At 44.1% G+C, this 144179-nt stretch overlaps 6 protein-coding genes and 3 non-coding genes across 19 annotated transcripts; 7 read left to right on the forward strand and 2 right to left on the reverse strand.

The window, feature by feature from the left end:
• The first annotated feature begins 2223 nt into the window (after positions 1-2223).
• wnt9b (wingless-type MMTV integration site family, member 9B) lies at positions 2224-8078 on the forward strand. The gene is made up of 4 exons (XM_038989195.1): positions 2224-2309; positions 3310-3563; positions 4469-4734; positions 7617-8078. Exons 1-4 carry the CDS (start codon positions 2224-2226, stop codon positions 8076-8078), a joined length of 1068 nt encoding a protein of 355 aa, XP_038845123.1.
• Positions 8079-17954: 9876 nt separating this feature from the next.
• On the forward strand, positions 17955-24668 carry LOC120036197 (Golgi SNAP receptor complex member 2-like). The gene is made up of 6 exons (XM_038982679.1): positions 17955-18140; positions 18817-18881; positions 21705-21813; positions 22483-22615; positions 22806-22946; positions 23937-24668. The coding sequence occupies exons 1-6, from the start codon at positions 18112-18114 to the stop codon at positions 24096-24098; spliced, it is 639 nt and encodes a 212-aa protein (XP_038838607.1). The 5' UTR covers positions 17955-18111; the 3' UTR covers positions 24099-24668.
• A 1747-nt stretch (positions 24669-26415) lies between these two features.
• On the reverse strand, positions 26416-65031 carry LOC120036206 (G patch domain-containing protein 8-like). 10 transcript variants are annotated; one of them, XM_038982731.1, is made up of 11 exons: positions 64957-64971; positions 53433-53510; positions 52189-52224; positions 48394-48412; positions 46047-46119; positions 40578-40619; positions 37256-37323; positions 37032-37118; positions 32633-32776; positions 32219-32349; positions 26416-31665 (listed from the first exon to the last, which is right to left on the reverse strand). In XM_038982731.1, the coding sequence occupies exons 7-11, from the start codon at positions 37280-37282 to the stop codon at positions 27753-27755; spliced, it is 4302 nt and encodes a 1433-aa protein (XP_038838659.1). In that variant the 5' UTR covers positions 37283-37323; positions 40578-40619; positions 46047-46119; positions 48394-48412; positions 52189-52224; positions 53433-53510; positions 64957-64971; the 3' UTR covers positions 26416-27752. The 10 variants fall into 10 exon arrangements, with proteins under 10 accessions (XP_038838659.1, XP_038838631.1, XP_038838645.1 ...); XM_038982703.1 differs by lacking the exon at positions 40578-40619; XM_038982717.1 differs by lacking the exons at positions 40578-40619; positions 48394-48412.
• A 6416-nt stretch (positions 65032-71447) lies between these two features.
• Positions 71448-90065, forward strand: LOC120036304 (mitogen-activated protein kinase kinase kinase 14-like). The gene is made up of 16 exons (XM_038982779.1): positions 71448-71578; positions 81436-81703; positions 81810-81891; positions 82066-82300; positions 82669-83049; positions 83159-83293; positions 83392-83521; positions 84729-84857; positions 85786-85893; positions 86014-86171; positions 86334-86484; positions 86655-86987; positions 87133-87245; positions 87410-87551; positions 87732-87832; positions 88000-90065. The coding sequence occupies exons 2-16, from the start codon at positions 81445-81447 to the stop codon at positions 88162-88164; spliced, it is 2622 nt and encodes an 873-aa protein (XP_038838707.1). The 5' UTR covers positions 71448-71578; positions 81436-81444; the 3' UTR covers positions 88165-90065.
• Positions 89341-93626, reverse strand: LOC120036277 (apoptosis regulator BAX-like). 2 transcript variants are annotated; one of them, XM_038982765.1, is made up of 6 exons: positions 93567-93626; positions 91956-92004; positions 91120-91284; positions 90866-91001; positions 90599-90703; positions 89341-90480 (listed from the first exon to the last, which is right to left on the reverse strand). In XM_038982765.1, the coding sequence occupies exons 1-6, from the start codon at positions 93595-93597 to the stop codon at positions 90382-90384; spliced, it is 585 nt and encodes a 194-aa protein (XP_038838693.1). In that variant the 5' UTR covers positions 93598-93626; the 3' UTR covers positions 89341-90381. The 2 variants fall into 2 exon arrangements, with proteins under 2 accessions (XP_038838693.1, XP_038838687.1); XM_038982759.1 differs by lacking the exon at positions 93567-93626 and having other exon boundaries at positions 91956-92990.
• A 198-nt stretch (positions 93627-93824) lies between these two features.
• LOC120036290 (40S ribosomal protein S11) lies at positions 93825-96890 on the forward strand. Its single transcript, XM_038982771.1, has 5 exons — positions 93825-93943; positions 94791-94931; positions 95803-95878; positions 96151-96280; positions 96676-96890. The coding sequence occupies exons 1-5, from the start codon at positions 93929-93931 to the stop codon at positions 96797-96799; spliced, it is 486 nt and encodes a 161-aa protein (XP_038838699.1). The 5' UTR covers positions 93825-93928; the 3' UTR covers positions 96800-96890.
• Positions 94610-94693, forward strand: LOC120045231. The gene has a single exon (XR_005476662.1). It is a non-coding gene; the product is annotated as a small nucleolar RNA SNORD35 (small nucleolar RNA).
• LOC120045229 lies at positions 95074-95155 on the forward strand. Its single transcript, XR_005476661.1, has one exon. It is a non-coding gene; the product is annotated as a small nucleolar RNA SNORD35 (small nucleolar RNA).
• Positions 96455-96538, forward strand: LOC120045232. Its single transcript, XR_005476663.1, has one exon. It is a non-coding gene; the product is annotated as a small nucleolar RNA SNORD35 (small nucleolar RNA).
• Positions 96891-144179: the final 47289 nt, after the last annotated feature.

Consider the following 144179-nt stretch of genomic DNA (forward strand, 5'->3'; position numbering starts at 1 on the left):
GGCCGTCTCCATGCTGCAGTCATAATGTCCCAATAAGTCAAAGCCAATAGTTTCCGTTTCGTGTTTCATTTCCATAAATCAACCACTGAAATTATAGACATATGCCTATGTGAGTGCAATATCATCAGGTGGAAGTGTGTCCACCTTTCATGTGGAAGTGCTCATTGTTAGCTAATTAAGGTGGTTGTCCGGTTCCCTCAGTTATGCAGGTGTCACACTGAGCAGACAACTAGATCTTTGATTACCCATTCATCCACATGGTGATTGTAAACCAGAGTTGTTGTTGTTGCTGTTGGACATGAAGTGAATAAAAGGGATTTTATATGAAAATGGCCTATGGACTGAGACATCATGGGTGGTAGGCAGCTATATCTACAGGTGTCATGAAGCACATAATATCCTTTAATTAGGGGGTATAAGCCTTGAGATGTATTACATTAAAATAAAAGCTTATTGTTGATGTTTGTCTGTATGTGTTGTTGTACAGTAATTACTTATTCACCAGGCAGTAGGCAGTGGGCATGCCACTTGTTATTAGTTTGTGTGTTGTCTAGGGCTGTCTATCCCACAATGTGTTCCTTCTCCTTGCAGGCGTTTGGTCAAGCGCCCATGTGAGCATAAATATATTACAAACTTCTACAGATGCACAATCGAGAGCATCCTGTCGGGCTGTATCACCGCCTGGTACGGCAACTGCTCCGCCCACAACCGTAAGGCTCTCCAGAGGGTAGTGAGGTCTGCACAACGCATCACCGGGGGCAAACTACCTGCCCTCCAGGACACCTACACCACCCGATGTCACAGGAAGGCCATAAAGATCATCAAGGACAACAACCACCCGAGCCACTGCCTGTTCACCCCGCTATCATCCAGAAGGCGAGGTCAGTACAGGTGCATCAAAGCAGGGACCGAGAGACTGAAAAACAGCTTCTATCTCAAGGCCATCAGACTGTTAAACAGCCACCACTAACATTTAGTGGCCGCTGCCAACATACTGACTCAACTCCAGCCACTTTAATAATGGGAATTGATGGACATTTATGTAAAAATGTATCACTAGCCACTTTAAACAATGCCACTTAATATAATGTTTACATACCCTACATTACTCATCTCATATGTATATGTATATACTGTACTCTATACCATCTACTGCATCTTGCCTATGCCGTTCTGTACCATCACTCATTCATATATCTTTATGTACATATTCTTTATCACTTTACACTTGTGTGTATAAGGTAGTAGTTGTGGAATTGTTAGGTTAGATTACTCGTTGGTTATTACTGCATTGTCGGAACTAGAAGCACAAGCATTTCGCTACACTCGCATTAACATCTGCTAACCATGTGTATGTGACAAATAAAATTTGATTTGATTTGAAATAAAAATGTAATTCATTTGAGTACAAAAACGTATTTATAGAGGTTTTTCCCTGCTGCTATGAAACAGTAAGTAAGAATCAAAGAAAAAAACACTGTTAGGTAGAGAAAATTAGATTGGAGCCTTGGTGGTTTGTAAACATTATGACCAAAATTAAAATAGAGTTATCAAGAACGAGACAGACTATCAGCGAGTCTTTGCTGGCAATGGAAAATAGTCAGCAAGTGATGGTGGAGCTTCAACTGTATAAAAGTATTTATTGCTTAATAGATGCCTATGTAATCCTATACCTATAATCCAAGATCCATTTTTGCAATAACAAGTGTATCTGCATGTTTGTATTTGTAGGCTATGTCTACCTTCTCAGGCAGCTACGAACTTCTTAAAGGAGTACACTCGGTTATAGTCATTCTATAGCCAGCCACATCCTATAGCCTATAGTTATTCTGGTATATGCCCATACACTTGCCACTGGTGTATCCACCATAAACATGGCACAGTAGATCTGTCAGTGGGTAGAATGAAAATGCACCAGCAAGTTTGAATATGAGGCACAATAATGACAAAACCCAGACGAATGCTCATCACAGCCAGGTAGATTTCCTACCTGTCACTGCCATCTAAGTGAGGGGCGTTTCAATGGTTGGGGCGGGACGACAAGGGAGTCCAATGGGCGTGTGGCACGATGATGCGCTCCCCAGAGGCCTTCCCTCCCTTGGGACCGCGCCTGCCGCAGTGGACCGAAGTTTGTGTGGGCCACTTAGGAGGTGAGCCAGCCAGACGGCACAGACTTTCCCAGTGCAGAATCAGCGAGATGAAGAGCAGCGTCGACCCGTCATCATGTGCTCTAGGCTCCCAAGGACCGCCTGCCTACTGCGACTCATTGAGCTCTGCATCCTCCTCTCGCACACTGCAGCATATTTTGGGTCAGCCACAACTCTTTTACTGTTATGTCTCTGCAGTTTTATTGTCTTTTCCTTACTTCTAACATATACAGCAGATCGATGTCTGTAGGAAATAATGCATGTGATGCGACGTACATTGCCTGCCTATATGATGGAAGCCCAGCGTTCCATGACTATCGTGCGCAATTACGCACGAGACCATAATGTAGGACTGTACATGTTGACTTGTTTGGATGTTCAAATCCACAGAGATTATTTATGATTGCATTTTTCTGCTATCTAAAAGTAAACAAAGTAGGCTAGTTTCCAAGGCTGTGTGAACATTTTTCAAATAGGCCTACATCCTTATGATACCACTACAAATTATAATAATATTATTGATAATTATTAATTTGCCAAATACGTCTCAGAGCAGAATATTTTAATATTTAAGATATCCTTTGTATGATCTATGACTTGCTGTGAGTGTGAATGGTTTCTCACGGTCTATTGTATGAGGGAGCTCATTTGCATGCATAAACAGATTTGTTTTAATATTTTATTTTAAAATTAGAATCCTACACTCAGTTTCCTTTTTTAGCATTATTATGTGGTTTTATTGGGCACATGTGGGTAGGACAGACGAAGTCAAATATAGGCCGATATGTGCGTAATTTTACTTTGGAAGCAAATTCAGACATTTTGATATGACTTACTACGTTTATACTTAATTGCGCATATACCTATGTGTAGTGTGTTGTTAAAAGCTTGTAGAGTAGGCAAAAACTATAGATATTGTTTCGATTTATAGGCTATGGCTTTATAAACAAAATGTAATTGTTATGGACACATGTTATAGAAATTACTCTGGAACAACATGTTTTCTTTATTCCCAGGACCACCAGAACGTTGGGTATTATTTATAGGTCTACATATTTATATTTTCTTGATAAGATTATTTCTATGACATTTTCCTTTTGAATTTGGTAACGTCAGTGATAACTATACTGCACTGAATGTATACATTTGTCTCCTTTGAAAGGCTGACAGGCCGAGAGCCCTTGGTCTTTTTGCCTGCCCCGTTCTCCAATGAACCCCCAACGGGAAAAGCTCACCTAAAACAATGCGAGCAGATGACCCTGGCCCGTAGGCAGAAACGACTGTGTCGCCGCGAGCCGGGTTTGGCCGAGACGCTGCGTGAATCAGTGCGCCTCAGCCTCCTGGAGTGTCGCTATCAATTCCGGAACGAGCGCTGGAACTGTAGCTTGGACGGCCGCGGGAGTCTTCTGAAAAGAGGTGCAATAATATGTCATCAATTCACAGAGTGCCATGTATTTACACACAGAGAGATATGAGGGCAAGATTTCCATCTGGAGGGACGCAACATGGGAAGCAAGTTAACATGTAGACCTAATAGCCTAGACTGAAGTTGTGTTGTGAATATCGTAAGGGTCAAATTACTACTTGATGATGCAAAGGATTTCTCAAGTGCAACAATGCAATTGATTGAAAATGTAAGTATATTGAATTGATAAATTGACTGTTGTGAGTGATCTAACTGTTGTGAGTGATCACCTACAGTCACCTAATTGACTGTAGGTGAGTGATCTCAAAATAATGAGCCAGGCTAAACTCTAGTCTATAGCCTACAACAACAACAAAAAGTCAGCGGCTAATGCTCCACCCCTTATAAAATAATTTTAGAGCATGGTTATGCTATCAGCACGAAGAGCCATGAACAGGTCAGCATGGAGTTAATTAAGGGCTAAAGAGCCAAAAAGCCCGGTGCAGCGGGGCCTACGAGGGCCCAGTGGTTATTTATATCTCGGAAACCCGCCCAGTTACCAGAGGAAAAGGGCGACGTGATTACTCACTTTCATCTGGGGGGGAAAATCCTTCCTAGTCAAAATAAGAATTAATTGGAGTAAAATACATCATAGCGATGTCTCTGGGCTAAGCAAATAACAGTGCGAAACCAAACCACCGGGAACAGTCAGCAGAGGAATCATGACACAACTCTTTAAACGGAACACTGGAGTAGAAACATGGGAGTAGAATGTAACCAAAATATTTATCTCATGAGCTTGGATGATAGTCTAGTCTTTGCATGTCTGGGCCTAGCCAATTTACGAGGAGTAAACAACATTTAACATTTTTATTGTAGACTATTATTAATTGTTGATGTAATTTGTCTATTCCAGGTTTCAAGGAGACTGCCTTTCTTCTTGCGGTGTCTTCAGCGGCATTGTCCCACGCACTAGCAAAAGCTTGCAGCTCGGGCCGAATGGAGAGGTGCACGTGCGATGACTCCCCAGGAATACAGCATCGCGAGGCATGGCAGTGGGGGGTCTGCGGTGACAACTTGAAATACAGCACCAAATTTCTCAAGAAGTTCTTGGGCCAGAAGAGGGTCAGCAAAGACCTGAGGGCGCAGATCGACTCCCACAACATTAACGTTGGAATCCGGGTGAGTGAGTGAGTGTTGACATGTGGATAAGCTCAAGCAAAACAACAAGAAGCCCATTAAGCATTTGTGAGTGACACTATTGTGGCTTAAGTTAATTTTTTCAAAAGAGAAAGGTATAAGCCTATGCCCATAGTGAGTAGTTTCCTCCCAAGCATTATAAACATATCAGCCAATAACAGCTCAATTTTAGACCCACCAGCAGAAGACAACCCCAACACTGCTTACCATACAATGCACTCTTCCAACAGAGGCAGCAGGGACTGTGTTACTTTACCAGGTCTCGCCCTGACTCCTTGCCCATATATCTCATCCAGTGCTAGTAGCCCACTCCCCCTGCATGGTGTCTCCCTTCCTGTAGCCCTGGTGGATAGATAGCTACTGGGCCTGGGCTGGTCGAGGCTGAGGGAGGCAGCAAGTAACAGGGATAGGAGAGGAGACAGACTGCTGTCAGATCCCTGGAGCCAGGTGTTCCAAGGCAGGCATGATAAAGCTTGCTGTGCGGGCCCACAGAAAATTAAAGGTCTCCCGTCAGAGAGAACTATTATAACTGCTGCCTCTTTTAATATACGAGCAAGCATTTTTTCCACTTACTGTATGGCACTGAACTGTGCTCTTCTCCATAAATCCACATAATGTTCATACGGTAACACTGTGTGTATTTGTGTGTGTAGCTTAGAAACAGCCAGCCCCAAGGCTCTTCCCCTTTACCTTTCAACTGAGGCAGCAGACCCTTCAGAGACAGAGGGAGAGAGAGAGAGGGAGAGATACAAACAACAGGATGAACTGAAGTAGTCTATCTTATCTTATCTTTATTGAGTGAGGTGTTTTCCTCACTTTTCCTCACCTTCCACCTATCCGGCTCAGTAGAGACCCGGAGGTGGTTGTTTTTCCACAACACCCCCCTCTAACCCTCATCCCTCAGTAATGTTCTGAGATGCCCCTGAGGGGTTCATACCTGCGTAGGGCGGAACTCGGCAGAACTCTTCAACCCTGAAGTAGCCCCTGGGTCTCCCCCCTGCCCGTAAGGATGACCCCCATGCCGCATGACCTGTCTCTGGCCCCCACCCAGTTAGAGTCTCTGGCTGAGTGCCTCAGCGCTGGTACCCCCAGTCCACCACCACCAAGCTCAGTGAACTTTTGAACAAAGACAGGACACCATCCTTTGGCCGCTAACCCAAACTCTCTAACTGTTTAAGCTTTTTAAACTCTTATGATCGTTTTCCGTGCACACACACACACACACACACACACACACACACACACACACACACACACCACACACCACACACCACACACCACACACACACACACACACACACACACACACACACACACACACACACATAGAACAGGGTGGAAAGATTCTGCTGTCTGTCTGTGATGCCTCAGGCTTCATAGGAGAGAGACAGGAGAGAAGCCGTGAGAAAGAGCTAGTTTCAACACATTGAAAAAACGAATCCGCAGGCGCTGTCTAAATGCGAGACGTCAGGTGAATGAAATACTGCATGCCGAACAGTCTCCCTAATCCATCATCTCAACCGTTCATACTGAGCTAAACTAAAGGACGACTAGCCCCATACCATCCGACCCCCGCCCCACCCTGCAGGAAACTGGTTCACTCTGTCTAGATTTTTTACAATTTTATTTCACCATTATTTAACCAGGTAGGCCAGTTGAGAACAAGTTCTCATTTACAACTGCGACCTGGCCAAGATAAAGCAAAGCAGTGCGACAAAAACAACAACACAGAGTTACACAAACAAACGTACAGTCAATAACACAATAGAAAAATCTATGTACATTGTGTGCAAATGTGGAAGAGTAGGGAGGTAAGGCAATAAATAGGCCATAGAGGCGAAATAATAACAATTTAGCATTAACACTGGAGTGATAGATGTGCAGTTGATGCTGTGTGAGTAGAGATACTGGGATGCAAAAGAGCAAGAGGATAAGTAACAATATGGGGATGAGGTAGTTGGGTGTGCTATTTACAGATTTGCTATGTACAGGTACAGTGATCGGTAAGCTGCTCTGACAGCTGATGCTTAAAGTTAGAGAGGGAGATATAAGACTCCAGCTTCAGTGATTTTTGCAATTCGTTCCAGTCATTGGCAGCAGAGAACTGGAAGGAAAGGCGGCCAAAGGAAGTGTTGGCTTTGGGGATGACCAGTGAAATATACCTGCTGGAGCGCGTGCTACGGGTGGGTGCTGCTATGGTGACCAGTGAGCTGAGATAAGGCGGGGCTTTACCTAGCAAAGACTTATAGACCTGGAGCTAGTGGGTTTGGCGACGAATATGTAGTGAGGGCCAGCCAACGAGAGCATACAGGTCACAGTGGTGGGTAGTATATGGGGCTTTGGTGACAAAACGGATGGTACTGTGATAAACTACATCCAGTTTGCTGTGTAGAGTGTTGGATGCTATTTTGTAAATGACATCGCTGAAGTCAAGGATCGGTAGGATAGTCAGTTTTACGAGGGTATGTTTGGCAGCATGCGTGAAAGAGGCTTTGTTGCGAAAAAGGAAGCCGATTCTAGATTTCATTTTGGATTGGAGATGCTTAATGTGAGTCTGGAAGGAGAGTTTACAGTCTAACCAGACACCTAGGTATTTGTAGTTGTCCACATATTCTAAGTCAGAACCTTCCAGAGTAGCAATGCTAGTCGGGCGGGAGGGTGCGGGCAGCAATCGGTTGAAGAGCATGCACTTACTTTTACTAGCATTTAAAAGCAGTTGGAGGCCATGGAAGGAGTGTTGTATGGCATTGAAGCTCAGCACCAACGATAAGAGCCCAGCTAATGAATCAGACTGAATAAACTGACATTTCACTCTCTTCCCCTCCCTCCTCATCACCCTCCTTTCCCCCCTCCTTCCTTTTCAGGCAGTGAAGAGTGGCCTGAAGACTACCTGTAAGTGTCACGGCGTCTCTGGTTCCTGTGCCGTGCGGACCTGCTGGAAGCAGCTGTCCCCGTTCCATGACACCGGGCGGCTGCTCAAGTTCCGCTATGACACGGCCATGCGTGTGCTGAGTGTCACCAACGCGGCCACCGGGGAGACGGAGCTGGCGGGGCCTCGTCGCCACGGCCAGAGCCACCGCTCCACTGACCTGGTGTTCCTGGAGGACTCCCCTAGCTTCTGCCGGCCGTCACGCTACTCTCCCGGCACAGCCGGACGCTCCTGTGCCAAGGACACCAGCTGCCAGAGCCTTTGCTGCGGGCGCGGCTACAACACGGCCATGCACCTCACCACCCTCTCCTGCCACTGCCAGGTGCGCTGGTGCTGCCATGTAGAGTGTCAAACCTGTGTCAGGGAGGAGGAAGTGTACACCTGCAAAAATACCTGAAAAGGGGGAGAGAGAGGAAAAGATGGGGAGAGGAACCACTCAGACATTACTCTTGATGAATTGAAGGGTTTTACTTTTAAACATACCCTTACAGATGCCTGTTCGGAACTGAGAACTGTTTTGGGAAGCATGGAAATGGAACAAGGTCATAATGATGTTGGTAGTTTGCCACTTGTTGGAATCGAACATGCGCTGTCTCCTCAGATGAGGCAGTATCAAGACCACTTTCTGCTTTGCCTTTACTGAATGCACTGACATCACAGACCTTAAGTGAGAGGGAGACGGTTGCCTTGCTGGACAGTTATGGGCAGGGAATGGGCTCTTCACAAGGTACTGGAATGAACAGTAGGTCACCATCATTATTTGGCAACATCATCTCTGTGGGAGCGCTGACAGTTCCATTGGTCCTCTTCTTTTGTCGGTCTGTTCCTTAGTCAGTTTGTCTAACTGCTACTATGCTGTAGTACTTACATAAAGATTTAGAGCATTTCCAAAGCGCCAGAAAATGCCAAAAAGGAATCTAGAGCCTCTTGACGTCTGTCTCCGTCTGCCTGGCTGCCTGTCTCATTTGCTGTTTGCTGGTCTCTTTATTTGCTGTGAGAGCAGTCTAAGAGTTCATTCATTCGTAATAGAAAAATGAAGCACTTATGTTGGCTATGTTATGTATAGTACTTTACTCCTTTGCTTTAAGGTGAGAAATGTATCTGGGTTAATACTGATATCCACCACACACCTTAAAAAGTCCCATTGAATCACTGGATGTCTGAACATGGAATGTTAGTACAGGTTGCCTATAATCATAGCTAGTTAGTATGTCATTTATGACTAAATGCAGTCATAGGGTTATTGTGTGGTAAAGTAGACCTGTTGTCTCTTGTGAGAATGTCTATGATAATACTACATGTTTGACATTGTTAATACAGTAAAGGAAAAATTCAAAGGAAATTGCACTCAAACTAAGGGAAACTCCAAACACTGTCCATAAAAACGGCTATGCAAAGTTCTTCTCTTGCTGACACTTTAAAGAACTTTGCTCTATTTTTTATTTATAAGTGGGCATGTCTGCACGCACTGTGCTGTGCTTTCAAGTGTGTTCCCCTGACCAAATCAAACCGTTTTCTCTACAGTCTAATTCAGGCACATCTTTGTTCTCTAATGTCTTTGAAATGGCCCAATCATGCTGCTTGTTTTCTCAATTACCAATCAGAGAAAATAGCCGTATTTGACTCCGCCATTCCTCCAGCTCTCCATGCCAGACCTCTGTGTCTGTCCGTGGGTTGGGGTTAAAGGTCCATATCTGCCCCTAGGGCTTTTAGGCACCCATTTATGTTTCCAATATTTTACAATCAGTTCCCTGTGCCAGTGTTTATTTTCTTGTTTATGCAGAGATATAGAGTTATGTACATGGATATAACTCATATCAGCCTCAAAGCATATTAGACAGTGGAATCGTATATATCTCTACCTCATCTGGTCTTTGGGCAATTATCATAATGATTTATTTGCCTTGCAAATACTTCCTTGTGTCTGTCATGAAACTAAAGTCAAACTTTTAGATCAATGTACAATTCCTTTAAACTTGGTCATAGCTGTATACTGCTACAATATTATTTACATTGTGACATACTGTATATTCTTATTTAAAAGCAATTCAAATAAATCAACATATACATTTGTAAAAAATGTCTTTGTCTCCATTTATAGTTACTATAAGTAATGATCATGCTTGTTACCTGTTTCTATATTTTACTTTCTTGTCTTAAAATGAATGTACGGGAGCCTTGTGGCAGTAACTTCTCTTTCTTTCATCCTGATTAATTGCTGTCTCCCTTTCCCTATCTGTATGTCTCTCTCGCTCTCACGCACGCACGCACACACACACACATATCAATCACAGAATCACAGTCACAAAAGCCATGGCCATGCACCTGCCCTGAGCTCCACACACGAGCAGTCTCTCTCCAGCAAAACCACTTCCTGATTGTGCTGCCCTGCCCTCCTTTTCATCTGAAAGGACTGTGGTCTCAGTGCATCACTCTCAACCACCAACTGCCCAACACATGCAGGGGGAGGAGAGCAGCACGCACACATACAGGTGTTCTGCCTCTGGCACAACAGGCCAGTCATGATGACAACAATAATGATGATGATGTCAAAGATGATGATGCAGAAGAATGTTGTCTACAGAATGTTTTTTTCCCCCTTTGACCTCAATATACAGTGTGCCTCTCAAAGGGCAAAAGGTCATATCTAACACTAATGATTAGAAATTAAATATTCATACCTGTGAGAGAAGGCTCTCCACTGAGAACCAAATCACACAGAGGCTTATTGTTTGAGATATTGCTACATTTACAGTGTGTCATGTCCCGGAGCTTTTGATGTTTATCTCTGATCACAGTGATTAGACATGAACATTCTCTGCTCCAACATAATGAGCTCTGCTCTATTAAAACATCCAACAGGTCACAGGTTGACACGAGCAGACTGCTGGCTCATATAGGAACCCACCTAATGACTGTTTATCAATATTTACCTTTATTACATAAAATTGCTTACAATAAGAGGGGGGTGAAGAGGGAGAGAGAGTGGGAGAGAAAGGACGGGAACGCAAGGACAAGACGGAAGGATGTGTCGTTTACTTGCGAGCCGGACGAGGGGAGAAAGAGAGATATGGAGAGAAACATAAAGAGAGAGAAGTCGATGGAAGGATGAGACGGGGGATCGTTTGGAGCCCAGGAGGCTGATCTCCTGCTGCTGCTGTTGTTTTATAATGAACTCCTAAAGCCTTCATTTCCCCCACTGCCCTGAGTGGAGGGGGCTGCTGAGTCCACTGCCATCTTCTCACGCACAAGCCCCCAAGGACAGGACTGAGGCTGCTCAGAGTTGGGAGTCTGGGGAGCTTCAGAGGGGGGGTAACATACATGTGTGTGTGATTGTATTTCTATGTGCAGACTGAAAACAGCAAGGTGAGGGAAGATAATTGTTTTTGCATATGTGTGTGTGTGTGCACCTGTGGTTAGCATAATGAGAGTGGTGTGCGTGTGTGTTTATAGTCCCAGTGTTCATGTGCGGGTGTGTGAGGGTGGCCAGGAAGGCTGGATGTGCTCAAACTCTTCACTCTCATCCTGAAACACAACAGAGGCGTGAATGACATACACAATGTAGGGTGACGGTGGCAGTAACACTATCCGCCTTGTGTCTCTGTTGGCCGGGTTCAGTGGGCGGTGACTATGCTGGGCTGGGCTGTGGAAATGTGTCATGCTCTGATGGATGAAGATGAATTGAGCTCTGGGCCTGGACATTTTGATGCATGTATTTGTATGATACATTTGCGTTGCTTAGCGAATGCCCTTATCCATAGCAACATACATAGCTTTCAGGTTTATATATTACTTATTTGTACAAGTACAGCAGAGGTTAACTGGAGTGTAGCGGGTTAGGTAGCTAGGTACCTTGCTCCAGGATACATACATACATATAGCAAGGTCCCCTCCTGTAATTTGAACCCTCGGGTCAAAAGTCTAGTCTCTGTCACATTTCCTTCTCTAAGGAGAGGGTACTGCAGGATAGCATCAGTGTGTATTCCCAAACCACCAAACCAGGCCACACCCTCCCCAGCCCTGGCAAAATGGAAGTGATGAAGGGATGAACAGAGCAATGGATTGGGTGAAGGAGAGAGAGGGAGAGGGAGAGAGAGAGGGTTGGGGAATACGGCATGGGGTAGGAATTTGGAATGTGAAATGACTAATGCAATTGCTCAACCCACAACAAGAACATGCAATGCCTAGAGCCATGACAGGGCTGAGTGCATACCTCTATGGAGGGGCCTACCACTGAAGTATAGGTGGCTGGATGGGGAGTTATTACTGGTGGTTGACTGGGAGTCTGTTGATGATTCTGGATATAAATAAGTGTTAGGGTAACTTGTGCTGTAGCATGGGTGACAGCAGAGGAGACATGGGCATTTTACTGATGACCTTTGTGGCAAAAGTGAGCTCTACTGAAGGTTCTACAGGTAGAACTCACAGGTAGAACTCATGAAAGTCCTACTATGCTGTGTTTGTGTTCTGCATAACTCTTGAGTTTTACGACATTGTTTTCTGACACTGTCATGTCTCAGACAGTGCAGCTTCCCACGCAGGGTTGAAGTAGCACCCTGAGGGAGACCGTGCGGTTCATTGGAGACCGAGCCAAGGCCTCAGAGACAAGTACACAGACAGAAACTTAAATAGACAGTAGATATGATGCAGGACAGATGACAACTGCTTTCGTGAATTCATTTCACACAGCGAAGATGCCACCCATCCCCTCAGCCTGTGTTTGCCCACCAACCCCCTCCTCAACATTTTGTTGCTCAGAATATTCCTTCACAGCAGGAAATGCAAACGTGTAGTGCATTCAAGGTTTAAAAAGGCTTTGAAAGTTTGTAATTTCCACTTTAAAAATGTCAGACTTGATTTGCCCGAACAAAAAATGCATCACCCCCTACAAAAAATGTCCATTAATTATAATCCACATTTCCTGTTGCGGCAGGATTATTTTCCTGCTGGAGCAAACTTGCTCAAATTAAGATCCTACATCTGTAAGCCCTTGGCAATCCCTTCCTTCATGTCTGATGGCTGCTGAGGGCTGGGAAACTGGTGGGGGAGGCTGTTCCCATGAGCCCCATGGCTGCAGTGGAGGAACACCTGAAGCACCAACACAGCTGTTTGCTCTGCAGCTAAAGTGATAGGAGACCACAATAAGCCCCCTTATACCTCCCTATCTGACTCTCCCTGTCTCCCCCTTTCTCTCAGCTCCATGATGTGCACACACAAATACAAAGAAGCACAACACACACACACTACACTGACTCTCACAAAACCCACACACATTCACATACACACACACGCGCATACCGACACAACCACACACACTTTTACACTAATCATATGCTGCTGCTACTCTGTACTTTATTTTACTCTTATTATAATCTATAATCTGATATCTGGATGCCTAGTCACTTTACCCTGCCTTCATGTACATATCTACCTCAAATACCTCTGCACATTGATCTGGTACTGGTACTCCCCGTATATATCTCCATTCTTGTGTATTTCATTCTTCTTGTGTTACTATTTTTCAACTTTGCATCGTTGTAAGAAAGCATTTCACGGTTAAGTCTACACCTGTTGTATTCGATGCATGTGACAAATCAAATTTGACACACAAACAGTGTAGGCCTGACCTCCATTACAAGCACAAACAAAGCATTTCCAGATCAACAAAGTCCAGAACAGGAAAATAGAGATAAGGTCCAGAGCTCTGTGTTTTCAACACATGACATCTGGTGCTGCTATGAACTCATACGTTTATTCATAATGTATGGGATATTTACATTCATGTGGTATCACCTGAAATTCTATTTGACTGTAAAACTAAGATTTTTTGTTGTTGTTGAAAGATTACCTTTTGTACAGATGTAGGATCTTAATATGAACCAGTTTGCTACAGCAGGAAAATAATCCTGCAGCAACAGGACATGTGAATTATTATGTGGATTTTAATTAATGGACATTTTTTGTCAGTGTTGATACATTTTTCGTTAGGGCAAATCAAGTCTGACATTTTAAAGTGTTAAATACAAACTTTAGAATACTTTTTAAGATTGAATAAACTATAAGTTTGCATTTCCTGCTGTGTGGGGAAATTCTCAGCAACAAAAGAGTGATCAAATTAAGATCATATATCTGTAAAATCAAACCTCTAAATTATTGGATAATAATCAAATATGTGGACACATAAGTGTTAGTTTCGATATCTACATTTTCATCATAGAACCAATTCCCCAATTCATTCATTTCAGTATCACAATTAAAGTATTCATCAATCTATCATCTATCTTCTTTCGACTTCCTCAAAACCACATTTTAAGACTCATTGACACATATGACTTGATGATGAGAGTGTGATTAAACCCTGGTGCATGACTGTGGATAGGAAGCTGTCACTCTGTGTAATGCTACTGGCAGGCAGGGGAAGCCCGGTGAGGTGCTATGTGGTGCTCCTCTCTGTGCCATGTTGCTGTTAACCTTCTCTCCCTGGGAGAGCAGAGTGCAGCAAGACGGCATGTCATCCAGTCATGGGGGTGGACATGATCTCTCATCCTCACCGAGACAGCACATGCTCCGGGGTCTAGGTGTCACCACTCCTAGGTGGTATGGCCACAGGGCTGTGTGTGTGTGTGTGTGAGGCTGACAGATGCATGATCCATGCTCCCTGTGCTCTCTCAGGCCAGAAGGGCAGCAGGTAGAGAGAGGGGGGGGGGGGGGGGGGGGGGGAGGAGAGAGAAGGGGAGAGAGAGAATGAGAGAGGAGAGACTCACCAGTATCTTCAGGGCAGTCATTTCACCACCTCCTCTCTCTGGGTGGGCGCGCCCCTCTCACCTCCTCACCCCTCTCACCTCTACACTGCTGTGCTCCATTACAGTCAAAGAGCAGAAACAAATGCCAGTCGAACCCCTCTCCTTGGTCCCAATAGACACAGAGCCCTTATGAATTCTCCCTCTCTTTTTTGACAGGTACTCATCTGCTTTCATTCAACCTCTCATCACGGCTTCAAAGACAAACTGATAATTTCCCTCAGGAGAATGAGAAGATCAGTTGCCTTCCAAAAAATGACTGGTATCCAAACATCGTTGCCCTGCAGTAATTTAGCTCGTCATAATTGGGCTCTTCATTTTGTCTCTCCGGGGCTATGATTGTAGAGTTATAATGTATTATTTTGCCTGAGAAGGATCGTTCAGTGCATTAAATATAAGTGATTTAATAACATATCATTTTCCCTTTATGTTTAAAACAAAGGCATAGGGGACTCATTCAGTGGGACGGGTGAGTTCCTCCACCTAACAACAGTGCTGCTGCCATGGTGTCTAGCCAGGAGAGGGAGACTGATCCGGCTCAAAATCCTCTCTAGTTCCAGGAAACTGCTTTTGACGGCCTCAGGGATCCAGCGCTGGCATCAGAAAATAGGGTGTCTTACTGGTGGTTAGGAAAAGGAGCCACACACACACAGGGCTAAACATCTCCACCATCCATCTTCACACTAGACCTATCCTGAAAACCTCAACAACAAACCCTAATTTAACCCTACCTACACAGTTTTTCTTTATCTCTTTCCCTATAGGTGGGTTCAGTGACTGATGTACATGAATGTAACAGAACAGGGGAGTTCAGCGGGATTGAAATGGATACATGATGATGACTTGGTCAATCAGAGTGAAGCGAGCATGCTCCACACCTGGAGTCTAGGTGTCAGTATCGGCCTGTGGTGCTCAGGTGTGGGGGGGGGGGGACCGGTAAACTCAGCTCCCCTCCTTTCTCCAGGGCTGAAAGATAGAGGACAGACAGTGAGGACCCTACGACCTCAGAAGGGAGGCAAATAATATGCCAAAGGGCTCGTAGGGGCCCTTCCTCTCCTTCTCTACTTGTCTGAGCTACATGTTAAATCTAAACATATCCCACCACTGCTCTGGGGAGGTGTTATGACAACCGAAAATGGTGAGCAGCAAGAGCAAGAAGTGGCTTGAACATGAATCATGTTTTTTGACATGTGGGGGTGGGTTAAAACAGGCCTCTGTTGAGAAGCAAGTAGCCTGGAGAGACAAGTGTCAACCATCAACCAACAGGCTCCGCAAACGATCTCTCTCATGATAGGTCGGTTGTGCTATGTGGGGTAAACAATAACACATTATAGAGACATTAAGAGCCAATTCCCCTGAACATATAGTATCTGTCAATGGAACACCTGCACTTGTTTGGCTGCTCTGCTCATACCCTCATGCATCCCCAGTGGTAGGCTGATGGAGCGTGGGAGAGAGAGAGAGCTGATGTGAGGTGTGGTTTTGTAGGGGTGCCAGGGGTAGCCCCAGGATGATTCTCTCTTCTGGATCACTAAGGATCCATTGTTAACATCTCAGGGGGGGGGAAACACCACTCAGTCGCAGCATAATTCTGAGAAATCAAACCACGTCTGTTTCACACACTCATTGAAGGGGAGAGAGAATTTGATGGGCAGCTTAAACCATCTGACACCTTACCTCATCCTCATTCATCCTGGGTGCAGCCATTTGTGACTTCTCCCAATCTCATCTGTCCGTGGAAAGTTTGATATCATTATTGTTGGTCTGTCTGTATCCACGGGCAGAGGAGGGAATCCGGGATGGACAGACAGGTGTATTCCGACACCAATCTATGGAAAAAGGGATAATTAGACAAAGCCAGGGTGAGCTGACAAAACTTTGCCTGGAGACGTCTTCTCATTAAGTCTTTCCAGTTACATGCGTCTCCCCATTAACAGATGAGCCCTGGTTGGATAGAGAGGGAGAGGATGTTTTTTGTGGGAACAGAAAGCACACTGTCTGTGATTCAGATTAAAGGTATGATAAATGACATGTAAAAATCTGAGAATATCAATCAATCAATCAAATGTATTTATAAAGCCCTTCTTACATCAGCTGATGTCACAAAGTGCTGTACAGAAACCCAGCCTAAAACCCCAAACAGCAAGCAATACAGGTGTAGAAGCACAGTGGCCAGGAAAAACTCCCTAGAAAGACCAGAACCTAGGAAGAAACCTAGAGAGGAACCAGGCTATGAGGGGTGGCCAGTCCTCTACTGGCTGTGCCAGGTGGAGATTATTACAGAACATGGCCAAGATGTTCAAATGTTCATACATGACCAGCAAGGTCAAATAATAATAATCACAGTGGTTGTCGAGGGTGCAACAGGTCAGCACCTCAGGAGTAAATGTCAGTTGGCTTATCATAGCCGATCATTCAGAGTATCTCTACCGCTCCTGCTGTATCTAGAGACTTGAAACCAGCAGGTCTGGGACAGGTAGCACGTCCGGTGAACAGGTCAGGGTTCCATAGCCGCAGGCAGAACAGTTGAAACTGGAGCAGCAGCACAACCAGGTGGACTGGGGATAGCAAGGAGTCATCAGGCCAGGTAGTCCTAAGGCATGGTCCTAGGGTTCAGGTCCTCCGAGAGAGAGAAAGAACGAAAGAAAGAGAGAAAAAGAGAGAGAATTGGAGAGAGCATACTTAAATTCACACAGGACACCGGATAAGACAGGAGAAATACTCCAGATATAAGAGACTGACCCTAGCCCCCTGACACATAAACTACTGCAGCATAAATACTGGAGGTTGAGACAGGAGTGGTCGGGAGACACTGTGGCCCCGTCTGAAAATACCCCCGGACAGGGTCAAACAGGCAGAATATAACCCCACCCACTTTGCCAAAGCACAGCCCCCACACCACTAGAGGGATAATCTTCAACCACCAACTTACCATCCTGAGACAAGGCCGAGTATAGTCCACAAAGATCTCCCCCACGGCACAACCCAAGGGGGGACGCCAACCCGGACAGGAAGATCACGTCAGTGACTCAACCCACTCAAGTGGCGTTGAGTGGGTTGAGCACCAGTAAGCCAGTGACTCAGCCTCTGTAATAGGGTTAGACGCAGAGAATCCCAGTGGAGAGAGGGGAACCGGCCAGGCAGAGACAGCAAGGGCGGTTCGTTGCTCCAGTGCCTTTCCGTTCACCTTCACACATCAAATTAACCAAAACATGATTTAAAAGCATCATTCAAATCTAGAAAGCTCACTTCCACTTCATAAATGTAGGCTATTATCATTCCATATTTTGGTGGTGAAAGGTAAGAGAGAAAACATGAATATGGTTTAAATTACACTAACTTTAAATCATTATATTTAGGATTTTCCTAAATTTCCGGTTCTACATTGTTTGATTGGAGCTGTCGAGCTACCTGTACCTGCCTCGTAGTGTCGCTGCAGCAGTTCTTTGGCTTTTATCACTCGGTGGAGCTTCCGTTATTCCATTTCCGTACACAAATCTTCTCAACTGATGACGTGTGCATTGCACAAACATCCACTTGTTTTCAGTTTAACAATAAAACCGGACAAAGGTATTCCTCTATAGACCGAGAGTATTTTTTTGTGGATTGTGTCTTGAAACATAAAGGAAAATGGAAACATTGTACCATCAAACAAATAAGTGAGTGTTTCTGTTCTCTTTCAAAACATTTAAGACAGCTAACGTAGCTCAATTGCCTTATGATATAACGTTACCGCGTTACTGTAACTAGCTGGCTAGCTAACAACATTTCATGACAAAGATAGTTTTAACTAACCCCTTCCATTAGTGGTCATGATGTCAACAGGAAACTAGCTAGCCAACCAGCTAATAGATAGCCATAGATCGATGACCAACTATATTAAACTATCACTACTGTAACGGTACGCCGCGTTCAAATCAACTGGGAACTCAGAAATCTTTGACTTCAGTGCATTCAAGACTACAAGGAACTCGTAAAAAAACTAGCTCTGACTGGGAAACATCGTTTTGAACAGTCATCCAAGTCGGAATTCCAAGTCGGAAACTCGAGCATCTTTTTAGAGTTCCGACTTTCTGACCTAAAGATCACTGACGTCATGATTTTACCTTGTTTCGCCCCCCAAACCCGAGTTTCCAGTAGTCTTGAAAGCACCATTAATTCACTGTCTGTAGTTTACGTATTAAATTGCCACATACCATTGTCTAGTTCCTTGTCTATTCAATAGACCTTTATCTAATATTACGTGTCCATAGAGCCTCCATATAGACCTCTGTTTAATATTTACGGTAGCCTAGGAATAATTATATATCTTTAGTCTCTGTCCTCTTTGATCAGGCAAATACAGGAGGTGCAGTCGCTCATGGGACGCCTGGAGAACACAGATCGTCCGTCTGTCCACTGTGAGTTCACTCTTTCTAAATAATGTATCAATCAAGTTTATTTTATATAGCCCTTCGTACATCAGCTAATATCTCGAAGTGCTGTACAGAAACCCAGCCTAAACCCCCAAACAGCAAGCAATGCAGGTGTAGAAGCACGGTGGCTAGGAAAAACTCCCTAGAAAGGCCAAAACCTAGGAAGAAACCTAGAGAGGAACCAGGCTATGAGGGGTGGCCAGTCCTCTTCTGGCTGTGCCGGGTGGAGATTATAACAGAACATGGCCAAAATGTTCATAAATGACAAGCATGGTCAAATAATAATCAGGAATAAATGTCAGTTGGCTTTTCATAGCCGATCATTAAGAGTTGAAAACAGCAGGTCTGGGACAGGTAGGGGTTCCATAACTGCAGGCAGAACAGTTGAAACTGGGACAGCAGCAAGGCCAGGTGGACTGGGGACAGCAAGGAGTCATCATGCCCAGTAGTCCTGACGTATGGTCAGGACTACTGTATCTTCTGTATCTTCTGCATTCAATGAATGTTGCAAGTGTCAACCTTTGATCCACCATCCAATCTCGTCTACATTGTTCAAAAATAGAAATTGCAACTTGTAAAGTGTTGGTCAAATGTGAGCTAAAATAAAAGATCCCAGAGATGTTCCATAAGCACAAAAAGCTTATTTCTCAAAAATGTGTTTACATCCCTGTTAGTGAGCATTTTTCCTTTGCCAAGATAATTGATCCACCTGACAGATGTGGCATATCAAGAAGCTGATTAAACCGCATGATAATTACACAGGTGCACCTTGTGCTGGGGGTCAATAAAAGGTCACTCTAAAATGTGCAGTTTTGTCACACAACACAATGCCACAGAAGTCTCAAGTTTTGAGGGAGCGTGTAATTGGCATGCTGACTGCAGGACTGTCCAACAAAGTTAATGCCAGAGAATTGAATGTGTATTTCTCTACAATAAGCTGCTTCCAACGTCGTTTACAGAATTTGGCAGTACGTCCAACTGGCCTCACAACCGCAGACCACATGTAACCAGGCCAGCCTAGGACCTTCATATCTGGCTTCTTCACCTGCGGGATTGTCTGAGCCCAGCCACCCAGACAGCTGATGAATCTGTGGGTTTGCACAACCGCAGAATTTCTGCACAAGCTGTCAGAAACCGTATCAGGGAAGCTCATCTGCGTGCTCGTCGCCCTCACCAGGGTCTTGACCTGACTGCAGATCTGCGTCGTAACCGACTTCAGTGGGCAAATGTTCACCTTCTATGGCCACTGGCATGCTGGAGAAGTGTGCTCTTAACGGATTAATCCTGGTTTCAGCTGTACTGGGCAGGTTGCAGACAGTGTGTTTGCGTTGTGTTTGCGAGCGGTTTGCTGATGTCAACGTTGTGAACAGAGTGCCAAGTGGTGGGGTTAGAGTATGGGAAGGCATAAGCTACGGACAACGAGCACAATTGCATTTTATTGATGGCAATTTGAATGCACAGAGATACTGTGACGAGATCCCGAGGCCCATTGTCGTGCCATTCATCCGCCGCATCACCTCATGTTTCAGCATGATAATGCACGGCCCCATGTCGAACGGATCTGTTCACATTTCCTGGAAGCTGAAAATGTCCCAGTTCTTCCATGGCCTGCATACTCACCAGACACGTCGCCCATTGAGCATGTTTGGGATGCTCTGGATCGACGTGTACGACAGCGCATTCCAGTTCCCACCAATATCCAGCAACTTCTCACAGCCATTGAAGAGAAGTGGGACAACATTCCACAGGCCACAATCAACAGCCTGATCAACTCTTTATTCGCGCTGCATGAAGAAAATGGTGGCCAGATACTGACTGGTTTTATGATCCAGGCCCCTACCTTTTTTTATGGTATCTGTGACCAACGGATGCATATCTGTATTCCCAGTCATGTGAAATCCATAGATGAGGGCCTAATGAATTTATTTAATTTGACTGATTTCCTTATATGAACTGTAACTCAGTAAAATATTTAAAATTGTTGCGTTTTCATATTTTTGTTAATTATAAAATTCGGAATTTACAACTAGGCAGTATTTACATCTTTTCCCCTTCTCCAGTGTTGCGCAGCCCTTTGAGCCAAGCTGTACCCTGCCCTCCCTGCTGATTGTTTTGGGCGGTGGGCAGGGCGGGCAATGTTCTGTGAGCCAGGCTGGTGCCAGGGCAGGAAGCATAGGGGTGGCGGCAGAGGGACGACTGGGAAGGCTTCTCTAAAGATAATGGTGGCAGCCAGTCGGCCGCCCAGTCGTGACAATGACATCATCTCGCATGTTAGAGGGTGGAAGGATGCAGCGAGGAGTCACTCAGTCAGGACGGGAGAGGGTAGGGGTGGGGGACAAGATGGTGCTAGTCCTTTTAAAGGGCAGATAAAAGCTTCCCACAAGCCTAGTGCTGCTGTCACCTTGGAATCAAACGCTATCTAGAATCTCAGCAGTCTGAGAATGAAACGGGTGTAACGATAGATATCTGACTTCAAATAAGAATCAGTGGCTGATTTGTCTTCATGAAGAGATTATGTACAAGGCCCTTTGTTTCAATGTGGATTAACTTCCTCTGCGAAGTTTGAGGAAATAACATATTTGCTTTCATCCCTCTCTTGGATTCACCTGAAACCGTGGGGCTATATTCCATTGTATCATGGAATGGGGAAACTTAACTACAGTGTGACAAACCACTGACATCATCTGTCTTGTCTGATTTGTTAGAATGAACATAACTTTAACATTTTATTTTGTATAAGATTGGCCTATTTGGGGAGTGAAACAACTGTTCAGGGTGTGTTTAGATGTGTGTGTGTGTGCTCTCCAGTGTTGGAGAACGAGCTGCAGGCCAGAATCGACCAGATCTTCAGCCATTTGGAACGTCTGGAAATCCTGGCTAGCAAAGAACCGCCAAACCGCCGTCAGAACGCCAAACTGTGAGTACTCATAAACTGCATCGGTGACCCAAATACACCAGAGATGGCATGGCGATGAATGTTTCATAAAGATGGGTGGGACTGGGACGAGGTCGCAGCTAGATGAAACAGGCAGTGTGTTTCTCATCCCCTGTGGCGACGCGGCTCTGTGAAAACATTCCCTCGGAAGCCCCGTCATCACCGGCATTCCTGCCGCGTTGGGCAAGGCGTCACTTCAGAGCTGGGTAAACAGGCCCCAGGGGACAAACTGCTGCGCCCCGTCCCACAGCTCTCCTCTGATCTCAGGACAGCTACAGTACGCTGGGGCCGCAGGGCTGAGCCACGAGCAGGTGATGCTCAGGAGGAGAGGGAGAGAAGGGTGGAGGGAGACAGGCCCTCAGGTGTTTCAGCCAGGTGGAGAAGAGGAGAAGTCAGATTGGGAAGACGGGAAGCATGTTGACTTATCTTAGTGATGATAGAAAGCATTTATTGAGAGCTAGAAGACATCCATACAGTGCATACCAAGGGAGATGTCATGAGTTAGGGAAGGAGGAGTGACTAAACCACAGTCCTGAAATGCTGGATGGAGCTGGAGGCAAAGGCTGCCATTTTTACCCTCTGAGATTTCCTCTGCCATTATTCGGCTGGGGTGTAAAAAGAATGTTGTCTCTGTTTGTGTCCCCTCCGCAGGCGGGTAGACCAGCTGAAGTATGATGTTCAGCACCTCCAGACGGCACTGAGGAACTTCCAGCACCGCCGCTACTCACGAGAGACCCAGGACCGAGAGAGGGAGGAGCTCATGAGTCGTACCTTCACCACCAACGTCAGTAGTAGTGGCCCACTCATCCCCCATGTAGCACTACAGTAATGTCTGCACTCATGTAATGATAACCTAAAACATGCATACTAACTCTGCTTGACACACCACAACTGGTGTAACATGGGCAATAAAACCTAAATACATTTATTAGGGGAACATTGTTTTGAGATGTTACCGGTATTGTCCCCTACAGGATGCAGACACCTCCATTCCCATAGACGAGACGTTGCAGTTAAACTCCAACCTGAACAACGCACACAGAGGCATGGACGACCTCCTGGGCAGCGGCAGCAGCATCCTCACCGGACTCAGGGACCAGAGGGGCACGCTCAAGGTGTGTGTTTCCCCTTACAAATCAAATTTCATTCGAGGCTACAGGATAGATAATAAGCACTAGCAGCAGCGTATGTGATGAGTCGAAAGAGTGCAAAATGCTGATAGTCCTGGTAGCTATTTGGTTAACTATTTAGCATTCTTATGGCTTGGGGGTAGAAGCTGTTCAGGGTCCTGTTGGTTCCAGACTTGGTGCATCGGTACCGCTTTCCGTGCGGTAGCAGAAATAAGTCTATCACTTGGGGGGCTGAAAGTATTTGACAATGTTTAGAGCCTTCCTCTGACACCACCTGGTATAGAGGTCCTGGATGGCAGGGAGCTCGGCCCCAGTGATGTGCTGGGCCATACGCACTACCCTTTGTAGTGAATGCCAAGCAGTTGCCATACCAAGCGGTGATGCAGCAAGTCAAGATGCTCTCAATGGTGCAGCTGTATAACTTTTTGAGGATCTGTTGTTTTTTTTTGACACTTTGCCAAGGAACACTGACCGTGACACGGCAGGGCAGGTCCCTGTCGACGGTATCCCAGAGAGAGGAATCAGTATTCCAAAACAAACCCCGGTTTCTGTCCTCTGTAATGATCACTATGTGTAGTAGAAGTGTGTGGTGCTGGTCGTCAGCAGCAGGCTAAGTACATATTTCCAGGGAGGAGAAGAGATGGTGTTCCTGGTGGAGGCTGCTGTAGGCCTCCTCTTATCAGGGCGTCTGGTGATCAGATGGGCTGGCCGTGAGAAACAGCTGAGGGACAGACCGGCTGGGTGTGGTTCCTCAGACAGCCTCTCCCTAATCAGTTGAGTAGAGCTTTGTCATGACCAGGCTAAATGCAGGTTATGATACGACTGTGTATACAGTATTCCCACAAACAAACAGCAATGAAGCAGAATACCCATTAATAACTAACTTCAGCTTTTTCTTCAGGAAACAACAGCACAATCAATGGAACTTCAGCAGCTAATGTTTGATGTCTTTTCTCCCGTCTTCCCTAAATCCAGGGGACCCATAAGAAGATGCTGGATGTGGCCAACATGCTGGGTCTGTCCAACACGGTGATGAGGCTGATCGAGAAGAGGGCCACCCAGGATAAGTTAATCATGATTGGAGGGATGCTGCTCACCTGTGTGGTCATGTTCCTGGTGGTCAAGTACCTGGGCTGACCATGACCGCAACTGGAATCACAGTTTTGCGTTGCTCTTGGACATTTTTGCACAATAAGCCCATAAGATACGTGAACGGTGATAAATTAGACTTGTCTTCTAATCGGAGAGCTCCTTGAAAGTATTGTTTTCCGATCGGAAGGCGAGGAATTATCCGTCTTTTAATTTCCATGGGTTTTGTCACCCACTTCTATTTCAACCACTCTTTGTTTGCACCAGTAAAATGGGTGTTAAGGCAAGACATATACACTGAGTGTACAACACATTAAGGATGCCTTCCTAATGTTGAGTTGCACCCTTTGCCCTCAGAACAGCCTCAATCTGGGCATGGACTCTACAAGGTATTGAAAGCGGTCCACAGGGATGCTGGCCCATGTTGATTCCAATGCCTCCCACAGTTGTCAAGTTAGCTGGATGTCCTTTGGGCGGTGGACCATTTGTGACACGCCTAGCTGATGAGCGTAAAAAACAGCGTTGCAGTTCTTTACACAAACCAGTGCGCCTGGCACCTACTAACATCCCTGTTCAAAGGCACTCTTTTGTCTTGCCCATTCACCCTCTGAATGGCACACATATACAATCCATGTCTCAAGGCTTACATTTTTTTTTAAACCCATATCCTCCATTTATACTGATTGAAGTGGATTTAACAAGTGACATCAATAAGGGATCACAGCATTCACCTGGTCAGCCTGTTATGGAAAGAGCAGGCGTCCTTAATGTTTTGCACTCAGTGTCTACACTTTAATTTGACTTCAAACTGAACGTGGAACCTTGCACCCATAATTCTAGCTCGCTGACACCTGCCACTCATCTCGGCGGTCATCCACCTGACAGCCTGTGTGTGAAGCTGTAGGTGGGTGAGAAAGAGAACATTTCATGACTGGTTACCTTTTTCAAACCAATTCTCCTTCAAGGTCCACTTGCTTGCCTTAGTCTCCCCTATGATGAGTTCTCCATTGCCTTGTGGATGGTATTCATTGTGGTTTCATCTTCACCATCTATTTGAAGCATCATTTGACTGTTTGCTGCTCTTTTTCCCAAATAAGGATGATTCTTAAAATGGACAGAAAAATAGTTATCTGGAAATGGATGAAAAGCTGATGTTGCACCTTACCTCATCACACATCCTAATGACACTGCCTGGAGAATACTTATGTCAGATTAACCAATACATGTATGTAGCCCAGGGAGGAAGAGGGCAGTTAACAGGGACCTGTGCCCAAGCTACATACCGATAGTAAGAACAAAAACACAAAAGTGATCAAATATTCTGTTTGTCATGTTTTGAGAAACTATCTGAAGAAGGTGTATTGTTGTCACACTTTCAAAATGTCAATTATCTGGACATTTGCTTGGCCCTAGTCTCACTATGTTAGTGCAACCAAGGTTCAAATTGTAATTCTCTGAAGATCAAAAATTAAACATTTTAAAAACAACTTGTCTTAAATCGGTCTCTGAAGTGTATATTATTATCCATGTAATCTAGCAATTAAATTAGGTATGGGTCAAAACTAACAATGGATATAAAGCATACCCCATAGTTTAAATAATTATCTTGCTGAAAATGTCAGAGCCTGTCATACAATATGGAGTTTAAATTTACAACAGTAAAGCTATTGTTTGGAGGGCTTTTCCTTCCACTGTTTGAAATAGAATTACTTTCAAGACTTTAGTACTTGAGGGGACTTATCCAGAGTGTGCATAGGAACCCCTACCATCACATCTGACATGTTAGTCATTTAGCAGACCACTTACAGTACTGAGTGCATATTTTCATAATCTATTTTTCACATTTACTTCAAATACAATCCTGGGCGAGCAATAAGCATGTAATGTTCCAGCAGGTAAACTATGGATGAAAAGTTTTACGCTGAAATTAGACGGTCTGACTCCTGGTCTTGATGTACAGCTAGCTGTAAGTGAGGCTACCCAAAACTTACTGAGCTCTGGCGCCATCTAGTGACGGCTCAGCATTCCATAACCTTCAGGAGAGAGTCAAAACAGATGTAAAATCCTCTAGCCTTATTAGCCTAGTAGACTTGTCCTCTAGTCTAAAAGGGCTGCATGCAATATGCAGACATCTCAAGAAGCTTGTGCTGAGAATGAGAAATTCACTTTTCATTGCAGTTTCAGAAGCCGTTTGCCACAGTAAGTAAAGAATGCATGTTTGTGCTGGTATCTGTTACTATAACATACCATACTGGAAGTACCCAAACTGGATTTTTTTTCTATGTATTGCTCGCAACCCTTACTCATACCACTACAGACTAATTCACTCTTCACCAGCTAAACATAGTTAAGACAGACAGACATGTAGCAACTCAAAACTCTTTATTTGCTGACGCATCATATTTAAAAAAGACATACCATTGCTGCCACTTACAGGGCAGTCCCGTCACCCAATCCTTCCCATACAGGATAATAGTTCAGAAAATGTCTTGATAAAGTATTCTTGTCCATCTTTGTTCCTTCAGTTATTTTATTTTTTTACAGTAGCAACAAACCTCTAGAATATTATTGGGGTTAACTACAGCAATTTTATTTACATTGAGCAAAAATTACACAAGAGGAAAAACATATTTTGAGGAGCATTTTGGAAAATAATTTAGAAACAAAAAAAATACAATTATTGCAGTATACTACAATCATACATTTGTTACATGATGCGAAAGCAGCATCTTGATGTACAGATTTCAGTGCAAGTCATTTCAATATACAACCACTACCACTTGGAACAACATGACCTTTAACCCTACAGCACTAAGAGGGTGTGACCCCCCCACAGTACCTCTAATAAAACATGAGCTTCACCCAACCTCTTATCGGTGTTCCCCCACCAGTGACCATTTTAATTTCCTTATGGGCAACATTTCATTAGTCAGTAATAAAGAACATCCCTATCATATTAGAGGGATACTTCACATTGCTCAGTGATCTATGTACTCTATACCGTATTACAAATTGTTGGTGAATATTACGGGTCATGAAGAGAGCAAGTAGTCATGTGAGAACATTAGATATTAATGACAACAGAATTCAGGCAGTAGAGTAGAGCCACCAGATTACATTACTAAGTCAAGGCTGTTTCCAGTCATGGATGTCACCCTAAACCCCCCCATGTCACCATCTCATCTCCCCCTTTCCATTCCCACTACACCATCCTGCTTATGGCTTCAGCCACTGCATGTCTTTGGCTGTAGAAAACAAAGAAGAACATTTACAGCAACAATCAGTTATAAACTGTGGGACAAAAAAAAAAATACTCCAGAGGTTTCTGCTTTTTTTTTCTTCTTCTTTTAAACTGGGTTCCCATTCAAAACAAACTGCCGTCTTAGATTTGAGGTTGCCTCAAACCCTCCTCCACCCTGTCCAGAAACCTCAGGGTGAAAGTCAGTCAACTGTTCGGAGGGGTCCATTCAAAGAGCCCACAGTAAATGTCTGTTGTTTACCTCTGCACAGGCAGCATATCACAGCACCTCTGTCTGGCCAGTGGTCTAATGGTGGCCATTTTGATGATATTCTCATCATCACCTGCTGCACAATGGTGCCACTACACCTCCCTCTCTCCATGTTAACAGATGTTTAACCAGGCCTGCTCTGGCCAAAACACCCTCCTCTGATGTGGACACATGGCTCTAGTGAAGGTCTTTCTCAGGAGCCGTGGTTAGGGGGGTGCTGTAGGTCCTGCCCTGAGAAGATGGGGTGCAGGAAGGGGTGGAGCTGCAGTGCGGCTGCCGCAGCGGCGTTAGAGTGCCGGGGGGCGAACAGCGTTGGGTAGAGGGATGAGTGTGGTATGTGGTGGAGGGCTAAGGGGCTGTGGTGATGAAGTGCTGAGGCTGGGATAATGTGTATGGGCTGGCCAGAGAGGAAGGCCGTGTGGTGGGCAGGGATCAGTCCAGTGTGTCCCACTCCCAACTGGTGGCCCAGAGTGTGGCCTAGAGAGTGTCCCAGGTGAGACAGGGAGATGGGGGTGAGGTGGTGCTGGGGGATGTGGTGGACCTGGGCTAACTGGGGGTGCGGGTGGGGGCCGTGTGGGTGGATGCCCATGGCTGCAGCCTGAGCAGCATGGTGCTGCTGGATGAGGTGTTGTACTGTGGTGATGGAGGTAGCCGAGGCTGCAGACACGGCAGGCTGGTGGATCTGGATCATCTGCTGCTGGGGGGGAGGGGGTGCCTGCTGCAGATGGTTAGCTGCTGCAGCCATGTTCGCTGCAGCCTGTGCTGCTGCGGCTGAGGGGAAGGTCTTGATGTGCTTGGCCAGGAGCTGCTGCTGGATGTGCTGCTGGGCGGCCTGCTGCAGCTTGCCGTACTTCTCCATCTCCTCTGGGGTGAAGGTGATGGGCTGGCTCTCCAGCGGGGCCAGACTGTCCTCCTCTGCCTCCATGCCCATGTCCTCCTCCTCCAGGCTGGGCGGGGGGTAGTTGGGGTAGGCGTGCATGGGGGGTGGCTGCTGCTGCATGTCGGGCATGAGGGGCTCCATCATGGGGTTCTGGGAGGGGTCCTGTCCCGGCTCGCCCTGGTATGGGGGCATCAGCATGGAGGGCTCCTGATCGAACAGCGGCCGGGGCTCATGAAGTACCCGTGCGTCCAGGGTGAGGTGGCGGGCCTCCTGAACTACTACTACTGTCTCCTCCACTTTCTTATGAGCTGGTTGAGGGGGAGGCGGTGGGGGGAACTCCCGGATGGGCTCCATCAGGATGACCTCTCCCCCGGCATCTGAACCTTTCCCTGCTGATGACTTCTCTCCACCATCGGGCCGGGTCAGGGAGATCGCAGGGAATTTCTTCCCTGCCTGCAGCTTACCGAACAGGGGCAGCATGGACTTATTGCCCAGAGCTGGAGGCAGTTTGGGCCCAAAGTAGCCCGATGGTGGGTCCTTGATCTTGGCGCCAGACTTGGTCCCTGTGGTTGGGACATCAGATCCCTTCCTGGACTGGTTCTTATCCAGAAGCTGGCGGGCAGTGAAGTGTGAGGAAGAGTTCCTCTGGTCTCCTCCTCCCCGGGACCCCCCTGCCCTCTGGCTCTGGGAGCTGCTGTTGCGGTTTGTGGCTCGTGATGAGGCAGAGCGGGGGGACTGGGAGCGGTAGATGCAGGAGCGGTTGAAGTCTCGGCGGCATGTGGCGCTGTCTGCCCGGCCCCTGTGGCCCCCCTGGCCTCCACGACCCCGGTGAGGGGAGCCCTTGGTGGAGCTGGAGGAGCGGCTGGCTGAGCTGTGGCTGCGGCTGTAGCTGCGTCTCCACGACCTGGTGCTGCTGCTGCGGCTCCTGCTGCTAGAGCTCCGAGAGCTGCTCCGGTGCCGCCGCTGGTGCCTCTTCCTGCGGCTGTGGCTGCGTGAGCGGGAGCGAGAGTCCTCGGAGGACGAGGACGAGTAGTGACGTCTTCTGGAGCGCCGCCGCCCGCCGCTTCCCCGTCGATCGTACTCGGAGTCAGAGGAGCGTTTAGAGTGTCTCCGGTGGCGCCCCCCGTCACTGTCGTCACTGTAACTGTCTGAGTAGCTGCGGCTGCGCCGGCTGTAGGCGCTCGAGGAGCGCTCTGAGCTGCTGGAGTCTGACTGGCTACGGGAGGCCCGGCCGCGGTGTCGCCGCCGGCTGCTCCCTCGCCCGTCTCCCCGACGCGACGAGCGGCTTCGGGAGCGGCCGGAGTCCTCGCTCTGGTGCCGGCGCCCCTCTCGGGGCGTGGACCTGCGGCGGCTGGATCGGGAAGCCGAGCCTCCACCTCCTTCCTCCTCACTCTCACTGCTGGGTGGTCTGCCTGGCCCGGGGCTCTTCTGGGCCGAGGAGGAGCAGGAAGCGCTGGGTGGGGCGCTGGGGTCTGTCTTCAGACGCTTGGTGCCGTTGTGCTCCTCAGAGGGCTTGGCCTCGTCAGAGCCTTTCCCTGCCCCACCTTCCTCTGTCCCGGACTTCTGAAGTGCTTCTTTGGCTGGTCGTTTCCTCTTCCCAGGTTCCGTTCCTGTTCCTGCTGGTGCTGGTGCTGGGGGAGCACTAGAAACTGTTGCTTTTTCTTCTTTAGGCTTTTCCTTATCACCACCACCACCTCCTCCTTCCCCCTCCTCACCTTTGTTTTTGCTCTTCTTTCGTTTGTGTTTTTTCTTCTTTTTGGTTTTCTCTCCTAGGATCGCAGTTTCCGCGTCCCCGTCCACTATGGCTCCCTTCTCTTTTTCTTTGCACTTGGAGCCTTTGCCAGATTTCTTATGCTTCTTCTTCTTCTTCTTTTTCTTCTTCTTGGCTCCGCTTGTGCTACTCTGTAGCTTTTGCTCCTCAGTCTCCCCTTGGGAACCCTCTATTTTTAAGGAGGGCTGCTCCTTATCAGTGTTGTCAGTGCTGGGCCCAGGGGTGGTGGTGGCAGCAGCAGCATTCCTCTCGTTGACTGCAGCAGCTGCCTCAGGATTGTTTTTTTTCTCAGCTCCTTCACCAGCGGGCTTGGAGGACTTTGCTGCTCGTCCAGCACGGCCCCCTTTGTTGCGGGACAGTTTGAAGTCGAAGTACAGGGGGTTGCAGCTGTAAGAGAGGGCGGGCTGAGCCTTGGTAAAATCCAGCAGCTCCGAGGGCCACTGCAGAGTGGTGCTCTCGTCTTTGCTCAGGACCAGGAAGAAGGGACCGGTGGGGATTTTGGGGCCCAAGTTGAGCTCTGGGAGTGGGGCCTCCTGCTTGTTGTCTGGTACTATAGTGGGGGCCGTTGTGGGAGGGGGGTCTGTGAAGCTGGCAGAGGCCTCTTCAGTCTTCAGTTTAGGTGATGTGGGAGTAGGAGTGGGCTCTGTGACTGGAGCTGCAGGAGTCTTCTCTGGCTCTTCTGATTTGCACTCGGTAGCTTTTGGCTGTGTCTGCTCAGAAACCTCTGCTACCACCTTTTCTTCCACCTCCTCTTCATCTTCTTCTTGCTCCCTGATCTCACACTGGTCTGTGGCCTTCATGAACACCAGGAACTGGAAGCGTGGTTTGACTCTGCAGTGGGTTGGTGGGATGTAGTGGTAGTACTCAGGCTCCTGGCCGGCCCAGCCTTCCTCCTTCTTCATCATCATCTTCAGCTTGTTGAGAGTGGAGGCTAGGGAGGCGCCATCATCCTCTTCCTCCTGCTCTGGTTGTTCTTGATGTAGTTGCTCCTCCTGCTGCTCCTCCTCCTCCTCCTCCTCTGGCCCTGCTGTTCCATTCCCCCCTCCTCCTCCCTTGGGGCTCTCGGTGCTGCAGCCTGACGTCTCCTCCTGTCCCACGGACTTCTCCCCTCCCTCCTCCTGTCCCCCCCCCTCCTCCTCGTCATCCTGATGGAGTTTAGCCAACACTGCTGCGACCGTCTCCAGCTTCACCGGGGGTTTCTTGGCGAAGGAGAAGGACACGCTGACCTTGGAGGCCCCGGCCGGGGATGAGCTGCTCTTCCCCAGGGAGAAGCTGACGGTGGGGGCTGGTTTGGGGGAGGCCTGACCCCCACTGCTCTTCTCCTCCCCTGACAAGCCATCCATGGCAGTGTCTGCAGGGGGAACATACTCGGGGGTTACAGCACTCCCCTCTTCACCCTTCTCCCCGTCTACTGCCACAGTGGTGGGTTTGAACATGGGACCACTTCCCGGGGTACTGAAACACAACGATAAACAACATATTAAAGTAAACTGTTTAATGTGTTATGCATTTCATATGATAATTTTTCTTTGCACATACATCTGCATTCCTGCACTGATAGAAAGCTGCCACACAGCTATTAGACTGTTAAACAGCCATCACAAGCACATTAGAGGCTGCTGCCTATAGGCATAGACTAGAAATCACTGGCCACTTTAAGGAATGGAACACAATGTTTACATATCTTGCATTACTCATCTCATGTGTATATACTGTATTCTATACTATTCTACGGTATCTTAGTCCGTTCCGCTCTGACATCGCTCATCCATATGTATATAGTCTTAATTCATTCCTATTAAGATTTGTGTGTATTGGGTATATGTTGTGTAATTTGCTAGATATTACTGCACTGTCGGAGCACAAGCATTTCGCTACACCCGCAATAACATCTGCTAACCTAATCACGTGTATGTGACCAATAAAATCAATTGTATTGGGTTACAGCCTCCACTTCAGCCAGTAGAGGGCGGTTGAGTCTGCAGTATATACTGTAGCATGTGCTCACCGGTTCTGCTGTTTCCTCTGCTCAGCCAGCTCATGCAGCCTGCGTAGCAGCTTCTCCTGCTTCTTCCCACCCTTCCGGGAGCGTGATGACACGTTTCTCGCAAACTCCCTCTGCTTCAGCTCCTTAAGCCTCTGCAGCAGCACGGGTCAGATGGAGAAGAAGAGGGATGAGGGAGAGAAAGAAAGCAGTTAAGGATTTCTGCATCCACAATAAGGGCAATGGTGCAGCAACACCATTCAACAAAACCATTTTATATATCTCTAAAGCCCTCTCCACTGAGACAGGCTCCTTACACTTGTTTCTGGAGTGTCTGGGATTTAAGGCTCGGTTTCTCTAAGCGCGTGTACACTGCGACAGTATACCCAGTGTGTGTACGGGTGTAGCAGTGTGGGGGTAAGCGGAGGTCCTCCTCACCTGCTTATGAGCATGGTCGTACGAGTTGATGTGGTTGTCAAACTCTTGGTGCTTCTGGTACTGTTTCTCACACAGCTCACAGTAAAAGTTGGCCCTCAGATCTTCCAGGGCTTTAGCGATGGCCTTCTCCTTTTCCACCTGGTCCTATTGTTGGGGTTAAGGGGCGCGGGGGGCGGAGACAGGAGATGTGAGTGACATTGATACAGATTAGAGATGAAAAGATGAAATAAGATCAGAGCCAGTAAAATCTGGTCTTTATTCTCCTATCATAGGGCTTGGTACTGGTTGAGTAATCCACAGGAAACTCTATGGTTGTTTATCATTGAGGTTAAAAAGTTCAATAACTGAAAGAAATGAATCGCAAGGTAACAAATTGAAGTGTACAAGGATTGTGCTCGCAGGTTGTTAATTATACAGTGCATTCGGAAAGTATTCAGACCCCTTCCCTTTTTCCACATTTTGTTACATTACAGCCTTATTCTAAAATGGATTAAATAATTGTTTTCCCCTCAATCTATACACAATTCCCCATACTGACAAAGCGAAAAGTTTAATTTTTGCACAATAATTAAAAACAGAAATATCTTATTTACAACATCCTTGAGATGTTTCTGCAACTTGATTGGAGTCCACCTGTGGTAAATTCAATTGATTGGACATGATTTGGAAAACTATATAAAGGTCCCACAGTTGACAGTGCATGGGGTCTATAGAGGTATGTGGCAGGGTCTACAGTCAATCACAGATTCCGTGATTACAATCACGGATTACAAAAAGAAAACCAGCCCCGACCAGGATGTCTTGCTCCCAGACAGACTAAATAACTTTTTTGCTCGCTTTGAGGATAATACAGTGCCACTGACACGGCCCGCTACCAAAACCTGCGGGCTCTCCTTCACTGCAGCCGAGGTGAGTAAAACATTTAAACGTGTTAACCCTCGCAAGGCTGCAGGCCCAGACGGCATTCCCAGCCGCGTCCTCAGAGCATGCGCAGACCAGCTGGCTGGTATGTTTACGGACATATTCAATCAATCCTTATCCCAGTCTGCTGTCCCCACATGCTTCAAGAGGGCCACCATTGTTCCTGTTCCCAAGAAAGCTAAGGTAACTGAGCTAAACGACTACCGCCCCGTAGCACTCACTTCCGTCATCATGAAGTGCTTTGAGAGACTACTCAAGGACCATATCACCTCCACCCTACCTGACACCCTAGACCCACTCCAATTTGCTTACCGACCCAATAGGTCCACAGACAACGCAATCGCAACCACACTGCACACTGCCCTAACCCATCTGGACAAGAAGAATACCTATGTGAGAATACTGTTCATCGACTACAGCTCAGCATTTAACACCATAGTACCCTCCAAACTCGTCATCAAGCTCGAGACCCTGGGTCTCGACCCCGCCCTGTGCAACTGGGTACTGGACTTCCTAACAGGCCGCCCCCAGGTGGTGAGGGTAGGTAACAACATCTCCACCCCGCTGATCCTCAACACTGGGGCCCCACAAGGGTGCGTTCTGAGCCCTCTCCTGTACTCCCTGTTCACCCACGACTGCGTGGCCATGCACGCCTCCAACTCAATCATCAAGTTTGCGGACGACACTACAGTGGTAGGCTTGATTACCAACAACGACGAGACGGCCTACAGGGAGGAGGTGAGGGCCCTCGGAGTGTGGTGTCAGGAAAATAACCTCACACTCAACGTCAACAAAACAAAGGAGATGATTGTGGACTTCAGGAAACAGCAGAGGGAGCACCCCCCTATCCCCATCGACGGGACAGTAGTGGAGAAGGTGGAAAGTTTTAAGTTCCTCGGTGTACACATCACGGACAAACTGAATTGGTCCACCCACACAGACAGCGTTGTGAAGAAGGCGCAGCAGCGCCTCTTCAACCTCAGGAGGTTGAAGAAATTCGGCTTGTCACCAAAAGCACTCACAAACTTCTACAGATGCACAATCGAGAGCATCCTGTCGGGCTGTATCACCGCCTGGTACGGCAACTGCTCCGCCCACAACCGTAAGGCTCTCCAGAGGGTAGTGAGGTCTGCACAACGCATCACCGGGGGCAAACTACCTGCCCTCCAGGACACCTACACCACCCAATGTCACAGGAAGGCCATAAAGATCATCAAGGACAACAACCACCCGAGCCACTGCCTGTTCACCCCGCTATCATCCAGAAGGCGAGGTCAGTACAGGTGCATCAAAGCAGGGACCGAGAGACTGAAAAAAAGCTTCTATCTCAAGGCCATCACACTGTTAAACAGACACCACTAACATTTAGTGGCCGCTGCCAACATACTGACTCAACTCCAGCCACTTTAATAATGGGAATTGATGGAAATGTATGTAAAAATGTATCACTAGCCACTTTAAACAATGCCACTCAATATAATGTTTACATACCCTACATTACTCATCTCATATGTATATATAGAGTACATCTCATATGTACTCTATATCATCTACTGCATCTTGCCATCTTTATGTAATACATGTATCACTAGCCACTTTAAACTATGCCACTTTATGTTTATATACCCTACATTACTCATCTCATATGTATATACTGTACTCTATACCATCTACTTCATCTTGCCTATGCCGTTCTGTACCATCACTCATTCATATATCTTTATGTACATATTCTTTATCCCTTTACACTTGTGTGTATAAGGTAGCTGTTGTGAAATTGTTAGGTTAGATTACTCGTTGGTTATTACTGCATTGTCGGAACTAGAAGCACAAGCATTTCGCTACACTCGCATTAACATCTGCTAACCCTGTGTATGTGACAAATAAAATTTTATTTTATTTGATTTAGAGCTCCGAGACAGGATTGTGTCGAGGCACAGATCTGGGGAAGGGTACCAAAAAATGTGTGCAGCATTGATGGTCCCTTAGAAAAACAGTGACCTCCATCATTCTTAAATGGAAGAAGTTTGAAACCACCAAGACTCTTCCTAGAGTCAATATATTGAAGGGACCGTAGGTAGGCTAGTGGTTAGAGTGTTGGGCCAGTAACCGAAAGGTTGCTGGATCGAATCCCCAAGCTGACAAGGTAAAAATCTGTCGTTCTGCCCCTGACCACGTTCTGCCCCAGTTAACCCACTGTTCCCCGGGCGCCGAAGACGTGGATGTTGATTATGGCCCCCGCACCTCTCTGATTCAGAGGGGTTGGGTTAAATGTGGAAGAAACATTTCAGTTGAATGCGTTTAGTTGTACAAGATTCTCTGGTCTGATGAAACCAAGATTGAACTTCTGGCCTGAAAGCCAATTGTCACATCTGGAGGAAACCTGGCAGCATCAATCTGTGGGGCCGTTTTACAGCAGCAGGAGGGATCGAGGGAAAGATGAACAAAGTGCAGAACAAAGTTTCTGGAGACCTGCTCCAGAGCACTCAGGACCTCAGACTGAGGCAAATGTTCACCTTCCAACAGGACAGTGACCCTAAACACACAACCAAGACAATGCAGGAGTGGCTTCGGGACAAGTCTGTCAGGTTGTCCTTGAGTGGCCCAGCCAGAGCATCTCTGGAGAGACCTGAAAATAGCTATGCAGCGACACTCCCCATCCAACCTGACAGAGCTTGAGAGGATCTGCAGAGAAGAATGGGAGAAACTCCCCAAATACAGGTGTGCCAAGCTTGTAGCGTCATACCCAAGAAGACTCGAGGCTGTAATCGCTGCCAAAGGTGCTTCAACAATAGTACTGAGTAAAGGGTTTGAAATAAATGTGATATCAGTTTTAATTTTTTTCTGAATTTGCAAACATTTCTAAAAACCTGTTTTTGCTTGTCGTTAGGGGGTATTGTGTGTAGATTGATGAGGGACATAAAAAAAAAAAATCTATTTTAGAATAAGGTTGTAAAAGTAACAAAATGAGGAAAAAGCCAAGAGGTCTGAATACTTTCCAAATGCACTGCATATGTCATTTCTGCAGATATACCGGTATACCGGCTAAAATAAATTATTTGGCACATTCATGACAGTATGAGCGTTCCAGTAGCTCCATTGACTGAGCATCCGTCTGTCTGTCTGTGTTTGTCTCATATATTAAGAATCTCACACCAGCACAGACAGCAACTCCTCACATAAAGTGATCCACCTTTCTCCACTAGAAAAAAGCGCAAGGGAGTGGGAGATGAGGAACAGGAGAAGCTCTATGATTCTCCAAGGCCAATTTTATTGCACCGACAGAACGGTAGCAGAATCTTAACAAGACAAGGCTATGAGTCACTGGCACAGGAGAAAAGCAAGAAAGTATGCAAATGCAGGAAACGGGGTCACCTTGAAGCGAGTGAACAAATGCTAGTGAGAGATTGTTGAAACGAGGACCTTAAGAGAGGCGTATGTATGGCTGGATTGCGTTAGCTAGTAAGAAGAGTCTTACCTTGTATTTCTGCTGTAATTCCTCTGTGACTTCCTTCTCCACCTCCAGCACTTTCCTCTTCTCTGTAGCATCTTCGGCAACGTCCAACTACACAATATGTAAGTTAACAAACTCGTTAAGAACAAACTAAAATAGAACTCACAAATACACAGACCCATTTTAGGATGTCGAAGGATACAAAATGTAGAATATCGACATTTTGCTAGCCACTGACAGTGTCTTACCTCCATCTCCATGCGTCCCATCCCCATGACATCATATTTGAGGATGATGGGCACAGGGTCAGTGCGTCCTGGGGGGAGAGAGACAGAGAGAGGGGGAGGTGAGGCTCTGACACTGGGATGAGGGGACAGCTCAGGGACAGCCTGCTTTTAGAGCACAGGGTGCTGGGGTTAGAGAATATTGCCTTGAAGTGCAAAGAGACCAGAAAAGCTACAGTGAACCAAACACCAGCCATTCTCACAGCTTACCATAGCCACGGCACAGCTTAAGTACCCTGACTACTTCTCAGCTGGGTTCTCTTTCTAGAAAGATGCATCCAAATTGCTGCACTGATCCTAGTTCTAAGAGGTAACCAGCAGAGGCCATATGAGCAGTTCAGAGACGTCCATTTGGATAAGGGAGGGGAAAAGGAAATGGAGGGATAAAGTATACTGGACAAAAACGGAGTGGCAAGGACAGGGTTTAAGCCTGTATCTGTCGCAGTCTCTCTGTGTCTCCCTCCAGTCTCTACTACTGAGCGTAGCCTCTCTCTCCCCTCCCTCCTCCAGTACAGCAGTCCTGTTCAACAAGAACGCCAAGTTTACCAAGGACAATACTGCCGGAGGGGCTGGCTGACGCAGCTGCTACAGATTACTGAGCAGAACACCACTGCGACAACAAAGTACAGCCTCCCCATCACCCGGCTCTGAACTGCCCAGTGACTGACCCCACAACCCCCTGTACTGTCCCATAGGAGACCCAGCCTCAGCTCCCCCTCTAACCCAGGCCTCTCATCATGGCCCTGGCCTAACAGGCTCTCCCCCACTTTCCCTCAGTCTACTTAAGCCATGTTATGTTACGTAAGCTGTGAAAAGAGCTAGATAAGAAGGAAATTAACTTTAGAAAAATAAATGAACCAACCAAAAACAACCAGAAAACAGAATGAAACAGAAAAAGATCAAAACTGTTGGAGATTCGACACGTAATTGCTTAATCCACTCATAATCAGCCAAACGAAGCAGAGAGAGAGAGAGGGAGTAAATAAAGGACAAGCACTGAACTACAGCGGAGTGACGTCACAGGCCAGGAATCGCCATGGTGACATTGCAGGGGAGGGGATACTTACCTGAGAAAATAGGGTATGGGGTGGGGTTGGACAGACAGGGGTTCTCAAAACAAAAAGGCACAAAACAGAATTTGGACTAGTCTGCTGCAGCAGTGGCTGTTGGTTGGCAGCCAGGTACATAGTAAATCAGAGTCCAATCAGCACTTCAGTTTGGTTTCAGTTTTTTTTCTCTCTCTCCTTACTCAAGATTACGGTATTATCCTCTTGATCGATTTTAGACTCAGTTTATACCCTTGGGCAAGAGCGATTATGAACATTTTAAAGATGCTTGTCTTTAGTTAACAGGGCTAGGAATTAACAAATCCACAATCGGAAACAAATAATGACTAACTATTATTTCCACATAGCACAACCTATTAGCTATTATAAACTGGGTGGTTCGAGCCCTGAATGCTGATTGGCTGAAAGCCGTGGTTATCAGACCTTATACCACGGGTATGACAAAATATTTATTTTTACCGTTCTAATTACATTGGTAACCAGTTTATAATAGCAATAAGGCACCTTGGGGGTTTGTGGTATATGGCTAATATACCACGGCTAACAGCTGTATCTAGGAAATCTGTGTTGCGTCGTAAGTAAGAACAGCCCTTAGCCGTGGTATTTTTGCCATATACCACACCCCCTCGTGCCTTATTGCTTGGTTCTAATCCACATGCCCCCCTACCTCACTAGTGAGGAGGATAGACTGTAGTCTCTCATTCTGAAACTAAGTGTAGGTTTGGTTTGCATCTTAAATCATGTGATAACTAATAATGTAGGGCTGTAACGACATTAGCGGTCTGAACGCATAAAACCAGACATATTAAAAGGGGCTAGTGATAATACAGTGACTAAGGTCTTACGTGCCGACTGACTACAGTCTTCTATTGCAATGGAAGCCAGCGTGATAATCAGCATTGGCATAACAGGGCAGCAGCATAGGCTTACATACCTAATGTATTCATTAGTGCCAGAATACAGATGTGAGACTAATTAATTCCTAGCCCATGGGGCAAAAAAACAAACACAATTTGAATCCTCTCTGTTAACATCTGTCTGTTCTCTGAATTGTTCTTGTATCATTGTTATGGTCACAGCCCAATGGTATAATTCTAATTCTTAAATTATAGCCGCATGTGGATCAAATAAGGGCCTGTCTGGACTCCAAACCCCACTACAGTGTCTGTCTGCCGGTTGGACACATTAAGGCACATGGTCTCATACTAACTCGTTCAGCCAATTTATAATCTGAAAATGTGGTCGCGGCGCCGTATGGCGGTGTGTGACGCAATTGCCAAATTGAGCTCCGTACCGCATCGCCGTGCGCCCCTCAAATTTTGTAACAATGTGGAGGGCTCCGTATAGCTCCCCATTGACATGATTGGTTGACAGTAGGTGGGAGATCCTGTATAAAACACAAACTCACTTCCTTGACAACAGCTCTGCGCTGCTCCCTGAAGACCAAGAAGTATCAATGCCCTGACTTCCGCAGAGGCCGTATCACCATAAATGCTGCACAGTCAATGCAGACGTCCAAATGACAATTTAGCGCCTTTCACCCTTGGTGATCCGGAGCTGGTTTTCTGTTCTACCTGATAATTAATTGCACCCAGGTCTAAATCAGTCCCTAATTAGAGGGGAACAATGAAAACACAGTGGAACTAGCGTCGAGGTCCAGAGTTGAGTTTGATGGACCTAGACTATTAGAGTGAATATTGAGCAGTCCAACCACAAGGGGGACTGCTTGAGACCAGCCCACAGACAGACAGACCACTGCAGTAAAGCTCTCCACCAATGGACAAGTTCACTGAGAACACGGGGGAGGAGTCACAATCCAGGCACCTAATCTTTATGAAATACGATTTTTTTTACAATTACAGAAGATGTCCCCAACTATAACCATCTTTAAAAACACAGTGACAATACCTTCAGCATTACCCATTCCAGTGGAAAACAAAGGGACCGGACAAAAAAAGTGTGCATCTAAATCACAGTGTGAATCACAAGGTACAAAAAATGTAAAAAACTGAAAACAAAATGAGAATGTTTGTAAGAGTAATGTAGATGTATATATGATAATATACAAGCAGCAGAATGAGTACTAATACTGAGAGAGAATTGAAAGCCTATATAGCATTGGTGCTCTGATGACGGGAAAACAACAAATGAAAGAAATGGGAGGGAAAAAAACGAAACAAAATAAAAACAATTCAATCGGGGGGAAAAATAACATTTACCACTAAGTTTACCATCAGCACAACATGGGCAGGATCAAATCGCTGTAAAAAAGAAACACCAATTGGTTAAGCAGGAAGATTCGAGGCACATAGAAAAGGGCGGATGTGGTGGGGATGGGAGTTTGGGGGGTGGGGGGGGTTAAAGCCCTCCTCTCCTCTCTTCACTCTTGGCCCTCTGGGTGCTTACAGGGATCTCCTCACCACCACACTCTCTCACCCACCGTCCCAGTCCTGGCTCTTACTACCCCAATATCCCATGGGTGCCTGGACCCCCTGTTCCTCTCTCCTGTACGCCTATATCTGTGGTAAGTAACCAACAAGACCCCTCACTTTTCCTTCACCCCACCCCAAAGATTGAGAGCTAGAGCCAGCAGCTGGCTTCAATAACATCCCCATCAGATAAGAGCTCTGGGGGAGTTGAGTTGGACTCTGTTCTGCAGGGTAGGGGATGATTGTTTAAACAGCTGAATTTGAGGACAGATCCACTTGGAACAGGAGAACAGGGCGAGGTTCCCTGTCCGGCTGTCCTACAGATCATGCTTTAAATGTAGTGTGTTAAAATATCTATCGCATCTGCAACAGATGAATGACCATGCCTCATTTGATACGAGCATGCAACCAATCAGCTGCCCCTGACAACAGAACACCACTCGACACACAGCCACCATTCTCCCCTCTGTCAGCCTCACAGACAGATGTTTGTCTTGTCAGCCTGGTTAGCCTAGATTCCCCCAAATCCCCTCACTGTCCCACTGTCAGCAAGCTCAGTTTAGGACATGCTTACCCCCAGGATGGTGAACAGAAAGGTACCTGAAAAAGGGGGCCACAGGGCTTTGAGCAGTGCTTAGGAGACTTGGTCTAGCACTAAGTGTGCAACAACAGGAAAATAACAGCCAAATGACTATTTAAAATTTAATTTTAAGTACTCCATGTGAAGGGTCCTTTGAGTGTAGCAGGTTGCCTATACCGAGCACTGCTTAAATCCCCAGATGACTGACACAGTCGAGGCAGGCAGGGTTGAACCTCTGGGACAGGCATGCTGTGCGGGGGGAAGGCCAAAGGGAGAGGGATGATGGGTGTGTGTGACATTGGTGGACATGGGAGGGAGGGGCAGACACATTTTGGGTGCAGGAGTGGGGAGTGAGGTTTTCCCTGTAAGTTTTCCCTAGGGCACCCGTCAGTGACTGACACACACAAATACACATGTCTCAGTCCGACATGACAACCGCACACATACATACAGTACACACTCACTCCACAGGTTTGAAGGTAAATACAGGCAGATGGGGGAAAAGAGGGCTACTCTGCAAGCCATTCAAAAGACTGAGTCGTGGTCACAGCCAATCAGAACCCCCAACCATGGCAGCCACAGACACTCAAAGGGAAAAACACAAATCTAAAGAGACTTGGAGCTGGTGATTCTACAGGATGTGATGCAATCTTTGGTTACTAGGATCTACCTTGATTTTAATTGGATTTTGGTCGGGTTTTTCGTACTTGGAATCAAAGCACTGTAGGTACTTGTGAGCAGATTGTGAAAAGTGAAATAATAGTTTAGTGGTTTTATAAAGCCAAGAGGAGGAAGCCGAGAGAGGCCAGTATTAGCCTACGTTGTAAAGGGGGGGTGTTACATTGAGGTCAATTGTAGAGAGTGGGAGAAACACACACACACACACACTTATACACACACAGACATACAGAGGGAATCCAACAAACCTTACCTAAAAAAGGGGCAAAAAGAACAAAAGAAGAAATAAGAACAGAGTGAATACAGTGAAAACTCAAAGCACAGGGGACACATTGCTATCAAGTCAAACAAGCTTCTGTTCTGACAGGAGGGGAGAGAACGAGTACAATCCTGTATTATTATCATTAGAATATGATCCCACAGATTCATTCTATAGTGATGTGATGGCGTGATACGGTGATTGTGTTATAAGTCCACTCCGGAGCAAAGTAGATGAACATATTTGTCGGGTTGACACAGGACCATTCATATAGACAACAATTGGACATGCAGGCAGGCTGGCGCCACAAACAGACTCATCTACCCACAGAGCAGAGGCCACTGCTTACATAACCACACTGTACTGACACCATGCAAACAGCAACACAAGAGCTACACTCAACCAATTTAAATATTTTACATTAGAGTCATTTAGCAGACGCTCTTATCCAGAGCAAATTACAGGAGCAATTCGGGTTAACTGCCTTGCTCAAGGGCACGGATAGTCGGCTCAGGGATTCGAAACAGAAACCTTTCAGTTACTGGCCTAACGCTCTTAACCAAATGGCTACCTGCCGCTTAGTACATCAGCCGGAAACGTTTACAGATTATCACATCAAACACACAAATACAACCCCTTTTATTCGCTAGATTACTGACAATCAGACAGCAGGTCCATTTTTAAAATGCATATTTAAAAACAAAACACCCTGTACTGTCTGTCTGTCAATCCTGTTATCAATGCATCAGAGTCATGGGTTGCCGCAGTGCTTTCACACACTCAGACAGGTAGTTCCCAATGTGTCCTGTAGGAGGCAGTGTCCTGTGACAGAGGCAGTGTGAACTGTAGGGCCTCTGGCTGGTAACTGGTAACAGAGAAGTGGATTGAAAGCCCTACATGTCCATGAGCAGAGGAGAGGAGAGAGAGCAGCAATACCAGGAACCCCTGCCAACCTCCTTACAACCAGCCCCTGGCATGAGCCTCAATCCACCATTCCTCAGCGTCGAGACCATCAGCAGCAAGCAAGACGCCACGCGTCACGCGTCTATGTCCTCTTCAAGGCCAAAGATGACGAGTCGTTGACACAAGTGTAGCAACGTCTTCAAAAAGCTCCTTAGCATACGAGAGCGTTGTTTGTATTACATTTGCCGTGGCTGCTGTGTGTGTGTGTGTCTGTGCGGCATTCCTCTGTGTGACTGTTGTGTTTAGCACAGTGCTGCCAAATGGGAGGGTGGGACAGATCCCCAGCTAGATGATCCATGGCTAAACACTGCAGACAGAAAAGCAGACACTAAAAGAATGCAGTGTGCCCTGCGCTACGTACATTACTCGCCTCCCTTAAAACAAATAGCCAGCTGACCTGACTGACGCAGGTCTTAACTCAGTGCAGATCCTCATGTTGCACCTGAGGCTACTACTGCAGGGAGGCTGGCAGTCTACAGCTGCATAAGCAGCATCCTCCTCTAAAAGCAAGTATAAAAACATGGTTCTCTAACACGGGCCTATTTATCCACTTAGTAAGATGTTAAGATGCAAATGTAGCATTCAACACATTGTTACAATCACCTGCTCAGGGTGTCAGACTGAACAAAGGGACAAGTCCCCAGTAGTGTACGGTTTTGAGAGGGAGAAGGCATCCAGGCACTGTGTCCTGGTTGAAAACAAGACAGTGTGTTAGGAGATAGAGAATGAGCAGACTGGGATGTTTCCCATTAGCATGTTGTAATGCAGCCCAGATGCTTCCTGCTGGGTGGGTAGGGAAAGGCTGGTGTGACTAAGGGAACGGGGGTGAAAGAGAGGAACGATGGAAGGATGAGAAAAGGCTGGGTGAAAGACAGGTCTGGGTTGTGTAGCTAGCTCTGGGCGGAAACAAAGGAGAGTGAAAGGGGTTGGATGAAGAGGTTAAGGCTCCTGGACTCAGCCCCATGAAGTAGACACACTCACTCTAAACCAATTCTCAATAGACTACATGGACCAACCAGCCTGCCAACTATGACATCATTCAAAGCTGAAGGAAAACACTACACAGGGCTCTACAGTGCGACCATTTTACTCGCATAGGCACCTAAAAATGTTGTTGTGCGACCTGGAACTTTTATTTCGAAGCACCAGTGCGTCTAGAAAAATGTAAGATTCCAGCTTAATAACCAAAAATATTTTGCATTGTGCTCCAAAATGTATTCGCGTGCGCCTACATTTTACAACTTAGGCGCACACGTGCTCCTTGTAAAAAAGGTCAGCGTAGAGACTTGCTACTCATTACCCTCTACAGAGAGAGGGGAAGGAGAGGGAGAGCTGGGGAGAAGTGAGATGGAGAGAGGGAGAGAAAGAGGACGGGTGCGAGTATGAGAGAGAGAGGGGAGGGGCAGAGTGAGTGAACAAGGGAAGAGAATGTAGCATAGCAGGCAGGAGTTGAGTGGAGAAGCCAGGGCGCTGCACCACTAGGACCAAGCAAATGAGGCTGTGAGCTGAGATGAACTAAAGAGGCTGAGGTGGCCTAAGCCCAGCCCACACAAACACAGCTCTCTCCAGCCAGCCCCCCCCCCCCCTCATCCTGCAGAGCTCCAGTCTATGCTGGGCCAGCCAATTCCTGCCTATAGAGGAAAAACAGCCAACAGCTCTGCATCCTGCACCGAGTGTTGCTGCATGATATTCTGAAGGCTGTTTTCAGACCAAGATAATAGTGATAGTGAATTACCATAGAAACCCTGAAATAACAGAAAACCAGTGTAACCCCTAAAGTAACCCAACCAGATTAGCTTTAAATTCATTTCAATAAAGTGGCAGATAACAGGGAGAGATCAATAACAGAAATGTATTGACTGAATTATTTTGACTAAGTACTGGGGAGGGTAGAACATGAAAGCATGACATAGGTGATTATATTAGACTATACATAGCTAGATACAGACCACATCAACTTTGCAATCGTCTACGAGCACATATCCAACCCTACAGTGGCTAGTATCACTGTACTAATCGCCACAGCTATGAAGCCAAGACATTCTATAAACTGAGGTGAAATTCCAAACATGACACAGGTGTTCAAAGGCAAACTAACTTGACTCTTGATCAGTGGAACATCTGAGAAGCAGACCTGGACTCTGTCTGCTACACACTTCACAGTGGAACCAAGCTGGGTATACACAGGCATTCTACCATCAGACTATGTATTTTTTGGAGGAGAATGAACAGCAGCTCCCATTGGCTGACGGCAGTGTGTCTCAAGGGAGCTTGTGAGCATCAGTGCGAGTGTGTGGGGTGGGCATGCATTCTTCAACCCCTTCAACAAAAAAAAAAAAATATATATAAAATAAAAATAAATGGCCCACTTTAGTCAAATCTGCTTTAGGCTAAATGCATCATGGGAAGGGAACAGCAGTGGCGCAAAGAACAAACACCACCCCCCTCCTCCTCCTCCTCCCTCCCCTCCGCCCCTCCCGTCCTGTCCCAGGGTGTATTACACTATCCTTTCTACACCTAGTTCTGGCGAAGACCAGGGCAAGACCGACAGGGACACTGTACCGGGGTCATGCACTAAATACTCTGATCCTTTCCATCTACCAGAAGAGGAAGACAGAGATCAGAAAAAGTACAGAAAATAGAAAGGAAACAAAACAAGTACAAAATAAAACCTGGAGAAAGGTGAGGCAAAGAGGAGGAGTACTGAGAGGAGAAGAGACGGTATTAGCACACATTTGAGAAAGGAGTATGGAGAGAGAGAGAGAGAGAGGCTTCTTACCCTGCATGGTTTTGCCCAGTCCTTGCCCCAGCTTCCAGCCATGTTTCTGAAGCAGCCGGTGCCCAATGTTATCCTGGCAGACAGAACAGAGGAGAAAAAGACCAAAAACATTCCAATAATAAGAAAAGCTTTTCCCGTGGGCACGGGTCACAAACACATACAGGACTACTATCAAATCATCACCACCTCCTACACCATGTGACATCAGTGTCTTCCAACACAGGGGGAGGTGAAGAGGGAGGGAAGGAGGGAGGGAGTGTGTAGTCTCTGTACTAACATCCTTATGGCCACACTGAGGGATAGAGAAGGAGCCTACCCTAACAGGAACTGATTAAAACCTCTAAAGCTTACAAACAGTCCCATGTTCTACTCATTGTTGTAACACAGAGAATATCAGCTGTCTGGGAGGTACGAGGGGAAGGAGGAAGAGGAGAAAGGAGACGGTAATATATGTATCACACGCTTATACATATATGAACCGCTATAGAGCGAGATCTATCGTACACAGACAAATGGAACAAAAACGAGGTATGGAAATCTTGCGTTAACAGAAAGAGGACCAGAAACTCCAAGCTTGTTGTGATTCCATAACCAAGACAGAGGGGAGCGCCACGAAAAATATGCAGCTGTCACGAGGGAAATACAGCGAAAGAGGGGGAAAGAAAGAGAGAGAGAAAGTGCTAAGAGGGCCTTGGGTTACCATTACAAGGCCCAAGGTTGAGAGTGTGTATGACTGTGTATGAGAGAGGAAGACTTCAGGTGCGTGACTGAGACTTAACGCTATGGGTCAGCAGTAAAACAAAGTGAAAAGCAAGACTGTCGCACCACTACAGTACATCATCAAACACAAAGAAAACAGAAACAATGAGATTTGAAAAAATAAAAAGGTTGCATTTCAGTTGTGATTATAACTATTCCAAGCTTTTCTACTACCATTCCCCAGGGTGCTGCAATCTACCAAAATCATACAAACCAACCCCCAAAAAAGGATATTTATAATCACAAAGAGAGTAGATGTCAAATTTCAAACAGAAAACCAAGTGGGAGGGATTGAAACCAAACAGTAAAACAGCATGCAGCTTTTTGTTAGAGTTTAACAAAAAGAGACGGTGTTAGTACTGGACTGTATATGATGATGCATATACAGAAGGGCAGGGTCAACAGAATGCCTACGGACCAATGGTGTTAGTCTGAGATGGGCTCAAGCACAGAGGTGATGGTTGGACAGGGTCATAGTAGATTGTCTTGACAGAGAGAGGGCAGTGGAAGTGGATGGAGCTGTAAGGGTGGTGTTGGGAGGGGGGGCAGTATGGGTTAGTGCATGTGGAAGGGGTAGTGGTTGTCACACACAGAACATGCTGCATCTCCGCCCATCTGCCTTTGTCCAAGAGATGGATTTTAGTCAATTTTATCAAGTCCCTGTGGTATTTCTACCCAAACTAGTACCCCCCCTCCCCCATCTGTATAACTAAGTAAACGCTCCCTGCTTGCTTATCGTTAACTACAATATCATTACCTAATTGGTTTGTTTTAAGTGAGTCACATAAAATATTGTTGAAATGGCAACTCCCCTCCAAAGCCACTGACAATCTCCCTCACATACAGTATTTGTTGTAGAGCCTTGCTGATAAAATATATATGAGCTGTATCTGTGTGTCGGTCAGATATGCTGGAGAAAGGGATCGCATGTGTACTTACAATAACTGGGGATATACATCACCTAGCATGGTGTCACCATATAAATATGTTCATGCTGGTTGCTAGACACATCAAGTCAGAGCAGATATAAATAAAAGAGGGGCTGGAGGACTACAATTCCCATGATCCTCTGCAGCCTCGTCTCTCTGCACTGCAGATGGTGCTGCAGTGGGCTCCTCCCTGCTCCCATTGACAAAGAGATACTAGGGATGCTTTTAGTTCTCACCGCAGTAGGATGGTGCTGTAGCTGCCTGCAACAACCCACACTGAAACACAAGCACTGGCTGAGCAGAGTAGTAGTTGATCTAATAGCACCTCTCAGGGTAGGTGGGGGAAATCAAATGTAAGCCAATAGTCTGTAACCCTCCCCCATAATAACTCTAGCTGTGTCTGTAAATTAGAATGAGGAAAACCAGGTGGGGCTGGTGATGGGGAGAAACTTCAGTCCAAAACGGCTGAGACTGATCGATGAGCCAATCAGAATGGACTGAGCAGAGTGTGAGGGCGGAGATGAGGCGCAGGCTGTGTGCTGAACAACAGATGAAGGAATGCACTAAATGAAGAAGAAAACAGACAGACGGACGATGAAAAGCAACGGCGGCGAGTTCCAACAGCAGTGCAAGTGGAGTGAAGGCATTTCCATACGAACCTGGCTTTAAAATACTGGGCTGTCAAAAGAACAGTCACACGTGACACAATGTAAGAAACCGGCCAGTCACTAACGCTTTCAACTGCAATTTGTTTTCTATCCTTTTCTTATTAAAAGAGCTAAAATCTTTATTTTGCCCTAAAGAATGTATAAAACACTGTACACAAAACAGAAATGTGGTAACTAGGCATGTCAATAAACTCACTGATTGAATGATTACTGTTATAGGAGAAATAAAAAGAAAATGTTATCCAAACAAGAGAAATCCACACCGAGTGTTGGTAGGGAGGGTAATGTGCATTGTGCTGTTATTGACACAGTGCATGGGAGGGGGGAGGTGGAGGGAGGGTAAAACCAAATAGATGGGGGTATAGGAAGGAAGAGGTATACAGGGGGCACCATACCAGGAGTCTTCAAACCTAGTGATGCTGACGGTGTCATTTTCTGTGTGTGTGTGTGTGTGTGTGTGTGTGTGTGTGTGTGTGTGTGTGTGTGTGTGTGTGTGTGTGTGTGTAGTAGACGCTGGCTGTGTGTGAGCCTCACACTGGGGTTCAGAAGCCCCTTGCATTATATGGGAGGTTTTTAATAGGGATTACTGCACCATCACTGTCTGAGGCCTTAACCCACAGGACAGACAGCACGCTAATCCACTTAACCAGAAAATAATATCAGAAAAAATATCAACCAAAACTTGGGTCATATTTAATATGATTATCTCTGTGTGAGTGAGTGAGTGAGTGAGTAACTGTGACAGTAGAAAACAGAGGGTGGCAGTCAGGCGTCACCCGCTCTCGTCCCCCTGTGGAATGTGTGTTTTTACAGGAGTATTGTGGAGCCGGGTCTGTTGGACAGAGCAGGGGGGCAGCTCTGCTCTTCCTTGTAAAGCTCTATTTCCAGCTCCGCTGTCCTTGGCGCTCTGTCTGTCTGCCTTGCACGCTCACATTCCTCCCTGCTGAGGCTCAGATAGGTGTGACTAAATGGAAACAACGGTCCCTGCATGGGCCTCAAGGGACTCAGGCCAAATAGAACAGACACCTTCCAACCAAGGCCCTGCCCTCTTAGCACCACCATATTGGAGAGCAGTTGTTACCTAACCTTGGGTTTGTTCAGTTGACCTTGAGGAGTTGTGACTTAACCGGTGGACAGACTTGGTCAGGGTCATTGGATCGGGGTCAGGGTTGTAAAGGGGACGAGTGACTGATGGCAATTGACCTTTCCCTTGGTAATCTTCCAGGGGCTCATTTTCCCAAATGAAGGCTGGGAGGTGGTGGGAGTGTAACACTAACACAGCATGGAGCAGAGGAAAGACACAGCTGGTGCCTGAGCAACAGCACAGTAGTCTGTGCGTATAATTGTGTGTTCCTCTAGGCTCGGCGTGTGTGTGTGTGTGTGTGTGTGTGTGAGTGTGTGGGCGAGCAAGCAAGCAATGTTGTTGCGCGTGTGGGTGGCAGTGAAAAAACACCTATACAAGGTTGATCATTTCAAAGACACCTACAGCTCTGTTGATACATGGATGTGAACAACAACATAGCCTTTAAGTAGTTGGTACACCGTCACAGTCTGTCAGACCCACCTCATCTTGATGATGTCAGCACCTGGACCCAGAGCAGAGAGACACCAAATGGCTGTTAGCACCCGTGATAACATACAGAGGGTGGGCAGGGGTCAGTGTGTTACTGCAGTCGTACTCCACCATGAGAGGGTGATGTATGACTTTTGACCTGTCATAAATCCCTGGGCATGTACGTTTCCTTCTAATCTGACTGAGGTTTGATTCTAACTGAATATTGTTGCCAGTGGTGCTGTGATGTAGCGGACCCTGGCTTGGTGCAGTGTCTCAGTAGCCAAAAGGTAAAAGGCCGGAAAGTATCATGTGAAATGGCACGGTGTGAAACCAATCTTCTCTCTCAAGTTCGAAGCCAGAACAGTTTGTGCACAGGTGTTTTTTAAATAGAGTTTGCTCTTGTGTGTGTGTGTGTGAACGTGTGTTTGTGTGTGTCTGAGGCTGCCCACTGTATTGCTCTCTCAGGGCCAGGGATTTGGAGGAGGGAACAGGGGTAGGGGACATTGGAGAAATGGGAGAGGGGAGGGGAAAAGGTGTTGTGATTAGGACAGAGTGTGAGAGAGCTAGTACCGAATGATACCCAGTTAACACATGCAATGCAAAAACCATTGTTAGAGAAAGAGCGAGAGAACAGAGGGGAAAGACAGAGAGAGAAAACAGATCCCAGTAAAGTACCACAGACCTCTAGCTGCCTACAGATCAGAACACACACGAGTGGTAGGGGAGGGGCGCAGAGAGGTGCGGGCGCTGCACACACAGCCAGCTCCGTGACGTGAGACACGCTGACGACTGTCACTGGCCCCCGTCACCCCAGAGCCATGACACTGCTGCTGGAGTAGGAGGGGGGGGGGGGGGGGGGGGGGGGGGGGGGGGGTCGGCTGATGTTGGTGAGTGTGTTACAGCCTTTTATAAATCAGACAAGCCTAAGTGGAACTGTGAAATTTCAAAGCTGATCAACTACAACTTCACTGAAATTAAAGGTTTGGTGTGTGTGAGAAATACGCATTATGTGAGCGCATGCGTCTGTGGTTGAAGTGACAGTCCTCGCTCTCTCTCCACGTGTGTCAGGGGCAGTCGTGCTGCAGCCCGGCTCTCAGCGCCCCTCCATAGACAATAGCGCAGGAGCAACAGAGCCACTTTACCCAGGTAGGCAGGCCACCTCTCCTGCTCTCCTCTCCACTCCTCTCTACCGCCCACCCAGTGGGCTCCTAAGCCAGTGAGTGGGTTGGTGCTACGTGGCTCAGCTTGGTTTGGTCAATCCGCCCACCATGACAACCCATCAGGGTATATATGAGTCACATGAAGGCCTATGGAGAAATGGTCAGGGCCAGACAGGAGTTTCTCCCTCACATTTCATAAAGGAAGCCTTTTTAGCATGGCTTAGTAATGCTTTCAGAGCAGCAGGATAACAGAGCTAGGAGAAGGACAGACTGACCTTGCTGTTACCGGTGTTGTTACTGCTGCTGTCTATGTGCCTCACAACAGAACAGACACAGGATTATTTACACCAGAGTGCCTGGCTGAATAATTTGGCTTTGTTACAGCTACATGTTAAGGCTAGCTCTCAACGTCTAGCGGTATAGTTGTGTGGGTGTGTGGCGTTTCGATGTAGACTGGCTGTGTATAGTTTTTTTTTAAAGCCTAAAAACCCTCCTCGTACCTACTTGTAAGTAAAGCTTTATTTATCAATGCAGCTGGAACTCTCGCCATGAACTCTCAAAGCAGCTGGGCTAAGATACTGTTCTGTTGTGCCTTGAGATGCTCAGAATCAGTTGGAGTCAGGGGACATCCACTATGCCCTGAGGAGGAGAGGGGATAGACGTTGTGGAGACAAGAGTGGAGTTCAGGCCTGCTCTCCGTGGTGCTTCAGAGAGAGAGAGACACGGAGAGAAAGATGGAGGGAGAGATGGAAGGGGGAGCGAGAGAAAAGAGCTGCCTGCGATATTATCCATGTGCCTCGTCAGCGAAAAATGCAGTCCCAGTTGCACAAGCACCATGCCAGCACAGAATGACAGAGGGTACTGTACACCGAATCACTGTGTAGTAGAGAGAGAGAAAGAATTGTTTGAACATAGATGCATGAAAAAGAACTGAGAGAAGATTGATTGAGAGAGCAGAAAGACGTAGAGCGATGTGAAGACAGAGAAAGAGTGATAGAGAGACAGTAAGAGAAGCGTTACAAGGAAACCCTAAAAGATGGGAGTAGGAAAGCGGAGCGTGCAAATACAAACCGGGTCATTGCTGCTTAGCTAATAGGGGCCAATTCGCTGCAGGAGAGAAATGTCGAACACCCCAAGTTGTGTACAATACTGTAATGTTCTGCGATAACTGTCCTATATACACACACAAACACAGAGTACACAAACTCCACACACACAAATACTAAACATACACTTCCATCTCCAAGCCTACACCTTTTCTCTTCTCTTCTCTTGATGTGGAGTGGATAAGGCACCGAGTCCATTTCCTTTCCCAAATCAGGTCAGAACAATCAGACCACATCTGATTCCCCTGTCCCCCCCCCCACCCCAGTGTGTGTGTGTGTGTTGTGAACATGTATGTGAGTATGCAATTGTGTGCTACACTTCTAATCTTGTTAGCCCAGAGAGTATTAGATATGATTTCATTCATCAACAAGACCCCTTGTGAGTATGTCCATCTCATGATAGTGCTTCAGTGCCTAGGGTGCTAGCAAGCTAAAATTAACTATGGGAGTGTGTGTGTGTGTGTGTGTGTGTGTGTGTGTGTGTGTGTGTGTGTGTGTGTGTGTGTGTGTGTGTGTGTGTGTGTGTGTGTGTGTGTGTGTGTGTGTGTGTGTGTGTGTGTGTGTGTGTGAGAGAGAGAGGTGTTGTAGAGGGGGCTAGAGAGGTTTGTACAAATGGCCTTTATTGCTATATAGCCACGGTGTAATTTAGCACCGAGGGCAAGGGAGACAAACAGGGATTAGCAATCTTCCACTACTAAACTCAGGGACCTCACGCTTCCCTAGAGGCCATACACAAACGACATTTTACTGTCCACTGCCCTTTTCACAGAGTGATTGGAAGGTATTTAAACTATAGACTGGTAACAGTGCCTTATCCACTCCACTCTAACAATCTGGTGAACTAGTGCCTGGATGACTGAAAACGGGCTAAAAAGACAGACGCACATTCAGAGTTAAGATCTACAATTAAAGTCAAATATAATAATGAATAATAATTAAAATATAATCCTATTCATCCAGCTAAGAGCTATCACACAGGAAATGGCACAGGAAGCAGAGGGCTTGGGAAGGGAGGGGGTCTACAGTAATTCTACTGATTGGGTAGGGAGAATGGGTTGTCAAGGGAACACTGGACGTGTCTATCACACAGGCAGTGTATGATAGAGGCTCTTATTCCTCTCTCTCTGGACCAATCATCCATTCTCTCACACACACAGTTTCAAGTTGGGCTTGTCCAAAAAGGTGCAGGGGTGAAGGATGCGGCCTTACCGATTCTATGGGCTTGTCCAGGGACGCCTGCTCCAGCTCCAACTGGCCCTCTTCATACTGGTCAAAGTGATTTCCCCCCTAGGAGAGAAGACATGGGGACTCAGGGTTAGACACCAGACAGCTAACACACACAGAGAGAGAGAGAGAGACAGCGCGAGAGAGAGAGAGAGCGAGAGAGAGAGAGCGCGAGAGAGAGAGCGAGAGAGCGAGAGAGAGAGAGACAGCAGTGAAAAGCCAGAGGGAACAACAACCAAAGGAAAATGGAACAGTCTGCAAAAGAGAAACTCCTACTGTTTCTGTGTTCCCTTGATGGAAGTGAAACCATTTCAGCTCCCAAGAGGCTAAAACATTTCAAAATTACACAAAAACCACACACAATCAAAAGGGGATGAAATGGACATGTTAAAGCACATATAGATGCCTACCAAAGACACACATTAATGCACGCACACACACTGTTGAGATAAGGTTCTTTACTGCCTAAGTTTGACAGTTGAAGAGCACCATATCTTACAAGACAGATGGAAACCTAACGTTCACCCTGAGTGGTTAAACCGGTTACAGTGGTACAAAATAATAGGCTAGAGTGTGTGTAGCTATATTACCACAACATTTCAAATGCCATGAGGTCAGTGCAGAGATCTAACCCATTTCACTTTACTGTCTGCAATGAGGGGGAACAAATTGGGGAGCTAGAATTAATTAAGTTATTTGTATTTTTCAGGGCAGCAGGATGCAAAAATGAGGCATCCTATTTGTATGAGACAGGGTCGTTGACCTGAGGACGACATCACGAGATGAGTAATGAGCGTGTCACTCCTTCCAGAAGGTGGGTGTTCTATACAGTCTCTGTTCCCAGACAAGACACATTACCCCTCAAAGCAGAGGCAGCAGAATGGCACATGAAGGTCACCTTGGAAAGCAGATGGGATTTCTCTTTGACCTTCAACCTGCTGAGACTGCCTTGTGTCTTCCAGTCATTCAATGTTCTTTCAATGTGTTCAATTAGACTGACTGAAAGCCACTGTTCCAATGTGTTCAATAATACAGAGATCCGGAGCCCCTTATCCTTTGCTCTGAGTATATTTGAGGCTTGGGTCATGCTGCGGTACTGACTTCATCAAATGGTTCTAGACGACTGAGGTAGGGCTATACGTTGACCTTTTGTTACGAGGAGCATGTGTGCGCCTAAGTTGAAAAATGTTTGCGCACCCAGAGAAATGTAGGAACACAATGACAAATATTTGAGTAAAATCGTGGCACTGTAGAGCCCCGTGAGGCTTATTGAGTTTAACACACAACCTCAGAGGATCCATCTCTAATACCTTTTTATTACAGAACATCAAGCCTAAGTGGGTTAGAACCTGCGGGACGTCTTCTGATGAGACTCTGATGCGCTCTGAAGTCTGTAGAGGCGGCCGCCAGCAGCAGTGACTGTCTACTCACCTACTGAATCTACTACCGCTTCATCTTTACAACTGTGGGATCCACTGAAGAACACAGATACTAGCCTAACTACAATAGATCACGGTATTGTTGCTCAAACCTTCAGGGCAAAACAAGGATTCAAATCAAACGGATCATCTGTTCCCTTATTTCTAACCAGACAACATGATTTATACCACAGTAAAGCTTTACATGAGATCCAAGGATGACACTAGCCTGACCGATTTAAAAACAGGTACAAACAACCCTCAAACCACTGTCCGAGCCCACATTAAACGGGTCATTATTTCAGTTGGAGGGCAAGCTGCATCAGCATGTTTGTTTTGGAGAATTCTATTAGGGAGAGGCAGTTCCTTAGAGCGAAGGGAGGTGGTTATTTACCATTTGGGACACACCACTCTTGATTTTCTGAAGTGATCAGAATGCCTAATGTGTAACCAGCTGCAGCTCCAGCAACAATCTTCCCACTGCTGCCTGCTGGTCCTCTCTCATCTCCCCTCCGTCTCTGGTCTAATTTCACCACTCACAAAAGCAAAATAAATATTGTGGCATTAAAAACAAATAAACATCAATCTAAACTTGTAACTGAGGGTTTCCGCTACCACTGCATACACTGAAATGGATGCTTACCTCGAATGACCCCACATTAGGGGAGGTCTGCTGCTCAGACCGAGTCTGATGGTAGAGACATAAAAGAAGAGAGACTGGGTGGCTGCCCTGAATACTGAGCAGTATTCTCTGCATAGTGTTATAACATGCAACATGCCTGAGCCCCAATGACAATTTAGTCTAAATCAATGGGCTTTCTATGAGATGGGTGGGATGAGACTATGTCTGTGTACACAGGCTGAAGTTAGACCGACTGTCAGTGGATCTCTGGGTGTTCCATGTGCAGTGTTGCTTGGCAGCGGGCTCTTGTGTAGACCAGGAGAGAAACACCTGGCGAATACTGAGCGACTGGGTATCCTGGACTAGAGATAGTTACATATTTTGATATTATTTTTGACAATACATCGTATCTACAATATCGCAATATTATTTTTGCGCTAGTTGGCTGTACCTGCACCAAAACTCCAGTAAAAAAATATATATAATAATTGAAATCGCAATGCATATAGAATCATGAGAATCACAATACATATTGTATGGGCACCTAAGCTAAGTATTGTGATAGTATCGTATCGGGAGGTCCCTGGCGATTCCCAGCCCTACTAAGTAGCGTAACATACATACATCATCATCATCTAACAAGAGTTAACAAGCATCATAAAATCACTTAGTTTCAAACCAATGGAGCAACTTTTTAGCCACATGACTCAGAAGAACAGTGTGCTTCCACACTCACAAGCAGACCCCATCTCACACGCACTGGAACATATGCCCTGCCCTAGGACTCCCTACCAGAGAGCCAACACTTTCAGCAGGAGCCAGTAAGGCAGCCATACATGGGCTCTGAGGTCCCCACTGGAACACCCAAAACCTGGATGAGGTGTTTCTGCACCCTGATCACATCATCAATCCGTTGAAAAGTGCAGACGGCTTCATTGTAAATCAAACACAAAACATTTCCCTCTCAAAAACCCAAGTGCTGCAGAGTTTGCATGACAAACATGGGTCACTCGGGGCATGAATGCCCAGTCTCATTGTCCTTGCTCATCAAGCCACCCTCCCCAATTCCCCCTCATATTCTTTAACGAAAGGGGAAAAAGCTGGCCTCAGCAGCATGTGAGGAATGAGCTCCGACCAGAAAAGGCAGATTGGTAAGTGCCACACTTCCCCCCCTGGGGTCTATTCACCAGAACCATTCAAGCCCATAATCCCAGTATCACATACCATCCAACCACCACAGAGTTGATCAGGTAGGGGAGTATTGGAGGTACGATAGACAGCTTGTTCTGTGGTCTACATTCATAAAAGAACAATTGAAACCCCTCATTATTTCTGGGAAATCAAGCCAACAACTGCATCAAGAGAGAGTGTTGTAGTGTTGAGGTAGTGTTGTTCTAATGGGAGAAAATAACAGACTGGGTGTCTGGGCACAGCTAGGAGAAACCCACTATGATGGAACCCAGGACAGCAGAAAGTTCACAAATTCTTAGAAACCTAGAGTGTTTGGAGAGACAATAGATCATGGAAATGCAGAATGCTCCAGAGGGAATGAAGGCAGCAGAGTGTGAACACTGACTGCGACAGTTTGAGACGGAGCAGTATCACGGCAGCAGACTGGCTTGGCTCTGGCTGTGTGAGGCTGGGCCGACCTCACGCCTCTGTCTTCTGCTCCTCACAGGAGGTAGCGTGGTGTGAGGAGGGCTCATTGGGCCTCTGGCTGGCAGACTGCATGCTGGGAACAGCTGGTCTGGAGCAGTCTTCACTGGGCTCTGAGGCCACACAACAGACCGTGTGTGCTGGTGCTGCCTCTTCTAGTCCTAACCCCCCCACAGCAGCTGCACAGGATGCCCAGCCACAAACACAGATCTGTAGACACCATGAGAGTGGTCAGTGGCTGTCCACACTAAAACAAAGATAATATTCTTGAAGTGCTGTTTCTGGTCCAGAAAGGCTGACGACCATGCTGACCACTAGGTAACCAACAGTTTGGAAATAGAAATCTCCTGTAATTTCCTTGTTCTACATTCTTGATCTGGTATTTTATCTTGGATCATTCAATCAGGTCTTGGATGGGGGCAGCGTTAAAGAGCACCCAAAAACAAATAGAAAACTTCCCGTCCAAAAATAGGTGCCGCCATCACTTAGGAAAATAAGCCCCTAGTCTCATCTGTCAAAATGTCTTACTTAACTTCTTATGGCTGCAGCCCGACGTCGGTACACTTATGACAACAGCCAGCTCAAAGTGCAGGGCGCGAAATTCAAAAGATATTTTTTTTAAATATTTAACTTTCACACATTAACAAGTCCAAGACACCAGATGAAAGGTACACATCTTGTGAATCAAGCCAACATGTCCGATTTTTAAAATGTTTTACAGGGAAGACACAATATGTAAATCTATTAGCTAACCACGTTAGCAAAAGACACCATTTTTCATTACTCCACCAGTTATTTACTCCATCAGTAGCTATCACAAATTCGACCAAATAAAGATATAAATAGCCACTAACCAAGAAACAACTTCATCAGATGACAGTCTGATAACATATTTATTGTATAGCATATGTTTTGTTAGAAAAATGTGCATATTTCAGGTATAAATCATAGTTTACATTGCAGCTACAGTCAGAAATTGCACCGAAAGCAGACAGAAAAATTACAGACACCAACGCCAAATATCTAAATACTCATCATAAAACATTTCTGAAAAATACATAGTGTACAGCAATTGAAAGACAGGCATCTTGTGATTCCAGACAATATTTCCGATTTATCAAGTGTTTTACAGCGAAAACAAAATGTAGCGTTATATTAGCTTAGCACAATAGCCAGAAACACTTGGGTGCCGGCGACTACGGCAGATATATGAAATAACATCATAAAATGGGTCTTACTTTTGCTGATCTTTCATCAGAATGTTGGACAAGGTGTCCTTTGTCCAGAACAGTCGTTGTTTGGATTCAGAACGGACACTTTCCCTCTTCATTTAGCAAGCGCGCTAGCCGGGTGCCACGACACTCTCCATGTCAACAAACGGAACACAGCAAAACTCCCGAAAAAATTTCAATAATCTGATGAAACCATATTGAAAAAACATACTTTACGATGATATGGTGACATGTATCAAATAAAATCAAAGCCGGAGATTGTAGTCGCCTATAACGGAAGCTAAACAAAAGGCAATCACACTGTCCAGCTCGCGCTATTCAGAGTACCGAAAATGGTGGACACGAGATTCCAAGATGATGTGTTCCAACTCAGATCGAGATAATCACCTCATTTCTTCTCTCACAGCCTCTTGACAACCAGAGGAAGGTGTATGACGTGTATGTATACTAATAGGTCTTGTGCCCATTTATAGGCATGAAGAAGAACAGAGCATCGATTTCAGACGTTCCACTTCCTGGTCAGGAAAAGTGCTGCAGAATGAGTTCTGTTTCACTCAGAGAAATAATTCAAACGGTTTTAGAAACTAGAGAGTGTTTTCTATCCAATAGTAATAATAATATGCATATTGTACGAGCAAGAATTGAGTACGAGGCCGTTTGAAATGGGCACATTTTATCAGGCTACTCAATACTGCCCCTTGCAGCCCAAACAGGTTAAGGGCTGCTAAAAACACTCAGGGAATGTGTCAAGTTAGACATGGCTTAAATAAAAACAAAATTGATCACAGGCTTATAAATATCAGAACACACCAAAGAACAAACAGGGATAAAACAGGGCAGTTAGCATAACATGTTCTAAGCCTCATTAGGAGAGCAGAATTCTGCTGGGTTCAGGAACGGAAGAAGAAAACCAGTATGAAACACAAACAGCTTTTCATAACAAGCATGAGACAGGGGCATGACTGATGTGTCATTTTTGCAGACGGTTAGATTTGCTTGCAAGGGCATGTGAGAGCAGAGCAAGGAGATTTAGGCGAGTTAATGGGAAACGTTCAACATTCAATTGCACAGTGTAACCTACAGTGACAACCCCCCAATCTCTGCCTTCTCTCACACCCTGCAAAAGAGAAGTGTTGGCATGAATATTTAAGAAACATCTTGAGCTAAATTCATTCATTCACCAAATAGGCCGCAGGTATTTGAGATGGAAGTATGCCACAGACATTCATTGGAGGACTGAAGGGCAAGACATAATTCATCACAGACACAGCCAATAAAAAAAGTCAATGTAGGCTATATCAAAGCTCACCATTTAATCATTTTCTGTATCACGAACACCTTATATTTGCAGAGTTCTATTACATTGGGACCTAGCAACTAGCGAGCATTACTGACTGTGGCAGGACTCTTTTGGAAACACTCGCTCTCTGACAATGAGAACTCAATGAACAGAAAACACTATGCAGTGTACAATAAACTGGTAGTATACATCCATGGCCCTGCTTTAATATAGCCTAGTAGTTGACTTTACTATAGGGTGGTGACAGAGCAACACTTTGGCCTCTGCACTATCTATGGGCACCATATGAAAATAATGACTGTCCTTTCCATTACTGTATACATAATCCCAGCATGTCACTTGTATACATCGCACACATTTCACAAGAGTTTGAGTGTTTGCTACGGTCAAGGACAAGTGTGAGTAGCAGACAGCGAAAGCTGCTTGTGGGTAGACAGCTCCAGCTGCCCACAAATACAAGCATAAGCACAGGCCGATGCCAACACCAACTAAAGTAGGGTACAGTAAAACAACACAGCCATGAAGGCAAGCAGATCTTTTGCCAGACCCAAGGGAATTAGTTTGAAAAATATGTAGGTTATCCCAATTTGACGCATTGTAACATGATCATTGCAGTGTTAGGATGCCAAAATATAAGAAACTGGCACAGGATATGCACATTTTTGACAGTGCAGTAGCCAGAACATGCAGCTCCCCCAGGACTGCATGCAGAAATATCTGCCCACAGAGAGAAGCACGAGATGGAACTTAACTTTCTAGAGCAGTGGTCACCAACCAGTCGATTGCGATCTCCAAGGCATTCCTAGTAGATCGCCAAACATTTCTGCAAAAAACCCAACTATAAAGCCTTGTGTTCCTATTCATTTTTGTTTTGTTGTCTCGGGCTGTTTGCGGTATGTGCACACAATACAGCTGCCCTGCGAGCCGGGTAGGTGAACTGTTGCCATTTTGAACCATTTCATGTGTCAAAGTACAAACTCTGCCTTCCCGGCGGGCCCAGAGAGCAAATCAAGTGCACTATAGGCCTAACGCTGGCCAATCGGATGGCTCAGATGACCATGTCTGCAGAGACGTAGCAGACATAAAAGAAAGCTACAGCAAAGTTGATACTATAAGAATTCAAAATGTTTAAAACCATGACTAGAGAGAAACTATCAACGAATACAGCAAAGAGCTGCTGTTTTCATGAGTGAGTTCATGTTCAAGTTCTTACTCAGCACTATCAACATGTTGTATTTAACACTTTTAAGCCATAAAATTAAATTATTCCTATTTCCACTCAGCGCTACAACAAGTACTGCAGCAGTAGTGAATGAGTAGGAAAATTGATCTATGGCACTTTTTGGTCAGTGGAGGAAAGGGAAAGCGAAGGGATGTTGAGAGTAGAGGTCGACCGATTAATCGGAATGGCCGATTAATTAGGGCCGATTTCAAGTTTTCATAACAATCGGAAATCGGTATTTTTGGGTGCCGATTTGCCGTTTTTTTTTAATATATATACCTTTATTTAACTAGGCAAGTCAGTTAAGAACACATTCTTATTTTCAATGACGGCCTAGGAACGGTGGGTTAACTTCCTTGTTCAGGGGCAGAACGATAGATTTTCACCTTGTCAGCTCAGGGGATCCAATCTTGCAACCTTACAGTTACCTAGTCCAACGCAATAACGACCTGCCTCTCTCTCGTTGCACTCCAACAGGAGACTGCCTGTTACGCGAATGCAGTAAGCCAAGGTAAGTTGCTAGCTAGCATTAAACTTATCTTAGAAAAAACAATCAATCATAACCACTAGTTAACTACACATGGTTGATGATATTACTAGATATTATCTAGCGTGTCCTGCGTTGCATATAATCTGACTGAGCATACAAGCATCTAAGTATCTGACTGAGCGGTGGTAGGCAGAAGCAGGCGCGTAAACATTCATTCAAACAGCACTTTCGTGCGTTTTGCCAGCAGCTCTTCGTTGTGCGTCAAGCATTGTGCTGTTTATGACTTCAAGCCTATCAACTCCCAAGATGAGGCTGGTGTAACCGAAGTGAAATGGCTAGCTAGTTAGCACGCGCTAATAGCGTTTCAAACGTCACTCGCTCTGAGCCTTCTAGTAGTTGTTCCCCTTGCTCTGCATGGGTAACGCTGCTTCGATGGTGGCTGTTGTCGTTGTGTTGCTGGTTCGAGCCCAGGGAGGAGCGAGGAGAGGGATGGAAGCTATACTGTTACACTTGCAATAAAGTGCCTATAAGAACATCCAATAGTCAAAGGTTAATGAAATACAAATGGTATAGAGGGAAATAGTCCTATAATTCCTATAATAACTACAACCTAAAACTTCTTACCTGGGAATATTGAAGACTCATGTTAAAAGGAACCACCAGCTTTCATATGTTCTCATGTTCTGAGCAAGGAACTGAAACGTTAGCTTTCTTACATAGCACATATTGCACTTTTACTTTCTTCTCCAACACTTTGTTTTTGCATTATTTAAACCAAATTGAACATGTTTCATTATTTACTTGATGCTAAATTGATTTTATTGATGTATTACGTTAAAATAAGTGTTCATTCAGTATTGTTGTAATTGTCATTATTACAAATAAATAAATAAATAAAAATCGGCTTTTTTTGGTCCTCCAATAATCGGTATCGGCGTTGAAAAATCATAATCGGTCGACCTCTAGTTGAGAGGCAGACCCTCAGTTTGCTGCTCACTCCCTCCACTGAGACTGACCAGATTGCAGGCACCATCAGCCCAGTAAAATAAAAAGCTAATTATTTAAATGTATGCTCACTCAGCTGTGCTTCACAAGTAATCTATTACCGACCGATGTGATCATGTAGCCTACCTCAATTTTTTAAAATAGATATATATTTTTTAATGGCCCCAACAAGAACAATGCACTGGCAGGGAAATTCAAGCAAAGCCAATATGTGGTGATAATGTATTGGGCCTATAGCTTACGGCACAAGCCTCATTGCTACAGTACTGTTTTTAATCAGTTAATTTTGCAAGGGTTTACATTTAAGTCATGTTAGATCTCAGGTTGCATTTTGACTCAAAGTGATCTTGACTCAGAAAAGGTTGGTGACCACTGTTCTAGAGTTTTCCCTGTTAACACTATCAACGTTGCCCTTTACTGTGGCAAATGTGTTCGAATCAATGCAATAGCCAATTTCAATTCAACATACCGAAACAAAACAAACTATGCAAGAGATTTTGTTGTAGGCTAAATGCATCGGAGTAGGATTCTATAGCATTGACACACACTACTCTGCCCGTACTCTACACAGACCGGTGCGGCATAAACAATCAGAGCTGCAGTAGGCTTATACGCAATTAGACCATTGACATATGGATCTGTGCCATTTACTTTGAACTGGACTGTGTTTGCAGCATGAGCGGTCGTGAGTAGATGCGCTTGTTTTGAGATCAAAGCTAGAGCTGCATGTAGCCACATTTTGTTCATATCCTTTGCTAGTTAGTGAGTTATTAGCTCAGTCATTTGTAGTCAGCAATAGGGGAGTGACTGCTTCCTACAAGAGAACAAAACGTGTACATTTCTAGACATCTTTGAAACCCGAGTCAGGTAGAGCTTTATTTATGTCTTAAAGGGGCACTATTGTATTTTGAGACAGGCTTGAATCAGCTAAGTAGCCAATAGGCAGAGGGTAGCATAACTTGTCTGATGATCTGTAATAATGGTATGGGAATAATAATGCATTTTGTAAAGTGGTTTCTTGGATCAAACACAATATTTTCAGTCACCTCCTTGTCTGAAGCACAAGTTGATAAACAGGTTAATGTATATTTATTTTCAAAAGTCTCATGGAATGAAGGCCTACAATGAACACCAGACATTGGCTGCTACTGTAGGCTGAATGATAGAACAGCTATTTCCATGTTAAAATGTTATGGGATGCATTTTCTCCATTGTTTTGATGGTAGGCCACTCTGGTAGGACTACATTATGATCAAATAGCCATAGTAGCCTACATTGCCACTGTTAAAATTGTAACTTAAAGCAGGTACAGCAGTGTTCACAGTAAACACGTATGGGAAGTTGCACAGAATTCTCACGAATTTTCACAAAGTTCAAGAAATTTGCTCAGAGCTTAAAAACATTTTAGGGAGCATTGCTGAAGACCACAACATAATCACTGACATTTTCTATTCTAAATACTCTATGTATTCACTGGCAACAGCGGCCGAAATTACACACTGGAAGACCAACAGATTATAAGGATGACGTCAGTCACAGGCAGAAACTGGACAGGACACCAACTCAACCCCATCCTGTCTTGGGTTTCAGACAAGCTAAGCAATAAACCAACTAATCTGAATACATTCATTGCATATGGTGAGGTTAATAGTTAGTGTTGTGGTGCTGCCAGCAATACAGTTAAAGTTGTAGCCCATTAGATGTAACATGCCAAGTAATGAGTGAACTAGTTGGCATAACTGGTAAATCCGACATCAGCAGAACAAAAGCAAAACACATACCCAGCAATGTCGAGCAACTGAGACGGGAATCCGCTGACCTTATATGTACCCTACTAGTAGCGAATACATTGTGGGTGCAGGATTCACCAACAAGCGGCGTAGCTAGCTACAATAGCTAACTAGCTGCAAACGATACATGTAGTTAGCGCTAACATTACACATATTATTCTCAACTCGCCCGAATGTTGCACATTCAGGTATGGTATGTAGTTCCATGGATGGTGGCTACAGTACAGTAGAACCCATGTTTCCTACGTACGAGCTCTGACTTTGCTGATAGCTACAATGAGGAAAATGTTACTATGACTGTGATGCGTTTGTCCCACCTAGCAAGCTAACTTAACATGAATGCACTAACTGTAAATCGCTCTGAATAAGACCGTCTGTTAAATGTACATTGTCATTGTTGTCATTGTCAGCACCAACAATGTGACAGCTAGCCAGCCAACTAATGTTAGCTAGCTCGATGTAGTTAGCTCATTTCCCCAAGGTCACTCGGTTCACTTTGTCAAAATGACTAATATTATTTTGTATCCACTAAGCACGTGCTTAGAATTGGTAGTTGTGGGTTCAATCCATTGCTCGCCAAGACGAGCTCGAGAGCAATGCAACTCGTCGAACACTGGACTATCAAGTTGCAGCTAACTAGCCTAGCTAGCATACCTTTGAACCTATTACAGATTCCTGATTCGTTTCAAAATGTGTTATTAAGGTGCACAATTATTCTCGTGATATTATTTATACTATATTGTGTTTAGTTGCTAAATATTTGATTAACATTACCTGGAAATCACGTTCTTCGTTGAACCTAGAAAATCTGTCAGCCATTTTCTGTACGCAGCAGCTTCTTTCGTCTCTCTGAATGCTGGACTTGGATACGCCTACTGAGTTACCAACAAAGCAACTGTCCAATTGTAACTCGCAAATGCTTTGATTGACGTATACTTTGAAACAATGTAGCACATTTGTAAAATAGTGTAACTTGTTGTTATTAAGTGTGCCCAAGCATATTAGCTGGTTCATAAACAAGCAACGGCCACCCTCATATGACAATCTAGGTCATTTAGTTTAGACTACATTTATACCCCACATAAATGCCCACTCATGTACACTTTGTTAGATTAGAAATATTATTATTTTACTTTCAGCTGTCGAAAGAGAGCAGTAAGCTATACATTACATTATTACTTTGTTATTACAGCTCAATGGGAGACAATGCATTTCCACAAGCTCTACCTGGATAACAATTAAGCTAGGTTCCCATGCCATCTCGTGGCCATACATTGAATAGCGCCAAGGCCACACAAATCAAACAGCATTTAATTGTCACATGCTTCAAAAACAACAGGTGTAGCCTAACAGTGAAATACTTACAAAAAAAAGCACCACATGATGAATAAATACACAATGATACAGAAGCTCGGATATATCTATTAGGTACCAGTACCGAGTCAATGTGCAGGGGTATGAGGAAATTGAGGTAGATATGTACATATAGTTGTGTGTACGTGTTATGTGTGAGTGAGCGGTGATGCAGACAGTCAAGATGCTCTCAGTGGTGCAGCTGTAGAACTTTTTGAGGATCTGAGGATGTCAAATCTTTTCAGACTCCTGAGGTAGAAGAGGCGTTGTCATGCCCTTTTCGACTGTGTTTGGACCATGATAGGTCCTTACTGATGTGGACACTGAGGAACTTCAAGCTCTCGGCCTGTTCCACTACAGCCCCATCGACGTGAATGAGGCGTGTTCGGCCCTCCATTTCCTGTAGTCCACGATAAACTCCTTTGTCTTGCCCATGTTGAGGGAGAGGTTGTCGTCCTGGCACCACTCTGCCAGGTCTCTGACCTCCTCAACATAGACAGAGAAAAAAGCTGAGAAAATATGTTTTTACTTTAAACCCAGCATGACAATTACTAATCTCAACTATTTTCTGCTGTACAATGGACAGCCACATCATATTTAGCTTACATTGATTGGAGTGTATTGTTTTTGGTATCTTTTAGTTGTCACAGCCATTTTGCACATAGATGATTTTATTATGTTGAAATGTTAAAGTTGAAATGGTGCTAGAATTAGTGAAGGCAGCTCCTGAATTCTTTGCGACTTAATTGTGGTAGCCTAACTCTCCATGGTTCTAAAATCAATAGTTGTTTTGTAGTCCGAAAATGTCAGAAACATTAACTTGCATGTTGTAGGTCATGTAACTGTTTGTTACATGCAATATGCTTTGTGGACTTCACCTGACAGTGATGATGAAACACGTGGTTGATTTTATTCTGCCACTGCTCCATTTTACCCCTTGATCACACCAACAGTGTCATTGCGCAAATTGGTACGCAGCATCCTCTGAATATGTGTGCAACAAAAGTTCAACATTCACCTTCTGCTACCATTTCTGTTAAGTTACACTTCGATCACACCGACAGCATCATTGCATTTTGGTACACCAGAATTACATTAATTTCCAATTAAATGCTGCGTTTGCCTTGCAGCATTCCGTTGCATAGGCAGTTATAGTGCGTTTGGTGTGGTGCATAAGTTGGAATCTATGTGTCAAACTGTATGCATAGACGGTTTGACAGAAATGGTAGCAGAAGGTGAATGTTGAACTTTTGTTGCATACATATCCAGATGATGCTGCATACTATTTTGCGCAATGATGCTGTCGGTGTGTTCAAAGCATTATACACATACAGTTTGACACATACGTTTGATAAATCCAACATATGCACCACACAGAACACACTGCAACTGCCTCTCCAACACAATGCTGCAAGGCAAATTAAGCATTCCACTGGAAACGAATGTACTTCTGGTGTACCAAAATGCAAAGATGCTGTCGGTGTGATCGATGCGTTAGCATCATTGCATTTTGGTACACCAGAAGTACATTCAATTCGAAAAAAACGCTGCGTTTGGCTTGCAGCATTGCCCTGCAGAGGCCGTTGCAGTGCGTTCTGTGTCGTTGGATTTATCGAATGTATGCATCAAACTGTATGGTAGTGGGCTTGACAGAAATGTTAGCAGAAGGTGAATGTTGAACTTTTATTGGACACATATCCAGATGCTGCGTACCATTTTCCGTAATGAACCTGTAGGTGTGATCAAGGCATTAGGCCTATATACAGTTGAAGTCGGAAGTTTACATAAACTTAGGTTTGAGTCATTAAAACTCGTTTGTCAACCACTCCACAAATAACTTGTTAACAAACTATCGTTTTGGCAAGTCGTTTAGGACATCTACTTTGTGCATGACACAAGTAATTTTTCCAACAATTCTTTACAAACAGATTATTTCACTTATAATTCACTGTATCACAATTCCAGTGGGTCAGAAGCTTACATACACAAAGTTGACTGTGCCTTTAAACAGCTTGGGAAATTCCATAAAATGATTTCATGGCTTTAGAAGCTTCTGATAGGCTAATTGACATCATTTGAATCAATTGGAGGTGTACCTGTGGATGTATTTCAAGTCCTACCTTCAAACTCAATGCCTCTTTTCTTGACATCATGGGAAAATCAAAAGAAATCAGCCCAAAATTGTAGACCTCCACAAGTCTGGTTCATCCTTGGGAGCAATTTCCAAACGCCTGAAGGTACCACGTTCATCTGTACAAACAATAGTATGCAAGTATAAACACCATGGGACCACGGAGCCATCATACCGCTCAGGAAGGAGACACGTTCTGTCTCCTAGAGATGAACGTACTTTGGTGCGAAAACTGCAAATCAATCCCAGAACAACAGCAAAGGACCTTGTGAAGATGCTGGAGGAAACAGGTACAAAAGTATCTCTATACACAGTAAAACGAGTGCTATATCAACATAACCGGAAAGGCAGCTCAGCAAGGAAGAAGCCACTGCTCCAAAACCGCAATAAAAAAGCCAGACTACGGTTTGCAACTGCACATGGGGACAAACATCACACTTTTTGGAGAAATGTCCTCTGGTCTGATGAAACAAAAATAGAACTGTTTGGCCATAATGACCGTCGTTATGTTTGGAGGAAAAAGGGGGAGGCTTGCAAGCCGAGGAACACCATCCCAACCGTGAAACACGGGGGTGGCAGCATCATGTTGTTGGGATGCTTTGTTGCAGGAGGGACTGGTGCACTTCACAAAATAGATGACATCATGAGGGAGGAAAATGATGTGGATATATTGAAGCAACATCTCAGACCTCAGTTAGGAAGTTATAGCTTGGTCGCAAATGGGTCTTCCAAATCGACAATGACTCTAAGCACACTTCCGAAGTTGTGGCAAAATGGCTTAAGGACAACAAAGTCAAGGTATTGGAATGGCCATCACAAAGCTCTGACCTCAATCCTATACAACATTTGTGGGCAAAACTGAAATAGCGTGTGCGAGCAAGGAGGCCTACAAACCTGACTCAGTTACACCAGCTCTGTCATCAGGAATGGGCCACAATACACCCAACTTATTGTGGGAAGCTTGTGGAAGGCTACCCGAAACGTTTGACCCAAGTTAAACAATTTAAAGGCAATGCTACCAAATAATAATTGAGTGTATGTAAACTTCTTACCCACTGGGAATGTGATGAAAGAAATAAAAGCTGAAATAAATCATTCTCTCTACTATTATTCTGACATTTCACATTCTTAAAATAAAGTGGTGATCCTAACTGACCTAAGACAGGGGATTTTTACTTGGATAAAATGTCAGGAATTGTGAAAAACTGAGTTGAAATGTATTTGGCTAAGGTGTATATAAACTTCCGACTTCAACTGTATAATGGTGGCAAGGCATATGACAGGGATCATCTACTAGATTCAGCCTCGGGATGATTTTTTCTTGAGAGGATGGTTGGGAGGCGTAACATAACTACAAATAATTTGTAGACTGCAAATTGACTGCAAGAAGCCCTCAAAAATATGTTTGACTAAAACATAATAATTTCAAACCTTTTTTACATTTGTATATGATCACATCGTGTCTCTCTATTACACGTGGACATACTTTGGAACAGATTCATTAATTGAAAATCACTTGGTTTTTTTTACAGTATTTTATGTCCAACAATGAAAATTCCACCCACCAGAAAATGTATAAATATGTACAGTACAAGTCAAAAGTTTGGACACACCTACTCATTCAAGAGTTTTTCTTTATTTTTACTATTTTCTACATTGTAGAATAATAGTGAAGAAATCAAAACTATGAAATAACACATATGTTATCATGTAGTAACAAAAATAGTGTTAAATCAAAATACATTTTATATTTGAGATTCTTCAAAGTAGCAACCCTTTGCCTTGATGACAGCTTTGCACACTCTTGGCATTCTCTCAACCAGTTTAACCTGGAATGCTTTTCCAACAGTCTTGAAAGAATTCCCACACATGCTGAGCACTTGTTGGCTGCTTTTCCTTCACTCTGCGGTCCAACTTATCCCAAACCATCTCAATTGGGTTGAGGTCGGGTGATTGTGGAGGCCAGGTCATCTGATGCAGCACTACTTCTTGGCCAAATAGCTCTTACAGAGCCTGGAGGTGTGTTGGGGCATTGTCCTGTTGAAAAACAAATGATAGTCCCAATCAGCGCGAACCAGATAGGATGGCGTATAACTGCAGAATGCTGTGGTAGCCATGCTGGTTAAGTGTGCCTTGAATTCTAAATAAATCACTGACAGTGTCACCAGCAAAGCACACCCACACCATCACACCTCCATGCTTCACGGTAGGAACCACAGATGCAGAGATCATCCGTTCACCTACTCTGCGTCTCACAAAGACACGGCGGTTGGAACCAAAAATCTCAAATTTGGACTCATCAGACCAATGGACAGATTTCCACCGGTCTAATGTCCATTGCTCATGTTTCTTGGCCCAAGCAAGTCTCTTCTTATTATTGGTGTCCTTTAGTAGTGGTTTCTTTGCAGCAATTTGACCATGAAGGCCTGATTCACGCAGTATCCTCTGAACAGTTGATGTTGAGTTGTGTCTGTTACTTGAACTCTGTGAAGCATTTATTTGGGCTGCAATTTCTGAGGCTGGTAACTCTAATGAACTTATCCTCTGCAGCAGAGGTAACTCTGGGTCTTCCTTTCCTGTGGCGGTTCTCATGAGAGCCAGTTTCATCATAGTGCTTAATGGTTTTTGCGAATGCACTTAAAGACACTTTCAAAGTTCTTGAAATGTTCTGCATTGACTGACCTTCATGTCTTAACGTAATCATGGACTTTCGTGTCTCTGTGATTATTTGAGCTGTTCTTGCCATAATATGGACTTGGTATTTTACCAAATAGGGCTATTTTCTGTATACCACCCCTACCTTGTCACAACACAACTGATTGGCTCAAATGCAAAAAGAAGGAAAGAAATTCCACACATTTTTTACTTTTAACAAGGCACACCTATTAATTGAAATGCATTCCAGGTGACTACCTCCTGAAGCTGGTTGAGAGAATGCCAAGAGTGTGCAAAGGTGTCATCAAGGCAAAGGGTGGCTACTTTGAAGAATCTCAAATATAAATTATATTTTGATTTGTTGAACACTTTTTTGGTTACTACATGATTCCATATGTGTTATTTCATAGTTTTGATGTCTTCACTATTATTCTACAATGTAGAAAATAGTAAAAATAAAGAAAAACCCTGGAATGAGTAGGTGTGTCCAAACTTTTGACTGGTACTGTGTATTTTTAGATTTTTTTCGCTCAGAAAACTTGGGGGGATAAAACTGGACCGCCGGGGAACCATGTCATATGAACTAACAGGATATTATAGAGCAAACGCAAGTATCACAACACATAGGTTGTAATATGGCTATTTTTTCCTGGCTTGGCTTCCCCAGTGATTTTACCCACTCACCGCTACTGGTAGGCCTACATGCTTGCCCTTCGCTTTATGCACACTTTCTCATACTTGGGTGCCACCAAGCATGTCATGTCAGAGAAACCTCCACTAGCGCTTGGATTAGCCTTGGCAGCCGCTAGTGGTCGCTATGGATCCTCACTATCCATAGCGTCCAGGTTCGATATAACTTAGTTGAGAAAAGTTGTGCCTACATTGTGATAACATTTAGACTGCGTTTAGACAGGCAGCCCAATTCTGATTTTTTTCAATCGGATTGGATTTGAAAAAAATCGGATGAGAAAAGATGTGATTGGTGAGAAAATACATATGAGTGGAAAAAAATATCAGAATTGGGTTACCTGTTTAAACGCAGCCTTGATGTTTACTAAAGTAATTGTACACAAGAACCACACACTTCCTCCATTCAAACCTAACTTCGAAAACGATCATGTACTTTCGATTTTCAGATCTACACCCCTCCGATGACGCATTCCTAATTTTCAACGTTGAACATTTTTAGCGAACTGTGTAGATGCTGAAAACAGCCGACGCATTTTATCATTGTAAAAACAACAGACCTGAACTAAGGTAAGTCAATATGAACTATAAAGATATCAGAATTGAATATGATTAATACGTTTCTTAGTAAAAGGGTTGAAGTACATTTGAAATGGCGGAGGAAAAGGAGGTGAAGTGAAGTCGCTTCAACATTTTTCTCGACCATAGCATAATGATAATTTTTAATGAAACGACTTAACGTTAATTACTTAATAACTTCTTAGTTGTTACATTTAAGATAACAAATGACCCATGTAGATGTTATGCACGAAGTTGCCACATAGGCTATTACAGTAGATATTGCCAGATATCACAGTACAGTAGACGGCCTGTTGACGATAATATCTTCTGACCGGGGTGCTTTGTTAAGAGTCGCCAACGCTTGCTGCAAACATGAACACGTATCGCCTGCAGAACGTTTTTTTGAAACATAAGGAACGTATCTTCCAGATCAGAGAGAAATAACCTTTTGTTTTCATAAAACAAAAGTTTAAATTACTACACACCTTTATTGGGTTAGTGTTCCCACACGCCCAAATATATCTCCAATATACATCGCTTGTTTATGGAAGACATAGGTTGCCACCTGTGCTAATTAGCTATCTAATGCGCTCCGAACACGTGTGTAAGTGTAACTGGGGAGGAAGTGTAGTTCCTCAACTGGAGGCTTGCACAGCTTGTGGATCTGTGCAAAACTCTACAGTAAGTGTATCTGTTTTATTTGAAGGATTCTTTCTCGCTGATATTAAAGACAAGGGGCATATCAAATCAAACTTTGTCACATACACAGGGTTAGCAGATGTTAATGCAAGTGCAGCGAAATGCTTGTGCTTCTAGTTCCGACAATGCAGTAATATCCAACCAGTAATCTAACCTAACAATTTCACAACAATTACCTTATACACAAGTGTAAAGGAATGAATAAGAATATGTACATTAAAAAAAATGAATGAGTGATGGTATAGAACGGCATAGGCAAGATGCAGTGGATGGTATAGAGTACAGTATATCATCTTGCCTATGCCGTTCATCTTGCATATGCCGTTCTATACCAACACTCATTCATATATTTTTTTTACCTTACCTTATATACTATATACATATGAGATGAGTAATGTAGGATATGTAAACATATAAAATGGCTAGTGATTCATTACATCAACATGGCAAGATGCAGTAGATGGTATAGAGTACAGTATATACATATGAGATGAGTAATGTAGGGTATGTAAACATTATATGAAGTGGCATTGTTTAAAGTGGCTAGTGATACATTTATTACATCGATTTTTAACATTTAACATTTTTAACATATCAACATATGTTTCGAAAACCGGTTGGGAAGTCATGATTGTTGACTTTTTTAAACTTTAAAACACAGCATCGGAATTGTATACTGAACAAAAATATAAACGCCACATGCAACAATTTCAAAGATTTTACTGAGTTACAGTTTATATGAGGAAATAGTCAATTTAAATAAATTCCTTAGGCACTAATCTATGGATTTCACATGACTGGGAATACAGATATGCATCAGTTGGTCACAAGTAGGGGTTTGGAACACAAAACCAGTCAGTGTCTGGTGTGCCCACCATTTGCCTCATGCAGCACGACACATCTCCTTCACATAGAGTTGATCAGGCTGCTGATTGTGGGCTGTGGAATGTTGTCTCACTCCTCTTCAATGGCTGTGCGAAGTTGCTGGATATTGTCCGGAACTGGAACACGCTGTCGTACACGTCGACCCAGAGCATCCCAAACATGCTCAATGGGTGACATGTCTGGTGAGTATGCAGGCCATGGAAGAACTGGGACATTTTCAGCTTCCAGGAATTGTGTACAGATCCTTGTGACATTGGGCTGTGCATTATCATGCTGATACATGAGGTGATGGCGGCGAATGAATGGCACGACAATGGGCCTCGACCTCGTCACGGTATCTCTTAACGGTATCTCTGTGCATTCAAATTGCCATAGATAAAATGCAATTGTGTTCTTTGTCCGTAGTTTATGCCTGCCCATAACATAACCCCACCGCCACCATTTGTCAATCTGTTCACGAGGTTGACATCAGCAAACTACTCGCCCACACGACGTCATACACGTGGTCTGCGGTTATGAGGCCGGTTGGACATACTGCCTAATTCTCTAAAATTATGTTGGAGGCAGCTTATGGTCGAGAAATCAACATTCAATTATCTGGCAACAGCTCTGGTTGACAGTGCTGCAGTCAGAATTGCACGCTCCCTCAAAACTTGTGTTTTTCATGCAAGCAGTTTAATTTAGTCTAGTAGGCTATTTTTGGACAAGTTGCTGAATTTGATAAGCCAATTGGCCTATCAACCCTCTACCAGTTGTCTGTACAGGGTCTGCTGTCACTCTTCCAGTATGCAATATATAGGCTTGGGCAGTATACTGACCACACCCTCCTACCTTGCTCCTGGCCTGCCCTGCCTCTTCCACCAATCCAATTGTTTCTTATGGACAGAAAAGAGCAGAAGCTCTGAGCTGTCCCATCAGGTCCATTGTCTACTACTACTACCGTATATACCAATACAGCAGATAAATTGAGTCTCGTGCTTTTAACGCTCTTAGTTGTTGTCAAAATTAACCCACTATGCTGTTTACTTTCTGCATCTAAGTACGTTATATCGCAGATTCTACTTTTATAAACACCTGCAGTCAACTTGTGCAATTCTCCAGCAATAAAGCAGATCGCGTTCTTCATTTCACCTCTCACATTATTTTACATTATGAAGCTCACTGGTAGTCCCCAGTCATATGTTGTTATTACATGCACACAACGACGAGAGACCGAAGTCTTTTGAGTCACTCACTGTTGTGCAGCATACACAATAGCATAGTTACAGTTTGAATTCACAACTAAATGTTTGCAGCTAGATATAACTATTAAGTTAACTGTCTAAAATGTGCTAAATGCTCTGAAGTTGTGCATTTGGTTTGCTGACATAGTAGCTAGTTATTTATCAAGCGTCACTCCATTGATCTTCGTGGGTGGAGTGGGATTTTTGGAGTAGCGAAAACCTTTTTGTAATATGATTTCCTTGCCGGGCACACTCTCATTCACAAGGGGGTGATAGCAACGTTTTTTCATTTTGTGACTTTCCTTGGTAGTAGTAGCTAGCTGGCAGCCACTGAGATATAATAAGAACTGGAGACTGCATCCAAGATGTCCAACCGTTGTTTTCAAGGTAGATCTACTCACGTTTACATACGCCGATTCATGGACCATGGATACCTCGGTTGCATCCGATTTATACAGCCAACATCTCCTACGCACAGGGAGCAGCCACGACGTCATCACGTCATCCAAAAACATGGCAGACATTGGATGAATATAACATTTTAATATCTTCGGCTGTGAGTGATGGAAAAAAATCAGCCTCAACTACAATTATTTGAATAATTAAATGAATTATTTGTGCACAAAGTTGAAGACTGAAGTGTCTTATTAGGAATTTTCTAATCTGACTTCTCTATGTAGCCGTCTATGGAAATTCTCTTTCTGGGCCAGGCATCAGTTAAACTGCAGTATCGAAGCAAAACTGGAGGAACCTTTTCGAAACCGTGCTTTTAGACTGGAACCCTGGCCCTGGGCAGCCTGGCTAGCTGCCTTTAACCTGGCTAAAAACATAACAAGCTAGCTAGCCTTTGTGAAATAATCAGATTTATAATAAAACAAATATGCCCTGGAAAATATTCTTATACATGCCGATGTAACCTAAAACATGATCCCAGTTTGATATGCTGCTTGTATATTCATTCCCATATCAGCTACAAATAGAAAGTCATCATGTTGGGAGAAAAAAAGCACATGTCTAGCTAATTGGCTACAACAGGTTCTACCATTTCATAATAATAACTAGTTATTTCTGTAGTTATTACTTTTAAACAAAATACCTTTTTGGGTGGATTCTTGTTGTTTGGTTTAACTGTTTGAATAGTCGCTGAGATTATATTTGGTTATCAATGCAAAATAGGTTACTTTGATGCAAGGATGGGCATTTTACATTTTTCACATGTATTCACGTTTTTTTTTTAGAGTACTGACATTTTTTAACACAAGGCCTGCGCTGGTAAGAAATATGCGCATATTTATCTATAATTTATCATAACCATTACAGATAACAAATCCTAAATGCTAAATTGCCCCATATACAGTACCAATCAAAAGTTTGGACACACCTACTCATTCCAGAGTTTTTCCTTATTTTCTACATTGTAGAATAATAGTGAAGACATTAAAACTATGAAATAACACATATGGACTCATGTAGTAACCAAAAAAAGGTTAAACAAATCAAAATATATTTGAGATTTGAGATTCTTCAAAGTAGCCACCCTTTGCCTTGATGACAGCTTTGCACACACTTGGCATTCTCTCAACCAGCTTCATGAGTTAGTCACTAATGCGCATTTGTACAACCAGCTTCATGAGGTAGTCACAACTGCACATGTACAAATGGAACACTAGAGTCAAAGCAAATTAACGTTGTCTTCAAGACAAAATAAATAAAGCAATTGGGACAAAATGTAACTGTGATCCCTGGTTAAAGAACAAGCTTTGATGTCCGTTCAAGTACTCGAGTAGCCTATATAGCCTATAGATCAGATTAAGGAGCCAAGCGACAACACTGCCCCCACTGCGGAAGGAATGATACAGCGTGTCTTAATTTTCAGGTAGTAATAAAGTAAGTAAAATGCCGGAGCCTATTACAAAGAGACGCTCCTTTTGTGCCAAAAAATTATATTGCCACACTCCGAATCGGACGTCTGCGTAGAGCTCGTAGTAAGCTTAAGTGGTTAGCTTTTTGCAATCAAGCTCCTCTTGGTAACAGAAGAGAATCGCCTCCTGGATTAGAGGCTTGGTGTCTAATATATATATTTTTTTTGCGTGCAACAAACAGTGAGTAACATTTTTGAGTTACTTGTATAACTGTATGACCTGGGATGTCTGTCCTCCAAATAGTTTATGTAAAAGGTTTGCATGTTAGCATTTAGCTAGCATTTGCTATGGGATTGTACATGTACTTGTTAGCATTGATAACCTTCTGATTGAAAATAGGGCCCCTTGTGTGTTTTAGTGCTGGTATTACGGGATGGCACAAAGTCGGTATGATGGCACAAGGTCAGTATGGGGGTGGGGGGGTTATACTTGCCTAACATATGGAATTGTATTAAGATGGTCATACCATGGATCATTTAGCTATTTGATTTAACGACCCTGTAGGTATAAACAAATATATATTTGCAAAGTATTTGATAAAATATAGAATTTACCCATAGAAACGCATTCAATGACACGTTCATAAATGGCAAAACAGACAGTCAAAAAATGTATCCTAAGGAATAAGGTTTTGAAGTGTCTGTCCTATATCTATGAAATAGAAGAAAGCTCAGATTTCTTATTTAAAAAAAAATAAATAATAATAATTAACACATATTTAACCCATACATTTTTTGAACTGGTACCTTCAGACTAGTCCTGTGACACTTGTGGAGGTCGTAGAACAAAACAGAGAGCAGCATCAGTGACGATTAAAAAGTGAGTATACGCAATGCCCACTGAAAAGAATAGTGGGTATACAGCATATAGCCCCCACTACACGACTGGGCTAAAGTCTTCCACTCAGGGACCAGACGCGAACCTGATGAAATGACAAAGAGAAGCAATGTCCTTCTCTATGTCTATGATGCATTTTTAGCACCAGAGTAAATAGGTGTTGTCTTTCTGGTGTGTGAAGGATGTGTTGCTATGCACAGAGGCCTTCACCCCCTCTGATACCCTGCGTTATTCACTCATTGAGACATTCATTTTGGATTCCCATGAGTTGCTTGCTAGTCACTGAATGAATGCCTCGTAACAGTGCTCTGTGCGGGACTGAGGGGCCCAGAAGTACTGGCAGGTATCCAGGAATGGCGGAGGCGTACTGGTGTGTTAAATTATCCAGGTCCTGCAGGAGATGGAGCCCTCGGCTGTCCTTACTCAAGCCTCTGGTATTCTGCTAATCTGAGTGGGCGTATATGAGTCAGTGGTCATTGTGTGTCTGTTTGTATCCATCCTGAATCTTTTCAGCAGTTCCATCTGCAGCCGTTCCTCTATTTGTTCCTTTCTTTGTTGTATCCTCTACAGTCTACATTCACTCCCCCAGAATCTAGCTGCCATTTTTGGATCCCCTTTCCACCCCTCCTCCCGTTCTTGTCCTTTCTGCCCCCACATTCTCTCACTCCTCCACCAAGATTCCAACTGTCCCCCACCCCTCTGCTCACTGAGTATCATGCTCATGTTTTTCATGCATGTGTTTTTGATAGGGAGTCGAGAGGTCCTCAAACACAGTTACTTTGTCACATTGACAGTTAGGCAGGGGCCTACATTGTTATAACAAAGTTGTTACATTGCTGTAATAACACAACATAGCGATACAAAAAACGGAATCTGCACAGTTTACCAAATGCTGAGTACAGCTAGGGGAGGACTTACTTTATATATCACAATGACTGGTCCCTATGGTCAGAGTGGTTTTCTGGGCTGTGGAGTGCAGCTCTACAACCACTCATTAGCCTGTAGTTCTCATAGTTTAACCTCTTCAAGAGGTTTTTAAGAGACTGCAAATTACTTGTGAGTGATCCATCAAGGCCAGAGGATGTAGGCTAATCCCAGGATAGAAAATGATCACATTCGGTCTGTTTAAGCGATCACAAGTAAAATAAAGCAAGAGTCAAGGGTGATGATAAATTCATATACTGTAGGCTACTTGCTTTAAGCTGTCACTCACTGCTATGATTTGATACAAGAGTTGGCTGTTTGACATGTCCAAATGTGTTCCCTGAGTTTCCTTGCCCTTTAGTGTCTCTGTTTTGAGTAATGTGTTGTTCCTCTCTCAAAAAAAAGAGGAAACCAAAAAAGGAAGTGAGGTCTTCCCAAACTCAAAAAGGTGACCGACCTTTTCCCTGCTATGAGTTAAAACCTCACAATTCTCACATGTATTCCTCACGGGTCAATCTGATGTTGTTTTATTTATTAAAATTATTATAATAAGAAGGGAAAATAGCAGGGGCTAAAGATCTGGAGTTCAACACCCATAACTAAAAATCATAGGTTATAGATTATACAGACAGAGGGGATTTGATCATTGATTTATGGGAGCACATAACTTTGGCTATATGCAGAACAGAACCAGGGTGTTCCTGTGGACATGATTGATGCGACTACTCTGGCCTGATGGGATCAAGTGGCTTATTCATGCATCATCGTTTGCTTTGTATTAGACCGTGAGTGTGTTTTAAGAGCATATCCCTGAACCCTGACCCCTTTCTGCAGCCCCAACGCAGCACAATGAGAGGCTTAAAGTGCGGCCAAAGAGTATAACATAGTCTAGTACATAACTAACATGTGGCCCCTTGCTTTGGGGAGTTAGATCTTCAGGGTTTGCTGTTTTGGGTCCCAAATGAACATTTAAAGAGTTAGACAGGTTAGATTTGGACACTGTTGGGTGCACTTTTTAATAATGTGCTCTAATTTTCCCATTATTTAGGGAGAGTGAAAATGGGACAGAAAGACACTGAGCATAGGTGAGAGAAAGAGAAAGCACAGAAAGAGCAAGACAGCCCTGCTGCTGCAGGGAAAAGAGGGAGGGGGGATGTGGGGAAGTGAGATGGATTTCCCGTAAATCACCATCAACCAATCACAGCTCCTACCCAGGTTGGCAGTGGGCCAGTGGGATCAAGCGACACCAAGCAACCGAGATGCACAGCAAGATTACAGAGTGAGGTAGAGAGAGAGAGAGAGAGAGAGAGAGAGAGTCGAAAGAGACCTGTATTACAGAGAGTGAGTTATCATTTGGAAGGATAGGGGTATTTACTAGCAGAATATTTGACTTCAGTTTAGTTTAGTGAAAAACGGATAACTAGAAGAGACTGCAGACCTGCAATTCAGACCTGCCTCTGTCGGTATGTCTATGTTTCCTTCCTCAGCGTCTATTTTTCTGTTCAGTTCTTTGTCAAAGGGCCTGTTCTTACTTCCGCCCCACTTGATTTCAGTTGGGGTGTGGTGCTGTGTTTTGGAGGAGGGGTACGTGTGCGGAGCTCTTGCTTTAGCAGGAAGTGATGATCAGTGAATGAGAAAGCTAGTGTGCCTGATCAGAGTCTGGGTTAGACAAAGTGTGTGTGGAGGAGGGGAATGAGAGATTGACAGGAAAGTGGAGGAAAATTCACTGAACAGTGTGTGGAGTGTTTTATTTGAATGCTATACAGGTTCTAAGAGATTTCTAACGCCATTTGCATATCCGGGTATAAACATTTACATAGCATTTACCCTGGCAGTCAACCTGAGCTTGGCGTGTCATAAAGGGAACAGGGCACCTGTCTAAGGGAAGATCAAACGTGAGGGGTAAAGATAAACTCCTGTGAAGTGCTGGCACACTGATGCAACATGCAGCAACCCGAGCTCTACAGCTCTCCGCTTACAGTGCTCACTAAGCGGGCCTAGTTCCAAAGCCTCTCTGGCCTTTCTTTACTGAATTAAACATGCTCAGATCAGAGGGGTTTTCATTTGAAAGACATACTCCGTGCTTGATGCACACACACAGAGACACACACACACACACATTATATTCTGTGGAACTGAGGCAGTTCTGTTCCTTGAGCATGCCATGTAGCAGTCTCTATAACACAACTACTTCCTGGTGTTAACTACACAGTTGTAACTGTCAAAACAAGGCCGTGATCGAGTTTCCTGTTTCATTCGCTCACTGCAAAACGTGAAGTTTCAGCAGAGAAGGAGTTCCGATCCAGTTTCTGTGTCAAGCATATACACTTCCTCCATGTTGAGAAAGTGATATGTTTAAAATAAAATACAATTTTATTGGTCACATGCACCGAATACAACAGGTGTGGTCTTTACCGGGAAATACTTACTTACGAGCCCATTCTCAACAATGCAGAGTTAAAAAGTACAACAAATATTTGCTTTGGAACGAGGCGCAATACAAGGCAGAGATAAACAATTACTAGATTGACTTGTTTCACTGCCACACAAAGCCGGCCATTATTCCATTCTTAGCAGGTGCGAAGTTCAGTTGACATGAGGGAGGCTCTTTCCAGAAGTTAACAAGCTATACTGTTTTTTTTTTTTTTTTAAATAATTTTTATCCCATTTTCTCCCCAATTTTCGTGGTATCCAATCGCTAGTAATTACTATCTTGTCTCATCGCTACAACTCCCGTACGGGCTCGGGAGAGACGAAGGTCGAAAGCCATGCGTCCTCCGAAGCACAACCCAACCAAGCCGCACTGCTTCTTAACACAGCGCGCCTCCAACCCGGAAGCCAGCCGCACCAATGTGTCGGAGGAAACACCATGTACCTGGCCCCCTTGGTTAGCGCGCACTGCGCCCGGCCCGCCACAGGAGTCGCTGGAGCGCGATGAGACAAGGATATCCCTACCGGCCAAACCCTCCCTAACCCGGATGGCTATGCCAATTGTGCGTCGCCCCACGGACCTCCCGGTCGCGGCCGGCTGCGACAGAGCCTGGGCGCGAACCCAGAGACTCTGGTGGCGCAGTTAGCACTGCGATGCAGTGCCCTAGACCACTGCGCCACCCGGGAGGCCTATACTGGGGTTTTTGATTACCCAGTCGCTGTCCCTGCAATCACAAGCTTTGCTCCTCTCTTTGCTAATGGCAGGTGTGAGGATCGCTTAGATCAGCAAGTTGGTTGATGTGGAGATGTGCTTCAAATTAAGTGCTGTACACTGAGCTGTTCAATGATGGACCGTTTTGAATAGTCCAACCAACAGTGAAGTTAGTAAACAGGATAAAACCATGTTTTATTCTGAATTGACATCATTTTCTGTTTCCTTCTCCAGCAGGTGAGAATGGCGGTGAATCAAAGGATCTTTAACTCGACCAGACCATTCTCAGGGTCACCCCAAATAGAGCTGAAGGGGTCTTACCCAAGCCGCCCCAGCCCAGAAGACAGGACGAGTGACGAGGAGGGGAAGGAGAGCGAAGGGGACTTCATGGCTTGTTTAAAACCCAGACTAATTCAAGTCCTAACACAGGGCACAGCAGAACAAGTGGGTGAAGCAGGTCCACTGAACTATCAAAAGAACTCGTTCATAGCCCAGGCTGAATGTGAGTATACTAAGGACGGGCGATACTAGTTTTGATAGAATTATTTACAGAGAGAGAGAGAGAGAGAATGGCACCAAGCTAACACCTGCTGTCTGTGCTTCCCCAGGTGAAACCCAAGACTCCCAGCAGTTCAGCCCTTCCTGCTCCGAACGCTCCTATGTCGGGTCCCCCAACTGCTTAATCAACCGGTATGACATCACTTATCCCTCCATAACACACTCCAACATTATCTCTCCTTCCAACTATCTCAATCTTTGGTTTTCTTTAGCTACAAAGCATTAGTAAAACCACTAATGTCTTACAGTTTCGGTTTTCGTGATAGTACTGCATTTACACAGGTATTGCTGTTATGTCTTCCACAGGGACTCATCAGAGCACAACAATGTGGCGTGTTCCACCGCAGCCTCCAACCAGGACGAACCAGGCTCCCCGGCCCACTGCTCACCCAGGAAGAAGCCAAGGAAGAAACAGAAGAGGAAGGAGAAGAAAGAGGAGCAGAGGGAGACAGGGAAGCAGAGACAGAGACGTAGAGTACCTTCTGGTGTCCCTGAGCAGGAGACCCAGACTGGCAGTTCTCCTCAACTGATCCAGACCCAGGTAAGATGAGCACTCCCTGTAACATCCTACCGTCAGACACAAAATGGATGACGTTGAACTCTAGTTGAACTTGAAGTGCCTTTCTTATGATTCATAGTCTGTAGTATGAACCGTAGACAGTCTCATATAGTGTTTGAGCTTCTATCAGCAAACATCCTAGCACAAACATTAGCTTTCCAACCAGTAGGAAGGGATTCAGAGAACTCTTGACTGTCTGACAAAGCTTCCTTTCAGGTGTCCATAGTCTTGAAGCCTCACCCACATAGATAGTTGTCAGTGTCAGTTTTATCACCTGGAGGTGAAAGTTCTTTCCTGGCAGACAGTCACCTTTATTCACCTGGTGGTTGGTTTATCTTTCTCCCCTTTAGGAGGACGCTTCAGAGCCCCTAAGTAACATCAGCACTTCCTACAGTAGCAGTATCCCGAGTTTAGAGGCTCATGACACAAGACGCCCCCCTTACCCCCTCCAGGGCTGCAACAGGGGCCCCAGCCATTCCCACCCCTGCTGGGGCCCCCAGGTGTTTAGCCCCTCCTGCAACCTCTCCACCTATGGGCAGGAGAGTGACTCGGACTCTCCTCTCAGCAGTGTGGGAGACTGTTCGTTGGCCCTAGCAGGGCTCAGGGGCAGTGTCAGTCTGGAGGACCGATGCTACGCAGGTCCCTTCTGCAAAGACGTGGAAAGGGATGTCAGGGAGAAGGAGGGAGACGTCTCAGAGACTGACACCAACGAGGGCCTGATCTTCAATGAGGTAACTTTCCAGACTGCAATAGTTGTCGATAAATGCGGTTGTTTACTTGTGGCTTTTTCTGATTCCTCCTTATTCACTCGGCCAATTGTTCTCTCTTATTTCCTTTTAGAATATTCAGCCTGTGAATTATGAGTACAGGGAGGGGAAGGACTACAGCCTCTGCAAGTCTATCAACACAGGGTCATACGGGGAAGTGCACAGTGTGCAAGACAACAGAACACACTTCAGATTTGGCGCCAAAAAGGTACAACAGCACTTACACTCTCTGTGTGTACATTATATGTGTGTTATCTCTCACTATTGATAACTATTGAACTCTCTCCTCCCTCTCCTTCCTCCCAGATTCTCCTGAAGAGTTTTAGTAGTGAGGAAGTGGGTACGTGGAGTGCCCTGAAGTCTCCTCGCGTGGTGGAACTCTTCGGAGTGATCAGAGAGGGGCCCTACGTTGTCCTCTTCATGGACCTCAAAGCTGGTGCGCTATACACTATACTGTACCTCGATTTCAGGCAGTGACCTGGACGCTAGTTATGCGCGGGCAAGCTTTTTGTTCACCTGCATCCACCCACAATTGCTAATAACCCATCCGCAACCGCCAGACTATATGTGATAAAGTGACAATCTGAGGCCCGACCCTAACCCGCTAACATAGAAAAATGCTGTAGGCTACAGTCAAAGACAGTGGAATGTTTTTTTGACAGGGGGTGCAGATTTTCTCCTGATTTTAGATATGTTTCTGCTTATAATTTTTGGTAGACATTTTGGTAGACTATTTGTTAGTCAACTTGTCTATAATTAAATAGATGCAGCTTTTCTTCTGTCATTTTATGTTGCCCTCAAAGACTATATTATCCCCTGCTCACCAGATTGTCATAAATCAATAGAATGAATGCTTTAATCTAGTTGACATCGGTAAAGTTTTTCTCTGTCATCTTCTTTCATGGAGCAAAAACGTTTAGGGACCAACAAATAATTAAAGGGGGAATATTTTATGTGGTTGAAATTCTATCAGCTTTTATGATGCTGATAAAGATAGATACCATCTGTAGAGGTACTAACTGAGTATTTGCATTCTCTCAAGATGCTGATAGAAAGAAATCACATTTCTCCACTCCTATTCCTGAGTCAGAATTTTGCCTACATTTGGTTAAACTTGTTACTGCAAGAAATCCTTAATTTTGAAGGAGTTAATATTACGCTATGTGAGAGGTTATAGACCTACAGTCAGTGTCCAGATTTCAGTTTCCATTTAACCCATCTGAACAGTAGGCTACAGTTCCCTTGAACTTCCCTATTTGAAGTCCCCGTCTTGTGACTGTTGAATTTGTATAGTGCCTCACAATCATCACACATTTCCCATTTCACCAAATATTTTCCCAACATTACTTTTCTGGCCCTCCTTTCTCTTTATATTCAACATTTCAAAGCTTTTCTCTTGTTGAATAAACTCCTTTTTGCCTCCGTGGATTGACGTAACCTTTTATTTAAATTTTTTTACAAATTACCCCTTTTTTTATTTAATGACCCTAAACCCGTCCGGTTTATGAGTCAACCAGGGCATCACTACTAGACACCTCTGTTGGAGTTTCTCGAAGGATGCCTCAGATCACCACTATAATTTTGAGGTGATTTTCCATCACCCACTGACCCCTCCTGCCCTCTTCTCTATTATCTGCTTCTAGGCTCTGTGGGTCAGCTTATTAAAGAGAGGGGTCGGCTACCTGAGGACCTGGCCCTACACTACCACTGTCAGGTTCTGGGGGCGCTGGAACACCTGCTGAAGAGACGAGTGCTGCATCTGGACATAAAGGGTAGGCCGAGACATGAGATAATGAAAAATGGTTGACTTATGAACAAAACTACACCAGAAGGTTCATAAAACACACAGTAACTAAATGTCTGGGCACGTAGACTGACTCTGGTGATAGATTTGATTACAGTGTTTGATTATGGCAGCTATTAAAACAGTAATTAAAAGACTTGTGTCTTGACAGTTGACACATGTAAAGAGAAATAGAGAAGCAGACGTTCAGGTTATTCATATTTTGTTTCATATTTTGCCTTGGTGAGAGTAAGTTCTTTCTCGGCTGTTTTTGCAGTTATGTGGAACACAAGAGTCGCAGATCGTGTCTTGATCTCCAGCACCTGTGTTGTGAAACCAGAGCACCACAGGCTGAGAACGCGCCAAGCCGGGACTTTCCCACAGCGTGACTCACCGCTGCTCTTTAGAGGGCGCATGCGCTCGCCAGCCAGAGAGAAGGAGAGACAGAACTAGAGGAAGAGAGAGAGCGACAGAGCAAAGGACAGAGCAAAGGATAGACAGTCGGAACCACATGGCTCAGTGCTCAGACGCCACCTGGTGTCAGATATGCCACACCACAGGCACAGATACAACAGGGAGGTTTTGTCAAGTCACCTGGTGCTTGTCTATTATGCTATAAGCCCCAGATTCATTCCTTCCCCAACAGCTGTTTCTTAATAGCCAACATGACTTGGATTTGACTCTCTTTTCCCCCTGGTTACCAGAACCTTGCCCCGTCTGCATAGCTACAGTGCTGCTAAATATGGCTGTCTCATCCCAGGATTATAGAACAACAATAACCAAATCCAGTATATAGCCATAGATTAACATGCCTTCCTGTGTGTGTGTGTGTGCGTGTGCGTGTGTGTGTGTGTGTGTGTGTGTGTGTGTGTGTGTGTGTGTGTGTGTGTGTGTGTGTGTGTGTGTGTGTGTTGCAGCGGACAATGTGTTGCTGTCAGAGGATGGGAGGGACACTTTTCTGTGTGACTTTGGACACTCGGAGAGAATGGACATTGGTGGACAGAGCCTAAGTGCATCCCAAGGAGGTAGCAAAATATGAACTCAAGACCCCACTAGACAAAAAAGAGGGATACACCAAAACAATAAAGTGCTTGACCATGGTTGTCATGTCTGACTGTATACTCTGTGTATGTGTGTGGAAGCAGATCTGAAGGGGACAGAGACACACATGGCCCCGGAGATTGTGAAAGGGGAAATCCGCGGAGCCAAAGCAGACGTGTGGAGCAGCTGCTGCATGTTACTGCACATGCTCAATGGCTGCCAGCCCTGGACACGATACTACTCCCGCCCACTGTACTTCAAGGTATCCTTCAACACAACACCAACCTGTCTTCCTACTTGACATGTGACACATATGTAGCTTTTGATGTTTAAAAAAAGAAAGAAAATTGGAGCCAATATTAGGCCTCCGATTGGATTGAATCTTCATGTCGTGGATTGATTGTTCATGTGGCTATGGTTACAGATAGCCAATGAACCACCGCCTCTGAGGGAGATCCCGCCCGATTGCAGTCCCTTCACTGCTGATGTCATAAAGGTGGGACTACAGAAGGAGCCAACCAAGAGGGCCTCCGCCTCGGAGCTCAAGGGAAGAGCAGCCAGAGCTCTGAGAGAAGGTGAGGGTGTAGCACCGCCACTGTTCTTAGATCAGTTCTTAGATGTTAAAAACTGTGGCTGTTAACCATGTTCATGTGAATACTGGCTAACAAACCTACTGCTTTTAGATCAGTCCTTAGATGTTATAACTTTGTTATAACTGACTAACAACCCTACTGTGTGTCTTTAGTGGGAGGACTCAGCAGCCCCATCAGAGGGTCCTATAAGGAGCACCTACAGATAGATGACAGCCCCGGCCAGTCTAGCCAGCCCTGGCCTCCCTTCAGCAGAGACACCTGCTCTGAGGAGAACCATAAGCTATTGCTGGAATCCATGAACCCAGGGAGCAGGGAGCTGAACAATGATGAGGAGGAGGAAGGCAGTGAGGCAGACACAGAGGAGACAACCTCACCTCCAGACTCACCTCGCTCTCTACTGTCACAACTCCATGAATGGCAAAATCCCAAGATGGCCGACGTCACCTCCAACGTGTCTGAGCTTGAACTGCGCAAACTGGAGAGAGGTAAGGGTTGGTGCAACATTCTGCGTGTTTGCTGTCTGTCAGTCTGTGTATCTTAGTTCATTTTACTTGATGTATATCTGTGTGTGTCTATATCAACTCAAGTCAACTCCTCTGTTCTTACCGCTCCTCTTCTGCTTGTCTGCAGAGTTCTACCTGACCAGTCTGTCTCAGCTGCACTCAGCAGAAACCCAGGAGCAGCTACTGTCCTGCCTGAGCAGCAGTGAATGTTACTCCAACAGGGACTTATGGGACAGAAAGGTAACCCATCATACAAGCCTGCCATACCTGACATGTTAGATAATATGAACAGCTGTAGGGTGTGTAATGTGTTTCTGTGGTTTGGTATCTGGATCTCTCGGTCACATTATCAACCCATTCACGGCTCTCCCTCTATTTTCCGTCTCCCTCCTCCCTGACTACAGGACTCTGGCCGTTGGTCCATCAGCCCAGGTGATGACCTCAGCTCTGGCGTGTTCTCCTACAACAGCCAACCTGACGGACAGATTCTCAGTATGGACTGGCTGGTTCACCAAAGCCACCTGTCTCCACCCCGATGCTTTGAGGGTGAGTGACATCGTTATCTGACCCTGGAAGGTGCTACAACTCAGGATGTTTAGATAAGAGGATCATGTCATATTGTTTCCCACTGGATAGGACCTCATTCCCATAGAGATATAATTCATGCTAAGAAAGCATGTGCAGTGCACTTATGTTGGCTGTTTCTCTGCACTGTGATTGGCTCAGGAGTGGACGTCTGCATCACGGACGTAAATGGGCAAAGCATCCGGATCCGAGAGAAACGCAGGGTGAAGGTGGGCCACATTGCCACGGGGATCAGCAACCAGGTGAGTGAGGACTCATGGTTGACTTTTCAATATGCCTCCCCTGACAACAAGTCATGCACAATCATATTTTCATTTTGATGCTCTTGTCCTTTTCACAGGCGACTACACAGAGTCCTTCATTACACCACAATAACTCTTACACCTGTGTGTCTCTCTCTCCCCCCTAGATCTCTGAGAAGGTGTTCACCATGGAGACTCAGGAGCGGGAGCCAGTGGCCCATGATGAGGAGGTGCAGGACTCTGGCCTCCTGCTCCACTGTGTCCCTGCTCCTGACTACAGCCAGGCCTGGAGATGGAGGGTCAAGGAGGGGGTGCTGGAGACTCGTGGCTGAGCCATCAACTCCCCCCATTCATCAGTAGCAGTCTCATCAAGCATCAGGACTGTAGACTCACTCCTGTATGCCTGTCTCAGTCTATCCTGCTTTTTATCAAACTGTGTGTTATGCATAATCCTCTTTAGGATCGTACCCTTTTTTTCAATTTTTGCCTAAAATGACAACCCAAATCTAACTGCCTGTTGCTCAGGACCTGAAGCAAAAATATGCATATTCTTGACACCATTTGAAAGGAAACACTTTGAAGTTTGTGGAAATGTCAAATTAATGTAGGAGAATATTAACGGCAGGGATTCAACCTTTAGAACCCAATTCCTACATTTGAATATAAAAATAGATTTTATCAAACAAAACTATGCTACATTTTATCTCTGGGACCCTCAGGATGACAAATCAGAGCAATATTACTGAATGTAAGTACATTATTTACCTTCAGAGGTGAATGTATCAAACCAAGTGCCGTGATCATTTTTTTGTTGTGCACTCAAACAATAAATTATATTTTTTTCACTGTAATAGCTACTGTAAATTGGACAGTGCAGTTAGATTAACAAGAATTTAAGCTTTCTGCACATATAAGACATGTGTATGTCCTGGAAATGTTACTTACGTAATTCTAGTCACATTAGCAACAATCGTCCCAGTATAGGGACACCGATCCCGTAGAGGATAAAGGGACAAATGTCATGGGTTTCTTATAAATGGATATCTCTGTAAATTACAGGAGCACACACATGTGGTGTTTGTGTTCTCTTTAGAGACAATGGTTAATGTGAATAAGCTACAACTGCCTTTTCTCAAAGTAAGGTATGGAAAGTCCAACAGTGCTATAGACCTAGCATAATTCTATACAGCTGTCCAAAAATGACAGACCTTTTCTGTACTTAGCTAGAGCACACCCAACAACAGCACTGAGCCAATAGGATGTTAACATCTCAACCCTGTGTACCTTACAGTAACATGGAATCATGTCATGAAATAAAAGCTCTACTCTGGAGAATTTCATATCCATTTGTTGATAAATAGAAAAGATTCAATCCAACTACTGCATTACTACTAGACACTCTGGATTTGCTTCCAGTTGAGAACTTGTGTATAAGCAGGCAATAGTTTTAAATTCATCTCATTCACACCCCACAATCTTTCCCCAAATATGTCACAGTTTAATAAGGATCGCAATCCATAAAATGTTTTTATTTTATGTTCATATTACAACATACAAAAACAAACTGTCATTGCAAAAAGATTGTTTCAAGGGACAAGAGTTTTACAAAAGATATATAGAAAAAGTGAAAAAATTTGAACAATATCAAAGCAATTTATTGTACAAATGAAAAAAGGACAAAGGCACTGACAACTTAAAAGAAATAAGAAAAAGTTCCCTTATTTGTTAACACATTAACAAGGTGTATAAAAAGAGCATTTGATTGTGAAGGATTATGGTATAGTCTACTTTTAAATAGCCCACCATAGAATACAGTACTTTGAACACTATGCTGAGAGAGAGGTAAATGTCTGAGAGAAGGACAGTGCTGTGTGTGTGCGCAGTAGAATTGCGCACACACACACACACACACGTACCTGGAACATCTGTTGATCCTATGATCACACGTAGATGCTCACAGACACACACCCCAAAATGCATACTCTAGCAAAGAGATACCATGAAGACGGCTGGGGAGAATGATCAGATAGGAAAAAGGAGAGACTCAATGGGAGAAGTGCAACAGAAATAAAGCACAGCAGGAAAGCATAGGAGATTCTCATGCCTAACCTGAGGGGGGGAAATGATTTAATGTCATCAGTTCATGTCATAAGACTTAAGCAACAAAATGTCATGCAGCGACTTGTTTGTTTGTAAGAAATAAAAAAATAAATTAATTAAAAGATGTGCCCTGGCCGAGTCTATAGATCTCTTTCCATCCTTCTCTCCTGTATGTGCGGTCAAGAGCCGCTCACATTTTCAGCGGTGTAGGGAACAGAGGCAAGAAGAACTTTGAATCTGACTCGATCCTTTGCCATGGATGGAGGGCAGGAAAGAGGAGTGGTTGATCAGGTCCAAACGTTGCCGTTTTTCCATTCCCAACTCTATTTTTCCTCACCTTTTCCTTCCCCAGAAACAGTTCCCATTTACCCTCACATCAGGTCTGTCTCTACTACCCAGTCTTATGTCCCTCCCTCTTTGTCCTTTCTTCTCTCAGGCTCTCCTCCCCCTCACATCCTGCGGATGACCAGCACAGTGGTAAGAACTCCAACGAGGAACACCCCCACGGTCTGCCAGGTGGGAGTGCCAAAGTAGGAACGGATTCCCTCCTAAGAATTTGGAAGAGACCATTGTCTTCAACCATCACCACAACTACAATTTCAAAAACACATTTATAAAAAAAAAAGTCAAAGTCAATTTGGGGAAAGCGCATTACTGATTCCTTACCCAGCCACCCTGCTCCCTAATCCAGTTGATCACATGATCTCGCAGGTAGTCTGTGGCCCAGCTGATAATGGTTCTGATGATGTCGGGGACCTTGGTCAACAGAGCCTGAGGAGAGAAAGACGATGCTGTCTTATTACACAATGAAGAAGCCAAATCTATTCCGACTGAGATGAGCCCCGTTTCCTTTGTCTAACGGAGGACAAGAGAGTAAGAGATTGATTGAGAGAGAAAGGAGAGCTAAATAAAACAACCACTGACAACCCTCACCTTGATGACCAGCCGACAGGCAAAGTAGAAGAGTGCCACCACCCTGCCCCAGTTGAACTTTCCATCAGAGAAGATCTCACAGGCCACACTCATAAAAACCTCCTGGCTGGGCTGGAGTGCAGTATCATTTATCATACTGAAGGGGAAAACACGAGATACTCTGAGTATTGCACAAACTCCAGAGGTCAATTCAAAGTGAATATCGATTCAAGCAAAGAGCTGGAGTCCCTTTCTAAGTCCTTTGTTTAAGATACCTTTGGAGTTGTGTATTGCCATCCAGCTCATCTCCAATCTGCTGCAGGCACTGGGCCAGTTTCTTTTCGTTGTGGTCACACAGCTCACTCCCGCCCAACTGGGTCCGTGACACTGACAACTGAGTACTGCTGTCAGCATGGCGACGAACCCGCTCGTAGATGAAACTGCGAAGAGAGGGTCACGGGTAAACAACTAGCTAGTATATGTGATCCTGATTAATCAGGGTGTAACAAACAATAATTGGTATACACAGCCTGAAACATTGGAGTGCAAAATCTTATAAAATGTTCAGCCAGAATGTTGAATAAAAATTTAATTTGAACTTACTCTACTGGTTGTCTGTGCAGTTTGTCCTTTAGACGCTCGAAATTTGAGACAAAATGTCCACAGGAAAGTATTGTTTACCAGGCTTTTTAGATCAGATGAATGCGAGCAACGTCTGATCTGTGGTTCGCTGACGCTTGGCTATTGTTTACATATTGTGCATGTGTTTACGTCGCATTCGTCAGAAGATTGAAAATACACACCAAAAATACAAGCCAACAGAACCATATACCTACCGGCTCAGTACAAAGTCTGGTAAACATTACTTCCCTGTGGATATTTTGTCTCAAATTTTGAGTGGCTGAAGGACAAACCGCACAGACAACCTGTAGTGTAAGTTCAAATGTAATGTTATTCAACATTCTGGCTTGTAAGGAACATTTATGATTTGGACTCCAATGTTTCAGGCTATATGTACCAATTAAATTGTGTATTACAGCCTGATTAAATCAGACAAATGTGAATAAAGAATAAAGATCAAATTCAGGAGTAAACAAGAAGGTATACTCACTCTGTCAGTAATCTTTTTCCCAGTTCTAGTACCTGATCAGTTCCATTACCTGAGAACACAAAGAGTGAGAGTACTACCAGAACATAAACCAACGGCAGGTAGAGGCAATTTAAGACAATGCCCATGTCTGGCTAACACTGAACTCTTGAAGTCCTCCCGACTGAGTCACGTAGGTAGCGTCATAAATATATTATGTAATGGGCTAAACATGATTGAAATGTGCCACACAAAGATATTTTTGAACAAGTAGGTACGGAAGTATGCAGGTCTCATGACCAGTTAAGTGCGACATGAATTAATGTGAAAGTTAAAACACCAGCTGGCTCATTTTCAGAAGTTTTCTCAGCGGACATTAGTAACAGTTGGGCTGGCCCAAGATGTACTACAGGTAGGTTAGTTGCCAATTACGTTTATTTTACCTTTATTTAGCAAATTCTTATTTTCAATGACGGCCTAGGAACAGTAGGTTAACTGCCTTGTTCAGGGGCAGAACGACAGATTTGTCAGCTCGGGGATTCGATCTTGCAACCTTTCGGTTACTAGTCCAACGCTCTAACTACAAGGCTACCCCGTCGCCCCATATGTGGTTGTCCCACCTAACCATCTTAAGATAAATGCACTAATTGTAAGTCACAATAGACTTATTAAACACAGCTAGCTAGCACCCACATACTAGTCTGACGAATCAGTCTGTAATACACAATTAATGGGTATAAACAGCTTGAAACAAATGCCTGCAAAATCTTGTAAATGTTCCTTGCCAGAATGTTGAATAAAATTACATTTAAACTTACTATACCGATTGTCTGTGTGGTTTGTCCTTCATCTTCATTGAGACAAAATATCCCCAGGAAAGTATTGTTAAACCGACTTTTTAGAGAGCAGGTAGGTATATGGTTCAATACCAAGGTAAAGGTTGTTTTATATAGGATATTCGCTTCTCTCGCCAATAGCTATTGAACCAAGCATGCCATGACAATGAAAATATATTCTAAATCAGGGAAGGATGGAGAACAATCCATAGCTTTTTTTGTGTGAATTTCTCATTTTCTTATCAGATGTCAATCTTCAAAAAGATCTAAGATTAACACACAAAAGGTGTCGATTGTTCTCCATCCTCCCCTGATTCAGAATATAAGGTCACAATACTCCATGTCATGGCATGCTTGGTTCAATAGCTATTGACGAGTGAAAACCGAATATCCAATACAAAACAGAATGTTTGGGGTGTATATGTATATAGCAATTAACGGTTTATTACAGACTATCACATAACGTTACAGGCTTACAAGCTAGCTTGATGAGAAAAGAAAACAAGTTAACTATAATGTAACTTTCTGAGATTGATAGATAGCTAGCTAGCTAGCTTACCTAGTTATGTGTATGGGCATGTTCCAGAGATGGGATGGCTGGGTGTTATGTTAGCTAGTTAACCCGCTGGCTAACTCGACGCGGCTGGGTCCAACCAGCAACAAACCTCAATTATTTAACAAGTTAACTAAAATAAGTTAACTAAACGGTGACAAATACTTTAAGTCCCGGCTCACGATAATTACGATATCAGTGCCACGGTTCCGTATCGATTGTGTTTATCATAGTTATGTCACTTACCTGGATCGCCTCCTCCCGACGGCGTAGCCATCTTATAACGTTACTAAGATTACTTTGAGTATGCTTCCGCCTGCAGTCATGTGACATATGTTTACAGTAATAGAGGAGTGGCTTCGTGTTGCTCGTTCATGAATGCCAGCTTGTAAGAGCACTACGCAGAGGGCCGATAACATTTATGAGTAGTCAATTTATAAAATACTAAGAGTATATCAAGTTTAATCAGCAATGAATACAAATATTTTGACAAATGTAATCCAAGGTTCCGTTTCTGCCTTGCCCTTTCTTAAACGTCATATCCTGACCTTTCTGGCTTCTGTCCGTCGCGCGCATGCTTAGTTCTCTTTACGACTCGGCTGGCAAAGATGGCGGATGCACAAGTACGTTCTGCAAAACAGCGTGGCGAAATTAATGTGCTTCTTTTTGACAGGAAAATAACTAGCATGGCATCGTAGCGTACAATAAATAGCTTTTGTTAAGCGAAGAGCATGCGATTGAAGTATCTCACTGTACTTTGGTCCCGCAGTTGTTGTTTCGACTATCGCGTTCCGAGGCCCTGTGCTGTGGAGCGCATTGTCGGAGATCCAGCTAGGCCGTTTGCTAACTAGGCCTTTACAACATTGTGCGTATGCTTAATCTGTAGTTGATAATCGAAGTTTGCTGATTTATGGCAGAGTTGATAGCTAAAACATGTCATTACTAGATAATGTATGCGCGAGAAGCTAAGTCTTAACGTACTGAAAAAGCTATAGCCGTTAGGTTAGTTTTTACGCTAATTTGGCTGGCTTGCTAGCCAGATCACCCTTTCGTTGGCTAAACTCAGCTGTCTACTTTCTCAACTTGTATATTCCAAATGTTATGGCTATTGTTTTAGCTACCTAGTTCATTTGCTCTACTTTTGTGCAGCCAGCTCAAACTTTCATAATGGCCAGCTTCATAGATTGTTAATCTTGCTGGTGCACCCTTTCTGATCTACTGCTTCTCTGTTAAATTAACTTACAATATTTTGTAAACATTAATGCACAGTAGGCATGTCTATTTTTACCTGCAAATGATGTTTTTCTCACGATGGTCTTCCTAGCCTGTGAGGCTCTGACGACACTGCCTAATGGCGATACTGATGCAGTGTAGCTTGAAGATGGGTCTTTTCAGATCCATGATGGAGCAACGGGTTAGTCTCTGCATAGATTTATTTTTTTTGACTTGGGGGTATGTCTTTCCCCACAGACCGAGAGGGCTTATCAGAAGCAGCCAACCATCTTCCAGAACAAGAAGCGTGTTCTGGTTGGTGAAGGTGGCAAGGAGGCCAAGGAGAAGCTCCCACGCTACCACAAGAGCGTTGGTCTAGGCTTCAAAACCCCAAGAGAGGTGAAGTACCCAACGACCTAAACTGTCCTAAAACTACAGTTGTGCTCCTTATGGGCAGTATGATACATTTGTTTAATTGTTTTTTGAATACAGCCTTGTCTGTAGTGTCAATTAGCTTGTATGGTTAACCGCTCTTTAAAGCTGCAAATGATGTTTTTCTCACGATGGTCTTCCAAGCCTGAGGCTCTGACGACACTGCCAAATGGCAACACTGATGCAGTTATAGGAGGGCTTTGGCCATCTATACTGAACAAAAAAATACATGTAATGTTTTGCTCCCGTGTTTCATGCGTGGAAATAAAAGACCCCAGAAATGTTCCGTATGCACAAAAATATAATTTTTCTAAAATGTTGTGCACAAATTTGTTTACATCCCTGTTAGTGAAGATATCTCCTTTGCCAATATGATCCATCCACCTGTGGCATATCAAGAAGCTGATCAAAGGCTATGATCACTACACAGGAGCACCATGTGCTGGGCACAATAAAAGGACCCTCTAAAATGTGCAATTTTGTCACACAATGCAATGCCACAGATGTCTCAAGTTGAGGGAGTGTGCAATTGGCATGCTGACTGCAGGAATGTTCCCCAGAGCTTTTTCCCTAAAATTGACGACAACTCATAAAACAAGTATTTCTGTCTAAAGCCCAATGGGTGGGCCTACGCCAGCCCATGGCCGCTCCCCTGCCCATTCATGTGAAATCCAAAGATTAGGCCCCAATTAATTCAAATGACTGATTTCATTATGAACAGTTACTCGGTTAATTGTTGTATGTTGGTTTTATTTTTGTTCAGCATAGTTTATTGTTTACACGGGTTTGAGAGTTTTGGAAAGAGTTGCAGAGAACCTAACATTTTTCCCCCCAACAGGCTATCGATGGTACTTACATTGACAAGAAATGCCCCTTCACTGGGAATGTCTCCATCCGCGGTCGTATCCTCTCCGGTTAGTCTTTAAATTTCCTTGCTGTTCATTGTTTTTGGTTTGGATGTAAAACAGTCATCTTTGGCATTGAGCCTTTTATGACCATTTTCTCACTGAACTACAAATTCTATTTGCTCACGTTGGTCTTCCAAGCCTTTCTTGTTATGACAACGCCTTATGGCATTACTGATGCAATGACCCTAAGACCATGCTCACCCTATTCAACGGTCTACTCCTATCCCTAGATCAGTGCTTAGATGTATTCTAAGATTGACCTGATTCTGCCTTTTCAGGCGTGGTGACCAAGATGAAGATGCAGAGGACCATCGTCATCAGACGTGACTACCTGCATTACATCCGCAAATACAACCGCTTTGAGAAGAGGCACAAGAACATGTCTGTCCATCTCTCACCTGCCTTCAGGTAAGAGGATCTCTGTCGAGTCTTTTCAACCTCTCTTTGCATGTTTTTTTCTTGCCAGGCTGTATACAATAATTGGCTGATCGTGCCTAGCTAGTGCCTTTCCTACTGCAAGGATGGCTGGAGTTCACTGTTGCACTACAGTTGAAGTTCTATTAAATCAGATTTTATGTTGGCTGCAAATGATGTTTTTCTCACGATGGTCTTCCAAGCCCATGTGGCTCTGACGACACTGCCTAATGGCTACACTGATGCAGTTTGGCCTACCTATCACATGAGATGGCAGTGGTTTCCATGTTTCTCAATTTCCCTTGCATTATCTTGATGTTATTCCTAGAAAAGCAGTGCCATGGTCGCTTTAGGGTTATGCTCCAATAATTCCCTCCTTTTCCCTGCAGAGACGTCTCCGTCGGAGACATTGTTACCGTCGGAGAGTGCCGACCCCTCAGCAAGACGGTGAGGTTCAACGTCCTCAAGGTCACAAAGGCCGCTGGAGCCAAGAAGCAGTTCCAGAAGTTCTAATCTAGGATGTGCAGGAGATGAGACCAATTGACAGGAAGGCTTTCTAGGCTGACCTGCTCTGAAGTATCTGAAATAAAGAAAATGTTCTGTATCTTGGTCTTCTGGCCTGTCTTTTGTTAAATAATTACATTTGTACAATTCAATGGGGAACCTTTGCCAATTAACTGAAAAGGAGTGCTTTGTTATAATATCTGAGGCTGACTTATTGTGTGTTCTGCCGGACAATTCTCTCCGTTGTCCATCCGTCAATTGACTCCCATATACCACGGCTTTCAGGCAATCAGCATTCAGGACTGGACCCATCCAGTTAATAATTATTTATATACCTTGGTCTCAAAAGTCAAAGATGGCTACACAATAGTGACCCCTATTGGATAACTAAATCCATGTCAAGACTCAAGTGTGTGGGCTTGTCCTATGCTTAACCAACAGAGGGTGACAAACACCTATTTTTAAATCAAAATAAAATGTACTGATGAGTTTTGAAGTAATAGCACACTGGCTTCCTTCCTGGGACTGGATGTAAATAGGGTGTAGAAAGAGGATAAAAAGTATTGTTAGTACCATAACAGTAAACAATGATTCTCATGTCATTTTATTTAAATCTGTGATATCAGACAAAGTAATATGAATTTTTATCCTTTAATTCATTCACATTTAGTTTGTGACATTCAGCTGAGGCAAGTTGATTGTCACCCATGGTCCACACAGCATAGATTTCAAGTATTCTCAAGTCATGGGAGAGATCTGCTGTGAGCAGTGACATGCTAATGAAACACTCAATGTGAATACAAAGGAACATCAATGTGGAATACAAAATAAATGCTTTCAGAAATCAAATGTTTCAACTGCCAAATACCAGTGGGGTTTTCCCTTTCAAACTGGCAATGTAAGATTTTATTCTTTTTTATATTGGTTGGTCTGAATGATAGTATTTCTCCCACGAGACCATATACATTTGAACCCAAACATAAAATCATGAACACAAGTCCTTGGTTGGACTCATTCTAGGGTTGTCTTGTTTTTCAGCTTGTTCCATTGTTTCCTAGGTGTTTTGCTATAGGCCTGTACGCCCAATGGCTTCTGAGATCCAGAAGAAAACGTACCCAAACATATGCAATACATGCTAAATTGCCTGCGTGCATCAGCCGAGACATATCATTTGGCTTTGATTCTGATGGCCAACCCCTCAGTGTCTCTGCATGGGAATGAGAGAGAGAGCCCCTCAGGCTGGGCTTCTGTCTACTTTGCTGCCTGGGTCTACCAAGGCCTTGGCGTCTGCATTTACATAATGATGCTGAGGTTGCTGCTTTCCCAATGCCTATGTGAATGTGGACCATATGGTGGTGATGTGAGTCCAGCCATGGTAGGGGGCTGAGTGGGGCATGTTCTCACATTGTAGACACACTGATGAAGCCAGACCCATAAGTGACCTTGCTAGACAGCATTCATAAGAAGCTTGCAATCCCATAGAATCCCTGAGCCTTGGCCACTCTGCTAATGCCCACCTCCCATTTGAACTAGTCACGGATTAAGGGCAAGATTCAATTCGTATCGAGGAAGATCCGCGTTATAGATCTATGTAAATTTAAAGGCAATGTTCCCGCGTTCGCAGAGACTGCATTCACGGTAAACGCGGATCTTCCGCGATACTTCAGCTATACAGATTGAATCCAGCCCTAAACCTTCTACCAGACTGTTGTCTGACTCCTAATCACTGCAGAATCATGGCATACAATACAGCTTCTCAAGAAAGGTAGTAACATAAATAAATAAATGAAACATGTCTAACAGGGTAGAGTTTGTCAACTCCCAAAATTATGACATCAGTTCAATGGAAATCATTCTAAATACTGGGATAAAAAAATAACTACAGGGCCAACTGCATTACTTCATCAGCAAGGCTTGTCTACAACGCTGGGGTTGTCACTCCATAGGCCTCCATAGACAGGGGACTGTGTAATGGGGTTAGGATAGGCCCCAGGGGTGATCTGTGGACCATAGCTCCTCTCACGCACAGACACCCCAGGGAGAGGAAGGAGAGAGCTGACCATGACCCCTCAATGGTCAAGCTGCTCATGAATCCATACTGAGGGGAGGCAAGAGAGATGAATCATCATTTAGTGAGTTTGTTTAGTGAGCAGTCATAGTGTGCATCTGGTTTTGTTCTTTTTAATGCTACTCTGAAACTTGCTGCGTCACTTACAGTGAAGTCCGAAAGTGGATTTGAAATGATACAATGACTATGAGGTTAAAATGCATACTGTCAGCTTTAATTTAAGGTTACTTTAATCCATATTGGGTGAACCATGTAGAAATTACAGCACTTTTGGTAACCAAAAGTATTCTGAAAAATTCACTTACAGTTGAAGTCGGAAGTTTACATACACCTTAGCCAAATACATTTAAACTCAGTTTTTCACAATTCCTGACATTTAATCCTTGTAAAAATTCCCTGTCTTAGGTCAGTTAGGACACCACTTTATTTTAAGAATGAAATGTCAGAATAATAGTAGAGAGAATGATTTATTTCAGCTTTTATTTCTTTCATCACATTCCCAGTGGGTAAGAAGTTTACATACACTCAATTATTATTTGGTAGCATTGCCTTTAAATTGTTTAACTTGGGTCAAACGTTTTGGGGAGTCTTCCACAAGCTTCTCACAATAAGTTGGGTGAATTTTGGCCCATTCCTCCTGGCAGAGCTGGTGTAACTGAGTCAGGTTTGTAGGGCTCCTTGCTCACACACGCTTTTTCAGTTTTGCCCACAATTTTTTTTATAGGATTGAGGCCAGGGCTTTGTGATGGCCATTCCAATACCCTGACTTTGTTGTCCTTAAGCCATTTTGCCACAACTTTGGAAGTATGCTTGTGGTCATTGTCCATTTGGAAGAACCGTTTGCGACCAAGCTTTAACTTCCTGACTGATGTCTTGAGATGTTGCTTCAATATATCCACATAATTTTCCTCACTCATGATGCCATCTATTTTGTGAAGTGGACCAGTCCCTCCTGCAGCAAAGCACCCCCACAAAATGATGCTGCCACACCTGTGCTTCACGGTTGGGATGGTTTTCTTTGGCTTGCAAGCCTCCCCCTTTTTCCTCCAAAAATAACGATGGTCATTATGGCCAAACAGTTCTATTTTTGTTACATCAGACCAGAGGACATTTCTCCAAAAAGTACAATCTTTGTCCCCATGTGCAGTTGCAAACCGTAGTCTGGCTTTTTTATGGCGGTTTTTACGCAGTGGCTTCTTCCTTGCTGAGCGGCCTTTCAGGTTATGTCGACATAGGACTTGTTTTACTGTGGATATAGATACTTTTGTACCTGTTTCCTCCAGCATCTTCACAAGGTCCTTTGTTGTTGTTCTGGGATTGATTTGCACTTTTCACAACGAAGTACATTCATCTCTAGGAGACAGAACGCGTCTCCTTCCTGAGTGGTATGATGGCTGTGTGGTCCCATGGTGTTTATACTTGCGTACTATTGTTTCTACAGATGAACGTGGTACCTTCAGGCGTTTGGAAATTGCTCCCAAGGATGAACCAGACTTGTAGAGGTCTACATTTTTTTTTCTGAGGTCTTGGCTGATTTATTTTGATTTTCCCATGATGTCAAGCAAAGAGGCATTGAGTTTGAAGGTAGGCCTTGAAATACATTCACAGGTACACCTCCAATTGATTCAGATGATTTCTAACAGAAGCTTCTATCAGAAGCTTCTAAAGAATTTTCCAAGCTGTTTAAAGGCACAGTGAACTTAGTGTATGTAAACTTCTGACCCACTGGAATTGTGATACAGTGAATTATAAGTGAAATAATCTGTCTGTAAACAATTGTTGGAAAAATGACTTGTGTCATGCACAAAGTAGATGTCCTAACCGACTTGCCAACACTATAGTTTGTTAACAAGAAATTTGTGGAGTGGTTGACAAATTAGTTTTAATGACTTCAACCTAAGTTTATGTAAATGTCTGACTTCAACTGTATATGTGTATTAAAGTAGTTAAAAATGTTAGTATTTGGTCCCATATTCCTAGCACGAAATGACGATATCAAGCTTGTGACAATACACATTTGTTGGATGCATTTGCAGTTCGTTTTGGTTGTGTTTCAGATTATTTTGTGCCCAATAGAAATTCATGGTAAATAATGTATTGTATCATTTTTGAGACAGTTTATTGTAAATAAGAATAGAATATGTTTCTGGATGTCACCATGATTATGGATAATCCTGAATGAATCGTGAATAAGGATGAGTGAGAAAGTTACAGAAACTCAAAGATCAAACCCCCAAGACATGCGAACCTCTCACCATTAAAATGCTCACCATTAACAGAGGAGGTTAGCATTTTTGGGGGGAGGGTATGATATTTATGCCTCTCATTATTCACGATTTATTCAGGATTATCCATAGTCGTGATGGCATCCACATTAATGTAGAAGTGTTTAGAAACATATTCTCTAATATTTTAAATAAAAGGGACTCCAAAATGTGCTGTAATTTGTAAACGGTTCACCCGATATGGATGACAATACCCTCAAATTGGAGCTCACTATATAACTGACAAATAGTTGTTAGCCTCATTTTTTAAATGGTCACTACGCACCATTGTTTTGGTGTTAGTTGGTGATTTGCTAAGGCAATCAATTGCAAGTAAGGAAATCAGCCCCTATAGTTTTCCGTGGAGGATGGAGGATTCTGTAAATAAAGAGACTTTATAGAGATGGTTTTATTATGAATCATAAACACAGGTCTCAGTCTGATGAGGATAGGTCCATAAATTACAGGAGATCAAAGGATGTGGGAATTGTTAAGGTGTGGAACAGTGTCACCACTGTTCTATCCTCATAAAATAGATATAGCCGTTGACCTTTGCAATGCGTTTTGCGAAAGAATACTTGAATATTTTATGATATCATCTTTATGCTTTTAATTCAAATCTCTTTCATAAATCCAGCTTGATTTAGTTTCTGTAGTGGATAAAAAAAAATATAAACCATGGTTCAGTAACCCACTGTGCACAGATGTCAATTCAACGTCTATTCCACGTTAGTTCAACGTCATTTCATTGAAATGACGTGGAAACAATGGTGATTCAACCAGTTTGTGCCCAGTGGGAAGTTACCCATTTCTGATTTTGTGTACATTAACTTTGTATTGCAGGTTTTCCGACCAAACCGTTGGCAAACGGGGAACTCCAGTGACTGATTTCATTATCCTTGGCGCACACAACATTGCCATCAAGCAAGGAAATATTAACTTATGTTACAACTTCAGAAGCAACTACTTGCAGCAGTTCAAAGCATATCTGTTTCATTTATTACATGGCAGTTAGAGCTGTCTGTTATGGAGTATACCTCATTGTTAGTCCATGTCGATACGTGCATCTTGTGCTCACACCTGCCTTAGCTGTTAGTTCAATACCAATGACTCACTGGGGGATCCATATACTTAAATGTAACTCTAAAATATATGTTAACAATGCAAAAAGACAGGAAGAAGATGCAGATATTCTATGTTGTTCTCGTCTTTTGGTTCCTTCTCAGTCAGAAACTGTTTTCGTTGGGTAGAATGGGACTGAATGATTCTTCTTGTAAGTTTTCAATGTTTTGTATAGGTTCAATTAAGATGCCAAACTCTCTAGATGATTTGCTCTCGCTACAATATCATCTCATTTGTATTTTCTTCCATGTCTCAATCTTCACTGTATCATTAGTTAGGTAACCTGACTCATGAGATTTGCTACTTTTTGAGCTGTGAGTGATGTGGCTGTAAGTCTCCACTAAACAAACATCTGCATGGTCTGCCTACTGATACTGTACAGTACAGCCCATTCCAGTGGGGATCATTTCCATGTAACACCCTGATGGAGTGGAGGTCATTTCTATGTAACATCCTGATGGAGTGGAGATCATTTCTATGTAACATCTTGAAGGAGTGGGGATCATTTCCATGTAACATCCTGATGGAGTGGAGATCATTTCTATGTAACATCCTGATGGAGTGGAGATCATTTCTATGTAACATCCTGATGGAGTGGAGATCATTTCTATGTAACATCCTGATGGAGTGGAGATCATTTCTATGAGACACCCTGATGGAGTGGAGATCATTTCTATGTAACATCCTGATGGAGTGGAGATCATTTCTATGTAACATCCTGATGGAGTGGAGATCATTTCTATGTAACATCCTGATGGAGTTGGGATCATTTCTATGTAACATCCTGATGGAGTGGAGATCATTTCTATGTAACATCCTGATGGAGTTGGGATCATTTCCATGTAACATCATGATGGAGTGGAGATCATTTCTATGTAACATCTTGAAGGAGTGGGGATCATTTCCATGTAACATCCTGATGGAGTGGAGATCATTTCTATGTAACATCCTGATGGAGTGGAGATCATTTCTATGTAACATCCTGATGGAGTTGGGATCATTTCTATGTAACATCCTGATGGAGTGGAGATCATTTCTATGTAACATCCTGATGGAGTGGAGGTCATTTCTATGTAACATCCTGATGGAGTTGGGATAATTTCCATGTAACATCCTGATAGAGTGGAGATCATTTCTATGTAACATCCTGATGGAGTTGGGATCATTTCTATGTAACATCCTGATGGAGTGGAGATCATTTCTATGTAACATCCTGATGGAGTTGGGATCATTTCCATGTAACATCCTGATGGAGTGGAGATCATTTCTATGTAACATCCTGATGGAGTTGGGATCATTTCTATGTAACATCCTGATGGAGTGGAGATCATTTCTATGTAACATCCTGATGGAGTTGGGATCATTTCCATGTAACATCCTGATGGAGTGGAGATCATTTCTATGTAACATCCTGATGGAGTGGAGGTCATTTCTATGTAACATCCTGATGGAGTTGGGATCATTTCCATGTAACATCCTGATGGAGTGGAGATCATTTCTATGTAACATCTTGAAGGAGTGGGGATCATTTCCATGTAACATCCTGATGGAGTGGAGATCATTTCTATGTAACATCCTGATGGAGTGGAGATCATTTCTATGTAACATCCTGATGGAGTGGAGATCATTTCTATGTAACATCCTGATGGAGTTGGGATCATTTCCATGTAACACCATGATGGAGTGGAGATCATTTCTATGTAACACACTGATGCAAAATCTAGCTATTTCTCCAGGTGAGGATACTGTTGAAAGAGGGCCCAGGGCAAACCTGTCCCTGTCCATCTAATTTCTCTGCTAAAGAGCTCAACACTTTCCAGCTGGAAAAAGTCCCAAAAGGTGCAGCTAAGCACTACTGAGAGGGTTAGAAGTGAATGGACCATCAATTACAGGCATGTGACCTGGGCCCTAGCAGGTTCAGATTAGACTGCCAGGGGGGCGAGAGAGAGCTGCTCTAAACGGTGGCATGCCACTGGGCACAGACATCATTTGAACATCTAGTTTTGACATACATTTTATTGAGTTGTCAGCGAGCGCAAATTCAATGTGAAATCAACAATAATTTGATCCGTGCCATTGGATTTGGGGGGGGATGGGGGTTGGGGGGGTGACTTTTTGCAAAACCAATCAGTTTTCCCCATTGATTCAACGTCATCACACTTATTTTTGTCGTTGAAATAACGTGGAAACATTGTTGATTCAACCAGTTTGTTCCCAGCGGGATGGCACTACAGCCCACAGCAGATCACTGCCCTGCATTGCCTGGCTTCCTTTCCTCTCCACATCATTTACTGTCCACCTCTTAACAGTATCAAATCAAATCAAATCAAGTTTATTTTATACACTGCTCAAAAAAATAAAGGGAACACTTAAACAACACAATGTAACTCCAAGTCAATCACACTTCTGTGAAATCAAACTGTCCAATTAGGAAGCAACACTGATTGACAATAAATTTCACATGCTGTTGTGCAAATGGAATAGACAAAAGGTGGAAATTATAGGCAATTAGCAAGACACCCCCAAAAAAGTAGTGATTCTGCAGGTGGTGACCACAGACCACTTCTCAGTTCCTATGCTTCCTGGCTGATGTTTTGGTCACTTTTGAATGCTGGCGGTGCTCTCACTCTAGTGGTAGCATGAGACGGAGTCTACAACCCACACAAGTGGCTCAGGTAGTGCAGTTCATCCAGGATGGCACATCAATGCGAGCTGTGGCAAAAAGGTTTGCTGTGTCTGTCAGCGTAGTGTCCAGAGCATGGAGGCGCTACCAGGAGACAGGCCAGTACATCAGGAGACGTGGAGGAGGCCATAGGAGGGCAACAACCCAGCAGCAGGACCGCTACCTCCGCCTTTGTGCAAGGAGGAGCACTGCCAGAGCCCTGCAAAATGACCTCCAGCAGGCCACAAATGTGCATGTGTCAGCATATGGTCTCACAAGGGGTCTGAGGATCTCATCTCGGTACCTAATGGCAGTCAGGCTACCTCTGGCGAGCACATGGAGGGCTGTGCGGCCACACAAAGAAATGCCACCCCACACCATGACTGACCCACCGCCAAACCGGTCATGCTGGAGGATGTTGCAGGCAGCAGAACGTTCTCCACGGCGTCTCCAGACTCTGTCACGTCTGTCACATGTGCTCATGTGCTCAGTGTGAACCTGCTTTCATCTGTGAACAGCACAGGGCGCCAGTGGCGAATTTGCCAATCTTGGTGTTCTCTGGCAAATGCCAAACGTCCTGCACGGTGCTGGGCTGTAAGCACAACCCCCACCTGTGGACGTCGGGCCCTCATACCACCCTCATGGAGTCTGTTTCTGACCGTTTGAGCAGACACATGCACATTTGTGGCCTGCTGGAGGTCATTTTGCAGGGCTCTGGCAGTGCACCTCCTGGCACAAAGGCGGAGGTAGCGGTCCTGCTGCTGGGTTGTTGCCCTCCTATGGCCTCCTCCACGTCTCCTGATGTACTGGCCTGTCTCCTGGTAGCGCCTCCATGCTCTGGACACTACGCTGACAGACACAGCAAACCTTTTTGCCACAGCTCGCATTGATGTGCCATCCTGGATGAACTGCACTACCTGAGCCACTTGTGTGGGTTGTAGACTCCGTCTCATGCTACCACTAGAGTGAGAGCACCGCCAGCATTCAAAAGTGACCAAAACATCAGCCAGGAAGCATAGGAACTGAGAAGTGGTCTGTGGTCACCACCTGCAGAATCACTCCTTTTTTGGGGGTGTCTTGGTAATTGCCTATAATTTCCACCTTTTGTCTATTCCATTTGCACAACAGCATGTGAAATGTATTGTCAATCAGTGTTGCTTCCTAAGTGGACAGTTTGATTTCATAGAAGTGTGATTGACTTGGAGTTACATTGTGTTGTTTAAGTGTTCCCTTTATTTTTTTGAGCAGTGTATATCCCTTCGTACATCAGCTAATATCTCGAAGTGCTGTACAGAAACCCAGCCTAAAACCCCAAACAGCAAGCAATGCAGGTGTAGAAGCACGGTGGCTAGGAAAAACTCCCTAGAAAGGCCAAAACCTAGGAAGAAACCTAGAGAGGAACCAGGCTATGAGGGGTGGCCAGTCCTCTTCTGGCTGTGCCGGGTGGAGATTATAACAGAACATGGCCAAGATGTTCAAAATGTTCATAAGTGACAAGCATGGTCAAATAATAATCAGGAATAAATGTCAGTTGTCTTTTCATAGCCGATCATTAAGAGTTGAAAACAGCAGGTCTGGGACAGGTAGGGGTTCCATAACCGCAGGCAGAACAGTTGAAACTGGAATAGCAGCAAGGCCAGGTGGACTGGGGACAGCAAGGAGTCATCATGCCCGGTAGTCCTGACGTATGGTCCTAGGGCTCAGGTCCTCCGAGAGAGAGAAAGAAAGAGAGAAGGAGAGAATTAGAGAGAGCCAAGATTTTCAAAATGTTCATAAATGACAAGCATGGTCAAATAATAATCAGGAATAAATGTCAGTTGGCTTTTCATAGCCGATCATTAAGAGTTGAAAGCAGCAGGTCTGGGACAGGTAGGGGTTCCATAACCGCAGGCAGAACAGTTGAAACTGGAACAGCAGCAAGGCCAGGTGGACTGGGGACAGCAAGGAGTCATCATGCCCGGTAGTCCTGACGTATGGTCCTAGGGCTCAGGTTCTCCGAGAGAGAAAAAGAAAGAGAGAAGGAGAGAATTAGAGAGAGCATACTTAAATTCACACAGGACACTGGATAAGACAGGAGAAGTACTCCAGATATAACCAACTGACCCTAGCCCCCCGACACATAAACTACTGCAGCATAAATACTGGAGGCTGAGACAGGAGGGGTCAGAAGACACTGTGGCCCCATCCGATGATACCCCCGGACAGGGCCAAACAGGAAGGATATAACCCCACCCACTTTGCCAAAGCACAGCCCCCGCACCACTAGAGGGATATCTTCAACCACCAACTTACAATCCTGAGACAAGGCCGAGTATAGCCCACAAAGATCTCCACCACAGCACAAACCAAGGGGGGGCGCCAACCCAGTACAGTGCCTTGCAGGTTTACATGTTTACCTAGTGTCATTGAGCATGCACACAGGTTTTCTTACTTGTCCATTCAGCAGCAGGGATGTTAGTCTAGAGGGTCATCTCCGTAAGGGTCATGTCTGAAAGTAAAACACAGGCCTTATGGTGTCCCAGCAGGGGTCTGGGCAGGGGGCAGGACAGGAGGGGTCACGGTTCTGCACTCCTCATCTTGGTTTGTTTTGACATGTCAGCAACCAGCACACAAACTCTTTTCCAGCAGCAGTGGAGGAGGCCCGATGACTTGAGCAGATGGGAGTAGAGCGGGGTTGTATACCGTAACGTAGTGGAACATGGACCCTGGCATCAGTAGCCCCTCAGATGGCCCCCTGCCCTCTGTCAGCAGTCAGCATAGAGGCGGGGGTGGGGAAGGGGCAGAGTCCTCTGCTCTACTGGGGTTACCAACACAGAGCTGTCAAGGTACTGCACTCTGAGGTTGCACGTAGGAGGAGGATATTATGATGCCCTGGTGGCTTATGTATGATTATGTGAATGTTAAGAGTTGATGTAGAGGACTCTCAACATGTGTATGTAATCATACAGGAACATTTGTACTTCTGATATGTACAGTATAATCACAAAACATGGACCTTGTAACGCTAACGAGTCACATGACACCGGGGAGGGAAAATGGCTAATTGGTCAGTATGAGGGAGTGTGAGAGCGATGACACCAAATTTAACACACCTGCTCCCCATTCACACCTGAGACCTTGTAACGCTAACGAGTCACATGACACCGGGGAGGGAAAATGGCTAATTGGGCCCAATTTGGACATTTTCACTTAGGGGTGTACTCACTTTTGTTGCCAGCGGTTTAGACATTAATGGCTGTGTGTTGAGTTATTTTGAGGGGACAGCAAATTTACACTGTTATACAAGCTGTACACTCACTACTTTACATTGTAGCAAAGTGTAATTTCTTCAGTGTTGTCACATGAAAAGATATACTCAAATATTTACAAAAATGTGAGGGGTGTACTCACTTTTGTGATATACTGTATGTTAATAATGCAGTTTTTGTTGATGTTTGTCATTCTCTTGAGATGTTTCAAATCGTTAGCAAGTATTTGCTTTGCTGATGTCTAGCTGCACGCTTTTCTGTTTCACAAAGGCGAGTACATTTTCCAGGCTCAGGCGGTCTTCTGGGGCACTGTGGGTCAGCGCCGGGTCACACACCACATCTGGACAACGCATCAGCCCTTCAGATGTGCACAAGGATATCCACTGTCCCTGGACCAAATCAACTATGTTTGTGTCCAACAACTTCCTGTTGAAAGACAAGGGTGTCAATAGAATAACAGACAATCATATGCATGTCTTACACACTTATTTATTTTAACTAGGCAAGTCAGTTAAGAACAAATTCTTATTTACAATGACAGCCTAGGAACAGTGCCTTAACTGCCTTATGCAGAGGTAGAACGAAAGATTTTCTGAGCTTGGTGATTCGATCTAGCAACCTTTTGGTTACTGGCCTAACGCTCTAACCACTAGGCTACCTGCCGCCCCTTAAAAGCAGATGATATAGGATGAGCTGATATAAGTTGTTTGGTGCCAGTGAAAGTAGTTGATGTGCTGATCATTAGCATGTCAGAATACATGAGGCAAAGCTCAGAGGTGCTGGTCATGGCTTGAGGTGTCTGGTACCAACAACAGCAGTGCCTTTACAAGTGTGAGCTCGACTCCTTAACTGATTTGAATGGGTTTTGCAGATGGGGCTTACCCTTCTCTCCTTTCATCAAAATGTGATATCCATACCATAAATCAGTCTCTGAATTTTGGTTATGAAATGGCTAGAGTTGTATCCATTAAGTGAGCATAATCTTATCAAAGTTTTAATTTCCGTATTCAATGGTAAAGGTTTATTTACAAATCAATGCAAATGAAAATGCAGGTACTTCAAATTTGTTGAATTTACTCTCAAAACAAAGTTACAAGTTTGTTTTGAGCAGTGAGATATTTAGTAGAAATGCAGTATGGTTATACTTCACCTGGTCTGTCAGTGAAAGCTGATAGCTGTTACCAGCTGCTCTTGAAGCTGGCTGGTCAGAGACGGGGCATGGGGCCAGCCTCATCGTCTTAACAACTGGCTCCTACTTTCCAGTCAAAGCAGCAGGTCCTAATTCAATATTCCCAGGTTCTGCCGTGTCTGCCTGTCAGACCGGATGGATGGCTGGCATGTGTGGGTGTGATGGGCACCTCTGATTTTACACCAGGTTCTCAGATCAAACAGGCGCTGGGGTCAGAGGTCAAGGTACAGGGTGTACCCAGCGTCAGCACACTGGGGTCATGTGTGTGAATCATCTAACATGGCTTTCATCAGAGCATCCCTGGGGCGTGCTCTCAGTGACTGATGGTCCTGTAAACCTACTGGAATTTGAGAATCTGAAAACCCATATAATGTGGGCCACATATCTGACTGGCAGAAACACAGGTTCCATTTTCATTGTTCATGCATTGTGTTCTACAGGTCAGCTCCTATGACTATATAGACAGAATAAATCTGAAATGCTACAAATCTGTTTTTCCTTAGGATGTAGTCTGCCACTAAGGCTATGATAAACAGACACTACTATAGATATAACTTTTTGAAAGCATATTCATTATCATTCATCTGTTGACAAAAAGAGACAAAGAAACTAGACAAACCAAAACAACACAAACATTTTGTTTCCCTGTTGAATTGGCCCTTGGCTTGAGCTCTGAGCAGGAGGAATTCTCTGTGGCAGATGGTGAGTCATAACCCCTGAGGCCAGCAGCAATGCTACACTCTGGGACCCGGATACCTAATAATGCCCTGTTGAGCTTCTCACCCACAATGTTATCTCATCTCCCTGACCTATTGTGGCACTCACTGGTGGTAATGACAGTGGGGAGACCCAAGCTGTGATCAGGTCTCTCCCCAGAGAGCGACAAGACCCTGGGAACCTGGTAGTAATCAGCACACAGGCCCAATCTCTCCATCTTGCCTCAGTGGCATATCTCGTTTCCTATCACAGCACACAGCTAGTCTAGATACTGCTGCTCCTGCTGCTGCTGTTATTTGAGGTCAGCTACCAAAGACTATGCTTTAAGTGGAATCTGTTGAATTACAACTTTGGGTGTCAGTGTAGATACTTGGGATTGTTTTGTAAGGTTTTTGCTGATGCTCAACCTGGTCTCAGAGCATTTGGTATTATTCTTTACGTAAATCAGAGACACTCCATTTAGGGGAAAGGGAGCTACTTAGTCAGTTGTACAACTGAATGCCTTCAACTGAAATGTGTCTTCCGCATTTAACCCAACCCCTCTGAATCAGAGAGGTGTGGGGGGCTGCCATAATTGACATCCATCTCCGGCGCCGGGGAACAGTGGGTTAACTGCCTTGCTTAGGAGCAGAATGACAGATTTTTACCTTGTCAGCTCGGGGATTCGATCCAGCAACCTTTCGGTTACTGGCCCAACGCTCTATGATATGTTACATTTCGTATGGTATGTAATAATTTGTGGATGTCCATCACCCATTTTGTATAATATGTTACGAGTCACAATTCGTATTATATGTAAACATTTGCAAAATGTACAATATGTTACGAATCTGCAAAATGTACAATATGTTACGAATTTGCAAAATGTACAATATGTTACGAATTTGCTAAATGTATGATATGTTATGAATTCTAGCTAGGCTAGGAGTTAAGGTTATGGGTTATGGTTAAGATTAGGGTTAAGTTTAGGATTATGGTTAAAGGGTTAAGGTTAGGTTTAGGGAAGGATAGCTAACATGCTAAGTAGTTGTAAAGTAGCTAAAAAGTAGTAAGTCGTTGAAAGGTTGGTAATTATCTAAAATGCTAAAGTTGTCCATGATGAGATTCGAACTCGTAACCTTTGGTTTGCTGGACATTGTCTGTGATGGGATTTGAACTCGCAACCTTTGGGTTGCTTGACATTCGTGTTATAACCCCAACCACCATACTTTTGTTTTTGCTTTAAGTAACCATCTGTCTTATGTAACCATACCAAACGTAACCTATCATACTAATTTGAGTGTCCCAGGTTTACATTTACTATTTTACGTCTAGCCTATGAGACCAGGCTGTGATCCTAGATAAAGTAGGTGGATATTGTAGTTTGTTCTGTCTTTTGTTCCTGATGTGTTACACAAGACAAATATAGTGTAAATACAATGCAACCAAACAAAGGAGAGAAAGAAAGAATAGCAGAGTAACCACATAACAATAGTGTTTCCCCAAGAAGAAAAGGGGCTAGCCTCAAGAGGATCTCTGTGTATTCTTACCAAACTATAAATTAGAAGGAAACAGCTGACTGATGCCTTTTAATAAAATGCACACAATGCATACAGTGTCATTACCATGACAGTAAGATACGCCAGTACCCAGGACATTTCCCCAAGATGCCAAAACAAATGGTCATATGTAGGCCAGATACAATCAGTAAAATATGTTAATAAGAAGACACCATGCTGACCCTAGCATATCTCGATCAGATAGTGACTGTCCCAATGTCCCCATTCCCACCGCTCTCCTATGATCATTAGTCTACACTGTTCTCATTTACAAAAAACTATAATCCTTCAAACAAGACCCCCAACAAATATAATCACTGAAGTTAATGTTTTAACCATCCACCTTTATAAACATGAATAAAAAATATGATTAGATTTTTTTTTATTTTTTATGAGCAATCCCACGATTCAGCGTCTATTCCACATTGGTTCAATGTAATTTCATTAAAATGACGTTGAAGCAACGTTGATTCAACCAGTGTGTGCCCAGTGGAATCTATCTATGAGAGTCTTTCAACAAACTCAATTGATGAAACTGAATTGTACAAAGAGGCAAAAAGTCACATTTCAATGGAGGTCCATAAACGAGGTACTTTCTATGGAGAGGAGAAAGAAACTGTAACTTGTTCCTTCAGCAAATTGTAGAGGGAAAGAGTGAACAATGGAGATCAAATGCTGACAGCACACCCAAGTGCTCTCTGAGAACCTTCAGGTTGTGATCCCTTCATAGTGACAAAAGAATCATGTGACTGAGAAAATGGGAAAAGGGGCTTTCTATTTAACCTTGTTTCAGACCAGGCTCAATGAGAACACTGTATCATGGCTCCACTGGGGTAGGGTCTGTAATCTGCTGCAGCTCAGCATTTAATAACACGTCCCAGGTTTTACATGACTCTACAGATATGTATACTAGCACAATGAGTGGGGACTGTGGTGTAGCTGGGTAAAAAATAGATTGATTTGCAGTTCCCATGGTAACGTGGTACAAAAAGTGTGAGAGTTTGAAGCTGACCACCATGTCAGGTCTGATATTTGCAGTGGCGGTGAGGCAGCAGTCCGTGACATCCCTGCATGCTGGGAATGAGAGCTGTGATCAGGCACTAATTGAGAGAGAGGGGGGTTTCATGAGCGTTTGTCTGTTAAGTCTTTCTCAGGGGAAGCAGAAAAGGGACAGCAACAGATAGCCTTTGTGCAATATTACTGTATTTGTTGCCAGAAGAACATATCTCTCATCAGTCTATGGTGTGACTGGCTTGAAATAGATGACTGAAAATCTCAAAAGCGCAAACAAGTCACCCATTCTGTGCTAAGTTAAAACACACAGTATCTCCTGTTATCTGGAGACAGATAGCATCTTTGAGCCCACAGCAATTCAAAGTACCTATAATGAGTGGTTTCTGGCTATTTTAATGCCCTAGGGGACAGGGAGCTAACACATTTCCATCTCTTTCTTGTATACAAAGAAGAGTATATTAGAGTATGGCACCAAATAAACTGATTTGAGGCAATCATGATAGAGTTACGGAGATACATTACACACTATGCAGAAACGTTTCCCAAATAGCTTTAAAGTCCCAGTGCTGTCAAAAATGTGATTTGCCTGTGTTTTATATATATTTCCACACTATGAGGTTCAAATAATACTGTGAAATTGTGAAAATGATGATAATGCCCTTTTAGTGTAAGAGCTGTTTGAAAAGACTGCCTGAAATTTCAGCCTGTTTTGGTGGGATGGATATTTGACCTGCCTGTGACATCCCAGGCGGTAAATTAGTTAATAGACCAATAAGAAAGAGAGTTCCAACCCTCTCTGCCAATAACAGCTAGTTTTCAGTTTTCCCCTCTACACTTAGACCAGTCCCAGACAGTCCTAGCAACATTTTTGCTTGAGAAATTGCGATTTTGTTTCCTTTTGACCATTTTAATTGAAAACAATCACAGTAAGGTGCTTAAATGTTACCCAAAAATTATTTTGATATTGAGATAAAAACATCTGTATTGGACCTGATCCAGCATTCAGTTATACTCATTGTAAAGCAAGAGGGCAACTTTTTACGCTGACTCTCAGTCCCAGCAGTAAAAGTGATGAGTGTGTGTTTTATGGGAGGAAACCTGCTTGAAACCAAACCTCCATCCTGTTATCAGCACTTTGGCCTCATGCATCCTCAACCAGAAGCTGAGGTCCAACACACATTTCCCATGGAAATTACAGAACCAGCATATATTTTCCATACATACATACACTACTAACCCACATCATAGCCAGTCAATTAACCATTATAACATTCCTTTGGAATTTCAACAACTCTCTGATGTCTTCTAGAGCAGAGTCACATCCTGTGCACTGCCAAAAACAGCGGAATCAAACTGTTTGCTTTGTACTTATCAAATGGAAAAAGTGACTCATTTGATGACACAGGGAGTCGGAGCCCACCACTGCTGCTTCTACTGCTGCTACACTGTTTCCTACTGAGGTGGCCCCAACGTAAACACTGATTTTTTTCAGCAGCAGTGTACACTTTCCATGGTTGAACTGGTGCACACACTTCCTGAGGGGTTGGTACTATAGAGATAGAGCTCCGTCAGATAGAAGCCTCCTCTTCTTCATAAAGCTTAAAGCTGTTTAAGGCCTCTCCACAGGCAAACAATTCACTGATACAAATTCAAGTCATGTGTCCTTTTCAATGCCGCTCTTGTGCACGGAAAAGTGTACTCGTCCAAACTTATTGTCAACATATTGTGTGTGATGCAGAATGCTTTATGATGTGATATGACAACATGAGCTATGAGGCAGAAAATGTCACAACGTTCTTGGACTATGCTGACGTATTTTTCGTAATTTATTATACATGTATTCATGATTTGTTATTTTTCCGAATGCACCATTTAATTCTTACCAAGGCCTGATCTCTCTCGAATCCTCAGTCACTCTGATCATAATAAGGGAAGGCTATAAAAGAAAACAGGGACATACCACAGTGTTATTGTTATGACAGAGGATTCATTAACTGTTTCACCCTTTTTATGTGTTTTAGGGATTCTTTTTCATTTCCTGCTTATTAAAAACAGCAGATTAATATCTACCATGGCAGAAACCCAACTGAAACAAATTGACAGATTTCCCTCCCTGCTACTCCAGCCAACCAGGCAATAAATGTTATATCCCTGCTACTCCAGCCAACCAGGCAATAAATGTTATCTCTCAGTCCCAGTCCCTAAGACTACTAACTAGAGAAACACTAGCCAGGCAGAGAGCGAGAGAACGCATTGCGAGCATAATTGAAGACAATGGTCATGAGAACAGTAGATATGTGTGATTTCTAGCAGCCTGGGGGAAGTCCCACCCAGGGAGTTGGGAGAGGAAGCAGTGGGGAGGGAGGTCAGAGTTGGGTGCTCACATCCTACTCACAATTTAGCCTGTTATTCCACTCCCTCGTCCCCGCTCACACAGATACACACATAGACAGGACTGTCCTAATGGTGAGAGACCCATCTTAAACAAAGTTTTGTTCTCAATAAGACTTGTTTTCTCTCTATGAGGATGCATATATAAGAGTAAGGTTTGGTTGTAATGGGTCCTGGTTTGGGTCCACCCATGATCGTTTTTGGTCACATAACTGTACAGATTTTTCTGGTCATCAGAGATACTTTCATAAACTCGGCAAAAAAAGAAATGTCCCTTTTTCAGGACCCTGTCTTTCAAAGATAATTTGTGAAAATCCAAATAACTTCACAGATCTTCATTGAAAGGGTTTAAACACTGTTTCCCATGCTTGTTCAATGAACCATAAACAATTAATGAACATGCACCTGTGGAACGGTCGTAAAGACACTAACAGCTTACAGACAGTAGGCAATTAAGGTCACAGTTATGACAACTTAGGATACTAAAGAGGCCTTTCTACTGACTCTGAAAAACACCAAAAGAAAGATGCCCAGGGTCCCTGCTCATCTGCGTAAACGTGCCTTAGGCATGCTGCAAGGAGGCATGAGGACTGCAGATGTGGCCAGTGCAATAAATTGCAATGTCCGTACTGTGAGATGCCTAAGACAATGCTACAGGGAGACAGGACGAACAGCTGATCGTCCTCGCAGTGGCAAGCCACGTGTAACAACACCTGCACAGGATCGGTACATCCGAACATCACACCTGCGGGACAGATACAGGATGGCAACAACAACTGCCAGAGTTACACCAGGAACGCACAATCCCTCCATCAGTGCTCAGACTGTCCGCAATAGGCTGAGAGAGGCTTGACTGAGGGCTTGTAGGCCTGTTGTAAGGCAGGTCCTCACCAGACATCATCGGCAACAACGTCGCCTATGGGCATAAACCCACCGTCGCTGGACCAGACAGGACTGGCAAAAAGTGCTCTTCACTGACGAGTCGCGGTTTTGTCTCACCAGGGGTGATGGTCAGATTTGCGTTTATCGTCGAAGGAATGAGCGTTACACCGAGGCCTGTACTCTGGAGCGGGATCGATTTAGAGGTGGAGGGTCCGTCATGTTCTGGGGCGGTGTGTCACAGTATCATCGGACTGAGCTTGTTGTCATTGCAGGCAATCTCAACGCTGTCCGTTACAGGGAAGACATCCTCCTCCCTCATGTGGTACCCTTCCTGCAAGCTCATCCTGACATGACCCTCCAGCATGACAATGCCACCAGCCATACTGCTCGTTCTGTGCGTGATTTCCTGCAAGACAGGAATGTCAGTGTTCTGCCATGGCCAGCGAAGAGCCCGGATCTCAATCCCATTGAGCACGTCTGGGACCTGTTGGATCGGAGGGTGAGGGCTAGGGCATTCCCCCCAGAAATGTCTGGGAACTTGCAGGTGCCTTGGTGGAAGAGTGGGGTAACATCTCACAGCAAGAACTGGCAAATCTGGTGTAGTTCATGAGGAGGAGATGCACTGCAGTACTTAATGAAGCTGGTGACCCCCCCCTTTGTTCAGGGACACATTATTCCACTTCTGTTAGTCACATGTCTGTGGAACTTGTTCAGTATATGTCTCAGTTGTTGAATCTTGTTATGTTCATACACATATATACACATGTTAAGTTTGCTGAAAATTAACACAGTTCACAGTGAGAGGACGTTTCTTTTTTGCTGAGTTTATAATGTCACATAGAGCTGGTAAACCAGGATAATTAGCCAAGGCTCTCCTGCTAAGATGGTATTAACAGTGTACAAAGGACCATAGATCCAGAAGACAACATGGCGGTGCCAGTAGCAAGCCCTTTAACGCTTTGAAGATTTTAAACCAACAGGCTAAATTGATCAAATCCGAGATCAGCCAAATTTCATGTTTGCTCACTTCCGATTTACTGAAGTTGTAAACAAAAGTTTTCTGGACTATTTTGTTGTAACGATCGTCCTGGAAAGAAGGTGACCAAAACGCAGCAGGGTAAGTGTTCATTATAATTTAATAAATAACCTGAACACTGAAACAACAAAAACAACAAAGAGAGAGAACGAAACGAAACAGTTCTGTCTGGTGCAACAACACAAAACAGAAAACAACTACCCACAACAAACAGGTGGAAAAAGGCTACCTAAGTATGGTTCTCAGTCAGAGACAACGATAGACAGCTGCCTCTGATTGAGAACCACACCCGGCCAAACACACAGAAAAGAAAACATAGAACACCAGACATAGAATGCCCACCCCAACTCACGCCCTGACCAAACCAAAATAAAGACATAAAAAGGATCTCTAAGGTCAGGGTGTGACATTTGTGTACTATCCCTTATCCTCATATGATTTTAATTTGTTAGTGTTTGTACTGTTTCTGTTATACAGACAGTGTTGTGTTTCTCAGTTTGCATGCATACAGTATCTCAGTATCTTCAAGATGCATGTTATGTACACAACCATGTTCCTGAATTTGAACAGAAAATAATGACACTCTGGGAAGTTATTTTCATCCTGTCTACAATAGCAAAGGATCACCCCCAGCTGCTAAATGCATCTCCAGCATTAAACACACATCTATATTTCTAAACAGATTCCCTTATCCTCTAAACAAACATCTTTAGCAGCGGCTTCTTTGGACAAGGCAAGCGCTAAAGTAGATGATAAACAAATATCTTGATGCTTTCCAGAAAACGCCTTCACAGCAGACAATGGTGGGAAATAACAGATTGAAAACAGTAAACACTACTGGACACATAAAAGGACAAGGACTCTCAAAGTCAACACCGCCTCAACTTGAAAGCCCTAGCTTCAGTCACTCTTTGAAAATGCACACGTTGCATACATATTGGAAACATATCAGAGATAGACATGAAGCAAGCCTGTGCCCACGATAAGGAGGAAATGGGAGAAGAACAGAGAGGAACCCATGCTGACCACAAAGGTATAATCATAATCAGGAGTCTTCCTGCAGATGTGACCGTGTCCATATGGTCTCACAGCAGGGCTCAGACCTGCCAAGATGAGCCAGGTCTACATCAAACATTCCTTGGCTTGGACCAGCGATGGTCCCGCCAACAGTAGTGATCATCATATCCCCGAGGGGAAACAGTGGATAGGATTTTTTCCCGTCGGTACAGACACAAAGGGATGTCAGGGGAGGATGACCCTTTATTCCCACTAATCAGGAGGAGATTGGCTGAGAGGATGTGTCCTCCCCGGGCCTAACTTCTGCTCACACTATGATGAGGTTTCCATGTTTGACTTGGCTCAAACTGCTCCTAGCTTGCTACTGACTGAGCACCCTAGCTCATGTGCTCACTCAATGAATTATTTCAATGTAATCTCATTCAACTTGTTTTAAGTCCCTCAACATAGCCAGGGTGCTGGTCACTCTGAACTACTGGAAATTACACTGAACAAAAATATAAACGCAACATGCAATAATTTAAACTATTTTACTGAGTTACAGTTCATATAAGGAAATCTGTGAATTTAAATAAATTCCTTAGGCCCTAATCTATGGATTTTACATGACTAGGAATACAGATATGTGTCTGATGGTCACAGATATCTTAAACAAAAGCTAGGGGCGTGGATCAGAAAACCAGTCAGTATGTGGTGTGACCACCATTTGCCTCATGCAGCATGACACATCTCCTTTGCATAGAGTTGATCAGTTGATTGTAGCCTGTGGGTTGTTGTCCCACTCCTCTTAAATGGCTGTGCGAAGTTGCTGGATATTGGCGGGAACTGGAACACGCTGTTGTACAAGTCTATCCAGAGCATACCAAACATGCTCAATGTGTGACATGTCTGGTGAGTATGCAGGCCATGGAGGAACTGGGACATTTTCAGCTTCCAGGAGTTGTGTACAGATCCTTGCGACATAGGGCTGTGCATTATCATGCTGAAACATGACTTAATGGCGGCGGATAAATGGCATCACAATGGGCCTCAGCAAACCGCTCGCAAAGACGATGCCATACAGTGTGTCTGCCATCTGTCCAGTACAGTTGAAACTGGGATTCATCCATGAAGGGCACACTTCTCCAGCATGCCAGTGGCCATCGAAGGTGAGCATTTGCCCACTGAAGTTGGGTATGACACAAAAAACTGTAGTCAGGTCAAGACCCTAGTGAGGACGACGAGCATGCAGACGGGCTTCCCTGAGATGGTTTCTGACAGTTTGTGCAGAAATTATTAGGTTGTGCAAACCCACAGTTTCATCAGCTATCTGGGTGGCTGGTCTCAGATGATCCTGCAGGTGAAGAAGCAGGATGTGGAGGTCCTGGGCTGGCGTGGTTACATGTGGTCTGCGGGTGTGAGGCCTGTTGGACATACTGCCAAATTCTCTAAAATGACATTGGAGGCGGCTAATGTTAGAGAGATCAACATTCAGTTCTCTGGCAACAGCTCTGTTGGACAGTCCTGCAGTCAGCATGCCAATTGACATCTGTGGCATTGTGTTGTGTGACAAAACTGCACATTTTAGAATGGCCTTTTATTGACCCAGCACAAGGTGCACCTGTGTAATGATCATGCTGTTAAATCAGCTTCTTGATATACTACACTTGTCAGGTGGATGTATTATCTTGGCAAAGGAGAAATGCTCACTAACAGGGATGTAAACAAATTTGTGCACCACATTTGAGAGAAATACGCTTATTGTGCATATGGAAAATGTCTTGGATCTTTTATTTCAGCTCATGAGACATGGGAGCAACACTTTATATGTTGCGTTTATATTTTTGTTCACTATATTTTCCTACCTCTAGGCATGTTCTGGACTACGCCAATATGTTTGAGCAAGATGTCTTAAAATGAGCTTCAGTGCTGGATTCCTAAAATAACCGTTGCGTTAAAACCCCTTTGTCCCAGCAATACAGCGGTGAAGAGTAACCTCTAAGTTGCTCCTCTCTTTAGTAATACTTTTGTCTGTATTGTAATGACACAGTAGGAAACAAACCCTGGGAAAGACTGTTGTCAGTTTGTCTGTGAGGAAGATCATATCTCAGAGGTGAGAACCAGAAACTGCTGTAGGGTTTGTGGTTGTGGTAGAAAACATGTGAAAGTCTGACAAAAAACAGATACTGTAGATGCCTGTTTTAAGTCTTCATTTAAATGTGAAGAAACCCAGCTCTATTTGCAAAAACCATCCATGTAGTCTGTTTGTTTTTAACTTTGTGGCAATGTGCCTTATATTTTAGCCTATTTTCTATAAGGTGTTTGTGGTGGTTACTGAGAGCTGAAAGTGATACATATATAAATGATATAGAAAGAGCTAGCAGAGGTACAGAGTAAGTTGCTGCAGCCATTAACTGGGAGATGAATTCACCTTCCAGCAGGACAATAACCTAAAACACAAGGACAAATCTACAACAGAGTTGCTTACCAAGAAGACAGTGAATGTTCCTGAGTGGCCGAGTTACAGCTTTGACTTAAATCTACTTGAAAATCTATGGCAAGAACTAAAAATGGTTATCTAGCAATGATCAACAACCAAATTGACAGAGCTTGAAGAATTTAGAAAATAATAATTGGCAAATGTTGCATAATCCAGGTATGAAAGCTCTTAAAGACTTACCCAGAAAGAAAGACAGCTGTAATCACTGGCAAAGATGCTCTACAAAGTATTGACTCAGTGGTGTGCAAACATATGTAAATGAGATCATTCTGTATTTCATTTTCAATACATTTGCACACAAAATTTTTTAACATGTTTTCACTTTGTCGTTATGGGGTATTGTGTGCAGATGGGTGAGAAAAAAAACTCAATTTATTCCATTCTGAATTCAGGCTGTAACACAACAAAATGTGGAATAAGTCAAGGGGTATGAATACTTTCTGTATATTTCAATTACATTGAAATCAATTTCATGTTCATTAAATTTGGTTTTATTTATCTATTTGGCGACTGTCACATTTTTTTGCCTCAATATATTTCTTGAAGTATGGCCTTACATGTGCGCAATGATGTGTCAAATCTTGATTTAGTGCAATATTATAGGGTAAGCATTAGAATAAGCCGTCTCCATATTTGCAGCCATAGGAACTAATATCTTTCTAGGAGTTGATCCGTCGTCAGTATTGTGGAATAATTCTATTGTTAAGGTAAGATTTTTATGGCGAAAGCTGACCCGAGAGCAGTGCTGCCTTTCTTTCCATCCTATCAGTATCGACACATAATTATTTTAAATTTAACCTTTATTTAACTACGCAAGTCAGTTAATAACTTCTTATGGCTGCAAGCCCGACGTCGGTACACTTATGACAACAGCCAGCTCAAGTGCAGGGCGCGAAATTCAAAATATATATTTTTTAAATATTTAACTTTCACACATTAACAAGTCCAATACAGCATATGAAAGGTACACATCTTGTGAATCCAGCCAACATGTCCGATTTTTAAAATGTTTTACAGCGAAAACACCACGTATATTTATGTTAGCTCACCACCAAATACAAAAAAGGACAGACATTTTTCACAGCACAGGTAGCATGCACAAAGCCAACCTAACTAACCAAGAACCAACCAAACTAACCAACAAACAACTTCATCAGATGACAGTCTTATAACATGTTATTCAATAAATCTATGTTTTGTTCGAAAAATGTGCATATTTCAGGTATAAATCATAGTTTACATTGCAGCTACAATCAGAAATTGCACCGAAAGCAGACAGAATAATTACAGACACCAACGCCAAATAACTAAATACTCATCATAAAACATTTCTGAAAAATACATAGTGTACAGCAATTGAAAGACAGGCATCTTGTGATTCCAGACAATATTTCCGATTTATCAAGTGTTTTACAGCGAAAACACAATATAGCGTTATATTAGCTTACCACAATAGCCAAAAACACAAGCAATTTCCCAGTAGCAAAAGTAAGCGATCGTAACAAACAAGCAAAAGATATATAATTTTTGACTAACCTTGATTTTCTTCCTCAGATGACAGTCCTATAACATCAGGTTATACATACACTTATGTTTTGTTCGAAAATGTGCATATTTAGAGCTGAAATCAATGGTTACACATTGTGCTAACTTAGCTACTTTTTCCCACTACGTCCGGATTTTTCCTGACACTTTTTCTGACACACATATTCTGACCAAATAGCTATTCATAAACATAACTAAAAAATACATGTTGTATAGGAAATGATAGATCCATTAGTTCTTAATGAAATCGCAGTGTTAGAATTCTAAAAATAACTTCATTACGATATGCAGCTTCGGTATAGCTAGAGTACCCAAACGTTGGGCGCCCACGACTAGTTCACATGTACGACAGATATATGAAATAGCATCATAAAATGTTTCTTACTTTTGCTGATCTTTCATCAGAATGTTGGACAAGGTGTCCTTTGTCCAGAACAATCGTTGTTTGGATTTAGAACGGCAACTTTCCCTCTTCATTTAGCACGCGCACTAGCCAAGTGGCACGGATCTCTCCATCGTCAACAAAGTCAGAGAACGGAACACGGCAAAACTCCCGAAAAAATTTCAATAATCTGATTAAACTATATTGAAAAAACATACTTTACGATGATATGGTCACATGTATCAAATAAAATCAAAGCCGGAGATAGTAGTCGTCCATAACGGCAGCTAAACAGAAGGCAATCCCACTGTCCACCTCGCGCTCCCAAGAGTACCGGAAATGAGGGACACGTCATACAAAGAGCTTGTATTCCAATTCAGACCAAGATAAACACTAAACTTATTCTCTCACAGCCTCTTGACATCCAGGGGAAGGTCTATGAAGTGCACGTAGACTCTTACGTATCATGCCCATGTATAGGCAGGAAGAAGAACAGAGCCTCGATTTCAGACTTTCCACTTCCTGGTCAGGAAGTTTGTGCCAAATGAGTTCTGTTTGACTCACAGATATAATTCAAACGGTTTTAGAAACTAGAGAGTGTTTTCTATCCAATAGTAATAATAATATGCATATTGTACGAGCAAGAATTGAGTACGAGGCCGTTTGAAATGGGCACCTTTAATCAGAGCTACTCAATACTGCCCCTGCAGCCATAAAAAGTAAGAGCAAATTCTTGTTTACAATGACGGCCTACCGCGGAACAGTGGGTTAACTGCCTTGTTCAGGGGCAGAACGACAGATTTTCATTTTTGCTCCAGCAACCTTTGGGTTACTGTCCCAATGCTCTAACCACTACGCTACCTGCCGCCCCCAAATGCCTCAACGACGCACTTAGCGAACGTTCTCTGCGGGGTGTTTTCGGAAATGTAGGAAAGATCGTAAGCCTAAATTCCATCGCTATCTAGAAACCGGGGCTAGGTCTGTTAATTTGCATGCTCAACAAATCACATTGTAAATCAGTGGTGTATCATTGACTAATCTCACAAAATAAATACACGTGAAACTTGGCTAGACATTCAAGAGGCCACACTATGTATCTGTCTCAAAAATATAACAGATCTTCATCCCCCATTAAAAAAACTTCCATGCAATAGTATTACTTTTGCAACACAAATTCCATAAGGTAAATAAATGAATAGTGAATAGTCCTACTCTTAGATGCTTTATGAATAGTGGACCAGGACCCTGCAGAACACTGACTCTCTGACTGCGCAGTGGACACAAAACTGTTTGTTTGTCAGAGACGGTTCAAATGCAACCGATCTTCTTTCATCATCCCACATAATGGAAATTACTCTACAATTGTGGCACAGTTAATATTGTGCAACCTCCATTTTGGTTTGGTCACAATTAGAAGAAGAAAATGGTAGACCTCCTATTGTACAAACTGTACATCATCTCTATAGGTTCCGAAGGGGCTTTCTTTGGTGTCTCTCAATGGGAGATGATGACCATGGCTCTTGGGGCAAAACATTTGAAGCAATAATCTTTAGATCGTTTCAAAGACTTGATAGCCGAGCTAAAGCCAAGATGCATATCTAAGGGTTATTTGACCTGTGCTTTTTTTCTGATGGCTGAAGTTCAAGATTTATCCTCAGGCCTGGCCCTGGCTCTTTCTTTTCCCTGGGTCACTTTGACCCAAGGCTGTGAACCCAGTAATGTTATACAAATGTCATGCATCATTGGACTGACATCTCCCATACAAGGCACCAGCGTTTACCCTCCGAACATTGTCCTAGAGGCAGAGAAGAGCAGAGACCCCTGGCAAAATGAACAAAGATATTTTATAGACAAGGTCATGTTGAAAAAAGAAAAAACACTAGCACAGCGAGGCAATGTTTTCCACTCACAGCAGCTTCCTTTTAGAACTGCTTCCTAAGACTTTCTCCTCGGTTCCTGCCCGATTACCATTTATTCTTAGAGGTTGCCTGTTCTCCCTCCGTTTCCCCCTGAGCATTTCATGTGAAAACCTTCCAGGAACTAAGTTCAAAATGCTCTCTGAATGTAAATTCAATGTAACAAAAACAGGTCAGCACGGAGAAAAGTCAATGCAAGGTCTTCTCACAGATTTGTCTGAGTGAAAAATCATCCTGTGTCACTCACTGTGGAGTGCTGAACAGCTACAGTTTCTCCATGTATTGTTCCCCATATCTTTCATATATCTTTCATCATTATATTGTTTTGGTTTTATGATCTTCCATGCACCTTCCATTCCAATCACCTTCATCATTCTTGGGCTCCTGAGTGGCGCAGCGGTCTAAGGCACTGCATCTCAGTGCTAGAGGCATCCCTACAGACCCTGGTTTGATTCCAGGCTCTATCACAACCAGCTGTGATTTGGAGTCCCATAGGGCGGTGCATAATTGGCCCAGCGTCGTCCGGATTTGGCTGGGGTAGGCCATCATTGTGATTAAGAATTTCTTCCTAACTGACTTGCCTAGTTAAATAAAGGTTAAAATAAACAAAAAAAACATGTCACTTCCAAGATCATTTTATGATGGCCAGGCTAGAGAAACTAGATCTAGATTAGCTGCAGAGACTCTCTCCTGTCCATGAAGGTTTACTACAGTAATGATGCAATGTGCTTGTGTGCATTATTACTCAATTGGAAAGAGTTGTCAGCGATTGAAGCTATTGAAGTGACTGGTTTACTGCTCATTTATTGTGTACTATGACCTGATTAGGCCGTGGATTGATCAAAGACAGTGGCAGACTCTCACATTCCTCTGCAGCAGCCATCTCCTCAAAGGAAACGACCCAAGCGCAGTAAACAGACAGGACAACAAGCTGTGCTGTCTGCTACACCCCACCGCTTTGAAGCTTTAGCAATTCCATGTTGGAATTGTCCCCAGACACAGTGCATTCCTCAGACACTCTGTCCATGTGCGTTGGTCAGGATTCAAGACGGAGTCTATTACAACTATAGGACCTGGGCCTGTTTTCATAATTTGGCTGATCTAGGAACAGGTCCCCCCTTGTCCATATAAGCAGATGATCTAAAAGACTAAACTGATCCTAGATCAGCACTCCTACTCTTAGATGCTTTATGAATAGTGGACCAGGACCCTGCAGAACACTGACTCTCTGACTGCGCAGTGGACACAAAACTGTTTGTTTGTCAGAGACGGTTCAAATGCAACCGATCTTCTTTCATCATCCCACATAATGGAAATTACTCTACAATTGTGGCACAGTTAACCATATTGTGCAACCTCCATTTTGGTTTTATACAAATGAGTGGTGCAGGCATGATCTATTCATGAAGTCACATGCAAACAGATGGTGAGAGGGATGATGAAACCATATGGCTGCAACAATGCTCTGTGTGAAGTGTTGTTATTTGGTTCATCATACTGACTTCACAATTTACAAAATCATTGTGGGTTTTGACCGACATGGTTTTATGATTGCAGTAGTGGAATAAAGGCATATTTAGTTTTTTGGATTCCTGGATCCCAGGGCATAATTTATGTCACAGTGAACAGACGGGTCTTAGTACTGCTGCCAGAGCAACAAGCTGCCATGGAAACAGGGGGCTTGTGTGTTGTGTGGCTGCTTGTGTCAGAGATCTGCCTTATTGTTCTGCCCTCCCCCCTTTAGTGACGGCACGCTTTCCCTGGAGGTTTTCACATACAACATCTGTCCTGTGCAGGCCCCTCCTCCTCCACCACTGATCCACCCCCTCTAGGAAAGGCCAGAGAGGGCACCTCTCTCAATAAAGCCTGGCCACACACACCTGCTGAGAGGGTCAGGGGTTGCCGACCAAGGCATGCACACATTACCCACAACACAGCAGGACTCCAGCCTCCTGTCAACCAATGGTTTCCCTCTCTCCCAATGTTCAGGAGAAAGTCATACCCTCTCTCTAGTTCCTGACTGTGCCTTTTACAGTCAATGTCAAATCTTATGGATGATTATCAACCAATAAAGTCATATGTCAATTTCTTCAATCAATTAATCAATTTGATTTATAAAGCCCTTTTTACATCAGCCGATGTCACAAAGTGCTATACAGAAACCCAGCCTAAAACCTCAAACAGTAAGCAATGCAGATGTTGAAGCACGGTGGCTAGGAAAAACTCCCTAGAAAGGCAGGAACCTAGGAAGAAACCTAGAGAGGAACCAGGCTCTTTGTTATCGATTAAGGTTCCAGAAAGGTCACTCACAACAACAAAAACCACAGATCAAAAACATGTTCCACAGAGAATGACTACACTGCTGGAAAGATCTGTTGTCTGGCATTAACAGGGTTTATAACAAGGAATTCACTTTGAAACTTATGATGGGTTCAACCATTCTACATGTAAGAGGATTAATTCTCTTAAAGTACTTTCATCTATCAACTTTGAGAAATTGCTCAATTTCAATGGGTATTATAAACTACATTTACAAACCACAAAGCATCTCTGCTTAATCTCTTGTGGTATGTCCACAATGTTCCACTGAAGTGAAAAATGACCGTTGAGAGCACTGATAACCTTGGTTTTATGTAGGCTAACTTCACATTGACTTAAAAAAGTACATTCCCTCTATATTTACAGAGCACAGAAAGCCCTGCTGCTGAATCCTCCTGTGATTGGTGGATGTGTGTGTGGACAGGGACAGGGACAGGGACAGGGACAGGGACAGGGACAGGGACAGGGACAGGGACAGGGACAGGGACAGGGACAGGGACAGGGACAGGGACAGGGACAGGGACAGGGAGCCAGGGGGTGCTCCCTGTGGTGTGCACTGTGGTGTTCCCTGTGGTGTGCTCTGTGGTGTTCCCTGTGGTGTGCTCTATGGTGTGCTCTGTGGTGTGCCCTGTCCATGGTGTTCTCTCTGTGCTGTCTGCTGCCTCGGAGGACCCTGAAGGAATCACCCTCATCAATCTGGCCACACATTCCACAATGACTGACAATGGGACTCCACTCTCTCCATGGCAGATGGCTTGCCTTGGGCTGTCCACGCCAAGCTCCCATTGTTTACCCCCGGGTTTAAAGCTGCTTGCCGGGACCTTCACTCCTCCCACTTTAGTGCCAAAGAAGGGACACTTAAATGTAGAAGATGAAATATAGGAGTTAGGTTTTTCTCGAACAACCAGTTGCATGTTTAGGGATATTACTTATTTTTTTTTTTAGATGAGAAATACTTTTTCATGTGAAGTAAAAGATTGACACAACACAGGGAGTGTTGTTTTGTGTGGTTGGATTGACATTGTGGAATAGGCTGCAGTCCCACATGGATAGTGCTAAACCTTTATTCCCACAGGAGTCTCTGACACAGAAGGAGCCAGGCTAGGCCCCAGCACTAACATGGCTTCAAGCTGTACGTAGCGCCATAGTAAAACATGTGATCCTGACTACACAATGTGTCTGTCCCCAGACTACAACAGCTCAATATAATGCTACTAATCTATTGATTTTAAGATTCTATACTAGGTTTATAGATTTAATAGGTGGGAAAACAGGACAGTATGGTGTGTACTACTTTTAACTGAATGTAATGTATACCAAATAATCTATTTCCCCCCTCAAACTAGGGTTGTGATGCTGGGATCATGCGGCATCATTGCATTTCACTGAGTGGAAGAAGCTCATACTAAGCCTTTTCTTTCACTTACACTCACAACCTGAAAATGGAGGGAAGAGACAGCTCTTTGCTTTGTGACATGGGCGTCCTCGGACGTGCTCACCAAGGGCATCAGAGATGAACCAGCTTTGAGCAACTCTATTCAGCAATTAGCATAAAGCTGCCCCTCTTAAAGGATGCAGAAGTCCCCCTTCTGAACTTTTGTCAGAGGGTTCACTGTGTTTAACACATCTGTTGTGTCCCATGTCTGTGCAGCCCATGGACAGGTCTGTCTAAAGCACACCCTTTATTCTGCTGTGAAAAGAGCTATACGGGCCCCTGATAGATTGCCTTCATTTCAATGAAAATGGCAGCCCCCAGTGAAAGAGAATAATGGAGAACCACCACTTCAGCCCCCCCCCCCCCCCCCCCAGCTTAAGGCCTCAAAGCTCCCTTTAAAACGCTCCTCTTAAACAGTCTGATACGGAGCATAATCACGTAGAGAAAAGAAACCATGTCTGACCAAGTTTTATGTTCTCCCTTTAAAAGCTGTCCCTTTTTGTTTTGCGTTAACGTGTCAGCAACTTCAAAGACAACCGTTATGGCGTAGGACGTGGGTATCTAAACCCAGACTGTCCCATAAACAGCGATGACATTAAACGAGAAAAACATGTCAATGATAACTGTAAACAAAGCATGAAGATATACATTTAAAGCCAATGTTGTTTTTTTGGAGGCTGGGGTTTATTTGTAAAACATAAAAATACAATAAGCGATAAGGTTTGACAGGTTGATGCTATATTTATTTCATTTAACTGACCACATGATGAAAAGTGATGTCAAGAAACGGATGTTCTGGGACATTGTTTTCATAAGTGCCAGTTACAATTAGTTGCTCGAAGCTGTCCCACCAGGAAAGCCACCAGACAAAACCAAAAACATGAAACAGTCCAGCACTGTAAACTTTTCTTGAAGTTTTTCCCAAACACATCCAATCATGTGGACTACTGTTGTCCATGGTTACGCTCAAACATGTTAACAAATATTGCTATTTATATTTCACTACACATCAGATAGAAATAGCTCTGGTCATAATCCCAGCTACAACTTTCAGATTTATTTTCATACGACAAAGAAGACACTTAGTTTGACAGTTCATTTGACCATATCTTCATGATGAAATGCCCATTGAGACAAAAGGACTCTCATCACCCATCAAATCAAATCAAATCAAAGTTTATTTGGCACGTGCGCCTAATACAACAGGCGTAGGTAGACCTTACAGTGAAATGCTTAATTACAGGCTCTAACCAATAGTGCAAAAAAGGTATTAGGTGAACAATAAGTAGGTAAAGAAATAAAACAACAGTAAAAAGACAGACTATATACAGTAGCGAGGCTATAAAAGTAGCAAGGCTACATACAGACACCGGTTAGTCAGGCTGATTGAGGTAGTATGTACATGTAGATATGGTTAAAGTGACTATGCATATATGATGAACAGAGAGTAGAAGTAGTGTAAAAGAGGGGTTGGCGGGTGGTGGGACACAATGCAGATAGCCCGGTTAGCCAATGTGCGGGAGCACTGGTTGGTCGGCCCAGTTGAGGTAGTATGTACATGAATGTATAGTTAAAGTGACTATGCATATATGATAAACAGAGAGTAGCAGCAGCATAAAAAGAAGGGTGGGGGGGTCACACAACGCAAATAGTCCGGGTAGCCATTTGATTACCTGTTCAGGAGTCTTATGGCTTGGGGGTAAAACTGTTGAGAAGCCTTTTTGTCCTAGACTTGGCACTCCGGTACCGCTTGCCATGTGGTAGTAGAGAGAACAGTCTATGACTGGGGTGGCTGGGGTCTTTGACAGTTTTTAGGGCCTTCCTCTGACACCGCCTGGTGTAGAGGTCCTGGATGGCAGGCAGCTTAGCCCCAGTGATGTACTGGGCCGTTCGCACTACCCTCTGTAGTGCCTTGCAATCAGAGGCCGAGCAGTTACCGTACCAGGCAGTGATGCAACCAGTCAGGATGCTCTCGATGTTGCAGCTGTAGTACCTTTTGAGGATCTCAGAACCCATGCCAAATCTTTTTCATTTCCTGAGGGGGAATAGGCTTTGTCGTGCCCTCTTCACGACTGTCTTGGTGTGTTTGAACCATTCTAGTTTGTTGTTGATGTGGACACCAAGGAACTTGAAGCTCTCAACCTGCTCCACTACAGCCCTGTCGATAAAAATGGGGGCGTGCTCGGTCCTCCTTTTCCTGTAGTCCACAATCATCTCCTTAGTCTTGGTTACATTGAGGGATAGGTTGTTATTCTGGCACCACCTGGCCAGGACTCTGACCTCCTCCCTATAGGCTGTCTCGTTGTTGTCGGTGATCAGGCCTACCACTGTTGTGTCGTCTGCAAACTTAATGATGGTGTTAGAGTCGTGCCTGGCCATGTAGTCGTGGGTGAACAGGGGGGGACTGAGCACGCACCCCTGGGGAGCTCCAGTGTTGAGGATCAGCGTGGCAGATGTGTTGCTACCTACCCTCACCACCTGGGGGCGGCCCGTCAGGACGTCCAGGATCCAGTTGCAGAGGGAGGTGTTTAGTCCCAGGATCCCTAGCTTAGTGATGAGCTTTGAGGGTACTATGGTGTTGTACTATGAGCTGTAGTCAATGAATAGCATTCTCACATAAGTGTTCCTTTTGTCCAGGTGGGAAAGGGCAGTGTGGAGTGCAATAGAGATTGCATCATCTGTGGATCTGTTTGGGCGGTATGCAAATTGGAGCGGGTTTAGGGTTTCTGAGAAAATGGTGTTGATGTGAGCCATGACCAACCTTTCAAAGCATTTCATGGCTATGGACGTGAGTGCTACGGGTCTGTAGTCATTTAGGCAGGTTGCCTTTGTGTTCTTGGGCACAGGGACTATGGTGGTCTGCTTGAAACATGTTGGTATTACAGACTCAATCAGGGACATGTTGAAAATGTCAGTGAAGACACCTGCCAGTTGGTCAGCACATGCCTGGAGCACACGTCCTGGTAATCCGTCTGGCCCCGCAGCCTTGTGCATGTTATCCTGTTTAAAGGTCTTACTCACGTCGGCTACGGAGGGTGTGATCACACAGTCATCCGGAACAGCTGATGCCCTCATGCATGCCTCAGTGTTGCTTGCCTCGAAGCGAGCATAGAAGTGATTTAGCTTGTCTGGTAGGCTTGTGTCACTGGGCAGCTCGCGGCCGTGCTTCCCTTTGTAGTCTGGAATAGTTTGCAAGCTCTGCCACATAAAACGTCGGAGCCGGCGTAGTATGATTCAATCTTAGCCCTGTATTGACGCTTTGCCTGTTTGATGGTTCGTTGCAGGGCATACCAGGATTTCTTGTAAGCTTCCGGGTTAGAGTCCCACACCTTGAAAGCGGCAGCTCTACCCTTTAGCTCAGTGCGAATGTTGCCTGTAATCCATGGCTTCTGGTTGGGGTATGTACGTACAGTCACTGTGGGGACGTCCTCGATGCACTTATTGATAAAGCCAGTGACTGATGTGGTGTACACCTCAATGCCATTGGAAGAATCCCAGAACATGTTCCAGTCTGTGATAGCAAAACAGTCCTGTAGTTTAGCATCTGCTTCATCTAACCACTTTTTTATAGACCGAGTCACTGGTGCTTCCTGCTTTAATTTTAGCTTGTAAGCAGGAATCAGAGGATAGAGTTGTGGTCGGATTTACCAAATGGAGGGTGAGGGAGAGCTTTGTACGCGTCTTTGTGTGTGGAGTACAGGTGATCTAGAATTTTTTCCCTCTGGTTGCACATTTAACATGTTGTTGGAAATTTGGTAGAACTGATTTCAGTTTCCCTGCATTAAAGTATCCGGCCACCAGGAGCGCCGCCTCTGGGTGAGTGGTTTCCTGTTTGCTTATTTCCTTATACAGCTGACTGAGTGCGGTCTTAGTGCCAGCATCTGTCTGTGGTGGTAAATAAACAGCCACGAAAAGTATAGCTGAAAACTCTCTAGGCAAGTAGTGTGGCCTGCAATTTATCAAAATATACTCTACTTCAGGCAAGCAAAATCTAGAGACTTCCTTAGATTTCGTGCACCAGCTGTTATTTACAAATATGCACAGACCGCACCCCCCCCCACCCCCCACCCCCCCTCGTTTTACCGGAGTGTGCTGTTCTATCTTGCCGGTGCAGCGTATATCCCGCTAGCTGAATATCCATGTCGTCATTCAGCCACGATTCCGTGAAACATATGATATTACAGTTTTTAATGTCCCGTTGGTAGGATATTCGTGATCGTACCTCGTCTAGTTTATTGTCCAATGATTGCACGTTGGCGAGTAGTATTGACGGTAACGGCAGCTTTCCCACTCGCCTTTTCCGGGTCCTGACCAGGCATCCGGCTCTTTGTCCTCTGTACCTGCTTCGCTTCCTCTTGCAAATACTCTACTCAGCAAACTGGATGCAGTCTATCACAGTCTATCAAAGTGCCATCCGTTTTGTTACCAAATCATCTTATACCACCCACCACTGCGACCTGTATGCTCTAGTCGGCTGGCCCTCGCTACATATTCGTCGCCAGACACACTGGCTCCAGGTCATCTATAAGTCTATGCTAGGTGAAGCTATCTCAGTTCACTGGTCACGATAACAATACCCACCCGTAGCACACGTTCCAGCAGGTATCATCCCCAAAGCCAACACCTCATTTGGCCGCCTTTCCTTCCAGTTCTCTGCTGCCAGTGACTGGAACGAATTGCAAAAATCGCTGAAGCTGGAGACTTTTATTTCCCTCACCAACTTTAAACATCAGCTATCTGAGCAGCTAACCGATCGCTGCAGCTGTACATAGTCCATCTGTAAATAGCCCACCCAATCTACCTACTTCATCCCCATACTGTTTGATTTACTTTTCTGCTCTTTTGCACACCAGTATCTCTACTTGCACATCATCATCTACTCATTTATCACAGTGATAATCTGCTAAATTGTAATTCTTTGCTACTATGGCCTATTTATTTCCTACCTCCTCATGCACACACTGTATATAGACTTTCCTTTTTTCTACTGTGTCATTGACTTGTTTATTGTGTTATTGGCTTGTTTATTGTTTATTCCATGTGTAACTCTATGTTGTTGTCTGTGTCACACTGCTTTGCTTTATCTTGGCCAGGTCGCATTTGTAATGAGAACTTGTTCTCAACTAGCCTACCTGGTTAAATAAAGGTGAAATGTAAAAAAATACATATAAAAAATAACGGGTTAGTTGGCCCTGTCGGGTGTTTGGAGAATGTCCTGTCAGAATGTCCTTGCTTGTTGAAGAAAAAATCTTTGTCTAATCCGAGGTGAGTGATTGCTGTCCTGATATCCAGAAGCTCTTTTTTACTGTAAGAAACATTATGTATAAAATAAGTTACAAATGACGTGAAAAAAACACATAATAGCACAATTGGTTGGGCGCCCGTAAAACGGTTGCCATTTCTTCCGGCGCCATTTTGTAGAGAAGAACATGTCAGTGGTAATAGGTCAGTTAGATTGGTTCGCAGGATGTTTACCAGAGAATGGCAGAGATGTATTAATGGTGAGGACAGTACCAGGATGGGAACACAATGGACAAAACATCTTTCTTTTTTTGTATGGGTTAGTGCTATTAATAAACCAACTGAAGTTATGGGTCAAACAACATGAGATAAGGCTTTAGCAGAACAGTTGAAAGTTAACATTTATATTCAATTGATTTTAAGGCATGGCTCCCACATTCTCTAAGCATGTCTTTGCTAGTCTGGATTAAAGACTAATTCAAAAGAGTGTTTTACTGTGAGCGTTTCTTGTCTTCTTTTGTTGTAGGGTAACCTGAGCGTTCCACTCTTGCTAGAGACAGTGTAGACCTACTGTTATCAGAGAGGAAACCCAGGCCGGAATCCTGTCCTGTCTCTCCCCACATCCATTTGTCACAGTTAGCCCTTTTTGTGACGTTCACTTGAGCCCGTTACATCAGTTCTAGTAGAATCCATCTTGTCACAACAACAACACACTGAATAAAGGACCCCCTTTAATAAGATGAGACACCAGACATCAGTATCTGCTGATATGGTTACTTTATTACAGTAAGCTTCGGAAAGCATCATTATTGCATATTATACAAGTATAACATTTGTTCTTCTGAGTGACAATTTTTTCCAGAAAAAAAGATTGTCATTCATAATGTTTCCTATACAACCATTAGAAAAGAAGGACATGTGTCATTTGACATAACAAATAAAAACGTTCAAACAGAGAGCTCTTTTGATTTTCTGATGCTGTGAAGTCCTGTCCCAATAGTGTACTGGTGTATTGGGGACAAATATAGCTCCTCTGTGTTGTCTATCTGCTGGAAAGAGTCCCTCTAAATCAAAATAGACAGTTCTGCACCAAGACAATGGGTGCTATTGTTTCCTGCTGAAAGGAGAGCATGTGCTTTGCTAATGCCGCACTTGCAGCAGCCAACCTCCGGGACAACTTCTACATTCAGTCTTTGATTAAGGAGCACAGTTAGTCATGGATGACTTCCTCCAAGGTGCCTGGAGGTTGTGGGAAATGCCCAGTGAGTGAGTGTGGCCTCGACTGGGGCTGGCACTGGTCACAGTGAATGGCTCTGCGGCGGTTAACGATATTGGGGGGTGTCCAACAGAACCAATGGATTCAGTGTGGGGAGATTACATGATTACAGTCTCGGTCACAACCTGTCTTGGGGACAAAAGTGATGGTGTGTGTGGGTTACTGTGGTTGCGTGTGTGTTTACTAATGAGGCCTTAGTGGGGAGCTTTAGCGATCGTCCCCTCCCCACCACATCATCAGGTCATATGAGCACAGATGCTCCATGATCTCTCACTCTCTCCTTGGTCCCCAGACAGAGCTGCCTTGAAAAAAATATGCATTGAAGGGAAAATGACAATGTTTGACGGGATATTTTACTTTGACAAACAAGCTGATATAGTTAAATGTTCTGTCAAAAAGGAAGAACCAAAATGTAGGGGGATTGACACTTGAAGATACAGAGGTATGCATGCAGTAGGCCTATATCCCAGTGAAGGCAAAGCCTGCTCCCCATGATCCCTACTAAGGGGGTGTTAGCTAAACACAGGCTAAACACAGGCTAACCCAGGCTTTACAGCCTAGTCCATACCCAGACTTCTGGGCTGGCCTGGGCCGGGGTGTTTATGTTCAGTCTGATCTCAGGCACATCTGTGTTGGGCTGTGTGGCTGGCTGGCAGGCTGGGCTGTGACTGTGATTAGCATGGCGCCCGTATGGAGCAGTCTGAGGGGTGAGGGGGCCGCTGCCTTGTGAAGGAGATTACTACACGAGCATAGGCAGGGAGGAGCACCTGCTGCTCTTCTACTCTACAGACTAGCCTACCAGAGACACGGGCTCTCAGAAAAACACCCGGCATCTCCATAAACTAACACTATCTAATCTGGCTTTGGGGCTGTAGTCACCCCATGCAATGCTGCAAGTCTGGCTCACATACTATTTCATCACAATACATGGCATCTAATTACCTGCAAGGAATTCTTAGTTGACAATTGTGCAATGTCATAGTATAACAAATGGATATATTATAACATCGTTGTGATGGTAGTCTGTGGTTATTAGTGTTTATTCTAGAGAAATTATTTGACTAATTTTACTCATTTGACTGACCTGCTCCATGGGATCTTTGCTTATAGGTAATTTGATCCGTTCTGTCCAGTCATATAATGGACCATATAGTTGCACCAGGATCTTAACCTAACCTGGTCCTCATTCATGCTCCCTGAGGGAAATCAAAATGCTTGTAACTTGCAATAATCCTACAGTTTCCCACGGTTACTATGAGGGCTTAGCAGAAGTCTGATTCCCCACAGGGGTCAGATATGCAGTATGTTTCCCTAATACCACGTAGGTAGTAAGTTGTAACCATAGCCAAATGTAAAAGCACAAAATACAAACAATACAACGATTCATAATCTATTTACTACTTTCAATGAATAAAAGGAATATCGCATATAATATTAATCATATATATTAATTTAATATTTGTCTTTATGTTATTTATAAAGGGTAAACTTAGATAAGCCCCTGTTGCATTTAGTAAATCTGACATTTAAACAACATTTTACATTTATATTTCTGTCATTTAGAAGACGCTCTTATCCAGAGAGTCTTACAGTTAGATCATTCATCTTAATATAGCTAGGTGGGACAATCACATAGCACAGTCATAGTAAGTCGATTTGCCTTCAATAAAGTAAACTTAGATATGCCCCTGTTGTATTCATTAAAGGCTGACAGTTAAACAAGGCCTAGGATAATCCACTTATTATGGGAGGATCAGCTCTGTTAGACCCTCCACAAGGGGTAGACTGCTGCCTTGTGTGATGGCGACATGGAGGTGCTATTGTTTTCCCTCAATGGAGCTGTGCCAGGAATGAACCTCCCTCAGCAGCAAATAGAGCAGAAGATTCCCTCAGCTGACTAGGATGAAAAGTCTGGGGAGCAGAAGGCTGTGTGTGTCTGTCTCTCTGTGTTTGTGTGTTTTTTTGGTTTTAGTATCCTTGTGGGGACCAGAAATCCTCACTAGGATAGTAAAACATGGTCCCCACAAGGACAAAGGCTATTTTAGGCTTAGGGTTTAGGTTTTGGGTTACAATTAGGGTTATCGTTAGAATTAGGATTAGAGGTTAGGTTTAGGATTAGATTTAGGGTTAGGGATAAGGGAAAATATAATTTTGAATGGAAATAAATTGTAGGTCCCCACAAGGATAGTAAAACATATGTGTGTGTACAGTATGTGTTTGTGGGTGTATGTGTGTATGAGTGTTGGTGTGTTCACTTGTGTGCAGACGTGTGTGTGGGGGACACCTCATTATCATTCTGCTCTGCTGATATTCCAGACTGAGAGACAGACTGGCATTTCTGCCGAGCAAGTTGTATTCTCAGCATGTAGCATGTGGCCAGGCCGGCTCTACCCCAGTCATACAGATGGCCAAGCATGACTGCAGTAAGCCTTGTTTACGTGTGGTCCTTGGTTTTTGAATTATTAATGGAGAATGGCTAATCAGTATTGAGCCATATGCATGTCTTGCATTAAATTATGCATCACACGATGGCAGTGGAATAAACACAGTTTAGTATAACAACAATCACAAATATGTATGTGATTATGTTGGACTCAATTTGCTAATGGAGGAGCCAAGAAGTGGTATGTGTCATTTATCACAAAAGGAGAAATGGGAGTAACTTGACATACATTCTATGTGGGTTCCAACAGGAAATGCAGTCTTAGCATTCCATGTCAGTTCAATTACCAGTTAGTCTTTAGTAATTAGCTAGTCCTCTTTGTGTCGTCTCTCACTGGTTTTTACATGGCAGTAAAGTAATTTAACAACCTTACAATCACATCTGCTTTACATTGTTGGCTGGTAATTCCCCTGGCTTCCCATGGTGCTATCCATTAAACCCTGCTCTCTGCTCAGCGTCACTGCTTTTATTTACCCTGGCTAAAAGCTAGGATATGATAGAGGGATGCTACTCTCCGGATTGGGCTCCCGAGTGGCGCAGCGGTCTAAGGCACTGCATCTCAGTGCTAGAGGCATCACTACAGACCCTAGTTCTGATTCCAGGCTGTATCACATCCGGCCGTGATTGGGAGTTCCATAGGGCGGCGCACATTTGGCCCGGCGTTGTCTGGGTTAGGGTTTGGCCGGGGTAGGCCGTCATTGTAAATAAGAATTTGTTCTTAACTGACTTGCCTAGTAAAATAAAATAAAAATAGCTTACAAGACACAAGCCAGAAGGTTATCAATCAGGAACTACTTGATAAACAAAAACAATGAAATAATATGAATCTTGACATTTTAGTCATTTAGCAGATGCTCTTATCCATAGTGACTTACAAGTTAGTCCATTCATCTTCAGATAGCTAGGTGAGACAACCACATATCACAGTCAAGTACATTTATCCTCAATCAGCAAAGGCAGTGCTAGTAGGAAAAGACAAGTGCGAGTGTTTCTGTTTTTAGTATAAAATTAACTATGTTTTTTTTAAGCCGGAGTATAATGAAAAATTAAGTAGACTCCCAAAATGACAAGTGTGTAACTGACACTGTGGAGATGCATTAAAAGTAGCTGTGAAGCTCTAAATAGATAACAGATGTAGTATAATATCACTGATTGTGGTGATAATTGACCCAGAGAGCCTTGCCTATCCGTCGTTGTTCTCTGTGGCGTATTATGAAGGACACAATGATAGAGCTCTGGCAGGGCGAAGGCCCTGGGCATCACACACGTTACAGGCAGGGCCTCCGTTGATGTAGACAGTGTCTCCCCTCTGCCTGTTGGGAGCCCCCGGGCCCCTGAGGGTAGGGAAGTTAGAGGTTCACACAGAGTTGGTCATTTCCAAACAGATCATGTATCAGTCCCTTCTGAAGAGTGAGACTCAAGGGAATATTTTTTTACCTGTGGTCGGAAGGAGACTGGTAGGAAGACAAGTTACACGGTTCAACGAAGAGAAACTGTTGATGAGGGAAGTCAGGGGAGGGGGGCCGCGGTAGCCCAACAAGTTTCATGGCTAGTCTGAACCGAAACCACCTCAGATAAGTTGTTGATACTAATCCAATATGTAATTGTTCCCATTTCATTTAACATTTACATATTAGTCAGCAAACAATCATATCCAGAGTGACTTACAGGTAGTGCATTCATCTTAAGGTAAATGGGTGAAACAACCAGATATTACAGTCATAGTAAGCAAATGTTTCCTCAATAAAGCAGCTATCAACAAAGCCAGCGAGTGCAAGAAAGACAAGGGTGTTAGAATTTTTATAGATTTTTTCAAGGGAGGTGGAATTAAATCTCATTTCAATTTGAGATGAAGTAATTCACACAATACACATATCACCCACATAACCCACACCTAACCTCAGCTGAGTCTAACCTCAGCAGTTTCCCATCGGAATCTTTCCCAGGCCAGCTCAGCAGTCAGTCCCGTGAGATTCTCACACATCGGCATGCCTTGTCATTCATACAGTATCAGTTCCCAGAGCTCCGTTCTTCCACCATAATGCACAGGCAGACTGTGTCCCCAGCCTGCATCTCTTCAGATTGCACATCATACAAAACACAAAGCCCTCCCAGGAACATGGGTGACAATTGAAAACAATCAAAACAAATTCAAAACTTGCCTCTCAGTGTCCCCCCTAGCATCCATAATTACAACTGTCCAACTAAAGACAGTTGAAGTTCTCACTATTTTCCGATGTCCCTCCCCCTCCCCCTTCTTATGAAGGGTAGACGAGATCTCTCCCAGTGTAACCTGTCAATCAGCAGTGGTTCCCAGGACAACATGGGGTTAGACAAAGGGGAAGTTATGGGAAGCGTTAGTTAGGTTGAAAGAGTGGAAGTAGGGCAGGGACGGGGGGAGAACAGTGGGAGTCTGAACAGTTATGCAAATGGACTCTATAGTTGTGGAAGAGAACACTATGCTCACTCTATATAATATACCGGGGACAGGAATTGTATTTTTATTTATTTAACTAGGCAAGTCAGTTAAGAACAAATTCTTATTTACAATGACGGCCTAGGAACAGTTGGTTAACTGCCTTGTTCAGGGGCAGAACAACTGTTTTTTACCTTGTCAGCTCAGGGATTCGATCTAGCAACCTTACAGTTACTGGCCCTACACTCTAACCACTAGGCTACCTGCCGTCTAGGAAGCCAGACTTGCTCTGCGGCTGCTCTGATATTAGGACCAGCTGGGGTTCCTGGGTGGACACAGCTCCTGATTTCACCCCTTGAAAAGATGTGGATTCTGATTTCAAAGCATCGATACAGTGCTTTTTATCTTGTTGACGTTTTTTACACAAGCAATAGTAGACCACCCCTAGGACAATCACCATACTAAAGAGACAACCTAGGATGGTCATAATGTAGTGGGTAGCTGTTGCATGGTTCTGTAACAGCTACCCACTTCAAGAGAATAGCATACAAGTATAATTCAATATAAGGGCATTCCTTCTGGAAGTGACACAGTACGTGTAGTCAGTATGGGGTTTCAGGTTTTTAAGTTCAATGTCCTCCTGAAGTTTGAGGTTTTGAATATCAGTGAAAAAACTGTTATTGTAGAGACCCAGGCTGTACATCCTCTTGAAGTGATGAGGGATCTGAACAGTGATGGTAGCCCATGTTTCAGAGACTTGCCTCAGCCTCATACTGGGCCAATCAAGGAGTCTGGACTCCGGTGGGAGGGTGGTGTTCTCAGGAGGCACAGGTCTGTACCGTGTCACATAGGAGTCTGTACACACAGTGGAGAGCATATGGAGAGGTGTAGGTGGCAGTGGAGCCATTGTCCTGGTGGCATTTGTGGAAGGGTGGGTAAGCTCTGCACACAGAGATAGCTGGAGCTTGGCAGCATCATCGCTGTTGAGCTTGGGGGTGGCCTCGGTGGTTTGATGCTGTTGCTCATCGCTCTCCTTCTCCTTAGTTTTGGTGCATTGACGAAGCCAACTTCTGATATCCATCGTGGGAGATTAGTTGGTTCAAGCTAGCTAAATATGAAGCAGCTTCAATGGTAAATTTGACCTCGCCCTTAAAAATCAAAATCAAATATTACAGGCGGAGGTGTATCACGTTATTCACTTAGCCTACCACAAAGGTGAGAGAGGAGAAGCGTTTCCCCACGCTTTTTAAGGATAGGTGATACACACACACACCACAGCACACCCTGTCCATTATATAGGGACATAAAACTAAAAGTGAGGTTGCTAAAGTTTGAACTGAATGGGCTAAGCCCCCTTTAGCCTCCTCGTCGAGCTGGATCGGTCATAATAGTTTGTAGCTCAAACCGTTAGACTTTTACAGACATTTCCGTGAGAACAACTGCTCTCGAGATCCTCCCTTGACTCACACACATCACTCTAGCGCAGCCCCCCTCATTCCAGACACTGTCTGCGATTCAGTAACCTTTTGTAAGACAAATTAATGGTTGAAATTCCCCAAAACATTTTTTTTTTTTTTAAATCACACATTATGGTTAAATTTGATGTTATAAATAGACAGGTTTTCATGTTTTTAACAGTTATTTTGATCAATTTTATCCATTGCAACTTCTAATGAAAATGTTTCTGTTATTCATTTAAAGTGTTGTGTTTCTGTCATACTCAGAGGAAGAGTAATTGGCAATTGAGCTAATCTGACATAGTCTACTGCAGGGTCGTGGACAGACCTTTGGAGCGACAGTTGCTAAAAAAAAGGGCCTTGCATGGGCACTGCATGCAAGTCAGATGACTGTGCACTTGGGGTGGGGGATATTTTCTGAGATTGAAGAGCTCATGAAATTAGCTAGATTGATGTGCAATTCGTTACATTAAAAATAAAACAAAAAACGCAAAGGGACTCAAAATAGAATTACTAAATAATTCATAAAATTACTCAAATCCACCGAGCTGAGAGGGCGCTTTTTCATAGGAGCGCACAAGGGCAGGTGCTCGGGCACTGGTTGAGCCCTATCTGTGCACGTGCCTGGCCTACTGGTATGACCTAAGATGGCTGCCGTTATTGGAGATTTGGCTGCCAGTGCCATAATCTGACTTTTAGCTCTAACTTTCAACTCAGTTTCAATTGCTTCATCTGAGTTTCATCTGAATGATGACATTCTCAACTTGGTATAGAGAAATTGATCAAATGTTGTATCTATAAGGGTAAACATGTGTTTGTATTTTTCAGTTATAGTGGCAAACTATGGCTACTATAATTTGACAAAGAAAGTGCCCAATATAGGGCACAAGTTGCAGACTAGTGATGGTTTTCTGTTCTACCTGATAATTGTGTCCCAGTTATGAATCAGTTCTTGATTAGAGGGAGAGAATGAAAAAAAGCAGTGGAACTGGCTTCGAGGTCCATCTTTGAATTTGAGGGCTCTAGGGGTTTAGTGGAACCTCTACTACATAGACATCTCCTTTAGAAGGGGTGCCAGAGGACTGTTGGTGCCTGAGGGCTATTGATTGCAATGACAGTGGGCTACGACAATGTATAAAAATCTAGCTATCAGAGTCAGATTTACTCTGTAGCTAGATTTCGCTCTCTCCATAAATCTATCTCTGTGCCATATTGGTGCCTTTCTCTCAAAACAGTCCTCCTGAATTGTCCAACAATGTTACCATAGAAAAATGGCTGCCCAGGGTCCCAGGGGCCACATCCGGGGTGGCTCTTTATTTTTTCAGGTTACATACATCTACCTCTGTGACAAATTGGGTGTTGTTAACACAAAGTGCACGATTGACTCAAATTGTTCAGCTTATATTTCATTCCTCCATATTTACACAGAAATCATAGCAAATTGTGAGGGTTTTGTTGGTAACTACTTGCTTGACAAAGTCCTAACATTTTAGAAGGATCAAATAAAATGCTTTTAAAATGTTTTTAAGTTGGCACTTTTATGGTTAAAGAGATAGTTCACCCAAATGACAAAATTACACATTGGTTTCCTTACCCTGTAAGCAGTCTATGGACAAGGTTTGACATCAAAATTACATATTGGTTTCCTTACCCTGTAAGCAGTCTATGGACAAGGTTTGACATCAAAATGACATATTGGTTTCCTTACCCTGTAAGCAGTCTATGGACAAGGTTTGACATCAAAATGACATATTGGTTTCCTTACCCTGTAAGCAGTCTATGGACAAGGTTTGACATCAAAATGACATATTGGTTTCCTTACCCTGTAAGCAGTCTATGGACAAGGTTTGACATCAAAATTACAAATTGGTTTTCGTACCCTGTAAGCTGTCTATGGACAAGGTATGATAGCAATCCATACTTTGGTTTTGTTTACTTGGCCACTGTTTTAAATGCTAACTTTTTACACATACTTTATAGCGTGGATCAGAGTACCAAATGCTCCAGGATCCGGATCATACAGGGTATATGTGAAAGCGTCCTGGGCCTCCCGAGTGGTGCAGTGGTCTAAGGCACTGCATCGCAGTGCTAGCTGTGCCACTAGAGATCCTGGTTTGAGTCCAGGCTTAGCCGCAGCCGGCCGCGACCGGGAGACCCGTGGCCCAGCGTTGTCCGGGTTAGGGGAGGATTTGGCCCATCGCGCACTAGCGACTCCTGTGGCGGGGTGGGTGCAGTGCACGCTGACATGGTCGCCAGGTGTATGGTGATTCCTCCGACACATTGGTGCGGCTGGCTTCGGGGTTAAGCAGGCATTGCCTCGAAGCAGTGCGGCTTGGCTGGGTTGTGTGGCTCTCGACCTTCGCCTCTCCCGAGTCCGTACGGGGGTTGCAGCGATGGGACAAGACTGTAACTACCAATTGGATACCACGAAAAAGGGGTAAAGGTATATAAAAAAGCGCCCTAAATGGGTCACCGTGCCTGTCCATGAAGTACTGAATATCATGGTGTTTTGATAAACCACTGTTTCTTACAACAAAGTCTTTCAAGTGGCTTGGAGAGTTGTTGAAACGCTTCCAAAATAGGGCTCCCTGACAGTGAGAATGATCATTAAGTAGTCTAATGTTAGATCATCAATGTAAATAGTTTTGATAATCTATTTAATGTTTGAAGACATAAAGCACGCCAGGATTACAACATACTGTACTTGATGGCTGTAATAGACCAGACTTGGAAAACCATCCACCCCCCCCAATTTTTTTTATTTATTTCTTAACTCGACAGTCTAAACACACCTTTCGACTGCTATACAGTAGCTGGCTCTGGTTCCCACATAGGCATGCAGCATTGGGCCATTTGAATGAGAATAGGCCTGATGAGAGCACTGGGCAGTAACGCTTGAGTACTTAATGGAATCCAGTCATCACAGTGACATGTTGCATTATCCTCTGGATCACCCATTGTGAAGACCCAGCAAGGTAGCTAGTGGCCCGCTGGGGACAAAACGACACTGTACAGGTTGAAGAAAAGCCATTCATTCCAACAGAGACCACTTGTCTTCAGGCCCTAGCTGCCACAGCCAGCACCCACACAGTTCAAATGAATCATTTCAACATTTCTCATCACTTATAGTTCCATGAGCATAAAATATAAATTACATTTGTCAACAGGTATTAGAAGTTCTGACGATTACAGAACAATTCAAACAACGGATGCTGTAATAAATCTCTTTATTCTCACTTTTCTCCCTCTTTCCAAATATCACAAAAATTGTAGCAGTAATGCAGCAGTAACTTCAGGAAGAGAGGCTTTTTGGGGTGTAATTGAGTCATCAA

Source organism: Salvelinus namaycush, chromosome 3 (assembly GCF_016432855.1).
Source record: "Salvelinus namaycush isolate Seneca chromosome 3, SaNama_1.0, whole genome shotgun sequence".
NCBI classification, from domain to species: domain Eukaryota; kingdom Metazoa; phylum Chordata; class Actinopteri; order Salmoniformes; family Salmonidae; genus Salvelinus; species Salvelinus namaycush.

Bases quoted from the DNA above. Each gene is read 5' to 3' on its own strand.
- LOC120036206 (XM_038982690.1), bottom strand. From the start codon at position 46,251: ATGTCACATGGTGTAGGAGGTGGTGATGATTTGATAGTAGTCCTGTAT. The intron at 32,350-32,632 runs GTGAGGAGGACC...GTGCTGCTGCAG, and splicing joins ACGACCATGCTCATAAGCAG to AGGCTTAAGGAGCTGAAGCA. The intron at 31,666-32,218 runs GTGAGCACATGC...GTTGTGTTTCAG, and splicing joins CAGAGGAAACAGCAGAACCG to TACCCCGGGAAGTGGTCCCA.
- LOC120036304 (XM_038982779.1), top strand. From the start codon at position 81,445: ATGGCGGTGAATCAAAGGATCTTTAACTCGACCAGACCATTCTCAGGG. The intron at 81,892-82,065 runs GTATGACATCAC...TGTCTTCCACAG, and splicing joins CCCAACTGCTTAATCAACCG to GGACTCATCAGAGCACAACA. The intron at 86,988-87,132 runs GTAAGGGTTGGT...GCTTGTCTGCAG, and splicing joins ACTGCGCAAACTGGAGAGAG to AGTTCTACCTGACCAGTCTG.
- LOC120036290 (XM_038982771.1), top strand. The intron at 94,932-95,802 runs GTGAAGTACCCA...TCCCCCCAACAG, and splicing joins GCTTCAAAACCCCAAGAGAG to GCTATCGATGGTACTTACAT. The intron at 96,281-96,675 runs GTAAGAGGATCT...TTTTCCCTGCAG, and splicing joins CATCTCTCACCTGCCTTCAG to AGACGTCTCCGTCGGAGACA.
- LOC120036277 (XM_038982759.1), bottom strand. From the start codon at position 92,080: ATGGGCATTGTCTTAAATTGCCTCTACCTGCCGTTGGTTTATGTTCTG. The intron at 91,285-91,955 runs GTGAGTATACCT...CTCTCTTCGCAG, and splicing joins GGAAAAAGATTACTGACAGA to TTTCATCTACGAGCGGGTTC. The intron at 90,481-90,598 runs GTAAGGAATCAG...CCAAATTCTTAG, and splicing joins TTAGGGAGCAGGGTGGCTGG to GAGGGAATCCGTTCCTACTT.
- LOC120036197 (XM_038982679.1), top strand. From the start codon at position 18,112: ATGGAAACATTGTACCATCAAACAAATAA. The intron at 21,814-22,482 runs GTGAGTACTCAT...TCCCCTCCGCAG, and splicing joins CGCCGTCAGAACGCCAAACT to GCGGGTAGACCAGCTGAAGT. The intron at 22,947-23,936 runs GTGTGTGTTTCC...CCCTAAATCCAG, and splicing joins ACCAGAGGGGCACGCTCAAG to GGGACCCATAAGAAGATGCT.
- wnt9b (XM_038989195.1), top strand. From the start codon at position 2,224: ATGTGCTCTAGGCTCCCAAGGACCGCCTGCCTACTGCGACTCATTGAG. The intron at 2,310-3,309 runs GTCAGCCACAAC...CTCCTTTGAAAG, and splicing joins CACACTGCAGCATATTTTGG to GCTGACAGGCCGAGAGCCCT. The intron at 4,735-7,616 runs GTGAGTGAGTGA...CTTCCTTTTCAG, and splicing joins ACATTAACGTTGGAATCCGG to GCAGTGAAGAGTGGCCTGAA.